The following is a 108,921-nucleotide window of genomic DNA, read 5'->3' as shown; positions in this document are numbered from 1 at the left end:
GCCGGGAATTCCAGTCTGGAATCCTGGGATGAGGAAAGGATGGGAATGGGGGCGGGAATTCCAGCCGGGAATTGGCTGTGCCGGTCAGGAACTCCAGCCGGGAATTCTGACCGGGAATTCCAGCCGGGAATCCTGAGATTCCAGGATCCCAGGATTGCATGGATTCCCAGCCTTTTCCAGCCGTGCCAGCCTTTAGGGAGAGGATTCCAACCGGGAATTCCATTCGGGAATTCCAGTCTGGAATCCTGAGATTCCAGGATCCCAGGATTGAATGGATTCCCAGGAAAGGATGGGAATGGGGGCGGCCTCCTCCCGCCGTGCCAACCTTTAGGGAGTGGATTCCAGCCGGGAATTCCAGCCGGGAATCGGAGCTATTCCAGCCGGGAATTGGCTGTGCCAGTCAGGAACTCCAGGCGGGAATTCTGACCTGGAATTGGCTGTGCCAGCCGGGAATTCCAGCCGGGAATTCTGACCGGGAATCCTGATATTCCAGAATCCCAGGATTGGATGGATTCCCAGCCTTTTCCAGCCGTGCCAGCCTTTAGGGAGCGGATTCCAGCCGGGAATTGGCTGTGCCAGCCGGGAATTCCAGCCGGGAATTGGGGCTATTCCAGCCGGGAATTCCAGCCGGGAATTGGCTGTGCCAGCCGGGAATTCCAGTCGGGAATCGGCCGTGCCAGCCGGGAATTCCAGCCGGGAATTCCAGCCGGGAATCGGCCGTGCCGGCCCTGCCACCTCTGCGGGAAAAGAGGGAGAGAGAGGAGAAGGGAAAAGGGGGCAAAATGGGGAAAATCTGGGGAAACACCGGGAAAAAAACCCGGGAAAACCGGAAGAGAGGAGAGGGAAAAACTGGGGGGGGGGGGGGGGGGGGGGGAAAGGGGGACAAACCTGGGAAGAAAAGGGAAAAAAACTTGGGATGAAAAGGGGGGAAAACTTGGGAATAAGGGGGGAAAACTTGGGAATAAGGGGGGAAAACTTGGGATGAAAAGGGGGGAAAAACTGGAAATAAAAGGGGGGGGAAACTTGGGAATAAAGAGGGGAAAATCCTGGGAGAGAGGGGGAAGAAATTGGAAGGGGGGGGGGGGGAGGAAACTAAAGGGATAAAACCGGGATAGGGGAGGAGAAAACCGGGAATTTTCCATCCCAGGGAGCAAATTCAGCTGGATTCGGATCTGGGAATGATGTCATTCCCAAAGGGAAGATCCCGTGGTTTTCCCAGATTGAAATCCTTGGATGACTCCTCCAAAACCTTGGAGAAGGAGGAGGCCGCGTCCTCCGGATCCAGGAATTTTTGTTTGCCTGGAAAAAGAAACTCTGGAAAAAACCGGGAATTACTCCTGGAATCTGGGAATGGGGAGCTCATCCCATCCCGACCCCTCTCCGGGCACGAATCCCTGGATACAGAAAATTCCAGAGGAATTTTCCGGGGCCGGGTCCCAGCTCCTCCGAATCCCACGGGATTTTGGCGCTTCCATCCCATTCCCGACTTTTCCCGATTTTTTGGGATCATCCCGGGAAGTTTTCCGAGTTTTTTTTTTCCCCGTTTTTCCAGCTCCTCGATCCCGACCTTTGGGAGGCCTCGGATGCCGCGGGAATTGGGGAAGAGCCAGGAATGTAAACACAGCCCGGGAATGACAACAAATTCCCAAATTCCCGGGATTTCAGCGCGGGAGGAGCCGCGGGAGCTCGGGCAGGGATTTGGTGCCGTTCCCGAGGCTTTTCCAGGGAAAAGCGAAGGTTTGGGAACAGCTCCAGGCCTGGATTTGGGATCGGGATTTGGGGATCCCTCGGTCCCGATCCAGCGGCTCCGCTGAGCTCCCGGATCCCGGGAACTGATCCAAGGAAAAAAGTTGGAAGAGGAATTCCGGCCTCTGCCGGAGCCAGGAAAACGGGGAACGGCCCCCCAGCAAATCCTGGGATGGATCCTGGGATTTATCCCCCAAAATCTGGGATGGATCCTGGGATCAGCTCCCAAAATCCTGGGATGAATCCTGGGATCAGCTCCCAAAAATCCTGGGATGAATCCTGGGATTTATCCCCCAAAATCTGGGATGGATCCTTGGATCTGCTCCCAAAACTCCCCTAAAATGTTGGGATGGATCCCAGGATTTATCCCCCCAAACCTGGGAGTGAATCCTGGGATCAGCTCCCAAAAAATCCTGGGCTGGATCCCGGGATCTGCTCCCAAAATTCTGAGGAGGATTCTGGATGCAGCTCCCCTAAAATCCTGGGATGGATCCCGGGATTTATCCTCCAAAATTCTGGGATGGATCCTTGGATCAGCTCCCAAAATTCTGGGATGGATCCCAGGATTTATCCCTCAAAATCTGGGATGGATCCTTGGATTACCCTCCCAAAATTCTGATTTCTGGGATCAGCTCACAAAAAATCCTGGGATGGATCCCTGGATCTGCTCCCCAAAAGTGGAAAAGCCGGAACTTCGGGAATGCCGCTGGAAAAGCCGGAACCTCGGGAATGCCGCTGGGAATTCGGGAATGCTGCTGGAGATTCCAGGGCTGGAGGAGGCCGGGATTGGAACCCTGGGAATTCTTTCCGGGCTCTGAGCGTCGCCCTTTCCCGGGATCTGCAGCCGGATCCGGGAAACGAACCCGGACGGGAACGGGATCCCAGGCAACATTCCCAACATTCCCAACATTCCCAACATTCCCAACAAATCCTTGGGATGCGTCGCTGCCTCTGCCTGGATCCACATGGATCCCAGAATCCCCAAAGCCAGGATTTGGGATTGGCCTGAGCTGATTTCCCGCCCATTCCAGAGGAATTCCCAGCGGGAATTGTCCCATCCTGGGCGGGAGCAGCGGTGCTGAGAATTCCCAATGAATTTCCAAAGAATTCCCAAAGAATTCCCCAAAACTTTCCAAATATTTCCCGAAGAATTCCCAAAGAATTCTCAAGGAATTCCCAAAGAATTTGCAAATATTTCCCAAATAATTCCCAAATAATTCCCAAAGAATTCTCAAAGATTTCCCAAAGAATTCCTGAACAATTCTCATTCCCAGCTGGGATCAGGAGCTTTCCCACTTTTCCCAAATCCCAGCCCCTTTCCCAACATTCCCGAACTCCTCCCAACCCACATTTGGGATTTGGGAGATCCTGGGGATCCCAGCACGGAAATTCCAGCCAGGAATTCCCGGGATTCCTTCCCTCCCCATCCTCACCTTTCCCAAATTCCAGCCGGAAGGAGCCGGAGCCGCTCCGAGGCCTTGGAAAAACCGGGAATCTCCTCCGGATCTTCCCAATCCCGAGCTCGGGAGGCGGCTCCGGGAAAAGGAGATTTTTTGGGAAGAGGTCGGAGCCGGCTGGGTCGGGAATTAGAGCGGTGACGTCATCGTTAATTCCCGGAAATCTCATTAACCCGGCCACGCCCACCCAGATTATCCCGGAAAATCCATCCTGGCCAAGGAATGGCCGGGAATTCTCCTCATTCCCAGATCCTTTGGAATTCTCCTAATTCCCAAATCCTTTGGGATCCGGGAATTCTCGTTCCCAGACCCTTTGGAATTCTCCTCGTTCCCAAATTTTTTGGGATCCATTTTCCAGGGAATTCAGCCTTGGAATGAGCCTCGATTTCCCCTTGGGGAAGGGAAATCCTCGGGAATTTTGGAAAATCCTTGGGAATTTTGGGAAATCCTGAGAATTTTGGGAAATCCTTGGAATTTTGGGAAATCCTTGGGAATTTTTGGAAATCCTGGGAATTTTGGGATGTTTCTGTTCCCGGAGGATCGGGAAAGGCCTCGGGAATTAACGGGAGTGGGTGGGAAGGGAAGGAATTAATGGGAGGGGCCAATTAAATAATTAATTGAGAGAGGTAATAAAAGAAATAATAAATAATAAATAATAAATGGTGAGCAATAAATAATGAGAAATTAAGAATGAATAAATAATTTAAAAATAATTAAAGAATAAAAAAATAATTAAATGATAAATAATAAAGAAAATAAGAAATAAGAAATAAATAATAAAATAAAAATAAAAATAAAAATAAAAATAAAAATAAAAACTAATAATGAATCATGAATAAATAATAATATAATAAATAATAAATAACTGATAATTAATAGTAAAGAGCAAATAAATAATGAATAATGAATAAATAAAAAATTAAATATAGAATAATGAATAATTAAATAAAGAAAAATATTATAAATAATAAAAATCAATAATGAAAAGTAAATAATAAATAATAAATTAATAAATAATAGAATAAGTAATAAGTAATAAATAATAAATAATAAATAATAAAGATATAAAGATATAAAGGGATAAATAAATAAATGAATATGATAATTAATTAACTAAAACGATTCATTATTAAACGGATATTTCTCCATCTGATTATTTTATAATTATTTATTTCTACCCACCGTCCTTCATTCCAATACCGTTCATTAATGGCATCAAACGCGGCTCGGAAAGGGTTAAAGGGAACCGGAACCGGAACCGGGACCGGACCGGGGCCTCCAAAGGGTTAAAACTGACCCAGAACCGGACCCGAACCGCGGCTCCCGGAGGGTTAAACCGGGTCCGGGACCAGACCGGGGCTCCCGAAGGGTTAAAACTGACCCCGAACCGGGACCGGACCGAGGCTGTGGAGGGGTTAAACCGGGACCGGACCAGGCTGTGGAAGGGTTAAAGCGGGACCCGAACCGGACCGGGCTGTTAACCCGGGTAACCCGGGTAAAGCTTAACCCGGGACCGGACCGGCGTTCCCGAAAGGTTAAACCGGGACCGGGCCGGGGCTGTGGAAGGGTTAAACCGGGACCGGACCGGGGCTCACGAAGGGTTAAAGTGGAACCGGAACCGGACCGGGCTATGGAAGGGTTAAACCGGGACCGGGACCGGACCGGGCCGTGAAGGAACTAAACCGGGACCGGACCGAGGCTCTGGAAGGGTTAAAGCGGAACCGGGCCCGATCCCGAACCGCGGCTCCCGAGGGGTTAAAACTGACCCCGAACCGGGACCGGACCGGGCTGTGGAAGGGTTAAAACGGAACCGGACCGGGGCTCCCGAAGGGTTAAACCGGGACCGGGAGCGGACCGGAGAGTGAAGGGATTAAACCGGGACCGGACCGAGGATGTGGAAAGGTCAAGAGGCGGAACCGGGGCAGTGGAAGGGTTAAAGAGGCGGAACCCCGGCAGTGGAAGGGTTAACACACGGAACCGGGGCACTGGAAGGGTTAAAGAGGCTCCGATCCCGGCACTGGAAGGGTTAAAGAGGCGGCGGAGGCTCCGGGCCCCCCCGGGGGCGGTGCGGGGCTGACATCACGGCCCCGCCGCGCCGAGCAGCGGGCAGCGCTCCCCGCCGGGCAGCGGCCACGGCCCGGCCTCCTCCTCCTCCTCCACATCCTCTTCATCCTCCTCATCCTCCTCCTCATCCTCATCCTCCTCATCCTCACCATCATCCTCATCTTCATCCTCCTCTTCCTCCTCCCCCCGGTTCCCGCCGCCGCCGCCGCCTCCTCCCCGCCGCATGACCGTGACCAAGGTAAGGCGCTGCCCGCGGTGCCCGCCAGGTGCGGCCCCTCCCGGCCCGGTTCGGCTTCTCCTCCCCCCGGCCCGGTTCGGCTTCTCCTGCTCCCGGCCCGGTTCCGCTGCTTCTCCCCCCGGCCCGGTTCCGCTTCTCCGCCTCCCGGACCGGTTCGGCTTCTCCGCCTCCCGGCCCGGTTCCGCTTCTTCTCCTCCCGGCCCGGTTCTGCTTCTCCTCCCCCCGGCCCGGTTCCGCTGCTTCTCCGCCTCCCGGACCGGTTCGGCTTCTCCTCCTCCCGGCCCGGTTCCGCTTCTCTTCCCCCCGGCCCGGTTCTGCTTCTCCGCCTCCCGGCCCGGTTCCGCTTCTTCTCCTCCCGGTCCGGTTCCGCTTCTTCTCCTCCCGGCCCGGTTCCGCTGCTTCTCCTCCCGGCTCGGTTCCGCTTCTTCTCCTCCCGGCCCGGTTCCGCATCTCCTCCCGGCCCGGTTCCGCTGCTTCTCCTCCCGGCCCGGTTGGGCTTGTCGCGGCCCGGTTCGGCTCCTCCCGGCCCGGTTCGGCTTGTCGCGGCCCGGTTCGGGGGATCGGAGCGGAACCGGGCCCCTCCCGGTGCCGCCCCGGGCCCGCAGCGCTGCTGCAGTTTTAACCCTTGGAGGGGGCGGCGGCGCCGGGGGAGCTCCCGCGGGAGGGGGGGCGGAGACGGAACTGCCGGTACCGGGAACGGCCCGAACCGGGAACGGCCCGAACCGGGAATGGTCCTGAACCGGGAATGGTCCGAACCGGGAATGGTCCGATCCGGGAATGGTCCTGAACCGGGAATGGTCCTGAACCGGGGAGCCCGAACCGGGAATGGTCCTGAACCGGGAATGGTCCCGAACCGGGAATGGTCCGAACCGGGAATGGCCCGAACCGGGAATGGTCCTGAACCGGGGAGCCCGAACCGCGCATCCCAAACCGGGCATCCCGAACCGGACATCATCAACCGGGAACGGCCCCGAACCGAGAATGGTCCCAGAACCAGGGATTCCTGAACCGGGAATGGTCCCGAACCGGGAATGGTCCTGAACCGGGAATGGCCCCCGAGCCGCGGTCCCAACCCTCGATCCCAATCCAGGATCCCGGTCCAGGATCCCGGTCCAGGATCCCGCGGGCCCGGCCCCTCGCGGGGGTCGCGCATTCCCGGGATTTCTCCCTGAGCCGCTTTTCCAGCCCTTCCCGAACCTCTGCAGGTGGCCGGGAATGGGCTTGGAAAACCTCGGGAATGGCTCTGGGAGCTCGGGGGGATCCCAAATCCATCCTGGAGCGGCTCCCGGATTCCCGCGGGCGGGGGAGGTTTCGCTTCCTCAGGGATGATCCCGTCCCTTCCCATCCCGGGATCCCCGGGAGCTGATCCCGATCTCCCATTCCCAATCCCTGATCCCGATCTCCCATTCCCAATCCCTGATCCCGCTCTCCCATTCCCAATCCCTGATCCCGATCTCCTATTCCCGATCCCTCTCTCCCATTCCCAATCCCTGATCCCGCTCTCCCATTCCCAATCCCGCTCTCCCATCCCATGGTTCTGCCCCTGGAGCGATCCCGAGCCCCTGGATCCTGCTGGATTTGGTGACCTGGAGCAAAGGGGGAAATTCCAGAGGAGCCGATGGGGAATTTGGGATCACGGATCCAAACTTGGGAATTTGGGGTCAGGGATCCAAACCTGGGCTGATCCCAGACTGGGAATTTGGGATCAGGGATCCAAGGCCGGGCTGATTCCAGGGAATCCTTGGGAAGGCTCCGGAATGACCTCAGTGGGCTCCGGGACCGGGATCGATGATCCCATAAAAGCCCCGGGGCTGGATTGGGAAAGGCTGGAATATCGGGAATGGTGCTGGGGGCTGATCCCTCCCCAAAGCCTGGAATGGGATTTGGGAATGCCCGGGGAAAACAGGGAGAATCCGTGCCGGAATCCCAGGAAATTCCCAGCCCTTCCAGACAGGGATCGATGCCCAGGCCGGAATTTGGGATGTGAATCCACAGTCGGGATCAAAGAACCCCAAATTCCCGGGAATGCGGGGCCGCACTTGGAAGCCAGGCTGGGAATTCGGAGCCTCATTCCCAGGGATTTTATTGGAGTGGGATTTATCCCGGAAAAAAAGGGAAAGCAGCCGCAGCAGGATTGGGAATTCGCTGTTGGATTTTAGGGAAGGGATGAGCCAAGGGAAAGGTTTTCCATGATTTTATCCCAAAATTCCCTGTGCTCCATCCGTGGATTTGCTCTCCTGCGATCCATGAAATCCAAAGGAATTCCAGGAGCAGCCCGACCCCGATTCCGGGGTTTTTCCAGGCCAAACTGGGACGCGGATCCCGGGAATCGCTCCCCGGATATTCCCTGGATTTGGAGAGGGAAGAGACTTTTCCCGGATGTTTTTTTGGCTCTCCGGAATTCCGGGAAAAGCCGCGGCGATCCAAAGGGAACGGTGGGATTTGGGGATGGGAATCGTTCCCACGGCGAGGCAGGAAAAGGGGAGGCGGGGGGGGAGCTCCAGGGAATTCCTGGATCCCGGGACAGGAATTCGGGATTCTCCTCCCACGCAGCAGGAGCCGGAAACCTTGGATAAGCTTTTCCAAAGTTTGTAAATATTCCCGGGAATCCGGGGCCCAAAGGCATCCCAGACTTTTCCTGGGACTTGGGGGGGGAAGGATCTGGAATATTCCCTGGATCCGCCCCCCCCCTCCCTTCCCACGGGAAGGAGCGGCCGGAGCCGCTGGGGGAGTTTGGAATTAAAAATAGGATGGAGCCGAATTCATGGGAATGCTGGGAGAGGCCGAATTCCCTGGAAAAACACCGAGGGGGGTTTTATTCCCGGCTTCCAGGAGATCCCTGGGAATTTGGGATAATTTAATGATATATAATATAAATTTATAAATTTATGATTTTATAATTCCTTGGTCTCGGTGCCTTGGGAAGGGAAAAGCTTCCGGAATTTTGGGAATTTTGGGAGTTCTCAGCCTGGAGAAATCTCCCGGGAAACAGGAGGAGCAGGAAGGGGGCGGGAGCGGGATTGGAGGGAGAAGGGACGGGAATGGGAACGGAATCTTTGGGAATATCCAGGGGGAATTATCCAGTGGGAATATCCAGTGGGAATATCCATGGGGAATATCTACAGGGAATATCCAGGGGGAATATCCATGTGGGAATATCCAGGGGGAATATCCAGAGGGAATATCCACAGGGAATATCCAGGGGGAATTATCCAAAGGGAATATCCAGTGGGAATATCCACAGGGAATATCCACAGGGAATATCCAGGGGGAATATCCATGTGGGAATATCCATGTGGGAATATCCATGTGGGAATATCCAGAGGGAATATCCACAGGGAATATCCATGTGGGAATATCCAGGGGGAATATCCAGGGGGAATATCCAGGGGGAATATCCACAGGGAATATCCAGGGGGAATATCCAGGGGGAATATCCATGGGGAATATCCACAGGGAATATCCACAGGGAATATCCAGAGGGAATATCCACAGGGAATATCCACAGGGAATATCCAGGCGGGAATATCCACAGGGAATATCCACAGGGAATATCCAGGGGGAATATCCAGAGGGAATATCCAGGGGGAATATCCAGGGGGAATATCCACAGGGAATATCCATGTGGGAATATCCAGGGGGAATATCCACAGGGAATATCCATGGGGAATATCCACAGGGAATATCCAGGGGGAATATCCAGGGGGAATATCCACAGGGAATATCCATGTGGGAATATCCAGGGGGAATATCCACAGGGAATATCCATGGGGAATATCCACAGGGAATATCCAGGGGGAATATCCAGGGGGAATATCCAGGGGGAATATCCAGAGGGAATATCCACGTGGGAATATCCATGTGGGAATATCCAGGCGGGAATTCCGCACTCAGGGAGGGGCCGGAGTCTCGGAGCTTGGATCAGCTGCTCCCAATTCCCAGCCATTCCAGAGGCTGCTCCCAAATCCCGAAGGAATCCATGACCGGGATCTCATTTCGGGAAGAGGGATCCGGAATGATCCAGAATTATGGGAATTTTCCCCAAAAAACCCTGCTGAGAGGAGGAGGATCCCAGGATGATCCCACGGCTCCTCTGGATTCGATTGGCAAAATCCTGGAGCCGGGATCCAAAGGAATGGGAATATCCCAAGGGAATGGGAACATCCCAGGGAATGGGAATATCCCAAAAATGGGAACATCCCAAGGAATGGGAACATCCCAAGGGAATGGGATTATCCCAGGGAAATGGAGCCAAACCCAGATTCCAGAGGGAAAATCCCAACTATTCCCTGCCGGGATGAAATGAACGGAAGTTCTCCGTGGCTGGAGGTTGGAGTGCCGGGATATTCCCGCTGGGAATTCTCGGTGTCCTCTGGAAGGGCGGATTCCGTGGCCGATCCATGGATCCATGGAAAAGCCGGATCGATCCGTGGCCGTGCCAGGAGGGAATTGGAGCGCACGGATCGAATTCCCGGGAATGCGGGATGGGGCCTCCTCTGGGGGGCTCCTGAGACGGGATCCTGGGAATTCCCAGTATTCCAGAGGGGCTCCAGGAGAGCTGGATTTGGGATCACGGGACACAGGGAATGGCTCCCGCTGCCGGGGGGAGGGGCTGGATGGGATTTTGGGATTTTGGGAAAGAATTCCCAGCTGGGCTGGAATTCCCAGAGCAGCTGGAGCTGCCCCTGGATCCCTGGAATGTTCAAGGTGAGGCTTGGAGCAGCCTGGGATGGAGCCAGAGAATCCATGGAATGTGGGAGAGTTCGTTATTCCCTAAAATTCCTCTCCTTCCCTTCCCTTCCCCATTTTCCCCCATTTTTTCCCCTTTTTTTTCCCTTTTTTTGCCCTTTTCCCTATTTTTCCCCATTTTTCCCCATTTTTTCCCCATTTTCCCCCCTTTTTTCCCCTTTTCCCCCAATTTTTTCCCTTTTTTGCCCTTTTTCCCATTTTGCCCCATTTTGTCCCATTTTGCCCCATTTTTTCCCTTTTTCCCATTTTTTCCCATTTTTCTCCATTTCCCCCCATTTTTCCACATTTTCCCCAATTTTTTCCCCATTTTTTTACCCTTTTCCCATTTTTTCCCCATTTTCTCCCCATTTTTTTCCCCTTTTCCCACTTTTCCCATTTTTTCCCCATTTTTCACCGTTTTCCCCAATTTTTTCCCCATTTTCCCCCTTCCCTCATCCCCAAATTCTCCACAAAACCTCGGAAAACCCTGGCTGGCTTCCCCAATCCCTGTGGAAATTGGGAACAGGGATCGGGATCCGTTGGAATCCAGGAATGGGAAAATTTCCCGGCTCCAATTAAAATTCCCCTCACCCGAGACGACTCCGGCCCTTTTTAACGAGTTTTAATTAATTGGCATTCCGGGCAATTAATTTGGGATTCAATGGAATGAATTCATTGGGATTCAATGGAATTCATTGGGATTCAGTGGAATTCACCGGGCTCGTTCCCGGGGCCTGGCGGGAATTCCGGGATCCGTAACTCACACCCGCCCGGCCGGGTGTTCCCAACCCCCTTCCCGCTTTTTTTCCATGGAATTCCATCCGACCCTGAATGGTTCCATTCATCCCGGGAGCTCCAGCCCGGATTCCCGGCTCCGGAGTCATTCCCTAAATCCGGCCCCGAGGGGGAAAATTCTCCGGATGGAGGGTGGGGGAGGGGGGAGCGGCTCCGGGGGCCCCCAAATCCCGGGATTCCGGAATTCCCAGAAATCCCGCGCTCCTTTGTTGGCGGTGAACGCTCCCAGGCCGGATCTGAGGCTGGAATGGAGCGGAATTCCCAGGAAAAGTCGCGCCAGGGAAAGGGGAAAAATCGGGATCGATCAATCGGGATCGACTGGGATCAATCGGGATCCCGGGAGATCCGCAGAAATCCGGGAATTCTGGGAATGGCGGCAGCCACGTCCCTGCATCCAAAGCTTTTCCAAGCTCGTCTAAAATCCAAGGAATCTGGGTGGGAGCTGTGGCCGCCCTCCCGACGGATCCGGAATTTTCCAGGATGAGCTCGTCCCGCTCGTTCCGGCTTTTCCCTCCTCTCGGAATTCCCGAAGTCCTGCTCCAGTTGGGAAAGCCTGGAATAGTTTTTCCCCTGGAGGAAATGGAATTCCACGGAGCTCTGCCCCATCCCACTGGGATTCCCACCGGGAATTTGCCCCTCCAGAAGAGCTGCACGAATCCCAAAAAATCCTACCAAAAAATTATGGAAAACGATGGGAAAACGATGGAAAAATCCATTTTTCCAGAAAAAAAAACCCCCAAAAGTTTGGGAAGATCCAGCAAAATTCCCAATGGAAATCCTGGGAAGCTGCCAGGGATGTTTGGGATGGGGCGGGGCCGGGAGCAGGGATCGTCACCATGGAGCTGATTCCTTGGGAATGGGAATGGGAATGGGGATGGGAATGGGAATGGGAATGGGAATGGCCGAAAAGGCTGAGCCTAATTCCCGGAATATCCAAGGAAAACTTGGATGGGGCTTGGAGGAATCTGGGATCGGGAAATGTCCCTGGGCAGGGAATGGGATCCGAGGTCCATTCCAGAATTCCAGGATTCCGGGATTTCCAGGGATGCTGGCGAATCCCAAGCCATTCCCAGATTCCCGCGGATCCCCCGGATCCTTCTCCCGGTTTTCGGTGGTTGGGGATGGATCCCGGCCGGGAATGGGGATCCAAAGGGTTTCCTTCTTTTCCAGGCTCCCGGAGCAGCCGCGGTTCCCTGAGCTCCGGCTCCGTCCCGCGGGATCCGGAGGCTCCGGAGCAGCCGAGCGGGGCAGGTGAGGATCCCCAGGGACCCGGACGGCAAATCCCGGGATTCCGTGCCAGGCTGGGAATGTCCCATCCCGGATTTCTGTCAATCATCCCGAATTTCCATCATCAATTATCCCATCCCAGATTTCCATCCATGATCCCATCCCAAATTCCCAGCAATGATCCCAAATTTCCAGCAATCATCCCATCCCAAATTTCTGTCAATCATCCCAAATTTCCGTCCATGATCCCATCCTAAGTTTCCATCAATGATCCCAAATTTCCAGCAATGATCCCAAATTTCCACCAATTATCCCAAATTTCCATCATCAGTGATTCCATCCCCAATTTCCTTCAATGATCCCAAATTTCCATCAATTATCCCAAATTCCCAGCAATCATCCCATCCCAAATTCCCAGCACTGATCCCAAACTCCCATCATCCGTGATCCCATCCCAGATTTCCCCTCTGGAAGTTGGGAATTCGCTCCCGTGGTTTTTCATCCGGAGTTTTCCATGGATTCCCCCCGGCCCTGGAGCCGTTATCCCGAGGAATCTCGGAAAAGGGAGTGGGAGGAAAACCCGGCTCGCTTCCGGAATTTTTTCCGGAGGTGGAATTTTGGGATTGTTCCCGGCCCGTGGGGGCTGGGAAAGTTTGGATTTCCTCCTCCAGGAGTTTTCCCGGATGGAAAACGATCCAAGCTCTTTGCGCCTTTCCGGGAGAATTCCCGTGGGAATTTGGGAAGCGGCTCCAGGATCCAGGAGGGAAGAGAATTCCCAGGAATTTAAATACAAAAAAATCTCGGAGCTTTTTCCTGGAGCTTCCAGGAAGTGAAAAATCCTTGGAAGGTCAAATTCCAGGGAAATCCCAGAGAATTCCAGGCTGGACAAAGCTCAGCTGGGAAATTCCCGGCTGGAATTTTCCCGTCTCCCACATTCCATGGATTCTGCTCCAAGCCCCATCCCAGCTCACCTTGAACATTCCACGGCTTTTCTGGGAATTCCAGAGAATTCCAGGGAATTCCAGGGAATTCTTCCTACTTCCCACGGGAAGAATTCCTTCCCGCCATCCCATAATCCCACTTTTTGGAATCCCAATCCAAGCTTTTCATGGAATTCCTTCTCCCTCCGGACCTCGGCAGCCGCCTGGGATCCTCCAAAGGAAAAAAAAAAAAAGCGGGAAGAGGGATCAGGAATCGGGAATTCCGTGCCCGGGGATCGGATCCGGGAAGGGCTCCGGGAGTTTTTCCCTGGAATTCCTGGGAAACGAATGGAATTTTTTCCTTTTCCCAGAGCTCCATGCGGGATCTGCACAAGGCCGAGGTGCTCGGGAGCAAACGCGGCCTGGTGAGTGCCCCGAGCCGGGAATTCCACAAAATCCATGGGAATTCCATGGAAAACTCATCCCGGGGCAGCCCAGGGCTCCCCCCCGGGGCCGGATCCGCTCCGGAGATCCCCGGGAATGTTGGGAATTGGCGCCGTTCCCGCCCCTCGTCCTGAATTCCTTTGGGTTTTCCCGCTTGGGATGAAGCGTCGAGGCTGGATCGGGAATTCTGGGAATTGTGGGGAGGATGGATCGGGAATTCCAGGGCCAGGATGGATCAGGAATTCCAGGAATTGTGATGATGTTGGATTGGGAATTCCAGGGCTGGGCTGGATCAGGAATTCCAGGAATTCTGGTGAGGTTGGATCAGGAATTCCAGGGCCAGGAGGGATCAGGAATTCCAGGATTTGTCTGGATTGGGAATGCCAGGAATTGTGGTGAGGTTGGATCAGGAATTCCAGCCCGGGATGGATCGGGAATTCCGATCCTGAGTTTTCCCCTCCCAATGGAAAGAATTCCGGGATTGGGATGGGCCGGTGCCTCCGGAGGGGTTCCCCAGCCTGGATTTCACCTCCGGATCTGGATCCCAACAAACTCTGGGATATCAATCCCAAAATATTCCCTGGAGGATCCGGGATGGCCCCGAATCCCTTCCCAAACCAAATCCTTCGGGATTTAATCCCTGAGGCTCCCAAACCCCTCGATCCCGAGGGAAAATTCCCCGAGGAACCACCGGAAATTTGGGATCACGGCTCTATCCCGGGAAAGTGCCACAGCAGCGAAAATTCCCAGAAAAAAATCCAAACATTCCCAGTTTTCCGCAGGGGGGAATCGCGGGATGTCCCGGGGAGGGATTGGGAAGCTCCGGCTCCTTCCCGGCCGTTCCCGATCCCGGATTTTCCTTGGGAAAAGCCGCTCCCGGCGGTGCCCATCAATGAGCCTTTGATGCTGGAAATGTCAAACTCCGCCATTCCCGAACTTTCCATGGAAAAAAAACTTCCAGGGATGAGCCGGATCCGGAGGGAGGGAGGGAGGGAAAACAAAAATCCCGAAATTCCCACAAAACCCGGCCTCGCTTTTATCCAGGAAATCCCAGAAAGGGAATTTTTGATCCCGGTTCCCTTTCCAGTTTTCCCACCTCGGATTTCCTTTTCCAGAGGATTTTTCCAGAGCAAATCCCTCTTTTTTCCCCCCTCTCCCCCACCGAACCCATTGGAAAACCCTGCGGGAAAATCCCTTGGGAAAAATCCCTTTATTCCCGTTAAAAACACAGAAACTCCGGGAAGGAAATCCATGGAGAAAAACAAAACCCTGGAAAAGAGGGATTTTTCCTGCCAGGAATTCCAGGTGGAGGCAGGACGGGATTTCTCCGCCGCTCGGGGCGGATTTACCGGCGGCTATTTTTAGGATATCCAGGTTTTTTCGGGATTAGGGTCGGAGCCGCGCCGGCTGTTGCGGCCGGAGCTCCTTTCCCGGTTTTTCCCTTTCGCGGTTTTTCCCTCTCCCGAATTTTCCCTTTCCCGGTTTTCCCCTTTTCCTGATTTTCTCCTTTCCCGGTTTTTCCCCTTTCCCGATTTTCCCCTCTCCCGGTTTTTCCCTTTCCTGATTTTCTCCTTTCCCAGTTTTTCCCTCTCCCGGTTATTTCCCTCTCCCGGTTTTTCCCTCTCCCGGTTATTTCCCTCTCCCGTTTTTTCCCTCTCCCCCTCTCCCGGTTTTTCCCTCTCCCGGTTTTCCCTTTTCCCTGTTTTCCCCTCTCCCGAATTTTCCCTCTCCCGGTTTTCCCCTCTCCCGGTTTTAGCCTTTCCCGGTTTTCCCCTCTCCCGGTTTTTCCCTTTCCCGGTTTTCCCCTCTCCTGATTTTCCCCTCTCCTGATTTTCCCCTCTCCCGATTTTCCCCTCTCCCGGTTATTTCCCTCTCCCGGTTTTCCCTTTTCCCTGTTTTCCCCTCTCCCGGTTTTTCCCTCTCCCGGCTTTCCCCTCTCCCGATTTTCCCCTCTCCCGGTTTTCCCTCTCCCGATTTTCCCCTCTCCCAGTTTTCCCCTCTCCCGGTTTTCCCCTTTCCCATTTTCCCCTTTCCCGATTTTCTCCTTTCCCGGTTTTCCCCTCTCCCGGTTTTCCCCTCTCCCGATTTTCCCCTCTCCCGGTTTTCCCTCTCCCGATTTTCCCCTCTCCCGTTTTTCCTCTCCCGGTTTTTCCCCTCTCCCGGTTTTTCCCCTCTCCCGCCGTTTCCAAGGCTCCCGAGGGATGAAAGGATCCTTTGAGATCCCGGGAAGGGCCGGAGCTGCCGGGAGAGCGGGAAAAGATCCAAGAGCGCCTGGGGGCGGCTCCCGGGCCTCTTCCCGATTTTCCAGGCCTTTCCATTCCCAGGGAATCAGGGCAGAGCTGCTGGAATTCTACTCCCGGCTTCTTTTCCCACTTTTCCAGGGGTTGCTGTTCCCAGGGAATCAGGGTAGATCTGAAAGCTTAATCCTGGAATCTTTTCCCGCTTTTCCAGACATTCCTGTTCCCAGAGCCGCTGGAATTTCATTCCTGGGTTCTTTTCCCGCTTTTCCAGGGGTTGCTACTCCCAGGGAATCAGGGCAGAGCTGGGAGTTTATCCTGGAATATTTTCCCGCTTTTTCAGGCATTGCTGCTCCCAGAGCAGCTGGAATTTTACTCCTGGAATCTTTTCCTGCTTTTCCAGGGGTTCCTGTTCCCAGAGAAACAGGGAACAGCTCCTGGAATTTCACTCCCGGGTTCTTTTCCCGCTTTTCCAGGCCTTGATGTTCCCAAGGAATGAGGGCAGAGCCAGGAGTTTAATCCTGGAATATTTTCCTGCTTTTTCAGGCCTTGCTGTTCCCAGAGCCGCTGGAATTTTACCCCCTGGAATCTTTTCCCGTTTTTCCAGGCGTTGCTATTCCCAAGGGCAGAGCCGGGAATTTCCTCCCGGCTCCTTTTCCCCGGGATTGCTGCCGGATCCTTGGGATCCCCTCTGGATCCGTGCGGGAAAACCTCGGGAATCGGAACATTCCCGATGCCCCAATTCCCACCCATCCCTTTCCCAGCGGGAATTCCTTTGGATCCCGGCCGTGTCCCGGCATTCCCGAGCCTTTGGGAGCCTTTCCAGGGTTTTTTGGGAATATTCGTGTTGGGATGGGCCCATCCCGGTGCTTCCGTGTCCCGTTGGGCACCGATGGATTGGGGCTTTGGGAATAACGGGATTCTTGGGAATAACGGGATTTGTTGGGAATGGGATTCTTTGAGAATGAGATTTTTTGGGAATGGGATTCCTTGGGAATGGGACTTCTTGGGAATGGGATTCGTTGGGAATGGGATTTTTTGGGGAATGGGATTTTTGGGAAAAATGGGGTTTTTTGGGAATGGGATTCCTTGGGAAGGGGATTCTTTGGGAATGGGATTTTTGGGAATAATGGGATTCTTTGAGAATGGGTTTTTTTGGGAATAATGGGATTTTTTTGGGAATGGGATTCCTTTGGAATGGAATTTTTTGGGAGTGGGATTATTTGGGAATGGGATTTGTTGGGAATAATGGGATTGTTTTGGGAATGAGATTTCTTGGGAACTGGATTTTTTGGGATATTTCTGGGATTTTTTGGGGAATTCTGAGCCTTCTTTCCGAGCCTTTCGGGATCCACTCCTCCCTCCAGGGAGCGCTTTCAATTCTTCGGGAACGCTCGTGTCGGGATGGTCCCACCCCACGGGAAAAACCCCAGGAATGTGGGGGTGGATTTTTCCCGGGAACGCCGAATTCCCACCTTTTCCCGCAGATGTCATGGCGGCCGCAGTACCGCAGCTCCAAGTTCCGGAATGTTTACGGGAAGGCGGCGAGCCGGGAGCTCTGCTTCGACGGAATTCCCATCACCAAGAACGTCCACGACAATCATTTCTGTGCCGTCAACGCCCGGTTCCTCGCCATCGTCACCGAGAGCGCCGGCGGCGGCTCCTTCCTGGTCATCCCGCTGGAGCAGGTGAGACATTCCCGACCGGAATTCCCAAAAAATTCCCACTGGTTTTCCTTGGGTTCCTTCCTCGCCATCCCACTGGAGCAGGTGAGACATTCCCGATGGGAATTCCCAAAAAATTCCCGCTGGTTTTCCTGGGGTTCTTTCCTCATCATCCCACTGGGGCAGGTGAGAGATTCCTGATGGGAATTCCCAAAAAAAGTGTCCAAATTCCTGTTGGTTTTCCTTGGGTTCCTTCCTCATCATCCCTCTGGAGCAGGTGAGACATTCCCAACTGGAATTCCCAAAAAAAGTGTCAGAATTCCCGCTGGTTTTCCTTGGGTTCCTTCCTCGCCATCCCGCTGGAGCAGGTGAGACATTCCCCATGGGAATTCCCAAAAAATTCCCGCTGGTTTTCCTGGGGTTCTTTTCTCATCATCCCACTGGGGCAAGTGAGACATTCCCGACCGGAATTCCCAAAAAAGTGTCCAAACTCCTCTTGGTTTTCTTTGGGTTCCTCTCTCATCATCCCACTGGAGCAGGTAAGAGATTCCTGATGGGAATTCCCAAAAAAAGTGTCAGAATTCCCGCTGGTTCCTTGGGTTCCTTCCTCGTCATCCCTCTGGAGCAGGTGAGACATTCCTGATGGGAATTCCCAAAAAAAGTGTCAGAATTCCTGTTGGTTTTCCTTGGGTTCCTTCCTCATCAACCCGCTGGGGCAGGTGAGACATTCCCAAACGGAATTCCCAAAGTTTCCAAATTCCTGCTGGTTTTCCTCGGGGTTTCCATGTCATTCTACTGAGACAGGGAGGATTCCCAATGGGAATTCCCAAAAAAGTGTCAGAATTCCTGATGGTTTTCCTGGGGTTCCCTCCTCATCCAGCTGGAGCAGCTGAGATTCCCAATGGGAATTCCCAAAGTATCCAAATCCCCTCTGCTTTTCCGGGAGTTTCCTCGTGGCTCCTGAATTCCCAGCCTGGAGCCATCCCAATCCCATGGATCCCATCCCATGGATCCCATCCCATGGATCCCATCCCATCCCATCCCATCCCATCCCATGGATCCCATGCATCCCATCCCATGGATCCCATCCCATCCCATCCCATCCCATGGATCCCATGGATCCCATCCCATGGATCCCATCCCATCCCATCCCATCCCATCCCATCCCATGGATCCCATCCCATCCCATCCCATCCTCCCACCCTTTCCCATTCCCGCCTTTCCCGGATTCCTCCCCCGTTCCGGAGGCAGCTCCAGATGGAAGGAATTCTAATCAGGAATTCCAATCAGGATTTAATTGCGGAGCACAGCTTGAGCCTCATTAATATTCCCAAAAAAAAAAAAAAACCCGGGAGCTGCGGCTCCATCCCGGCTCCTTCCTCACGGATCCCAGCTGGAATCTCCACCCCCAAATCCCGAGGAACAGCCCCAAATTCCCGGAAAATCCCAACTTTTCTTTATTTTTTTCCTGGCCAAACGGAAGCATCGGGATGCTGGGAAATCCCGGGATATCCAGCGGATCGATCCCGGCTGGAGGAGTTAAAAAATTCCCGGTTTTTTTTTCTCCCCTCCGGAGCCTGATGAGCTCATTAAGGAGAATTTTCCTTGGGAATTGGCGGCTCCCTAATTAATCCGGCTCCGTAATTAGCAGCTAACGAAGGTGACCCGGACACCGCCGAGCCGCTCCCGGGATTTGCCGCCGTATTTTTGGATCTTTTTCCCTGGATTTTGCCCTCTGGAATCTGGGCCGAGCCGTCAGCTCATCCCAAAATCCGCATCCCGGCTTTTCCAGGGGGAGATCCCAGGGATTTGTGGGGTGGGAGTTGGGAGCTTCGTTCCTCCCAAATTCCGGAGCCTCGGGATTGGGAAGGAGCCGGTCCCCAGCACCGGGATAAAAATATCCCGAGGGAGTGGGAGGAGGATCGGGAAGAGCGGGATTGGCTCCATGGGAACGGGAGAACCCCGGAATTCTGGAATGGTTTGGGTTGGAAAAGAGCTCAAAGCTCATCCCAATCCATGGGCGGGACAGGGCGGGATTTGGGATGGGGAAAAGGATGGATTTGGGATAAGGAAAAAGGATGGATTTGGGATGGAGAAAGGCTGGATTTGGGATAGGGAAAAACTGGATTTGGGATGGGGAAAAGGATGGATTTGGGATGGGGAAAACCTGGAATTGGGAGAGAACAGGGCTGGATTTGGGATAAGGGAAAAGCTGGATTTGGGATAGGGAAAGGGTGGATTTGGGATGGGGAAAAACTGGATTTGGGTTAGGGAAAGGCTGGATTTGGGATAGGGAAAGGGTGGATTTGGGATAAGGGAAAAGCTGGATTTGGGATACAGAAAGGATGGATTTGGGATGGGGAAAAGCCGGATTTGGGATAGAGAATTCCCAATTCCAGTCTGGATATGGTTTGGGAATTCCCAAACCTCCTCAGGTTCCTTTCCACGTTTCCTTGGGATTTTCCACCCGGATCCAGAGGCTGCTCCAATCAATCCCTGGGGTTTTCCATGTGGGATTGAAGGATGGAGCGGAACAAAGGGATTTTTCCAAGTTTCTGGAGCTTCCCGGGGCATCCGGAAGCGCTCCCGGGTTGTGTTTCCCAAGGGAAAAGCGCTCAGGGAATTTTGGGATCATTTATCCAAGATTTCCTGCCGGATGAATTTCCAGGAAAACCGGGATTCAGCCCCAGGCAGGGCGGAGCCGCTCTGAGGGTGGGAATTGTGGATCTTTCCCATCCCTCGGATTTGCTGCTGCCGGATCCAATGGAAAATTCATCCCGGATTTTCCACCCCAGAACCGGCCCTGAGCCCTCTGGAATTCCCGGGATTCTCTCCACAGAGCTGGATTTGGATGATCCTGGGGGAATTCTGGGATGGCATTCCCCGATTCCAGAATCCAAAGGGTTCCCATCCCCCATCCCAGCCCTTCCCAGGGACAGAATTCCCAATCCCCACAAATTCACGTTGTTCCCAAATCCTTTTCCCGAAGGATTTTCCCTTTTCCAAGCTCTTCGGCAAAGGGGGAGGGGTGGAGGATTTCCTCCTTCCAGCGTTTTCCATGGAAAAGCTCGGAGCTGCCGGGGCCGTTCCCGCGGGGCCGGAATCTGGGTCACCGAGCTTCCCGCGGATCAGGGATCCAGGGATTAGGGATTCACCTTGGATTAACTCCCGGCTGCCGCCAAGGCCCCGCTGAAAAACCGGAAAAATGCAGCCGGAATCCCGGAATTTTTTAGGGATTTTCCTAAAAACTCCCGGATTTTTTTTTGTTTTTCCTTTCCCTCCTCCGGGTGCCCCGGGATCGGCGCATTCCGTGTCCTTTTCCCACCGAGCGCAGATGATTCCAATCAAAATCCCGGAATTCCTGGGGAAAAGGCGACCCCATTCCCAGAGGGGTCGGGAATCCCTTGGGAATTCTCCGTGAACTGGGAGCGTTTTTCCAGCCCTGATATTCCAGGATTCTGTGAATTCCCAGAGTTCCCGGCCGTCCTTTCCCTGCTCCTAGGCACGGATCAGCCAGGAATACCGGGAATACCGGGAACACCGGGAACACCAGGAACACCGGACAGACCCAAGCCCCGCTCGGCCCATCCCAGCTCCCCTCCCTCCTCCGGCAATTCCCGGGAATCTCCGATTCCTCCTGGAACTCTCCGGGTTTTTCCCGACCTTTTCCCTCCGTTTCCCGTTGCAGACCGGCCGGATCGAGCCCAATTATCCCAAAGTTTGCGGCCACCAGGGAAACGTCCTGGACATCAAATGGAATCCCTTCATTGACAACGTCATCGCCTCCTGCTCCGAGGACACCTCGGTGAGCCGCAATTCCGGGATGCAATTCCCACATCCCTCCCCATTCCTGGTTTTTCTCCTCCCACGGCATTCGGTTTGGGAATGCTGAGGGATGAGATCCCGAATTGTGTCCGGCTCCTGGGCCCATTCCTTATTTATCCTCGATTGGCCCATCTGGCTGATCCCGGAATTCCAGGACAAACCAGGGAACTGGGCCATTCCCAACCCCATTCCAGCTGCGGATCCATCCCAGCTGGATTTTTTCCCAAGGATTCCTTATTTATCCTCGAGGGCCCATTGGAAATGGGGCTGATCCCAGAATTCCTGGACAAACCAGGAATTCAAACGAGGGAATTGGGCCATTCCCAACCCCATTCCAGCTGCGGATCCATCCCAGCTGGATTTCCCCAAGGATTCCTTCTTCACGCACAAGGGCCCATTGGAAATGGGGCTGATCCCAGAATTCCAGGACAAACCAGGGATTCAAGGCTGGGAGTCAAACTGTTCCCAACCCCATTCCAGCTGTGGATCGATCCCAGCTGGATTCCCCCAAGGATTCCTTATTTATCCTTGAGGGCCCACCAGCAGTGGGAGTGATCCCGGAATTCCTGGACAAACCAGAGATTCAAGGCTGGGAGTCAAACTGTTCCCAACCCCATTCCAGCTGTGGATCGATCCCAGCTGGATTTTTTCCCAAGGATTCCTTATTTATCCTTGAGGGCCCATTGGAATGGGGCTGATCCCGGAATTCCTGGACAAACGAGGGAATTGGGCCATTCCCAACCCCATTCCAGCTGCGGATCCATCCCAGCTGGATTCCCCCAAGGATTCCTCCTTCAGCCACCCCCCGCCAGCTGGGCCCATCCCGGAATCCCTGGAATCTTTTCCTTTGGGAATTGGCTGCGGGGCGCGGTTGCAGGTGCGGATCTGGGAGATTCCGGAGGGGGGATTGAAGCGGAACATGACGGAGGCGGCGCTGGAGCTGTTCGGGCACAGCCGGCGCGTGGGGCTCGTGGAGTGGCACCCGACCACCAACAACATCCTGCTCAGCGCCGGATACGACTACAAGGTGGGAATTCCCGGGAATGCCGAGCCCGTCCCGGGATTTGGATGGAGGGGGAGAGCTGGAATGGGGAGGGGCGGGAGGAGATGGGAACGGCGCCGCGTTCCAGGATTGCTGTGGGGCAGGGAGAGGTTCCATGGGAAACTGAGGGATTCCATGGGAAAGGGAGAGATTCCATGGGAAACTGAGGGATTCCATGGGAAAGGGAGAGATTCCATGGGAAACTGAGGGATTCCATGGGAAAGGGAGAGATTCCATGGGAAAGGGAGAGATTCCATGGGAAACTGAGGGATTCCATGGGAAACTGAGAGATTCCATGGGAAAGGGAGAGATTCCATGGGAAAGGGAGAGATTCCATGGGAAAGGGAGAGATTCCATGGGAAACTGAGGGATTCCATGGGAAACTGAGAGATTCCATGGGAAAGGGAGAGATTCCATAGATCAGGAACAGCTTCCAAAAAACCTGGAACAGCTTCCATAGAACAGGAACAGCTCCCACCATTCCCAGTGCCATTCCCAGCAGCATTCCCAGTGCCATTCCCAGTGCCATTCCTGGTGCCATTCCCATCATTCCCGGTGCCATTCCCACCATTCCTGGTGCCATTCCCAGCACCATTCCCAGCACCATTCCCAGCACCATTCCCAGCACCATTCCCACCATTCCCGGTGCCATTCTCCGGCAGGTGCTGATCTGGAACCTGGAGCTGGGCGAGCCGGTGAAGATGCTGGATTGCCACTCGGACGTGATCCTGTGCATGTCCTTCAACAGCGACGGGAGCCTCCTGGCCACCGCCTGCAAGGACCGGCGGCTGCGCGTCCTGGAGCCGCGCTCCGGGAAGGTTCTGCAGGTGCGACCGAGCCCCGGGAGAATCCCATGGGATGGGGCGGGAATGGAGCCCCTGGATGGGCTCCCGTTGGGATTCGGTGCCCGATGCTGGAGGTGGTGGGAAGGGGTTGGTGGGAAAGGGAGGAGTTGGGGGGTTTGGTTCAGGAGCGGCTTCCAAAAACCGGGAGCGGCTCACGAAAAATGGGAACCGCTCCTGAAAACCGGGAACGGCTCCCGAAAACATGGAGCAGCTCCGAAAACCCGGAACGGCTCCTGAGAACCGGGAGCGGCTGCCGAAAACCGGGAGCGGCTCCCGAAAACCGGGAACGGCTCTTGAGAACCGGGAGCGGCTGCCGAAAACCGGGAGCGGCTCCTGAGAACGGGGAACGGCTCCCGAAAAGCGAGAGCAGCTGCCGAAAACCGGGAACGGCTCCTGAAAACCGGGAACGGCTCCCGAAAAGCGGGAGCGGCTCCCACCATTCCCAAGAGCAGCTCCCAAAAACCAGGAGCAGCTCCGAAAACTGGGAACGGCTCCTGAGAACAGGGAACGGCTGCCGAAAACCAGGAGCAGCTCCCAAAAACCAGGAGCGGCTCCCAAAAACCAGGAGCGGCTCCCGAGAACCGGGAGTCGGGAGTCGGGCAGAGGGTTCTCCCTGACCCTCGGGAAAATGGGAATTTTGGCTGATCCAGGGGCGGGTTCTGGGATTTCCCCGGGACGGGAGCGGGAGAGCAGGGCCAGGGTTTTCCTGGGATGGGAATTCCCAAGGGAATTCCAGAGCCCGATCCCGGCCCGCAGGAGGCGACCTGCAAAAATCACCGCGTCAACCGCGTGGTTTTCCTGGGAAACACCAAACGGCTCCTGACCACGGGAGTGTCCCGCTGGAACACCCGGCAGATCGCGCTCTGGGACCAGGTCAGTGCCGCGGGAATTCCTGATCCATTCCCAATGGAATTCCTGCTCCCATCCCGCTGGAATTCCTGCTCCCATCCCGCTGGAATTCCTGCTCCATTCCTGCTGCAATTCCTGCTCCGTTCTCGCTGCAATTCCTGCTCCATCCCTGCCGGAATTCCTGCTCCATTCCGGGCAGGATCCCTGCTCAATCTCTGCTGGAATTCCTGCTCCCATCCCTGCTGGAATTCCTGCTCCATCCCGCTGGAATTCCTGCTCCCATCCCTGCTGGTATTCCTGCTCCATTCCTGCTGGAATTCCTGCTCCATCCCGCTGGAATTCCTGATCCATCCCTGCCGGAATTCCTGATCCATTCCCACTGGAATTCCCGCTCCATCCCGGGCAGGATCCCTGCTGCATTCCCACTGCAATTCCTGCTCCATCCCCGCCGGGATCCCGCTCCATCCCCGCCGGAATTCCCGCTCCATCCCCGCCGGAATTCCTGCTCCATCCCCGCCGGAATTCCTGCTCCATCCCCGCCGGAATTCCTGCTCCATCCCCGCCGGAATTCCTGCTCCATCCCCGCCGGAATTCCCGCTCCATCCCCGCCGGGATCCCGCTCCATCCCCGCCGGAATTCCTGCTCCATTCCCCGCCGGAATTCCTGCTCCATCCCTGCCGGAATTCCTGCTCCATCCCCGCCGGGATCCCGCTCCGTCCCCGCCGGGATCCCGCGGCGAGCTGCGGGATTTTCCCGTTTTTCCAGGAGGATTTATCCATGCCCCTGACGGAGGAGGAGATCGATGGACTCTCGGGGCTCCTCTTCCCCTTCTACGACGCCGACACCCACATGCTCTACCTGGCCGGGAAGGTACCGGGACACGGCAGAATTCCCAAAAAATCCCCCGGGAATTCGGATCCAGGGATATCCCCGCCATGGGAACACATTCCATCACCCCCGCCCAAGCCAGGGCATCCCCGGGATCCAGGGGCAGCTCCGGGAATTCCATCCCCACCCTCCCCCCAGGGAACAATTCCCAATATCCATCCCTTGGAAATGCTCCTAATCCCGGAGTTTTTTCCCACTTTTTCCATTCCCGTTTTTCCAGGGGGATGGGAATATCCGCTACTACGAGATCGGCTCGGAGAAGCCGTACCTGAGTTACCTGATGGAATTCCGCTCGCCGGCTCCGCAGAAAGGGCTCGGTGAGGGCGGAATTCCCGCGGGATGGGGAAGGAGACGGAGCAGCACCGGGAAAAGGGATTGGATCGGGTTTGGGTTGGGATTTTCCATGCGGGAATTCCAGGGAGGGCTGATCCCGGTGTCTCTCAGGGATTTTCCATGTGGGAATTGTGTGGATGTGTGATGCCGATGCTCTCAGGGATTTTCCATGCGGGAATTCTGGGGCTGATCCCGGTGCTCTCAGGGATTTTCCATGCGGGAATTCCGGGGCCGATCTTGATGTTCTCAGGGATTTTCCATGTGGGAATTCCGGGGCCGATCCCAGTGTCTTGCAGGGATTTTCCATGTGGGAATTCCGGGGTTGATCCCGATGCTCTCAGGGATTTTCCATGCGGGAATTCTGGGGCCGATCCCGGTGCTCTCAGATTGGGATTTTCCAAGCTGGAATTCCAGGGCCAATCCCGCTGTCTCTCAGGGATTTTCCATGCGGGAATTCCGGGGTTGATCCCGATGCTCTCAGGGATTTTCCATGTGGGAATTCCGGTCTGATCCCGCTGTCTCTCCGCAGGGGTGATGCCGAAGCACGGTCTGGACGTCTCGGCCTGTGAAGTTTTCCGTTTCTACAAACTCATCACGCTCAAGGGTCTCATCGAGCCCATCTCCATGATTGTCCCCCGGCGGGTGAGCCCCGGGATCCGGGAATCTCCCGCATCCCGAACTTCCCATCCCGGCTCCGGAGCCTCTGGCTCATCCCGGCTCCGTCCCCGGATCCCACCGTCCGTCCTCATCCCGGGGAATTTCCCCCGCGGTTTATCGGGAACGCTTTTGGGGAATGTTTCTCCCAGGGTTGGGTCTCGCCTGAGGATTTTTGGGAATTTCTCTCTTGGATCGGGGTTTTCTGGGAAGCAAATCCGGCTGGGGATGGGAACACCATCCCAGGTTCTCAGCGCTTCCCAGATTTCCTCCCCGCGCCCAGAGATTCCCGATTTTCCGGGTGTTTATTCCCTCGGTAGGGGGAGGGGAGCGGATTCCCAGATCCGTTCCCAGATCCCAGCGCTGTTTTCCCGTTTTCCCAGTCGGACACGTACCAGGAGGACATTTATCCCATGACTCCGGGCACGGAGCCCGCCCTGACCCCGGACGAGTGGCTCAGCGGGGTCAACCGAGGTAAAGCCGCCGGGGGAGGATCCCAGAAATCTCCGGGATGCGGGAAAAGGGCTCCGGGGTGGTGATCCAGGGGTTTTCCCGCAGATCCCATCCTGGTGTCGCTGAAGGAGGGATACAAGAGGAATTCCAAGGTGGTGTTCAAGGCGCCGGTGAGGGAGAAGAGGAGCGTGGTGGTCAACGGGATCGACCTCCTGGAGAACGTCCCGCCCCGCACGGAGAACGAGGTGGGGCAGCCCCGGAGCGGGAATGGGAAAATGGGGATGGGAAAATGGGAAAATGGGAAAATGGGAATGGGAAAATGGGAAAATGGGGATGGGAAAATGGGAATGGGAATGGGAAAATGGGAAAATGGGAATGGGGATGGGAAAATGGGAATGGGAATGGGAATGGGGATGGGATGGGATGGGATGGGATGGGATGGGATGGGATGGGATGGGATGGGATGGGATGGGATGGGATGGAAATGGACATGGAAAGGCACCGCGCTGCCGGTCTCCATTCCAATGGAGGCGAGACTGTGGGATCCACCAGGGCTGGGATCCCGGGATCCATCCCATGATCCTTTCCCATGGTGGGATCCCGGATCCATCCCAGGACCCTTTCCCATTGTGGGATCCCGGATCCATCCCAGGACCCTTTCCCATGGCGGACACCTTTTCCAGGGACACTTCCCACCGTTCCAGGCGGCTCCAGCTGGACCTTGGACATTCCAGGGATCCAGGGGCAGCCGCAGCTTCCCTGGGAATTCCATCCCAGCTCCTCCCCACCCTCCCAGCTGGGAATTCCTTCCCAAAATCCCACAGAAATCTCCCATCCTTCAGTTCAAACCCATCCCTCATCCCCAAATATTTTGTCCCATTCCCAACACGGAGCCGGCAAAACCCTGGGATGAGCCGATCCCAGCGGCTCCATCCCATCATCTCCATCCTGCTTTTCCAGCTGCTCCGGATGTTCTTCCGGCAGCAGGACGAGATCCGGCGCCTGAAGGACGAGCTCTCCCAGAAGGACGTTCGGATCCGGCAGCTCCAGCTGGAATTAAAGAACTTCCGGAACAGCCCCAAGAACAATTGAGCCCATCCAGGGCCCTTTTCTAAAGCCATTCCCAAGTTTCTACTCCTGAATTCCCTGGATTTGCTCACCCGCGGCGCAATTCCGGAATCTGCGGCTGCCGAGAGCCTGGAATCGCGTCCCGCGCGTCTCGTCCGGCACTAATCCCGCTCTAACCCGATTCCTGGGAATGCCCGGAGGCTCCGGGTCCTGTTGGATGTCGGGATGAGCCCGGGTGGATTCCCGGGAAAAGGCGGAAATTCCCCGCTCTTCCTTTCTTCTCCTATGCAAAAACGCCACGGCGGGAACGGAACTGGAAAAGGGGCGGGAAGAGGGAAGGGCTGGATGGGCCAAGGGGATTCCGGGCGGGAATCCGGGATCCTTCCCGGGCTGGGAGTTTGGGATCCTTCCCGTGATCCTTGCCCATGGTGGGAGCCTGGGATCCTTCCCATGGCAGGAGGAGGGGATCCTTCCCGAGGTGGGAATCTGGGATTGTTCCCGAGGTGGGAATCTGGGATCGTTCCATGCTGGGAATCTGGGATCACTCCATGGTGGGAATCTGGGATCATTCCTGTGGTGGAAATCTGGGATCATTCCATGGTGGGAATCTGGGATCATTCCGTGGTGGGAATCTGGGATCCTTCCCATGGTGAGAACTTGGGATCCTTCCCATGCTGGGAATCTGGGATTGTTCCATGGTGGGAATTTGGGATCATTCCATGCTGGGAATCTGGGATCGTTCTGTGGTGGGAATCCGGGATCAGTCCATGGTGGGAATCTGGGATTGTTCCGTGGTGGGAATCTGGGATCCATCCTGCAGTTGGAGACTGGGATCCATCCCAGGACCCTTTCCCATGGTGAGAACTGGGATCCTTCCTGGGATGGGAATCTGGGATCATTCTTGGGATGGGAATCTGGGATCATTCCGTGGTGGGAATCTGGGATCCTTACCAAAGTGGGAATCCGGGATTGTTCCATGGTGGGAATTTAGGATCATTCCATGGCAGGAGGAGGGGATCCTTCCCATGCTGGGAATCTGGGATCCTTCCTGTGGTGGGAATTTGGGATCCTTCCCATGCTGGGAATCTGGGATCCATCCCAGGACCCTTTCCCACAGTTGGAACTTCCCATGGTGGGATCCCGGGATATTCCCGGGGTGCTGCCCCAGGGCTGGATCCCGAGGGTGGATCCCGAGGGTGGAACGACACCAGATCCCAATTCCCGGAAATCCCAATTCCCACTCGATCCAGGCCGCTGAAGCTCCCGGGGCGGATCTGTCCTATCCGTGTCCCGCATTCCCAGTGTTCATTCCTGGTATTCCCGCCGTTCATTCCTCGTATTCCCGGTGTTCATTCCCGGTATTCCCGCCGTTCATTCCCGGCGTTTCCCGCTGCCTTCCCCGTGCTGTCATTCCCGATTATTTATGCTCCCGCGGGATAGCGATGGAATAAAACCTTTGCAGGATACCAGAGCCGCGTTCCCGCTTTTCCTTCTCCATCCTGGGGGGATCCCGAGGGAAATCCCGGGATTTGCAATTCCTCCAGAGCAGCCGGATCCCGGAATCCAGCAGGGATCCTCGTTCCGGCATTCCCGGCTCATCCCAACGTTTTCCAGAGGGAGGAAAAGCCGGATGAAGCTTCCCCGGGATCTGGGAGCTCCTCGTTCCCAGCCCAGCGAAGCCGGGGGAGGATTTTCCGGGAGAAAGGCTCCGGTTTTCTGGGATAATCCCGTGGAATTCCCGAGGGAAAACATTCCAGGAGCTTCACTCACCCCCAACCTCGCCCTGGGCTTCATCCGAAGGATTTCAGGGAGGCAAAGGGGATAAAAATCCAGGAATTCCCGCTTTTCCAGAGCCACAATTCCTTCGTTTTAGGGTGCTAGAAAAATCTGGGAATTCCCGCTTTTCCAGGGTTGCCATTCCTTGTTTTTTAGGGAGCAAAAGGGGATAAAAATCCAGGAATTCCCGCTTTTCCAGAGGCACAATTCCTTCTTTTTAGGGTGCTAGAAAAATTCGGGAATTCCCACTTTTCCAGAGCCACAATTCCTTGTTTTTTAGGGAGCCAAAGGTGCTAAAAATCTGGGAATTCCTGCTTTTCCAGGGCTGCAATTCCTGGTTTTTAGGGTGCTACAAAATCTGGGAATTCCCACTTTTCCAGGGCCGCCATTCCTTGTTTTTTCCCGGAAAGAATTCCAGAGGCAGGATTTGTATCAAAAGCTTTATTGAAATTCCTCAAAGCCAAACAGACAAAAACTCCAAAGGTGGCTCTGCCGGGCCCCCAAATTCCCAAAAAAAAAAATCCTGGAGCCGCTGGATTTCTACACACGGAAGCTTTCCTAGGAAATCCGAGTCACTTCCAAAGGGAATTTTCCTGTGGGATCTGGACATTCCCCAAGGATTTTCCGGGTTTTTTGCCTCCCCCAAGGTAAGAAAATCCAATTTTCAGGAATTTCCATGGAATTTCAGGCGTTTCTCCTGGAATTCCCGGCTTTCTGGGTGGAAAAATTGGGATTTTCCAAGCGTTCTTTTTTCCTGGATTAGGGGTGGAAATTCCAGAGGGAGCTGATTGGGAAAGGGGGGAGGAGTTGGTTTATTCCAAAGTCAGGAAATTTGGGAATTTGGGGTATTTTTTTTATAAAGATTCCTTTTTTTTTTTTTTCCATGCCTGCCATTTCCAGGGATTTGGCTGCCACCAAAAATTCCCAAAAAATTCCCCTAAAAACCCAAAAAAACCCCCCAAAAATAATAAAATAAAATAAAAAATTCCCTAAAAACCCCAAAATTCCCATCCCAAAGGAAAGGAAAAGCGGGAACACACAACACGCAGGGATCACCATCCCGAAAAATCTGACATTCCCAAAAAAAAAAAAAAAATAAACAACCCCAAGGTTTGGTCGCTATTTACAAAGAGGGAATTCCCAAAGTTGGGAAAAGGGGCTGGAAATGGCAGCATTCCCAAAAAAAAAAACCATGGAGCAAGGCAGCATGGCCACCCCAGGGAGGAGCCATTCCCGAAAAAACCGCGGATTTGGGAATGGCGGAGGCGGGAAAATCCCGGCTGCTCCGTGGATTTCGGCTGGGTTTTCTCTCCTGGTTTCGCTTCCGAGACGTCCGAGCTCCGCTCCGAGAATTCCCGGCTGGATTTCCCAGCGGAATCTCGCAGGTTCCAGGGATTCAAGGAAAAGGATCCGAGGGAAAAGCAAAAAAAAAAAAATAAAAATAATAAAAATAAAAATTCCCAAAGAATCGGAGGAGGAGGAGGAGCGGCAGTAAAAATAGGATTTTATTCCCTTCCCACCCCGGCTGCTCCCGCTCGGTTCCCACGGCAACGTTACAATCCGGAAAAAAAAAACCAAAAAAAAAAAAAAAAACCAGGAAAAGAAAAGGAAAATCCAAAGGGTCGGGAGTGGGAAAAGGGGGAATTCCGGGATAAAAACAGTCAAATCACAAGAGGGAATTTTGTTTTTCCGGGGAAAAGCCGTTCAGTCGTCCTCGTCCCCCTCATCCTCCGGCTCTCGTTTCCTCTTCTGGCCCCGCTCTTCCTCTGGGAAAAGGAAACAATTCCCGTTATCCCCAGCCCGCTTGGCCGGGAATTCCGCGGAATTCCGGCGGTTTTTCCGTAGGAAAAGCGGGATCGGGGCCGTACCGGGCTCCTCCTCGTCCTCCTCGTCGTCCACCTCGCCGTCGTTGTAGCCTTCCTCGTCCTCCTGGAATTCCCGGAAAAGCGGGATGAGCTCGGGATGGGCGCGGGAGCTTTCCCGATGATCCCGGTCGCCAGGGAGGGGAAAGTCCTTGGAATGTCCTCAGTGAGGAGCAGCTTCCCACTATTCCCGGTTTTTAGGGAATTCCCAGCATTCCCGATTTATGGGAATCCCAGCATTCCTGTTTTCTATGGAATTCCCAGTATTCCAAATTTATGGAACCCCCACTATTCCCATTTTTATGGAATTCCCTCTATTCCCATTTTTACAGAATCCCCAGCATTCCCATTTTTATGGAATTCCCAGTTTTTATGGAATTGCCAGCATTCCCGTTTTTTATGGAATTCCCAGTTTTTATGGAATTCCCAGCATTCCTGTTTTCTATGGAATTCCCCGTTTTTATGGAATTCCCAGCATTCCCAGTTTTTATGGACTAGCTGGCTCTGAAATCCCCGGGAATCCCGAGCTGGGAAAATGGGAATGTGCCATTCCCAAGTTTCCCCCACCGGCCAGGGATCGGCAGGAGCGGGAAGAGCCGGATTTATCCAGAGCCTCTGGGATAAATCCTGAGGGTCTCGGGAACATTCCAGAGGGGCCGGGGGGAGGGAAAACTTCCCAGAATCCCAATTCCCGCTCCCATCCCCTTCTCCTTCCTCCAATCTCATTTTCCCCTCTCAATCCCATTTTTCCCCCTCAATCCCATTTTTCCCCATTCCCATTTCCCCTCAATCCCATTTTTCCCCCCATCCCAGACTTCACCTGCCCCAGCCCAAAGCAAATCCCACAATTCCTCCAATCCCGGATTTCCTTCCTGGCCGGAATTCCAAGGCTCACCTCCTCCTCTCCGCTCACATCCTCCTCCTCCCCTTCCTCCTCCTCCTCCTCATCCTCCTCATCCTCCACTACCTGAGCGTCGTCGTCGTATTCCTCCTCTGGAAAAACAAAATCCATGGAAAAACTCCAGCTTTCCTTCCTAACTCCACCCAAATCCTGGGAATCCCAGCCGAGAATTCCTTAGGGATTGGCAGGATTGTCGGGAGCTCTGAGAATGCTCCGGCTGCTCCGCTTCCCGCTGTTCCCAAGGATTTGGGAGCTGGGGAATCCCACGCAAAATTCCGACTTTTTTGGGGATTCCCAAAGAAAAACTCTCAAATCCCGCAGAAATCCGGGAAGTGCCGAAGCCCTGGAGTGTTTTCCATGTGTTCGGGAGTTTTTGGGAACCTTCCCAGAGTTCCTGCTCAGCATTCCCGGGAAAAGTGCACATCCAGCTTTTCTGCTGTGCCGCTGCCATGGGAGAATCCAGCAAATTCCCTGGGATCGGCCGGATCCTCGTCCTGGGATGGCTCCAGGGGCAGCCAGAATTCTCTGGAATTCCCTGGAATTCCAGGCTGCTCCTTCCTTCAGGGAGCAGCTCCCTAATTCCTGCTTTTCCATGAGGATTCCCGCAATTCCCACCACGTTTGCTCATCCTTGTTCCCATCATTCCCAATCCCGGATTGAGGATTGGGATTTTCGGGCCCTTCCACCTCCTCCTGTCATTCCCTGGGGATTGGGAATTCCATGGGGAACATCCCACGTACCGTCCTCATCCTCCTCCTCGTCGTCCAGCCCCTCCACGTAGCCCTCGGCGTCGGAATCCGGCGCTTCCTTCTCATCCCGCTCTTTCACTAGGGATAAAACTGAGCACGTTGTTCCCTCAGGCCCTGCCCAGCTCCTTCCCGCCCTTCCTTCCCCCTTCCCTTCCCTCCTTTGGGACACCAAAATCCTTCCCCTCATTCCCTCAGGTCCCTTCCCTCATTCCCTCATTCCCTGAGGATGCCGAGCTCCTTTCCCTCATCCCTCCCCTCAATTCTCGCATTCCTCCCCTCATTCCCTCATTTCTTTCCCTCATCCCTTCCCTTTATTCCCTCATTCCCTCACTCCTTCCCTTCATCCCTTCCCTAATCCCTCCCCTCATTCCCTCACTCCTTCCCCTCATCCCTTCCCATTCCTCAACTCTTTCCTCTTCCCTTCCCTCCCCTCTCATTCCCTAAACCCTCCTTCATTCCTTCATTCCCTCATCCCCCATCTCTTTCCTCTTTCCTTCCCCTCTCATCCCCTCATCCCTCCCCTCATTCCCTCATTCCCTCCCCTCATTCCCTCATCCCTTCCCTCATTCTTCATTCCTTCCCCTTATCCCTTCATTCCGTTATCCCTCATTCCTTCATTTCCTCATCCCTCATTCCTTCCCCTCATTCCTTCATTTCCTCATCCCTTTCCCTCATCCCTCACTCCTTCTCGTCATCCCTCCCCTCATTCCTTCATTTCTTCATCCCTTCATTCCCTCCCCTCATTCCTTCCCATTCCCTCATCCTTTCCCTCATTCCTCATTCCTTCCCCTTATCCCTTCATTCCGTCATCCCTCATTCCTTCCCCTCATTCCTTCATTTCCTCATCCCTTCCCCTCATCCCATTCCCTCATCCCTCATTCCTTCTCGTCGTCCCTCCCCTCATCCCTCCCCTCATCCCTCCCCTCATTCCTTCATTTCCTCATCCCTTCCCCTCATCCCTTCCCCTCATCCCTCATTCCTTCATTCCCTCACTCCTCCCCTCATGCCTCACTCCTTCTCGTCATCCCTCCCCTCATCCCTTGATTCCTTCATCCCTCCCCTCATCCCTTCATTCCCTCATCCCTCCCCTCATCCCTTCCCTCATTCCTTCCCCTCATCCCTTCCCTCATTCCTTCATTTCCTCATCCCTCATCCCTTCATTCCCTCACTCCTCGTCATCCCTCCCCTCATCCCTTCATCTCCTCATCCCTCCCCTCATCCTTTCATTCCCTCATCCCTCCTCTCATCCCTCCCCTCATTCCTTCATTCCCTCATCCCTCCCCTCATTCCTTCATCTCCTCATCCCTCCCCTCATCCTTTCATTCCCTCATCCCTCCCCTCATCCCTTTCCTCATCCCTTCCCTCCCTCATCCCCCATTCCCCCATTCCCTCCTCCCTCCCCGCCATTCCCGTACCATCCTCCTCCTCCTCCTCCTCCTCCAGCCCCTCCACGTATCCCTCTGCGTCGGAGTCGGGTGCCTCCTTGTCGTCGCGGTCGTATCCGTCCAGGTAGGTGAGCTGCGGCAGCAGCTTGAACACGTTTTCCCGGTAGTCGTTCAGGTTGGTCACCTCGCAGTTGAACAGGTCTAAGCTCTTCAGGTTTTCCAACTTTTTCTGGGAAAAACACAAGGAATTCCCCAGTTTTCCCCCGTGGGGGAATTCCCCTCGCCAAGCCAGGATTTCCTCCTGGAGGAATCCTTGTTTTCCTGTTCCTGTTTTCCTTGGAAAAGCCAAGCGGGGTTTGGTTTTGGGGTTGTTTGGGAATGGTAGCTGGGAAAAAGAATGGGAATATCTTGGGGAATGGCAGAAATTGCCTGAGGTTGGAATAAAGATTCCTCAGTGGCTCCCTCTGGAATTTCTGTCCCTAATCCGGGAGAAAACACTTAGAAAATGGAGGTTTTATTTGGGATTCGGGATGGGAAAGGCTCTCCCTAGAATCCTGCAGCTCTCAAATCCTAAGGAATAACTGATGTCCAGGGAATTATCCCAGAGGAGCCAGATCCAGGAATTCTGGCAGATGGAAGCGGGATCGGAGCGTTTGGCCACAAGAACTTTGGTTTAAAACCTGGAATTCTTTTTCCTTGGACTCCGGAAAATGAAAAAAAACCCACACAGAAACGGGACAGGAATTGAATTCCTGAGGGTTTTGTGGAATTCTTTTTTTGGGAAATCCCAACAATAAATTCCAAAGGAACTGAGGATTTGTGTCCAGGCTTTTCCATGGATAAGATCTTCCCTTTAACATGGAAAAAGGCCTGGAAATGGGAAAACTGGGAGAGCTGAGTGCAGCTCTGCCTTTTCCGTGTGCTGCGGGACAGGAGATGCAGGAAGGAGCTCCTGGAAGGGTTTTCATGGGAATTATTGTGGCTGGAGGTGGATCCCGAGCCAGCGGAATCCTGGGAAGCTGCGGCGATTCCCGCCGGGAATGGGGGAGCCCGGCCCGGCAGCCACTAGAGGGAAGCAGCAGCTCACCAGGAAAGGGAGCAGGGATTTGGGATTAGCTGGAATTTTGGGAAGGAATGAGGGGAGGATCTGGCACAGATTCCAGGAGCGACATTCCCTGGAAGTGCCCAAAGCCTGGCTTGGAGCAAGTCGGCCTAGAGAATGGAATTCCAAGGATCTGGAATAGGATGAATCCCATTCCTGGCAGTGAAACCAATTCCCTGGGATATGGGATGTGGCCTGGATCCCAGGATTAGCTGGGATTTTGGGAAGGAATGAGGGGAGGGTCTGACACACATTCCAGGAGCAACATTCCCTGGAAGCTCCCAAAGTCTGGCTTGGAGCAAGCCGGGCTAGAGAAAAAAAATTCCAAGGGTTTGGAACGGGACGAATCCCATTCCTTGGAGCAATCCCGACTCACCAGAGGTTCTATTGTCCCAAGATCTTTAATTTTGTTGCCGCTTAGGTTTAGGTGCGTGAGGTTCGGACACTTCTCTGCCAACACTTCCAGGCCTCCTGAGATTCTGTTGTCGCTCAGCTCGAGCTGCAAAGGCCCAAAAAACATCCTCAAAAATCCCATTGGATCCATTCCAGCCGCTTTTCCGCAGGAGGGGAAGGGGAAAAAGAGGGATTGTGGCTCTGGGGAAAAGGAGGCATTTACCTTCTTAAGTTTGTTTAACTTTGGTAAGTTTGCGACTGAGGTTAAGCCGACGTTGATTGTGCTGAGGAATTCCAGCTCCTCAAACTCATCCGTGAGGCCCTCGATTTTCCCTTCGTACGACCGGCAGTTGTCCAGAACGAGCTCTTTCACCTGCAAAGGGAAGAAATCCAGGGAAAAAAGGTAAGGAATTCCAAGGAATTAGCGAGAATCGGGAGGTTTTTGATGGAGAAAGGCGGGAGTTTGGGGTCGTGAGGAGAAGAAACCCAAGATGGAGGCAGCGCTCCTGATCTCACACGCTGAGGGGAAAAAACCCCCCAAAATTCCCAAAATAAATTCCCAAATCATTTGTTGGGTTGAAATTTAGGTGGAAAATTTGTGGATCTTCTCCTTCAGCGGTGTTTAATTATCAGGATTCTCCAGAGGATCCAACTGGGGATAAATATTTTTTCCCCTCGTGTGAGGGGGAAAAAGCCCATAAAATTCCCAAAATAAATTCCCAAATTACTCACTGGGGTTGAAATTTAGGTGGAAATTTCACGGATTTTTTCCCTCAACAGTGTTTAATTACCAGAGGATCCATCTGGGATAAAGAAAGAGTTTTTTCCCCTCACGTTCCCCACACACGCCACAGAGTTCCCGCCAAAACAAAAAAGGCGGGAAAACGGCAATGGAGGCGAATCCTCCTTATCCTCATCCCTGCTCCGCCATCTCATCCCAGCAGCCCCGGACACGGAGCCAGCAGGGCTCGGGATCCTCACCGGGAAGCTCCAGGTGCAGTTTGCCTCATGGTAATTTGGGAATTTGCCTGGGAATTTGGGAATTCCTCACAGGAATTGCGGGAGCTGAGGGGAGCGGGGAGGGAGGGAAGGGAATGGACCCAGAGGTGACACTGAGGGACAAACAGATCCAGCCCTGATCCCACACACTGAGGGGAAAAGCCCCAAAATTCCCTAAATAAATTCCCAAATCGCTCGTTGGGTTGAAATTTAGATAGAAAACCACCCAAAAATAAGGAAAATATGTGGCTCTTTTCTCTCAATGGTGTTTAATTATCAAGATTCTCCCGAGGATCCACGTGGGGATAAATAAAGAGAATTTTTCCCCTCATGTGAGGGAAAAAGCCCCCAAAATTCCCAAAATAAATTCCCAAATCACTCGTAGGGTTGAAATTTAGGCAGAAAATTCATGGGTCTTTTCCCTCAACAATGTTTAATTATCAGAGGATCCATTTGGGGATAAACAAAGTTTTAACCCCTCATGTGAGGGAAGAAGTCCCTCAAAATTCCCAAAATAAATTCCCAAATCATTCATTGGGCTGAAATTTAGGCGGAAAATTCGTGGATTTTTTCCCTCAACGGTGTTTAATTATCAGGATTCTCCGGAGGATCCATGTGGGGATAAATAAAGAGGATTTTTCCCCTCATGTGAGGGAAAATTCCCCAAATAATTTGGGAATGAAGGGAAGGGAGGGAGAAACAGCTCCAGCCCTGATCCAGGAGGTGGGATATCCATCCCTCCATCCTCCCTCTGCATGGAAAACTGGGAATTGGACAAAAAAAACAGTGAATTGGACAAAAATTCCCTCAGGTGTAGAGCGGAGATTTATGGAAAAGCTGGGAATAGTCTTGGATCCGAAGGAAAACCCTGGAGCACAAAGGTCAGAGGCCGAACCGCCTTTTTTCCCTTTTAATTTGCATTTTTTTTTTTAATTTTGGAATGTTTTGGGTCGGAAGGGACTTCAAGGATCACCCCATTCCAACCTCCCATTGGAATTTTTTCGGGAAGGCCATTTCCTGCCCGCTTTTCAGGAATTTTGGTGCACAAGTGCCACATTCCCTCCTTCCCTGCTTCCAGCACCGGGCAAATCCAACAAATCCATGGAGAAAGCTCCTGGAATCCAAGAGGCTGCCTTTGGAAAGCTTGGATGAGTTCAGAGATATTTGGGAAGAGCGGAGGGCGTTCCCAACCCTTCCCAAGAGCAACGTTGTGTCGGTGTGAACTCCCTGAATCCCTGGAAACGACGGCATTCCCAACAAAATTCCGGGATGGCTCCACGTTCCTTGGAGTCCCCAAGGAAATCCGGGTGTGCCAAAGGAGGAGGAGCTGGATTTGTGGGATTTTTCCCAGCATCCCACAGCTCTCTGCCTTACATAAAATCTCGGAATTCCGAGGAGGAGAAGCCTTGGGAGGAGAGGCCATCGCTTTCCTCAGCACCTCTAACAGGGAACTTTTCCAAGGATTTCTCTCCCTCAAAATTCCAACAGGAGGTGAGAAATTCCCTGAATTTCCCATTCTGATCCCACCTGGAACGCAGCCAGGCCAGCAAAAGCTTGGATGAGCTTCCCCTCCTCAATCCCGGGATTAGCGGAGCCGCTCCGAAGGCTCTGACGAGCCAATCCCTGCTCCGGGATCATCCCAAAAATCCCCAAGCTCGAGAACCTCACTGAAGAACTCATCACTGAAATTCCAGCTGCAATTCCAAGCTCTCCGAGCCATCCCGGTGGAAAGCAAGGAAGGATTCCATGGAAAACCTGCCAGCAGCTACTCTGGGTCCGCTTGGCCGGAGCTCCAGAGCTCTTCCAGGTTTTCCAGAGCCCTTGGAATTCTGCCCAGGGCAGGGAGGGCAGCAGGTGCCATGGCCAGCGGCCACCGGGGATTCCCATTCCATGGGATTCCCGTTCCATGGGATGATTCCCGTTCCAGGGGGATCCTCAGCTGCTGCTGCTGCTCAGGAATGAGGAGCTGACCTGGAGCAGGACCCGATTCCACAGGGAAGGGAGAATTCCCAAGGTTTTCCATCCTTTTCCTGCCCCGGGATAAAGAGTGGATGGAATTCCAACCCCAGCGGGATTTGGGATACGGAGCCCTCCAGGACTGGGAATGTCCAAGATGGGATAAACTGATTCCTGAGGATCCTTGGGAATGCTCCGTTCCCGCCCCTTTCCCAGCAGCGCATCCAACTGGAATTCCAACCGGGAATCCCAGAATCCTTGGAAAACACCACCAGCCACCGACCCAATCCCAGCGCCTGTCCAGGACTGCACTTTCCTGGGAATACGGGATTCCCACTGGGAATGGCCGAGATAGGATGAGTTGATTCCCAGGCAGTTATCCAGCAGCATCTCCGGCTGGGAATGTGCTGGGAAGAGAATCCCAAAAATCCCGGAACAGGGAGAAAACGGCCAAGGAACGCGACCCAATTCCCGGGAAATCCAGCAGCCAAATTCCATGGAAATCCAGGGAATCGTCCTAGAGAATCCCACGGTGGGATTAATGCAGAGACTGGGATTGGGAGCAGAATTCCATCGGCACCGCCGGGAATTCTCTGGGATTTCTCCAAGCTCCGGTTTATGGGAATTCCCCCTATCCAAGCAATCCTGGTCCCTCCGGCGGGAATCCGGGATTCCCAAGGAAAACCAGGATCCTCGGGAACGCTCCCTTCCCGCCTCTTTCACACCAGCTCAACCGACTGGAATTCCAACCTGGAATCTGAGAATCCTTGGGAAACGCTCGGGAAAACCAACGGAATGCAGCCATCAATCCAACCTTTCCGGGATTGAACCTTTCCCGGGAACACCAAATTCCCACCCCAGGAAGCTCCAAACCCGTCCAGGCTTCCCCAAAATTCCCACCGGAATTCCTCCTCTGCCGCAACTTCCTTGGAAAACCCCGCCAAGGATTTCCATTTCCAGCATTCCGGGATGATCCGAGGTTGGAAAAGCCATCCAGGATTGAGCTGTGCCTGATCCCAGGAATTCCAAGGAATTCCTTGGAAACTCCCAGGGCTGGGAATTCCACCAGGGCTGCCTTTTCCAATGTTTATCCACCTTTTCCATGAAAAAATTCCTGCTGCTGTCCCACCTGAGCCTCCCTGGCATTCCCGCTCATCCCATCCCTGTTCCCCGGGAGAAGATCCCAGTTAAAATTCCAAAGGAATTTCAGGAAGATTCCTTCCTAGTCCTCCTTTTCCTCCTCTCCTCCCCTCCAATCCACGGGAATTCCATCACGGAGCAAACTTTGATTTTTATTCCTCCCAATCCCGGCTTTAAAATTCCCAATATTCCCATTCCTGATTCTCCTTTTTGGTTTTTTTTCCACCTGAAAATTTTAATTCCAGAGAGAAACATTGGAAAAAATCTGTGGAAAATTCCCTTTAAAATTAAAAATCGATTTAAAAAAAGCTTTTTTTCTCCCATTTTTTTGACATTCTGCTGGATTTGGTTTCTGCTTCTTGAGAATTCCCTTTTTTTTTTTTTTTGGGAAATTCCAAATGTTCTGATGGAATTTGGGGGTGATCAAGGAATTTTTTCCCCGCTTTAAATCAAATTTTCAGCCTAATTTTAATCATATTTAACGGGATAAAAAGTGGGAAAAAACCTGCCAGAACATCCAAAAATTCCTGATTTTCCAGCACTAAATCCACATTTTTCCTGAAGAGACTGAATTAATGGAAAGAAAAAAAAAATTGGGGAGAAAATTAAAAAATGAAACAACAAAAAATGAAACTGAGGAAGAAACTTCTCCACAGAATCCACCTGAGGGTGTTTTCAGGATGTTTTATTAATCGGGATGTGACTTTCTGGGATTATCCAATGGAAAAGCCCAGAATTCCATGGAAAAACCGGAGATCCAAGTGGAAAATATCCCAAAGAAACTCAGGAAAAAGCACAAAATCCCATCCACATCCAAGGATTTCATCCTGATTTCAGGAGAAATCAAGAAGCAGCACAGAATTAAAGGGAATTCCCAAAACTCTGAGGGATTTTCCCAGGATTTCTCGATATTCCACATCAAATTTGGAAATAATAAGGACAAACATTCAAAATTAAGGAAGACAATTCCCAAATTCATCCTGCCCACCCAAAACTTCCCGAAATCCAGGAATAAATGACTTTGGCATCAATATTCCTGCCACATCCCAATCCCAGGGGGTGGAATTAGCAGGATTTTCCTGGAATATTTGAAAGGAACAAAATTCATCCCACAAACTTCATTCCCTAAAAAAAAACCACGTGCACACAGCTCAGAACACAACATTTGGAATTACCAGCTCTCCGCTTAAAAAACCTGGAAATTGGGATTTAGAACACTCTGAGGGGGGAAGGGGATCAAAGCACCGAATTCCCTGACAATTCCAAGGAAAAGCAAGCGGTGAAAGGTGAAATTATCCCGATTTTCCAGCTCCCTGCTGCCCATTCCCAGCCCTGAGGAGCAGGGAACTCTTTCCAGCTCCGAGTTTTCCCAACTTTTTTATTTGAAGCAAAAGCCAGCGGAAACAGCACAAAATCCGAGCACGGAAAAGAGGGAAAAATGAAGTTTATGCCTTTGGAGGATGTTTTTAAAACAGCGTTTCAAATGGGGGGAAAAAACCTCGCAGCGATGAGGGCGGTGAGGCGAAACGAGGGCAAAAAATGAGCAAAAATAGAAAACTCTTGGAAAAAAATCGGGGAAAAAAAAAAGAAAAAAAAAATCAAGGAAAAAGAAGAAAAAAAAAATAGGATGAAAAAGAGGAAAACACTTCCCGAGCCCAACGCTGCCTCCCCACAGGGCCCTGCCCAGGAAGGAGGCGCATTCCGCGCTCCTCACCAGGGTGGGAACCGCCTTCCGTAGCTCCGGAAAAAAATTAATAAAACCCTCATTATTATTAAAAAAATTTTAAAAAACCCTTTTTCTTATTCTTTTTCCTATCTTAATTTTTTTTTACCCTCACGAAATCTCCTCCCGCCTCGCGGCCGGCGACAAAATGGCAGCGCTGCCCGTCATGTCGGGAGGGCTCCGCCGCAAGCTCCGCAGCGCCTCAGCCCCGGCGCCAGCGGGGCTCCCTCACGGCCCCGCGGGGCCGCCCGCGGCCGAGGCAGCGGCGGGAGGAGGAGGAGGAGGAGGCGGCGGCCGTGAGGGGAAGGCGGGGGATGTGGAGAGGGGGGGGGCACCACAGAACATGGCGCCGCGTCCTACTTGCGCTCCCCTTCGCCTCACGGAGCTCCCCCCCGGCCATGGCGGTTCTACCGCGTTGAGTCCCCCGCCCTCCCTCTCGCCGTCCTCTTCTTCCTCCTCCTGCTCGCTCAGGAGTTTTTGAAACTCCAAAGCGCAGCTTCCGCCGCTCCGCGCCCGCCTTTGTCCCCCCCTCACTCTCCCCCGGAGCACACACACACACACACACACCGCGCTCCGCTCGGCCGCCGAGTCCCGCCGCGCTGCCCCGGGCGCTGCCCGCTGAGGTACGTTCGCCCTCCGCTCTCCCCTTCCCGCAGCCTCCGGCGGCTCCCGGAGCCGGGGCTCGGTGAAGCCTCCCCGGGCAGCGCTGAGGGCCCGGCGGGGCCAGGGGGGGATGAGGGGAAGGGGCTTCCCCGCCGCGGCTCCGCGCCCCGCCTGCCCCCGGCCGCCTCCCGCCCACTCTTTTTTTTTTTGAGGGGGGTAATTTTTCTATTTTTCCCTTCTTTTGCCGCCAGCCCGCTTATTTTCTTGCTTGTTTGGGGGGTTTGGTTGGGGGTTTTTAGGGATGGGGTTTTTTTTTGTTGTTTTTTTTTTTTTTTTTGTCCTGCCAAAGTTTTTCGCCGTCCCCCGTTTATTCCGCCAGACGCGGAACAACAACCTGAAGTCCGGCCCCGGGGGAAGGAAGGGGGGGAAAAGGGGGAAGAAGGAAAAACACGCACACACATCCAGCCCTTTTTGTGCGTGTGTGTGTGGGGATGGAGGGGGTGGAGAGTGCGTTGATTTCTTCCAATATTATTATTTTTTTTATTATTATTATTATTATCATCCTTACGATCGTTAGGATTATTATTCAACGCTCGCTCTACCGGCGGCGATGCCCCATCGCCAGCAAAATAAATCATGAAAAAAAAAAAAACCCAAAAAAAAAAACAACAACAAGAGGAAAAAAAAAAAAAAAAGCCCAAAGCAAACCCGACCAACGCTAAGCGTCGGTTTGAAAATTCTTTCCTTTTATCTTCTCAGCATCTGGAGAGAGGGAGAGAGAGAGAGAGAGAGAGAGAAAGGGCGCGTTCATGAGGACTACAAAGTTACAAATATGGCTCCCCAGTCTCTCTTGCCTGAACACTGCAAAGAAATGAAGACGCACTTTAAACTAAACCATTCGCAACTCACTCGCGGTCCCTGCCTGCCTCTCCCTAGCCCAGCACCCTGCACAAATATTTGCCAACTAAACACGCCGAGAGAGAGAGCAGCGAGCAACTTATTTTTTATTTCATGCACGGCCAGCCCCTCTGCGAGGGCATCGCAGCCCGGCACGGGCAGGAGCGGCCCCGGGGAGCCCCCGGAGCTCCCCGGAGCTGCCCCCGGAGCGGGGCTCCGGCCCCCCACACACACAGGTAGGCACCTCAAGGGCAGCAGCGGCCCCGCCAACACCTGGCACGCTCCACCCCGCCAAAAAAATTAAAAAAAAAAAAATTAAAAAAAAATAAATAAACCGTGGGATGCCTTTTTATTATTCTCATCATTAGCGTTATTAGCGTTAATTTTTTTTTTTTTTTTTTTTTTTTGGCATTGCATTGCTTACATCTGAGGGCGTCCTGTTCCGCAGCTCTAAGTGGATCCTTTTCTTCATGTCCATGTCCGTGGCTGGCGGGAGGCGCGGAGGGTGCGCGGCTCGGCTGGCGCAGTGACCCCGTGCAGAGCCCCCCGATCGCGGGGCGCGGAGGGACTCGGGCTCGCCCAGCGCCGCTCGGAAGCCCGAGCGCAGCACCGCGGCGCGCACTAACCTGATAACCGCGGGGGCGGGCGCTCCGGGGGCTCCGCCGGGATTGACGGCAACGTCGGCCAATCGCAGCGCGTCGCCGCCGCGTCTCGGCCAATCAGCGGCGCGAGGCGCGGCGGAAGCCAATGGGGGAGCGGCTGTGCCGGCCAGGGGGACAGCCCGGCGCCGAGCCCTGGCTCATTCCGCGCTGCCGCCCGATGGGGACGGAACGAGCGCGGCTCCGCCGCGCCGGGAGCGGGGCGCGCTGCGCGCTGCGCCCGCCGCAGCCCGCGGGAAGCGCCGGGCCGGGCAGCGGCGGCCGAAGCGGAGCCGCCCGGCCGGGGCCGAGCAGCCAGGAGGGAGGGAAAGGTGCGGAGCGAGGCACGGCAATGGCGCGGGCAATGGCGCGGGCCCCGGCGGCGGGGGGCGGGCGGAGCGCGGGCGGCGGGCGGAGCGAGGGAGGGGCGGCGGCGCTGAGGGCAGCGGGAGCGGCGCTGAGGCCACGGGGGCCGGGGGCAGCGGAACCGGAACGGGGACGGCGGAACGGGGCCGGGGACAGCGGAACGGGGCCGGGGACAGCGGAACGGGGCTGAGGGCAGCGGAACGGGGCCGGGAACAGCGGAACGGGCCCGGGAAGCTGCGGGAACGGGGCCGGGAACAGCGGAACGGGGCCGGGAACAGCGGAACGGGGCTGAGGGCAGCGGAACGGGGCTGAGGGAAGCGGGGCTGGGAGGCAGCGGGAACGGCCTGGCCGCCCCCAGAGAAGGGAAGGGAAGGAAAAAGGAAAGGGGAAAGCAAAGGGGAAAGGGAAGGAAAAGGAAAGGAAAGGAAAAAGGAAATTGAGGGAAAGGGAAAGGAGAAGGAAGGGGAAAGGGAAGGGAAGGGAAAGGGAAAGAGAAGGAAACGGAAGGAAAGGGAAAGGAAATAGAGGGAAAAGGAATGGAAAAGTAAAGGAATGAGGCTCCCCCGGGCAGGCCCTGAGGGACTCGGGCCCGGCAGCAGAGCCAAGGATGGGAATCCTTCAGCTCCCGGGAAAAACGGAAAGGAATCCTTTCCTTGGAGTGCCAGGACAGGGGGGATGGATTGAGGCTGGAGGAGAGCAGCGATGGGTGGGATAACGGGAAGGAATTCCCAGAGAAGCCAGGGCTGCCCCTGGATCCCTGGAATGGCCAAGGTGGGTTGGAAGTGGATGGGTTTGAGCTCCTTCCTGAGGCAAATCCCAGGAATTTGGAAGGAAAAGGGGAAACTCCAGGAGCAGCGGAATGGGGATGGAGCCAGGCTGGGAATGCTGGAGAAGGGAAGGATCCAGGGAATCCTCAGAGCCTTTTCCTGGAGGAGCTGCAGGAGGGCTGGGATTGGGATCAGGGCTGGAATCCACGGGATTTTCACAGGAATTCGTGGGATTTTTCCCAAGAATCTTGAACTGATGGGATTTATTTTTAACAGGAACTTCTGGGATTTTTCCTCGGAATTTTGAAATGACGGGATACGTTCTTCCCAGCGGGAAAAGAGAGGCTGGGGTGGAATTCCCGGGATATCTGTGGATCCTGGAATGTCCAAGGTCAGCTTGGAGCAGCCTGGGAGAGCGGGAATGATCCCAGGCCACGGAATTCACGCTCCTTCCCATCCCAGAGCATTCCTGGCTCCTTTTCCGGGATGAGGATCCAATCCCAGAGCTGCTCTTTTCCAAGGATTTGAGGATTCCCAAAGAGTTGCCATCAGGTAAGACAAGCTTGGATTCCCTGGAAAATTCCCGTCTATCCCTTCCTGCTTCTCCTGCAGCTTTCCCTGGAAAACAGGGCTGGCAGATCCCAAGGAAAACATCCAGGGAATGCTGCAAATCCTTGGGAAATTGATCCACAGGGCGGGATGGAGATGGAGGCTGAGCCATGAGCACAGAAAAATTCCGGGAATGCGGCCACAAACAGCGGGAATCGCCTTGGGAATGGGACGGGAAAAGCTGGATCCAACTCCAGGTAAAAATTCCAATTGAAGCAGAAGGAAACCTGCAAAAAGTTGGGAATTTTGGGGACAGTTTGGGGATTTCCGGTGGAATTTTGGGATTGGCTGAGAAATCCTGGGTTGGAATTCGCGTTCCAAACTTTGGGAAAGGTTCGGGATTTGGGAATGAGGCGGAATTTTGGTTGAGCTCTGTTGGAATTTCTCCTTTCCAGGCGTGTCCAGAGGCTCCGGCGCTGAATCTTCGGGAATTTTTCATGGAATTTCTGCTCCTGGAGCTGCCGAAAACCTTTGGAAAAAGACTTTTCTCCTGGGAAAAAAATACAACAAAAAAATTTTGGGATTTGAAAGGAATTCCTGGGAATCCAGAGCTGGATTTTTCCTTTGGTTTTTGGGGATGTTTCTTCCCAAAGAAAAACGTGGATCGGAAGGTGCAAAAAAAATTCCCTTTTCCTTTCGTTCCCAAGGGAATTCATTCCCAATTCCAAGGGAAAATTCCGTGTTTAAAGCTGCTCCTGACGCCGTTTTCCAACAGTTTGGGAATTAAAAAAAAAAACTCGGGAATTAGAATCTTGGGAATAAATTGGGAGATTTTTTTTATTCCAGGGTGGAATTTTCCTGCTGTGTTTTTTTATTCCCGGGAATTTTTTGGTTTTTTTCCTGCTTGGTTTTTTCCCACGGAATTTGGGATTCGTGGGGTTGGGTTTTGAAAGGGAATTTTTGGGATTTTTCCTTGTTTGTTTCCAGCAGGAATTTGGGATTTGTGGGGTTGGTTTGGAGCAGGAATTTGAGGGGTTTTTTTTCCCTTGTTTTTATCGGGAATTTTTAATGGAATTTGTGGGGTTTTCCCTGTTTTTACCGGGAATTTGGAATTTTTCCCTGTTAATTTCTAACAGGAATTTCTGGAGGTTTTTTTTTTCTTTTTCCTTGTTAATTTTTTCCAGGAATTTCCAATTTCTGGGATTGGTTTTTACTGGGAATTCTTCATGGAATTTGAGTTTTTTTTTCTTGTTTATTTTTCCAGGAATTTTTCATTTTCTGGGATTGTTTTTTACCGGGAATTTTTCATGGAATTTGTGGGGTTTTCCTTAATTTATTTCCCCAGGAATTTCTTCCCTTCCTTTTCCCAGGATCCCCCCCCCCTGCAAATTCCATGGGAATTCTGTTAAAAAAACTGGGATGGCTTCAAAATTCCCTAAAATCCTCTGGGAAAGTTTTCCCAGTTTTTTGGGTTTTTTTAATTATTATTCTTGAATTTATTTTCTTTTTCCTGGGAAAATTGTTGGGATAATTGGAACATTCCTGCTTTTTCCCACGGAATATTCCAAGATTTTCCCGCTTCCTTGGCCTGGATTGGTGGGAGAATTTTGGATAAAATCCCCCCAAAAATTCCGGATGAGTTAAAAAATCCAAGGAATTCCAGAATAATCCTTCGGAACATTGGGAATGGAATAAATTTAAAGCAGAATCCACCGGGTTTTTTTGGGAATAAAAATCCAATCACTTCACACGTGGGAAAGGCTGGAAAATCCTGGATTTCTGGGAATTTTTCCTGGCAGAAATCCATGAAGGGGGGGATGAAAAAAAACTGGGAAAAAAAATCCCGGGATCCTTGGAAAATCCGTGGGAAAATCGAGGAGGGGCAAAAAAACCGGGAAGAGCCAATTTTGGGGATGAAAACTTCCAGGGAATTCCAGGAAAAATCAGGATAAAAACAGTCTTGGAAGTGAGGTGAGGAATGGGAAGAGTGGGAATGGCAGAATTCCAAGGAATTTCCTGGAGGGGAATCCGTGGGATCCACGGAGCTGCTCCCAAAAACTGGGAGAGGATTCCCATGGAAAGGAAAATCTGGGAATTCTGCTCCGATCCCGGCCCGCTGGGATGGATCCAGAGGGTTTTTCCTGGCTGCTTTTCCAGGGATTCCGCTCCCGGTCGTTCCTTTCGGGAATTTTCCCCATTCCTGCTTTTTTTCCCCAGGGATTTTCCCACGGGAATGTTGAGTTTCCCGCCTTTCCAGGATTTCCCAGAGCTGCTGAGAGCGGGAAAATCCCGCAGAATCCGAGGAAAAGTTGGGAGTGGGAGGTGGTTCCCTGTGGAAAACGGGGCTGAGGGTGAGGAAATCCTTCGGAATTCCAGGAAAAGTTGGGAATTGAGGGCGATTCCCATAAAACCAGGGATGGAAAGGGATTCAGTTCCTCTGGGAACGGGGAAATTCCACGGGATCCACAGAAATGCGGGAATTGGGATTCCCCAGAGCGAGCAAATCCCACGGAATCCAAGGAAAAGTCGGGAATGGAGCTCCCATCCCAAGGCCCCCATTCCCAACTGGAATTCCCAACCATTGGAGCCCCAAATCCCACCGGGAGCCGGAGAATTCCCATTTTTTTCCCAATGGATGCACCTGGATACGGCGGGAAAAGGCGGGAAGAAACCTCGGGATGAAGCGGGAGATCCCGGGAAAGGGCCGGGTCCCATCCCGGTTATCCCGGCCGTTATTCCCGGCGGGAATCGGGAATGTTTTCCGGCCAGAGCCGCTCCCGCCATTCCCATGGCAACCCCGGGCCAGGATTCCCGCCGGGAATGAAGAGCCGGAGGCTGGAATTGGCATTCCCGGCTGTTCCTGACGGGCGGAATTCGGGATCAGCTGGATCTGACAGGAACACAATTCCCGGCGGGAAAAGGGAGAAAGAGCTGGAAAAGCGGGATGGGCGGGATCCGGGATGGGCGGGATCCCGGGAACGGGGTTTGGGATTTATTCCCGGCTGGATCCGTCCCTCTCCTCCAGAGATTTCCCGGGATTTCCCTCGGGAGGCTCCGCGGATCCATCGGGGGAGAACGGGAGAGGTTGGGAATGCGGGAATCTGGATCCTGGGGAAAGGGGAATGGAGGAATGGGAATGGGAGAGTGGGAATGGGAATGCAGAGGGGGAATGGGAATATGGGAAGAGGGAATGGGAATGTGGGAATGTGGGAATGGGGAAAGGGGGAATGGGAATGGGAGAGTGGGAATATGGGAATGGGAATATGGGAATGGAGGGAATGGGAATATGGGAATGGGAGAGGAGGGATGGGAATGGAAATATGGGAATATGGGAATGGAGGGAATGAAAAGGGGAATGGGAAAGGGGGAATGGAGGAAATGGGAATTGGAATGGGAAAGGGAATGGGAAAGGGAATGGGAATGTGAGAATGGGAATGGAGGGAAGGGGAAGGGGAGAGGAGGGAATGGGAAAGTGGGAGAATGGGAATATGGGAATGGGAAAGGGGGAATGGAGGGAACGGGGGAGGATCCCTGCTGGGGTTTCCCGGGAGAAGGAATCCCCAGGGATGTTCCCGTGCTCCGAGCGATGATCCCGGGATTGGGCTCGGCAGCTCCGTGGAAATCCGGGATTCCACAGGCGGCGGAAGCTGCCGGAATCCGGCCGATCCCAGCAGGATCCCAACGGGAACAGACAGGATCTCCCAGGGGATGGCTGGGACAGAGGGATCACTGGGATTCAGGAATGCTGGGATTCCGGGATTGCTGGGATTCTGGGATCACCGGGATTCAGGAACACTGGGATTCAGGAACGCTGGAATTCCAGGATCACTGGGATTCAGGGATGGCTGGCATTGAGGGATCACTGGGATTTAAGGATTGTTGGGATTCAGGGATCACTGGGGTTCAGGATTGCTGGAATTCCAGGATTGCCGGGATTTTGGGATCACTGGGGTTCAGGATCGCTGGGATTCCGGGATCGCTGGGATTTCGGGATCTCGGGAATTCCGGGCTGGCTCCGGAGCCATGGCAGCGGATGCGGACGCGGAGTGGCTGCGCTGGGCCAGCGAACGCTTCGGGAACGGCGCCGGGAAGGAGCCGGAGATCGGCCTGGAGGAATTCACACGGACCCTGGGGATCAAGGAGGTCGGGAATCCGGGAAAGGACCCGGGAAAAGGATCCAGGGAAAAGGACCCTGGGAAAAGTATCAGGGAAAGGATCCATGGGAGAAGGGATCCCAGGAAGGGATCCCAGGAAAAGATCCCAGGAAAAGGATCCTGGGGAAGGATCCATGGAGAAGGGATCCCAATAAAGGGATGCCAGGGAAAGAGATCCCTGGGAAGAGGGAATGGGATCCATGGGAAGAGGGGAGAGATCCATGGGAATTCCCCATTCCCAGGGCACATTCCCAATTCCCAGGGCACATTCCCAATTCCCAGGGCCCATTCCCGTTTTCCCGCAGTCCTTCTTTGCCGAGCGTTTTTTCGCGCTCTTCGATTCCGACGGGAGCGGCTCCCTGAGCCGGGAGGAGCTGCTGGGATCCCTGCGCCGGCTGCTCAGCGGGAATTCCACGGAAAAGCTCCGCTTCCTCTTCCAGGTGTACGATGTGGACGGTGAGAGGAGAAAATCGGGATCCGGGGGGGATTTTTTGGGATCCCTTTGGGATTGGAGCAGCCGGAATTCCCGGTTCCTCCTTCCGGCCGGGAATGGTGGAATTCCAGCTGGAAGCTGAAGATTCCCAGGATTTCCCAGCAGCCGGGAAAAGCGGGATGGGCTCCGCTCCGATCCCAACTCCCCATCCCGGTTTTCTGAAGTGCTGGGAATGTTGGGGATGGAAAAGCCCTCGGAGATTGAATCCAAGCATTCCCAGCACTTCCAATGGCTCCCTGTCCATGGAGGAACATTCCCAAATATCCCAAATATCCCAGAAATCCCAAATATCCCAGAAATCCCAGCTGAGCCTCCCCTGGATGCCATTCCTGTTATCCTGCCCCTCATTCCTGCCCCATCCAGGATTTTCCACCCCGTGAGGAAAATTCCTGGATTGGAGGGGGATGAGCCCATGGAATGTCGGGATCCTCATCCAGATTATTCCAGTTCCTGGATTAGGACTGGAAAATTGGGCTGGAGATGACTCCATGGGGCTGGAATTTCAGGATGGAGATGATTCCATAGACTCTGGAATTTCGGGATGGAGATGATTCCATGGGCTGTGGAATTTTGGGATGGAGATGATTCCATAGACTGGAATTTTGGGATTGAGGTGACTCCATAGGCTGGAATTTCGGGATGGAGATGCCTCCATAGAACTGTGGAATTTCGGGATGGAGGTGGCTCCACAGACTCTGGAATTCTGGGATGAAGACACCTCCATGGGCTGTGGAATTTCGGGATGGAGATGCCTCCATAGAACTGTAGGATTTTGGGATGGAGATGATTCCATAGACTGGAATTTCGGGATGGAGGTGGCTCCATAGACCGGAATTCCAGGATGAAGACACCTCCATGGGGCTGTGGAACATTGGGATTGTCCCGTTTTCCCAGGGAGCGGCTCCATCGATGGGCAGGAGCTGCTCCAGGTGCTCCGGGGGTGTCTCCGGGAGAGCTCCCTGGCCCTGCCCGAGGAGCGGCTCCGGGCGCTGAGCCAGGCCCTGCTCCGCGCCTGCGACCGCGACCGCAGCGGCTCCATCTCCTTCCCGGAGCTCCGGGAACAGCTGGAGGCCTTCCCAGAACTCCTGGAGAGCCTGAGCATCAGGTGGGAACGGGATCCACACCTGGGAGATCTGGGAAGGGATTCCATGGGGACACAGCTGTGGGGTCAGGAGCAGCTGGAGAGGTTTGGGATTGGATCAGGGATGGGGTGGGATGGAGCAGGGTTTGGATTTTGGGATGGAGCAGGGTTTGGATTTTGGGATGGAGCAGGGTTTGGATTTTGGGATGGAGCAGGGTTTGGATTAGGGATTGGATCAGGGTTTGGATTTTGGGATGTTTTGGGATGGATCAGGGAATGTTCTGGGATGGACACAGGGATGGATGTGGGAATGTCCGGCTGTAGGGTCGGGTACCACCCACCAAACCCCGAATTCCCACCAATCCCGAATTCCCACCAATCCCCAATTCCCACCAATCCCAAATTCCCGTTTCCCAGTGCCGCCTCCTGGCTGAAGCCCCCCAGTCCCGCCGAGCGCCGCTTGTGCTGCTTTTCCTGGGAATCCTGCCGGGAGCAGCGGGCCGGGATGCGCCGCTTTTCCCGGGAATGCTGGGGCCCGGGCGGCTTTTCCCGGGAATGCTGGCTGGCCGGGATGCGCCGCGTTTCCCGGGAATGCCGCTGGCCGGGGCTGTGGCTCGCGGGCTCGGCGCTGCTGCTCGCCCTGGGCGCTCTGCGGTACCGGGAGCGCGGCCCGGGAACCGCCCTGGCCCGGGGCTGCGGGGCCGCCCTGAACCTCAACTGCGCCCTGCTCCCGGTGAGCGACACCGGGGGGACAACGGGGACAGCGAGGGGACACCGGGGGGACACCGGGGATAGACTGGGGACATGGGGACAGCCGCCCTGAACCTCAACTGCGCCCTGCTCCCGGTGAGCGACACCGGGGGGACAACGGGGGGACATGGGGACAGACTGGGGACATGGGGACAGACCGGGGACAGCCGCCCTGAACCTCAACTGCGCCCTGCTCCCGGTGAGCGACACCGGGGACACAACGGGGACACCGGGGGGACACCGGGGACAGACTGGGGACATGGGGACAGACGGGGGACAGACCGGGGACAGCCTCCCTGAACCTCAACTGCGCCCTGCTCCCGGTGAGCGACACCGGGGACAGACAGGGGGACAGACAGTGGGACATGGAGGGGACACCGAGAAGACATGGGGGCACACCAAGGGGACACTGAAGGACACTGTCCCCTGTCCCCGTTCCTCACTGTCCCCCAGGCTCTGATGCTGCGCCGTTCCCTGACCCTGTCCCCTGTCCCTCTGTCCCCCCTCTGTTCCCAGGCTCTGATGTCCCCTGTCTGTCCGTCTGTCTGTCCCCAGGCTCTGATGTCTGTCTGTCTGTCTGTCTGTCCCCAGGCTCTGATGTCTGTCTGTCTGTCTGTCTGTCCCCAGGCTCTGATGTCTGTCTGTCTGTCTGTCCCCAGGCTCTGATGTCTGTCTGTCTGTCTGTCCCCAGGCTCTGATGTCTGTCTGTCTGTCCCCAGGCTCTGATGTCCCCTGTCTGTCTGTCTGTCTGTCCCCAGGCTCTGATGTCTGTCTGTCTGTCTGTCCCCAGGCTCTGATGTCTGTCTGTCTGTCCCCAGGCTCTGATGTCCCCTGTCTGTCTGTCTGTCTGTCTCCAGGCTCTGATGTCTGTCTGTCTGTCTGTCTGTCCCCAGGCTCTGATGTCTGTCTGTCTGTCTGTCTCCAGGCTCTGATGTCTGTCTGTCTGTCTGTCTGTCCCCAGGCTCTGATGTCTGTCTGTCTGTCTGTCCCCAGGCTCTGATGTCTGTCTGTCTGTCCCCAGGCTCTGATGTTGCGCCGTTCCGTGTCCCGGCTCCGCTCGTGCCCGCTCTGGGAGCGGCTCCCGCTGGAGCGCCACGAGCGCGGGCACGCGCGCGTGGGACACCTGGTGCTGGCCCTCGGGAGCGCGCACGCGGCAGCGCACCTGGGAGCGCGCCTGGAGCGAGCCGGTCCGAACCGGGAACCGGGATACGGGAACCGGGAACCGGGATACGGGAACCGGGATACGGGATAGGGGAACCGGGATACGGGATAGGGGAAACGGGATACGGGAACCGGGATACGGGAACCGGGAACCGAGAACCGGGATATGGGATACGGGAACTGCGATAGGAGCCGGGATAGGGGAAGCGGGATCCTGGGATGGGAGCTGGGATACGGAAGCCGGGATGGGGATCCCTGGGATGGAGATCCGGGATGGGGGATAGCGGTTCGGGATCCCAGGGATGGGGAAGAGGGGCCCAGATCCCAAAGAAAGGCTGCCCGTGTCCCGGGATCCCGGGGATCGGATCTCCCGTGTCCCGGGATCCCGGGGATGGGATCTCCCGTGTCCCAAGGAATGCCCTGGAGAAGGGATGCCCGTGCCGGGGGCGCTGCGAGGGAGGGGACGGGACCGGGACAGGACCGGGCACAGACAGGACCGGGGCACCGGCGGGACACGGACAGGGGACGGGACAGGGGACAGGGGACAGGAGCGGGCACGGGACGGGCGCAGCAGCCGCGGGCTGTGATCCCCCTCTAGCGGCTCCCGCCGGGCACCCCCAGCGGGATCCCAATCCCAAATCCCAATCCCAAATCCCAAATCACAATCCCCAAATCCCAGCACGGTGCCAGGGCTCTCCGCCCCCCGGGCGGGCATCTCCAAACCGACATTCCCGAACCGGCATTCCCGGGTTGGCATTCCCAAACCGGCACTCCCGAACCGGCATTCCCGAACCGACATTCCCGAACCGACATTCCCGAACCGGCATTCCCGAACCGACATTCCCGAACCGACATTCCCGAACCGACATTCCCGGGCGGGCATTCCCGGGTGGGCATTCCCGAACCAGCATTCTCACATGGGTTCTCGGGCTCTCTGACCGTGCCGGTGTCCCCGGGCTGTCCCCGAGCTGTCCCCTGGATGTCCCCGGTTCTCTCTGCCCGTGCCCGTGTCCTCGGGCTGTCCCCGGGATGTCCCCCCTGTCCCTGTGACCGTGCCGGTGTCTCCGGGCTGTCCCCGGGATGTCCCCGGGCTGTCCCGGTGACCGTGTCCCGGTGTCCCCGGGGCTGTCCCGGTGACCCTGTCCCGGTGTCCCCGGGTGTCCCGGTGTCCCCGGGGCTGTCCCGGTGACCGTGTCCCGGTGTCCCCAGGCGGGCCGTTCTCCGCGGCTGTGGCGGAGCTGCTGCGGCCGGGGCCGGGCTCTGGCGGGGTTGCGGGCACGGCCCCGCTGACCGGGCTGGCGCTGCTGCCGCTGCTCCTGGCGATGCTCCTGGGCTCCAGCCCCTGCCTGCGCCGCCGCGGACACTTCCAGGTGATTCCCGGGAATTCCCGGCTGGGAGGAGCGGGGAGTGTCCAAGGCCAGGCTGGAGCAGCCCGGGACAGCGGGCGGTGTTGGGATCGGGACTGGAGGGGATCCAGGTCCTTTCCAAGGCAAATCCCAGCGATTCCAGGATTCCCTTGGGCGGCCTTTTCCCACTGGGATACCCAGACAGCCCCAGCAGGAAGCGCCAGTTGGCTCCAGCACTTCCCACTCCCATTCCCACTCCCATTCCCACTCCCGTTCCCATTCCCGTTCCCATCACCATTCCCACTCCCGTTCCCAATTCCCGTTCCCAATTCCCGTTCCCATTCCTGTTCCCCATTCCTGTTCCCATCCCCATTCCCATCCCCATTCCCACTCCCATTCCCATTCCCGCTGCCATTCCCGTTCCTATTCCCATTCCCATCCCCGTTCCCGTTCCCATTCCCAGGTTTTTTACTGGACTCACCTCTCCTACATCCCGGTGTGGTTCCTGCTGCTCCTGCACGCTCCCCACTTCTGGAAGTGGTTCCTGATTCCCGGCTCCCTGTTTTTCCTGGAGAAGGTTCTGGGCTGGCTCTGGCGCCGGGCGGGAGATCTGCACATCCTGGAGGCCAGGCTGCTGCCCTCCAAGGTGGGAATGCATCCCGAATATCCCGAATATCCCAAATATCCCGAATATCCCAACCATCCCAAATTCCAGCCATCCCAAATATCGCAAACATCCTGCATCCCAAACATCCCAAATATCCCAAATCCCAAACATCCCAACCATCCCAAATCCCAACCATCCCACATCCCACCATCCCAAATCTCGCTATCCCAGCTCCTCCGGCCACTCTGGGAATGACGGAACAAACACGGCAAACTCACAGCGGGGGGCAGAAGGAATTCCTTTATTTCCTTTAATTCCTTTATTTCCTTTATTCCCGAACCTTTTTCCCTGTTTTCTTCAAATGAAAACCCACAGAACAACCGGAACTCCCGGAACTTGGAATTTTTTCCCAAAATCCTGTAGTTTGATCCCAGTCTGAACCGGACGGGAGCTGGAACCTGGAATTTCTGCAGCGCTTCCTGCGATGGGAGCCGGACGATCCCGGATGATCCCAGAGGATCGATCCCGGTTTTCCCACAGTTTTTTTTCCGACAGGTGACGCACCTGGTGATCCAGCGGCCGGAATCCTTCCGCTTCCAGCCGGGGGATTTCGTCTTCCTGAACATCCCGGCCATCGCTGCCTACGAGTGGCATCCCTTCTCCATCAGCAGCGCTCCCGAGCAGCCAGGTCCGGGAATGTTCCAGTCGGGAATGTTCCATCCCTGGGAATGTTCCAGGCCAGGATCTGTGTCCCATCCCTGGAATGTTCCATCCTTGGAATCTGTGTTCCAGCCCGGGAATGTTCCAGCCCTGGGAATGTTCCAGATCTGGGAATGTTCCAGATCTGGGAATGTTCCATCCCTGGAATGTTCCATCCCTGGGATCCGTTTCCCACTCCAGGATCCGTTTCCCACCCCTGGAACGTTTCCCAGCTGATGTTTTTCCAGCCGGGATGGGGCTCGGAGCGAGCCGGGCTGTGGGAGGCGGTTCCATGGGATGGGTTGGGTTTGGAGCTCTTCCCAACCCAGACAATCCCAGGATTTTGGGATTCATCCCACAGGAACCCTCTGGCTGCACATCCGGGCGCGGGGCCAATGGACCAACAAGCTCTACGAGCACTTCCAGCGGCTGGAATCGCACGGCCCGGAGCCGGATCTGCCCGGGAAGAGCCGCAGGGAGCGCCGGGAACAGGTGGGATCGAGAGGATCCCACGGGATCATCCCGGTCTGCAGCCGGGGAATCCCTCGGGATGGACATTCCCGGCCGGTCCAGCCTTGAAGGATTCGTGTCCCATGGAATGGGAATTTGTGTCCCTTGGGATGGGAATTTGTGTCCCTCCATCAGGGTCACACGGCCTTGGCACAGGGACACAAAATCCCATTGGGATTTGGGATGGATGGGATTTGGGATTTCGGATTGATGTGATGTCGCTCCCCGTGGAATGGGATTTGGGATGGATGGATGGGATTTGGGACGGATGGGAATTCCCAGCAGATCCCCGGGAACGGCGATCCCAGTGGCGATTCCCGATCTTTGTTCCCAGGAAGGATCCGTGGCCTCCGGCAGGGACGGAGCCGTGGAGCTGCTGGCGTTCCGAGCCTCCGGAGCCGCTTTCCCGGGAAAGGACCTGGAGCAGGGGGTGAGCCCCGCCCCGATCCCAACGGGATAAAGCTCCCCAAAAAGCCGCAGGGGAAGAAATTCCTTGGATATCTCCGTGGCACTGAGAGCCGGAATTGTGTGGGGAGCCGGGTGGGAAAAGCCCCAAATCCAGGGAATGTGGGGAGCGCTGGGAAGGGGGGGAAGGTCACAGCTCCCCTCTCCTCCAGGGCTCCGGGCCCGGAGAGACCCCGCGGAGCTGCAGCATCAAGGTGAGACATTCCTGCCTTTCCTGGATCCCGGGAAACGGGCTGGGAGCAGCATTCCATCCATCCCAGCCACATTCCAGGCACTCCATCCCTGTTCCATCCATCCCACCCACATTCCCAGCTCCTCCATCCTGGATCCCTGTGCACGGATGATCCCACCTGGGGCTGATCCAAGCCCTGCCCCGCTGGAAAACTCCCCCCCCGTTCCTTGCTCCCATCCCGAATTCCGTGATCCCCTTTGTGCCTTTCTCCTCCACCCGGGAGCTGCTCCAGCACCTGGAACTCCGGGATCTGTCCCGGGTTGGGATCTGTCCTCACTCCAGATCTCTCCTCCCTTGGGATCTCTCCCGGCTCTGGATCTCTCCCGGTTCCGGATCTCTCCTCATTCCGGATCTCTCCTCACTCCGGATCTCTCCCTACTCTGGATCTCTCCCGGCTCTGGATCTCTCCCGGTTCCGGATCTCTCCCGGTTCCGGATCTCTCCTCACTCCGGATCTCTCCTCCCTCGGGATCTCTCCCGGTTCCGGATCTCTCCTGGCTCCGGATCCCTCCAGTGTTTCCTGGATGGTCCCTACGGAAGCCCGAGCCGGCGGATCTTCACCTCGGAGCACGCCGTGCTCATCGGAGCCGGCATCGGGATCACCCCCTTCGCCTCCATCCTGCAGAGCATCATGTTCCGGTGGGAATCCGGGAATCTGGGAACGCGCCAGGCAGAGCCCTGACGGCATCATTGGGATGTTCTCCCACCCTCGACCCTCGGGATTCCGTCCTCGGGATTCTGTCCTCGGGATTCCGTCCTCGGGATTCCATCCTTGGGATTCACCCCTTGGGATTCTGTCCTTGGGAATTTGGGCTGCGGGAAAGGTGCTGGAGGGAGCTTGGCCACGGGCAGGAGCCGGGAATGAGCAGGAAAAGGCTGGAATGTGCAGGAAGGAGCAGGAAAAGTCAGGAATGTGCAGGAAGGAGCAGGAAAAGTCAGGAATGTGCAGGAAGGAGCAGGAAAAGTCAGGAATGTGCAGGAAGGAGCAGGAAGTGCCGCTCATTCCCCCGTGCAGGTACCGGCGGCGGATGCGGAGCTGCCCCAGCTGCCGTTTCTCCTGGAGAGAGGAAGAGCGGGATGAGGAGATGACGCTCCGGAAGGTGCAGCGGGAAGGGATCTGGGATCCGGCCTTGTCCTGGCATGGGGAGCCCAGGAGCGTTCCCCAAACACGGGAGCTTTGGGATCGGGGCTGGATCTGGTGCTGGGATGTGGTTCCAGGATCTGGAGTTGGGATTTGGTGCCAGGATTTGGTTCCAGGATCTGGATCGGGATCTTGTGCTGGGATCTGGTGCCGGGATCTGGAGTCAGGATTTGATGCTGGGATCCAGTACTGGGATCCGGTGCTGGGATCTGGCGCGTGTCCGAGCCCAGGTTTTCCCGCTCCCTCTCCCAGGTGGATTTCGTGTGGATCACGCGGGATCAGCAGCACCTGCAGTGGTTCCTCAGCCTCCTGGCCCAGCTGGAGGCGCAGCAGGCGGAGCTGGAGCCGGGAGGTGAGCGGGAGCGCCCATTCCCAGGAAAAAACGGGAGCGGGGTGCCGGCGGCAGCTGGAATTCCCGGAATGAATTCCCAGGGAAGTTCCTGGAGCTGCACCTGTTCATGACCTCGGCCCTGGGCAAGGGGGACGTGAAGGCGCTGGGGCTGCAGCTGGCGCTGGATCTGCTGGCGGCTCAGGAACAGCGGGATTCCATCTCCGGCCTCCGCAGCCGCACCCAGCCCGGCCACCCCGACTGGGACAAGGCACGGATCCCACCGGGAACGGGAACGGGAATGGGGGCGGAGAGGGGCGGGGGTGTCGGGGAATGGGATCGGAGAGTCCAGGAATGGGATCAGAGAATCAGAGAAATGGGATCGTGGAATCAGGGAATGGGATCGTGGAATCAGGGAATGGGATCAGAGAATCAGAGAAATGGGATCGTGGAATCAGGGAATGGGATCATGGATCTATGGGATGGGATCATGGAATCAGGGAATGGGATCAGAGAATCAGAGAAATGGGATCGTGGAATCAGGGAATGGGATCGTGGAATGATGGAATGGGCTGGGAGGGAAGGGAAAGATGATCTCATTCCAAGGCTCTGATCTGGCTCAGGGATCATGGAATCAGGGAATGGGATCATGGAATCAGGGAATGGGATCATGGAATTGGGGAATGGGATTGTGGAGTCATGGGATGGGATCATGGAATTGGCAATGGGATCAGAAAATCATGGAATGGGTTGGGTTGGAAGGAACCCCAAAGATCAATCTCATTCCAACTGTCTCATCCAGCCCAGGGATCATGGGATCATGGAATGGGATCAGGGAATGGGATCAGGGAATGGGATCACAGGATGGGGCCATGGAATGGGATCATGGATTGGGATCATGGCATGGGATCACGGAATGGGGTCATGGATCGGGATCAGGGAATGGGATCAGGGAATGGGGCCATGGAACGCCGGATCGGGCTGGGCCGGGCGGGAATTGCGGATCCGCCCGTGCCGAGGGTTCCGTCTGTTCCAGCTGTTCGGGAAGGTGGCTGCGGAGCGGCGTGGGAAGGTCCGGGTGTTCTTCTGCGGCTCCGCGGGGCTGGCCAGGATCATCCGCGGCCACTGCCGGAGCTTCGGATTCGCCTTTTCCAAGGAAAACTTCTGAGCCGACGGGAGCGCTTCCTGCCGGGAGCCGAGCACATTCCCAGCTCGGATCCGCCACGGAAATCTGGGAAAAGCTCCTGCGGATCTGAGGAATAAAAAAGATGGGAATGTTTCCTTTGGATCTGAGGAACGATCCAGGAAAAGATGGGAATGTTGGGGTCGATGGAAGCAATTCCAGCTCCTTGGCAAAACCAAGGGAAAACTGGGATGGGAATCGGTGTCCGAGAGCTGCCGCTCCCTCCAGCCCGGAATCTGCGCTGGGTTTGGATTGGTCTTCCTGGTAAACCAAGGGAATTCAGGAATCAGGAGCTGGCCAGGCCATGGATAACAATTCCTCTTGGAATTCCTGATTTTCCAGCCTTTTCCATGCCTGGGATCCGCTCTGTAGCGACAGCTCCTTGTAGGCAAGGCGTGGAATTCCCAAGATTAGCGTTGGATCAGGATTGAATCCCGTTCATCCAGCACAGGGGGGGCTCTGCCGGCTTCATCCCGAGCTGGGCGGTTTTTAGGGATGGAGGGTTTGGAATTTCTTTGGAATCATGGAATGGAAAAGCCCTCGGAGCTCCTGGAGTCCAACCTCGCCGCTGTCCCCAGGCGCCACATCCGAAGGGTTTCAACCCCTCCGGGATGGGATCCCGGTCCTGCCTGGCAGCTGTTCCAGCCTTGGAGCTTTTCCAGGTGGGAATTTTCCAGGTGGGAATTTTCCAGGTGGGAATTTTCCAGGTGGGAATTTTCCCCGCATTCCCAAACCTCCCTTGGCGCAGCCGCTCTCCCCGAGGGCATCGGAGCCGCCATTCCGCACGCGCGGATCTCCCGCCTCCCTTGGCAGCTCATTAATCAATCATTAATCAATCATTAATCATTAATGAACCCGCGCTAATGAGCGCGCGCGCCGCCCGCCCCTCCCTCCTCACGCGGCCCCGCCACGTGACCGCTCTGTGGGCGGGGTCTCCTCCAGCCAATCAGCGCCGCGCTCCGCCCGGAAGCCCCGCCCCTTAAACGCGCGGTTCTGATTGGTCGCCGCCAGCTCTCGCGGGAAGCCGGGGCGGGGCCGCTCCCCCCTGGCCGCGCCGGTGCCCCCGGGGGCTGAGGCGGTGCCGGAGCGGCCGCGCGGGTTCGAGGCAGCGCCCGCAGCGCTCGCGGTGCCCCCGGTGCCTCCTGGGGCGGCGGCGGCGGCGCCTCCTCCCGCCCCGCCCCGCCCCGCCCGGCGCCGTTGTGGCGGCGGCCCCGCCGCGCCGCGCTCTCCTATTGGCTAGCGCCCCTCGCGCGCGCCGCCCCCCGCGCGCTGCCATTGGCTGCGGGGCGCGAGGGCGGGGCTCCTCGCGCTGCCATTGGCTGCGAGGCGCGCGCACCGCCCCCGGTGCGCTGCCATTGGCTGCGAGGCGCGAGGGGCGGGGCCCCGGCGCGGCCGCTCCGGGCTCCCCCCGCTGCCCCGCGCGGAGGTTCCGCCGCCCGCCAGGCCCCGGGCACGGGTGAGGACCGGGCCGGGATTCCCGGGAATTCCTGGGAATTGCGGGAATAACGGGAATAACGGGAGAGAGTGGGGGGCTGCGGGATTACCCGGAGCTGGCGGCGCCGGGCGTGCTCGGGCCGCCTCGGGGTTGCTGCCGGAGCCGGGAATGGGAGCGGTGGGAATCTGGGATTTGGGAATACGCGCTGGGAAATTCGGGAATGCGAGCTGGGAATACGGGAATGCGATCTGGGAATACGGGAATACGAGCTGGGAATACGGGATATGGGCTGGGGGAACGTGGGGTGCAGGAATAGGGGCTCAGGAATTCGGGAATATGGGCTCCGGAATTCCTGGAATTCCCTGAGGATTTTCCCGGGAATGTCAGGATTTCCCTGGGAATGTCACGATTTTCCTGGAAATCTCGGGATTTTCCTGGAAATCTCGGGATTTTCCAGGGAATCTGAGGGTTTCCCTGGAATTCTGAGGGTTTTCCTGGGAATACCAGGATTTCCTGGGAAAGCTCCATCCGGGCCTGCTGCAGCTCCATTTTTCCCGGTTTTCCCTGCAGGAATCCCAAGACGAATCCGTAAATCCCAGGAATTTTTGCCTCTGGAAGCTCGGGATGCGTTAGAATTCCAAGAATTCCCTTTCCCTGAGGTAAGAGCGGAGCCGCTTTTCCCCATTCCCGTTTTTTCCCGGCTCTGTTGGGATACCTGGAATTCCTATCCCAGCTTGGATCCACATTCCCACATTCCCAGGACCTGACCCTCGGCAGGGCCGCCGTGTTTTCCCAGGAATGCAGCGCCATTCCCATCTGGAACATCCCAAATCCCTCTCCTCATCCTATTTTTCCCCATTTTTCCCCATTTTTCCCAGGAATGCAGCACCATGTGCTGCCGTTCCCATCTGGAACATCCCAAATCCCTCTCCTGATCCCGTTTTTTCCCATTTTTCCATGTTTTTCCCAGGAATGCACCACCATTCCCATCTGGAACATCCCAAATCCCTCTCCTGATCCCATTTTTTCCCCCATTTTTTCCCCATTTTTTCCCCATTTTTCCCCATTTTCCCCATTTTTCCCAGGAATGCAGCACCATGTGCTGCCGTTCCCATCTGGAACATCCCAAATCCCTCTCCTGATCCCGTTTTTCCATGTTTTTCCCAGGAATGCAGCACCATTCCCACCCCAAACATTCCAAATCCCTCTCCTGATCCCATTTTTCCTGTTTTTCCCAGGAATGCAGCGCCATGCGCTGCCTGGCCCTTTCACCCTGTCTGTTCCCATCCCAAATCCCTCTCCTCATCCCGTTTTTCCCCATTTTCCCCCATTTTTCCCCGTTTTTCCCAGGAATGCAGCACCATGTGCTGCCATTCCCATCTGGAACATTCCAAATCCCTCTCCTGATCCCGTTTTTCCCCATTTTTCCCCATTTTTCCCCATTTTTCCCTGTTTTCCCAGGAATGCAGCACCATGCGCTGCCTGGCCCTGTCACCCTGCCCATTCCCATCCCAAATCCCTCTCCTGATCCCGTTTTTCCCCATTTTTCCCCGTTTTTCCCAGGAATGCAGCACCATGCGCTGCCTGGCCCGCCTCAGCTCCAAGGCTCTGCTGGTTCTCTGCGCTCTCCTGGCGCTGCTCTCGCTGCTCCTCTGGAGCCGCTGCTCCCACCATTCCCAAACCCCGGCGCGGCCCCCGGAGCGCCCCGAGGAGGAGGAGGAGGAGGAAGCCTCGCCCCGGGACGCTCCGGGAATCCCGGGAAATCCCGCCGGGAAAGCGGCGGCGCCGCGCTACGAGGAGATCGACTGCGTCATCAACGAGGAGCAGACGGTGAAGGGGCGGCGCGAGGGCTCCGAGGTTTTCCTGCCCTTCAGCTGGGTGGAGAAATATTTCCAGGTGTACGGGAGGATCACGGGATCCGACGGGAACGAGCGCTTCGAGTTCTCCCACAGCTACTCCAAGGTGTACGCGCAGCGCGCGCCGTACCGGCCCGACGGCGTCTTCATGTCCTTCGAGGGGTACAACGTGGAGCTGAGGGACAGGGTCAAGTGCATCAGCGGGGCTGAAGGTGATGAGAATGTGCTGGGAATGGGCTGGGAATGGGCTGGGAATGAGCTGGGAACGGGCTGGGAATGTGGGAATGGGCTGGGAATGGGTTGGGAATGTGCTGGGAATGTGGGAATGAATGTGGGAATGTGGGAATGGTGACAGGGTCAAGTGCATCAGCGGGGCTGAAGGTGATGGGAATGTGCTGGGAATGGGCTGGGAATGAGCTGGGAACGGGCTGGGAATGTGGGAATGGGCTGGGAATGTGCTGGGAATGGGCTGAGAATGGGCTGGGAATGAATATGGGAATGTGGGAGTGAATGTGGGAATGGGCTGGGAATGGACTGAGAATGGGCTGGGAATGAATATGGGAATGTGGGAGTGAATGTGGGAATGGGCTGGGAATGTGCTGGGAATGGGCTGGGAATGGTGACAGGGTCAGGTGCATCAGCAGGGCTGAAGGTGATGGGAATGGGCTGGGAATGGGCTGGGAATGTGGGAATGGGCTGGGAATGTGCTGGGAATGGTGACAGGGTCAAGTGCATCAGCGAGGCTGAAGGTGATGGGAATGGGCTGGGAATGGGCTGGGAATGTGGGAATGGGCTGGGATTGTGCTGGGAATGGTGACAGGGTCAAGTGTATCAGCAGGGCTGAAGGTGATGGGAATGTGGGAATGGGCTGGGAATGTGCTGGGAATGTGGGAATGTGGGAATGAATGTGGGAATGTGGGAATGAATGTGGGAATGGCGGCAGGGTCAAGTGCATCAGCGGGGCTGAAGGTGATGGGAATGGGCTGGGAATGAATGTGGGAATGGGCTGGGAATGTTGTGGGAATGAATATGGGAATGTGCTGGGAATGGTGACAGGGTCAGGTGCATCAGCGGGGCTGAAGGTGATGGGAATGTGCTGGGAATGGGCTGGGAATGAATGTGGAAACGTGGGAATGTGGGAATGAATGTGGGAATGAATGTGGGAATGTGGGAATGGTGACAGGGTCAGGTGCATCAGCGGGGCTGAAGGTGATGGGAATGTGCTGGGAATGGGCTGGGAATGAATGTGGGAACGTGGGAATGTGGGAATGAATGTGGGAATGTGGGAATGGTGACAGGGTCAGGTGCATCAGCGGGGCGGAAGGTGCGGGGCCCGGGAATGCTGTGGGGAGTTTTGGGATTGGGGTGGTCCTGAGAATATCCTGGAAGTGCCGCTCAAGAAGTGGATTTGGTGTTGGGAATGTGGGAATGGCGACAGGGTCAAGTGCATCAGGGCTGTGGAAAGTGGGATTTGCTGGGAATCAGAGGATTTTTGGGATTGGGATGGACCTTTAAACGCGCTGGAACGATTCCATGAAATCATGGGATCATGGGAGCAGGGATTCCTCGCCAGCTCAAACGGCGGAATTCCAGATTTTAACGGGAAAGGGCCCCACCCCTCCTTCCCCAACCTCCCTCTAACACTTCCAGCCCCATTTACAGCGCTCCAGGGAATTCCGGGAATTTTTCCCCTCATTCCAAGGCCTTTTCCGTGTTTTTCCCGGGCAGGAGTTCCCGTCTCCACGCAGTGGGGCCCTCAGGGCTACTTCTACCCCATCCAGATCGCCCAGTACGGCCTGAGCCACTACAGCAAGAACCTGACCGAGAAGGCGCCGCACGTGGAGGTGTACGAGACGGCGGGAGACGGGATCGAGAGCGTCGGGAATAGCGGGAATGAGGGCGGGAACGGCCGCTGGACCGTGCCCAAGGGCTGCTCCCTCGCCACCGTCTGGGACAAATCCCGCCTCACCGCCGTCAAGCACTTCTCCTGCCCCGGTGAGTGCCAGGGGTTCCAGAGGGTGCCGGGGATTCTGGGGGGTTCTGGGGATTCCAGAGGGTGACGGGGATTTATGTGGGTGCTGGGGATTCTGGAGGGTGCTGGGGATTCCAGAGGGTGCTGGGGATTTTGGCAGGTGGTGGGAATTCTGGCAGGTGCTGAAACAGGGAGTGGAAATTGTTGGGTGCTGGGGTTTGGTTTGGCTTTTGGTCCCAGTCCTTCATTCCCAATCCTTCACTCCCCATCCTTTCCCTTCCCAATCCTTCATTCCCAATCCTTCATTCCCAATCCTTCATTCCCAGTCCTTCATTCCCAGTTCTTCAGTCCCAATCCTTTCCCTTCCCATTCCTTCACTCCCCATCCTTTCCCTTCCCAATTCCTCACTCCCAATCCTTTCCCATTCCCAATCCTTTCCCATTCCCAATCCTTTCCCATTCCCAATCCTTTCCCATTCCCTATCCTTTCCCATTCCCAATCCTTCACTCCCAATCTTTTCCCTTCCCAATCCTTTCCCATTCCCAGTCCTTCATTCCAGACCCATCCAGCTGAAACCCCCCCATAACCCTGAACCCATCCAAGGGCTGCCCTAAATCCCTGGGAATCTCCCCCAAACCCCGAACCCTTCCCGCCGGGATCCTCCCCGCGCTGATCCCGGGACGGGGCTGGGGTGGGGCTCATCCCTTTTCCAGAAAACTCCGAGGGCGTTTCCCTGGAGCTGAACAACGGCCGCGATTTCATCATCTCCTTCGACCTGAAGCTGCAGGGCAACGGCAGCGTCTCGGTGCTGCTGGAGACCACGGAGCGTGGCCGGCCGCTGGCCGTGCGCTACGCGCCGGGGGCGCCGCTGCTGGCGCTGCGCGACGGCGACGTCGTCTACGGCATCGGCGGCGCCGGCGGCGGCTGGAGGCGGCTGACGCGCGACCTCCTGACCGACCTGCGCAAGGGGCTGGGGCTCTCGCGCACCAAGGCCGTCAAGCAGACCAAGGTGGCCCCCAAGAGGCTCCTGCGCTTGGTGGCCAAAGGCCGCGGCTTCCTGGACAACGTGACGGTGGCGGCCAGCGCGCACACGGCCGCCTTCTTCGCCGCCAGCCGCTGGCTGCTGCGCAACCAGGACGAGCGCGGCGGCTGGCCCATCGGCGTCACCAGGAAACTGGGAGAGGGTTTCAAATCCCTGGAGCCGGGCTGGTACTCGGCCATGGCGCAGGGCCAGGCCATGTCCACGCTGGTCAGGGCGTACCGGCTGACCGGGGAGCCGGCCTTCCTGAGCGCCGCGCTGCGCGCCACCGCGCCCTTCAAGCTGCCGGCGGAGCGGCGCGGCGTCAAGGCGGTGTTCATGGAGCGGCACGACTGGTACGAGGAGTACCCCACCACGCCCAGCTCCTTCGTGCTCAACGGCTTCATGTATGCCCTGATCGGCCTCTACGACCTGAAGGAGACGGCGGGCGAGGAGCGCGGCCGCGAGGCGCGGCTGCTCTACGAGCGCGGCATGGAGTCGCTGAAGGCCATGCTGCCGCTCTTCGACACCGGCTCCGGCAGCGTCTACGACCTGCGGCACTTCACGCTGGGCACGGCGCCCAACCTGGCGCGCTGGGATTACCACACCACCCACATCAACCAGCTGCAGCTGCTCGCCTCCGTGGACGACGCGCCCGTCTTCAGGGAGTTCGTCAAGAGGTGGAAGAGTTACCTGAGAGGGGGGAGAGCCAAGCACAACTGAGAGCCGGGGAGGGAGAGGAGAGCGGGAACGAGGGACGGCGGGGAGCGGGAATGTGGTGGGGGAGCGGTGATGCACAGGTCCCAAAATAAAGGAAAAATGGGATTTTGGGATTGCTGCGGGGAAGTCATGGCAGAGAGGTCCCAAAATAAAGGAGAAACTGGGATTTGGGAGTGCTCCAGGGAAGTCATGACAGAGAGGTCCCAAAAACAAGGAAAAATGGAATTTGGAACTGCTGTGGGGAAGTCACAGCAGAGAGGTCCCAAAAACAAGGAAAAACTGGGATTTTGGGATTGCTGCGGGGAAGTCATGGCAGAGAGGTCCCAAAAACAAGGAAAAACTGGGATTTGAAATTGCTTCAGGGAAGTCACGGCACAGCATGGAGAGTTCCCAAAATAAAGGAGAAACTGGGATTTGGGATTGCTCCAGGGAAGTCATGACAGAGAGGTCCCAAAAACAAGGAAAAATGGAATTTGGAATTGCTGTGGGGAAGTCACAGCAGAGAGGTCCCAAAAACATGGAAAAATGGGATGTTGGGATTGCTGCGGGGAAGTCGCAGCTTGGCAGGGAGCATTCCCAAAAACAAGGAAAAAACGGGATTTGGAACTGCTGCAGGGAAGTCACGACAGAGAGTTCCTAAAATAAAGGAAAAACCGGGATTTGAAACTGCTCCGGGGAAGTCGCAGCCTGGCATGGAGAGTTCCCAAAACCAAGGAAAACTGGGATTTGGAACTGCTGCAGGGAAGTGGTGACAGACAAGTCCCAAAAACAAGGAAAAACTGGGATTTGAAATTCCTCCAGGGAAGTGGTGGCCCAGCACGGAGCGTTCCCAAAATAAAGGAAAAAACTGGGATTTGAAACTGCTGCCGGGAAGTCGTGACAGAGTTCCCAAAATAAAGGAAAAACCGGGATTTGAGACTGCTCCAGGGAAATCGTGGAATCACAGCCGGGCACGGAGCGTTCCCAAAAAACAGTGGGCGCTGAAAGTGCTCCGGGAAAATCACCGCTCCCATTCCCGGCACGGGAAGCTTTGGGATCAGGACGCTCCCGCCCGGAGCTCCAGACAGGGATTTGTTGGGATTGGTTTTGCCTTTTCCAAGGAAAAGGTTTTGCAGGAGCCACAGAAACCTTGGAATTGTGGCCCAGAGAGCTCATCCGGGGCCTCTCCCGGCGGGATTTGGCTCCGTGTGGGAGCGGCTCCCGCGGGAAGCGCTCGGAGCTGGGGGATTCCTCGGGATTGGCCTTTTTGGGATGAGAGATCCACGCTTGGAATTCTCTGCCCGGAGATCCTGGAGCTGCTGGAGGGATTTTTCATGGAAAACGCGTGGCCGGTATCATGGAAGCACAACTGGGAGCCTGGAGCAAACAGCGCAGGGATCCGTATCCCGGTCACTGGAATTCCCTGGGAACGGGATCCCGTATCCCAATCACTGGAATTCCCTGGGAATGGGATCCCGTATCCCGGTCACTGGAATTCCCTGGGAACTGGATCCCGTATCCCGGTCACTGGAATTCCCTGGGAATGGGATCCCTTTTCCTGGATCCCTGTGTTTTCTGTGGGATTTTGGAATTCCATCTGGAGATTCCTCGGAGCTCTGGGGACGTTTTTGGGAATGGCTCAAGCGGGACCTGGAGTCCCTCAGGAAATCCGGGAATTCGGGAATTGCCATTTTTCTCCTGCTCCAGCCCATCCCGTGTTTTCCCAGCTCCATCCCAGAGGGTTTTCCAGCTCTCCCTGGGCTGGAATTCCCGGAGAAGCCACCTCTGGATCCCTGGGATGTGGAGCAGCGGGAGCTCCCTGTGGAATGGGATGAGCTTTAAGGTCCCTCCCCCAAACATTCCATGATCCCGTGATCCCCCTGCTGCCCGATCCCGGGATTTGGGAATCCCCGGCGCTCCCGTCCCACGGCGGAGCTCATCCCGATCCCAAAATCCCGGGATTTGGGAATCCCTGGCGCTCCCATTCCACGGCGGAGCTCATCCCGATCCCAAAATCCCGGGATTTGGGACAACGCCCGTCTCGATCTTCCCGTCGCTTTCATTTTTGGAGGTTTTTCCTTCATTTCCCGCCCGTCCTGGAGCGACTTTTCTGTCCTTTCCAAAAAATCCCCCTCCATCCTCCCCCTGCCTGTTCCTTCCGTCGTTTTCCCATCTGGAAAACCGGGAGAGGCTCCGGGGTGCCTTGGGTGCCTTTCGGAGGCCGGAATTCCTCTCGGGCGGGATTTTTTGGGAATTGGTGCCGGTTTTCCCTCTCCGGAAGTTTGAGATGAGCGTTCCAAGGTTGTTCTTCTGTCTCTTCCCGGAGGAGCTCCCGGGAATCCGCAGAGGCTGCGATTCCATGGGGAATCCGCGGGGAATTCCCGATATTCCTTCCGCTCCCTCGTGCGTCGGAAGAGGATCCTCGGCCGCGGAGCCTCAGAACCTCACGGAATCCAAAAATTCCTCAAAACTTCACGGAATTCCTTCCAGTTTGGGATCTCTTTGTTCATTCCCAGCTTCAGATTCCCGGAGATCTTCGGGACCAAGGTCGGCTTTGATCCCAGATTTTCCGTCGGCTCTTCCCATGGGATCCCCTCGCCGGGGCTCCCCCGCCCCAACAGCACAAGCACAACCCTCCCGGGGATCCGGAATTCCCTGGGAGCCGGAATTCCCTGGGATGCAGAATTCCCGGGGATCCAGACATTCCCTGGGGTCCGGAATTCCCTGGGATCCAGGCATTTCCTGGGATCCAGACATTCCCTGGAATCTGGATTCCCTGGAATCTGGCGTTCCCTGGAATCCGGCATTCCCTGCAATTCAGCCTTCCCGGGAATCCAGGCATTCCCTGGAATCTAGATTCCCTGGGATCTGGAATTCCCTGGAATCCAGCATTCCCTGGAGTCCAGCATTGCGTGGAATCCGCTCGTTCCCTGGAATCTGGATTCCCTGGAATCTGGCGTTCTCTGGAATCCAGACTTTCCCTGGAATCTGAGCATTCCCTGGAATCCGGCACTCCCTGGAATCCAGAATTCCCTGCAATCCTCTCATTCCCCGCAATCCTCTCATTCCCGTTCTCCTCCTCCTCCCCGGGCGTGGCTTGGCTGGGATTTCGTTGGATTTCCCGGGATTTTCCCTATGGAAAATATGCAATAATGGTTTTCCCGGCTGCTCCGGGCCGGCCGCTCCTCCGGGAAGCTCTGGAAGCACAAAGTGCTCGGGATTCGTTTTGTAATTCCGCCCCTCCGGAATATTTTTTTCTTTTTGGCGGGAAGAGGTTCTCCTCCGTTTCTACGGGACACCGGGAATGCTCGGGAAGCTTTCTAAGACTGGGAAATAAATTTTTTTATCTTAAGGAAAAAAGAAAATTCCTGGGGATGGCTCTATTATTTATTTTGGGAATTTTCCGGGAGTTTTGTTTTCCAGAGGAATTCCAAGGGTTTTTTTTTAATCCGTCATTCCTGTGGCGGCTTCGAGGTTTTCTTGTGGAAAAGAGGGAAAATGGGGATTTTTCCTGTGAATTTGGGCATGAGGGAGGAGCGGTGGATTCCTGGTGGGAATTTTATTCCTGCTGGGAATTTAATTCCTGCTGGAATCCAGCTGCTCCGGAGTTTTTTGGGATGGGTGAAGTGAGGGATTTAAGGGAACGATCCCGATGCTGGGAATGGGGAAATGCAGCTCCAGGGAATCCCTGAGGCTCTCCCGGGAATCCAGGAGAGCTGGAGAGGGAATGGTCGGGAAAGGGGAGATTTCCGTGGATCTCAGAAGGAATTCGCGGCTGGGAATTCTCGGGAAAGCCGCCCCTGGATGCCGGGAATGCCGGGATGGGGAAAGGCCCTCTGGAATCTCCCGCTCTCCATTTCCCGCGGGTTGGGAATTCACTTCTTTCCATCGGCTTGGGAATTAACTGAGTGACTGATTCACCTCTCGGCAGGCACGCGGGGAATCCCTGGCCCTGCCAACGCTCTGCATTCCACCTCCTCTCCTGAAAGATTGTGATTAAAGGGAAAAAACTCCTGGAAAAAAATCCGGGATCTGCCGGGGCCGGGATTCGAACCCGCGGTCCCGCCCCTTCCAGCACCGCCACCAGCAGGGGGCGCCCTCGCCCCGAGCCGCGCCCCTCGCGTCGCCACGGCCACGCCGTGCGTGATGACGTCGGCGGCGGCGCGCGCTCCGATTGGTCGGATTTGAATCGCGGCTGGCGCGCGGCGGCCGCTCGGTGCCGGCTCCGGAGCGCGACCCCCCCCCGGGCCCTGTCGCGACAGAGGCGCGACCCCCGCGACATGAAGGCGGCGTGAGTGACCCCACAGCCCCCGGGCTGGCTTCCCTTCCCCATCCCCATCCTCATCCCCATCCCCGCGCTCCCCCCGTTCCTCCCGTTCTCCCCTCGGCTCTTTCCCCGTTCCCCCTCTCCTCTCCCGCTTCCCGCCGCTGCTTCCCGGCCTTTCCCATTCCCCGTTCCCATCATTCCCATTTCCCCGTTCCCACCTTTCCCGTTTTCCCAGTTTTCCCGTTTTCCCCATTCCCAGTTTTCCCCATTCCCGGTTTTCCCGTGTCCCCATTCCCGGTTTTCCCGTGTCCCCTCACGGCTCTCTCCCCTCAGCAGGGCCAGGACTCCGCGGAGGCCGAGGAAGGGCACGAACCCCGCGCTGAGGGACCCGGTGGGGGTGAGGAATTCATCCCAAATTCCCCCCATTCCCATCCCCAACATTCCCGCTTTTACTGCCGGGATCATCCCCAATTCCCCCCTCCAGCATTCCCGCTTTTACTGCCGGGATCATCCCCAATTCCCCCCTCCAGCATTCCCGCTTTTACCGGGATCATTCCCTGTTTCACTCATTCCAGGTGTACTGCCGGGCTTATTCCCGGTTTTTCCCTGCTCCAGGCTCATTCCTTGTCCCATTCCCGGTTTTACCCCCCTCCCAGGTGTACTCCGGGCTCATTCCCTGTCTCATTTCACGGTTTTTCCCTGTCCCATTCCCGGATTTTTTCCCGTTCCCAGGTGTACGCTGGGCTCATTCCCGCTTCTATTCCCGGTTGTTTTTCCCGCTCCCACGTGTACTCCCTGTCCCAGTCCCACTTTTCCCGCTCCCATTCCTGGTTTTCCAGGTGTACTGCCTGTCCCATTCCCATTGTTTTTTCCCAGGTGTACCACCATTTTTCCTATTCCCATTTCTCAGGTGTACTCCCTGTCCCATTCCCGTTTTTCCCAGGTGTACTCCCATTTATCCCATTCCCGTTGTTTTTCCCAGGTGTACTCCCATTTTTCCCATTCCCATTTTTCCCGGGTGTACTCCCGTTTATCGCATTTTTCCCGTTGTTTTTTCCCAGGTGTACTCCATTTTATCCTGTTGCAATTCCCGTTATTTCCCCAGGTGTACTCCCTTTGTTTTCCCGTTTATCCCGTTATTTTCCCGTTGTTCATCCCATTGTTTTCCTGTCATTCCCATTGTTATTCCCGTTGTTTTTCCCTAGGTGTACTGCCATTGTTATCCTGTTGTTTTCCCGTTATTCCCGTTGTTTTCCCCAGGTGTACTCCCGTTTATCCCATCGTTCCCATTGTTATTCCCATTATTTCCCCAGGTGTACTCCCATTGTTTATCCCGTAGTTTATCCCGTAGTTTATCCCGTTATTTCCCCATTGTTTATCCCATTATTCCTGTTGTTTATCCTGTTATTTTCCCATTGATTATCCCGTTGTTATTCCCGTTGTTTATCCCATTTATCCCATCATTCCCGTGGTTATTCCCGTTGTTATTCCTGTTGTTTATCCTGTTGTTTTCCCATCATTCCCGTGGTTATTCCCGTTGTTTTTCCCCAGGTGTACTCCCGTTGTTTTCCCGTTTATCCCGTTATTTTCTCGTTGTTTATCCCGTTGTTTTCCTGTCATTCCCGTTGTTATTCCCATTGTTTTTCCCCCCAGGTGTACTGCAGTTTATCCCATCATTCCCGTTGCCATTCCCGTTGCTATTCCCGTTGTTTATCCCATTTATCCCATCATTCCCATGGTTATTCCCGTTGTTTTTGCCCCCAGGTGTACTGCAGTTTATCCCATCATTCCCGTGGTTATTCCCATTGTTATTCCTGTTGTTTATCCCGTTATTCCCATGGTTATTCCCAGGTGTACTGCAGTTTATCCCATCATTCCCATGGTTATTCCCGTTGTTCATCCCGTTATTCCCGTGGTTATTCCCAGGTGTACTGCAGTTTATCCCATCATTCCCATGGTTATTCCCGTTGTTTATCCCATTATTCCCATGGTTATTCCCAGGTGTACTCCCGTTTATCCCATCATTCCCGTGGTTATTCCCGTTGTTTATCCCGTTATTCCCGTGGTTATTCCCAGGTGTACTGCAGTTTATCCCATCATTCCCGTGGTTATTCCCGTTGTTTGTCCCGTTATTCCCGTGGTTATTCCCAGGTGTACTGCAGTTTATCCCATCATTCCCGTGGTTATTCCCGTTGTTTGTCCCGTTATTCCCATGGTTATTCCCATTGTTCATCCCGTTATTCCCGTGGTTATTCCCAGGTGTACTGCAGTTTATCCCATCATTCCCGTGGTTATTCCCGTTGTTTATCCCGTTATTCCCGTGGTTATTCCCAGGTGTACTGCAGTTTATCCCATCATTCCCATGGTTATTCCCGTGGTTATTCCCAGGTGTACTCCCGTTTATCCCATCATTCCCATGGTTATTCCCGTGGTTATTCCCAGGTGTACTGCCGCGTGCGGCCGCTGAGCCGTGCGGATCACGAGTGCTGCATCGAGGTCGTCAGCGACACCGCGGTGCAGCTGCACCCGCCCGAGGCCTTCCGCGTGTGCCGCAACGGCGAGTACCGCGAGGTGAGCGCCATTCCCGCCCGGAATTCCTTGGGATGGGCCTGGGATGGACCTGGGATGGGCCTGGGATCCCCTGGAATGGCCCTGGGACCCCCTGGGATGGGCCCAGGATCCCCTGGAATGGTCTGGGATCCCCTGGAATGGGTCTGGGATCCTCTGGGATGGCCCTGGGATGGGCCTGGGATCCCCTGGGATGGCCCTGGGATCCCCTGGGATGGCACTGGGATCCCCTGGGATGGCCCTGGGATCCCCTGGGATGGTCTGGGATCCCCTGGAATGGTCCGGAATTCCCTGGAATGGGCCTGGAATAGCCCTGGGATTCCCTGGAATGGCCCTGGGATCCCCTGGAATTCCCTGGGATCCCCTGGAATGGGCCTGGGATCCCCTGGAATGGGCCTGGGATCCCCTGGGATGGCCCTGGGATCCCCTGGGATGGCACTGGGATCCCCTGGGATGGCCCTGGGATCCCCTGGGATGGTCTGGGATCCCCTGGAATGGTCCGGAATTCCCTGGAATGGGCCTGGAATAGCCCTGGGATTCCCTGGAATGGCCCTGGGATCCCCTGGGATCCCCTGGAATGGCCCTGGGATCCCCTGGAATGGGCCTGGGATCCCCTGGAATGGCCCTGGGACCTCTTGGAATTCCCTGGAATGGGCCTGGGATGGCCCTGGAATTCCCCTGGAATTCCATTAAAGCAATTCCTTAAAAAACAATAAAACCAGCCGGGAGTTTCCAACCAAAATCTCAAGATCCAAAATAAAATCCCGCGAGGAATCAGCCCCACCGTGGATGTTCCTTGGCTTGGATTCCGGGCAGAACTCCAAGGAAATCCCAGCTTTTTTTGGGAATTCTCCGCTCTGTGGGATCGCTCTGGATGTGGGAATTTTTTTCCCTGGGATTTTTTGCAGACCCAGTATTCCTTCAAGGAAGTTTTTGGGACGCTGGTGGAGCAGAAGGAGCTCTTTGACGTGGTGGCCAAACCGCTGGTGGAGGATCTGATCCGTGGAAAGAATGGTGAGAGCAACTCCCATTCCCGCAACTCCCATTCCCGCAACTCCCATTCCCGCAACTCCCATTCCCGCAACTCCCATTCCCACAACTCCCATTCCCACAACTCCCATTCCCACAACTCCCATTCCCACAACTCCCATTCCCACAACTCCCCTTCCCCTTCCCAGGACTCCCCTTCCCAGGACTCCCCTTCCCAGGACTCCCCTTCCCAGGACTCCCCATTCCCATTCCCGGGATTTTCCCCATCCCGAGGTTCCTCTGGAATTGGGGCTTGGCTCCTCGCGCCTCTCCCAGGCTCTTGGTGTGAAGGAAAAATCGGGATAAAAACCTGGCAGAGAATGGATTGATGAGGGAATTGTGTCCCACTGGAATTCCCAGATTGTTCCTGCTGAGATGGCAGCTGGGAGGAGGCAATTCCCGAGGGAGCTCCTTATGGAATGGCAGTCCTGGGATGCTTTGGGTGGGAATGGGAATCCAGTGTTCCCAAGGTTTGGCTGGAATTGTGGCTCTGCTCCTCACACAACACCCCTGGAACCTTCTGGAATCCTGGGATGCTTTGGTTGGGAATGGGAATCCAGTGTTCCCAAGGTTTGGCTGGAATTGTGGCTCAGCTCTTTTTAAAACACCCCTGGAACCTTCTGGAATCCTGGGATGGGAATGGATGATCCAGTGCCATGGAAGTGTTGTTGGAGCAAGCTGCCTTAGCAGGAGGTGTCCCTGGAATTCCATGGATTATGCATCCAAACCCTTCTCCCAGTTTCTCCCCGCAGTTTGTGGGAGGTGCAAACTGGGAATTCAGAATTCCGGGCTTTTAGCAAAGCCCATTTTCAACTCCCAAAAAAACCCAACAAACTCCAAAAAAAGACCCCCCAAAACCATCAAACCTACGGGAATCTCATCCCATCCCTGGGTGTTCTGAGCCCCATCCAGCCTGAGGTGCTCTGAGCCCCATCCAGCCTGGAACATTCTCTTGATTTCTCCCTTTTCCCGGCATTCCCAGGTCTCCTGTTCACCTACGGAGTGACGGGCAGCGGGAAGACGCACACCATGACGGGATCTCCCGGGGACGGGGGGCTCCTGCCCCGCTGCCTGGCCATGATCTTCAACAGCATCGGCCCCTTCCAGGCCAAGAGATTCGTGAGTGCCTCCCAAATCCTCCCCAAATCCATGGATTTCTGCTCCAAACCCAGCACCGGAGGGATCGGAAGAGGAAAAATCCCAACTCCGGGGTCCTCGTTCCAAAAGGGTTTGGATTTCTGGGAATGGTTCTTGAGTGTTTTGGTGCTTATTCCTCGAGGCCATCCTTGGAAAAATCTGTTAAAAACACATGGAAAGGAATCCAGGCAGGAATTTTTTCTGTATTTTTTTCTGTATTTTTTTCTGTATTTTTTCAGATTTTTTTCTGTATTTTTCTGTATTTTTTTCTGTATTTTTTCAGAACTATTTCTGTATTTTTCTGTATTTTTTTCTGTATTTTTCTGTATTTTTTTCAGAGTTTTTTTTTTCCCCCATATTTTGCAGTATTTTTTCAGATTTTTTTCAGAATTCTTCATTATTTTTTCAGATTTTTTCAAGTCTTTTTAAAATTTTTTCAGTATTTTCTTAGTATTTTTTTCAGGATTTTTCAATATTTTCCAGTAATTTTTTTCAGGATTTTTCCGGATTTTTAAATTATTTTTTTAACCAGTATTTTGCAATATTTTTTCAGACTTTATTCAGTATTTTTTTTTCTGCATTTTTCAGGATTTTGTCAGGGTTTTTTTTCTGTATTTTTCAATATTTTCCAGTAATTTTTTTCAATATTTTTCAGGATTTTTTTTCTGTTTTGTTTTTTTTTCTGTATTTTTCAGTATTTTTTAGTATTTTTTTCAGTACTTTTCAATGTTTTCCAGTATTTTTTCGCTATTTTCCAGTTTCAGTAGCAATGGCAAGGTGTTCCCTTCCTCGTTAGGATAGGTGATTAATAAGCAGATCTCTAATTAATTAGGCAGTTGTATGCCACTGAAATTCCCAATCTATTCCTGCTGTTCCACCAGGTGATTTCAACATGGAAGAAGCCATTCCTTGGATTATTTTTTCCCTGGAAACACTGAAAAACACTGGTTTGGTGCTCCATATTTCCATTTTTCTCCACTTGATATCAGCAATTCCCACAAAACCAAAAACTAATTATCTCCTGGTGAAATTAGGGATATTTTTTCCAAAGGTGTGCAATTCTGCTGCCTAAAAATACACCAAAATAATTCTGGAATTCTCATCCTTGGATGAGAATAAACCATTTTCCAAATCTTTTCTCTCAGATCTTGCTGGGTCAAGCGCCAGCGAGGGGCATGGAGTTAATAATAAATTAATCCCAGCCTAATCAGACTCATTAATGAATCAAATAACGCTTTGTTGGCCGGTACCTGGATGTTGGAATTGGCAGAAATTCCTGGTTTTTCCCTCAGGTTTTCAAGCTGGATGACAAGAACGGGGTGGATGTGCAGAGCGAGGTGGAGGCTCTGCTGGAACGCCAGAGGAGAGAGGCTCTGCCCATCCCAAAAACTCCAGCTGGGAAGTGAGTGACTCCGGGAAAACCGGAATTTATTCCCTAGGAATGGGAATGCGCTGCTCTGGGGCTCTTCCCTGCAAGAAATGAAGGAAAAAATAGGACGAAATTTGGAAAATATTGGATTAATTAGGGAATTGTATCCCGTTGGAATTCCCGATCTCTTCCTGCTGTTCTAACAGGATTTCAGCTTGGAGGAAGCCATTCCGTGGCATTTATTCCTGAATTTTTGGCCTTCTCCCTCAGAATTTTCGACATTTTCCCCCCCCAGAAGTTTTGACTTTTTCCCCCTCAGAATTTTGGACCTTTTGCCCTAGAATTTTCGGCCTCTTTCCCCTCAGAATTTTCTGCCTTTTCCCCCCTCAGAATTTTTGAACTTTCCCTCAGAAATTTTGGACCTTTTCACCCTCAGAATTTTGGACCTTTTCCCCCTCAGAATTTTCAGCCTTTTTCCTCAGTTTTTTCAGCCTTTTCCCTCAGAACTTTTGACTTTTTCCCTCAGAGTTTTGGACACTTTCCCTCAGAATTTTTGTCCTTTTCCCTCAGGAATTTCGGCCCTTCCCCCTCAGATTTTTCAGCCTTTTCCCTCAGAACTTTTTACCTTTTCCCTCAGATTTTTCAGCCTTTTCCCTCAGAAATTTTGGCCCTTTCCCCCTCAGAATTTTGGCCTTTTCTCCCTCAGATTTTTCAATCTTTTCCCTCAGAACTTTTGACCTTTTCCCTCAGTATTTTGGACACTTTCCCTCAGAATTTTGGACCTTTTCCCTCAGATTTTTCAGCCTTTTCCCTCAGAAATTTTGGCCCTTTCCCCCTCAGATTTTTCAGCCTTTTCCCCTCAGAAATTTTTTACCTTTTTCCCTCAGGATTTGCAAGGCACCTTCACGCCGATATCACCCCACGCTCAGCCTTATTAATAACAACAACAGCAGCAATAAATAAAGCACAGATTTCCCCACCGCGGCTGCGTATCCCGTGGAATTCCATGGAAAATCCCGTTGTTTTCCCACAGGAAGCAGCTGGATCCCGACTTTGCCGACATGATCGACGTCCATGACGGCTGCCGGGCGGAGGAGGTGGATGAGGACAATGTCTACGCCGTCTTCGTCTCCTACGTCGAGATCTACAACAACTACATCTATGACCTGCTGGAGGAGGCTCCCTTCGACTCCATCAAACCCAAGTGAGTCTGGAATTCTGGGATTTGCCCGGCCTGGGCTTGGGAATCAGCGCCAAAGCGCTGGAGGAGGGGGATGCCAGCAATGGCTGCCGTGTCTCTGTGTCCCGTTCCTGCTCTGAGCCCGTCAGACCCGAGCGAGTTTGGGAATTGCCGTGTTCCCCATCCTTGGGAGGGTTTTTTAGGATCTACACCGTGGGTTTTTTGGGTTCTAAGCTTAAGGAGATCGGCTCAGAATTCCTGGGAATCGCTGTTAAAAATACATGGGAAGAAATCCAGCTGGGAACGTGGCAGTGCTGATGGCCGAGGTGCTCCCTTCCTCGTTAGGCTGGGTGATTAATAAGCAAATATTTAATGAATTAGGCAACTTTATCCCACTAAAATTCCCAATCTATTCCAGCAGGTGGTTTCAACTCGGAACAAACCCTTTTTTTTCCCCTGGAAACAGTGCAAAACACTGGTTTGGTGCTCCCTGTTTCCATATTGCTCCATTTGATATCAGTCATTCCCACAAAACCAGGAATTAGGGATATTTTTTTAGGGATGCTTTTTTCCAAAAATATATATTTTTACTTGTGATGTAGAAAACCAGTAGGAAAAAAATCTACAAATTCCTCTTGGAATCCATGGATTGAAATTCCAACTCCATGAAAGGAGCCCCTCAGTCCTGTGTTCATTAAGGAGTGGTTGATTAACAAAGACTAACGAGGGCAGAGCAAACTGAGAGCTGTCTCCAGGATCCTCATTCCACAAGGATTTGAATCTCTGGAAATGCTTTTAAACCATTCAGTGGTTTGGTGCTTATTCCCAAATCCCATCCAAAAAAAAAATAAAGTATATATCTGGGATTATTTCTCCCTCTGGAAGCTGCAGTGTGCAAAGACTTGAGGCAGAAATCAAGGATTTAATATTTTTTTCCCCGTTTTTTTTGGTAGGTGGAACAGTTGCAACACCCCTGTGAGAAATGGAGACTTTGTGTATGTGTCCAATGTCTTATTCCCGTTATTCCAGCGCTCTTTCCCTTGAGTAGAAGCAGAAAATTCCCTGCCTCGCTTTCCTAGGAAGTCTAGGATGCTCTCCTTGCTTCTGTGTGCTTGTAGAACAGCAATAGCTGCCACCAAAGCAATTAATTGCAATTAAATAGCTGCTAATTAGAGCAGTAGCTGGAGTGTCACTAATCCTGCCTGTGTGTCCATGTCCTGTACTCCCTCTTCCAGCTTTTATATGGAAAATTGACCTTTTCCCCTCAGGATTTTGATCTTTTCCCCTTACAATTTTGACCATTTTCCCTCTGAATTTTTGGACATTTTCCCCTCAGGATTTCGAGTTTTTCCCCTCAGACTTGTGACATTTTCCCTCCAAATTCTGAATTTCCCCTCAGAATTTTAACCTTTTCTCCCTGAATTTTTGGACATTCTCCCCTCAGAATTTTGACCTTTTCCCCTCACAATTTTTGACCATTTTCCTTCAGAGTTTTCACCTTTTCCCCTCAGGATTTTTCACCTTTTCCCCTCAGGATTTTTCACCTTTTCCCCTCAGGATTTTTCACCTTTTCCCCTCAGGATTTTTCACCTTTTCCCCTCAGGATTTTTCACCTTTTCCCCTCAGGATTTTTCACCTTTTCCCCTCAGGATTTTTCACCTTTTCCCCTCAGGACTTTTCACCTTTTCCCCTCACAATTTTTCACCTTTTCCCCTCACAATTTTTGACCTTTTCCCCTCACAATTTTTGACCGTTTTCCCTCAGAGTTTTCACCTTTTCCCCTCAGATTTTTGACCTGTTCCCCCTGAATTTTTTCTTTTTTTCCCCCCTTGTAACGTTTCCCCTCCAAATTCTGAATTTTCCCTCCAAACTTTTGACCTTTTCCCCCGTGAAATTTTTCCCCCCGAGAAAACCCGCATGGCCGGAAGCTGCACAGGGAAGCTCCACTGTCATGAATAAATAAATGAAATTTATTTATTTTCCCTCCTTCCCGCTATCCCAAAGACCTCCCCAATCCAAAATCCTCCGGGAAGACCAGAACCACAACATGTACGTGACGGGCTGCACCGAAGTGGAGGTCAAATCCACGGAGGAAGCTTTCGAAGTCTTTTGGAGAGGTAAAAAAAAAAAACCTTGGAATTCTGGGTTGATCCCTCATCCCTCAAACCTTAAACATGATCCACGAGCAAGGAAATTCCTCGGTGTGGAGCATCCACAGCTTCTCTGGGCATTTAGGGCCTCCCCATTCCCGATGATGTGAAATCCCTCACGGCCTGGCGCTGGAGGAGGCGGGAAAGCAGCGGGAATTTTTGTTGCCAAACGTTGGGAATTTTGGGTTGTGTGAGCAGGGCAGAAGAAGCGGCGCATCGCCAACACGCAGCTGAACCGGGAATCCAGCCGCTCCCACTCCGTCTTCATCATCAAACTGGCGCAGGCTCCTCTGGATGCGGACGGGGACAACGTGCTCCAGGTGAGCTCCGGGTCATTCCAGGAGAATTTCGTGGGATTTGCCTCCTGCCTCAAGTTTGGAGGCAAAATTATGAGGATTATGAGGAATAATCATAAATTTTGAGGAATAATCCTAAATTTTGGCGTTAAAACGGAGGGCGAAGCTGCCGATTCCTTCGGTTTTCCACCTTTTCCTTTGTCTGGGAATCTAAAATGTTGGGAATTGGGATGATCCAACAGCTTTCGATCCTGAGGGAGAAGGGATCTGCCTGACTTCCCAAAAAAAACCTGTGCTGCTCCCTGGGCTGTGCCAAGCCCTCTGAGCTCGGCTCCAGCACTTCCTTCGGAATTGGCCTTTGGGATGGGGCTTTCCAGGGGGTGTGGAGGGATCCAGGATTCCTTCTGTATCCCAGGAAAAGGAGCAGATCACGCTGAGCCAGCTGTCCCTGGTGGATCTGGCGGGAAGTGAGAGAACCACCAGGACCAAAGCCGAGGGGAGCCGGCTGCGGGAGGCAGGTAGGAGCACCCCCCTCATTAACCCCCCTCATTAACCCCCCTGCTAATCCTCTCTCCACGGGAAGAATCCCAGGAATTCTTGGAGCGCTCTGTTAGGATCAGTTCGGATTCAATGACCTCAAATCTTGGAAAGCACAAGTTTGCAGCAGCGCTTCTGCCGCCTCAGCTAACTAGAGCAGTTATTAACAAATATCCTTAATTAGGCAATTTATTCTCCTGGAGAAACTGGGAATCTGATCCAAGGGCTGCTCCTGGATTTATTTTTTTTTAACTATTTTTTTTTTCCTTGTGTTTGCCTTTTTTAGGGAATATCAACCAGTCACTGATGACGCTGAGGACGTGCATCGAGGTTCTGCGGGAGAACCAATTGTACGGAACGAACAAGGTTTGTTCAGCCCTTCCCTGATCCCCCTCGGAATGCATCACCTGGAGAAGGAAAACTCACCGGCTTTTCCCTGGCCTTCATTCCAGATGGTTCCATACAGAGATTCCAAACTGACTCATCTCTTCAAGAACTATTTCGACGGAGAAGGGAAAGTCCGGATGATCGTGTGTGTGAATCCCAAGGCTGAGGACTACGAGGAAAGCCTGGTGAGTTCCCTTTTCCCGTTCCCTCCTGCTCTTCTTTTCCTGTTTTTCCCTGGATTCTCCCACTCCAGGAGATAGAAGGAATTATAATTGTCGTTTGAGCGCTTGAATTGTAACTTTTTGGGATAAATCTGCTCTCCAAGTCTTTCTTTTTTCTGTTCAAATTGCACCTGCTCCATGCTTGGAAAGTGGGAAAGGTTTTCCTCCCTCAGATAATTCCACAGAGCCGTATTTCAATATTTATTCCCTCCTGCTCCAAGAATTCCAGCTGTCCCTGCCCAAGCTTTTGGGGCTCCTGCAGCTATTTCAGCCCCCTCATTCCTCCTTGCTCCCATCCTGGCTCCGGGTGTTTTCTCCCCGTTTGTAGGAGTGAAACAGGCGAGACTTCTCCAAGCCAGGCTGCTCTTGGGATAATCAGTTTATTATTTAATAATATTAATATCTGTAATATATGTACATTGTAATATTATAATAATATAGTATATATTATATTATTATATATATAATATAATTATAATATTATAATAACATTATAATGTTATTTATTATTTAAGTGGGAGGTTGAAGAGATCCCTTTGCGCTGCCAGCCTCAGCATGATCGTGCCCAAAGAGGGACAGAGAGGGGAGAGGGGCTGAGAGCATGAGGGCAGAAGGTAATTAAGGAGAGAGAGAGAGAGGGGGGAAGGAAATGAAGAGAAATGAAGAGAGCCAAGTTCTTGTTACAATCCATTCTCCCTTTCTAGAATGTTCTAATTCCCAGTAGCCAGCAGTGACCCAGGTTCTATAGGATTTACACACTGCTGCATTTCTGTCCTGCTGGCTGGGTTCTGTTTCCCCCTCGGGCTGAGACTGATGAGAGAGAGGCGGTTTTCTCTTGTTCTGGGTTCTTTACTCCTCTTTTATCTGCATTACACGTGCACTGAGACAGAAAGGTGCAAAATGGCTAATAAAGAACTTCTTCAAGGCTTTTTATATTTCCGTTTACCCAATTAACAAATGCCAAGTAAATTGCTTTTGTTAGTGACCCAATGACCCCACACCTGTGTGCTGCTCTGGGAATTTCTTTATCCAATCACTCATTATTACCCAAAAACCTACAGAAGAAGAAGATGAAGAAGAAGAGACAACACTTTAAATCCTCCATCTTATCTTTTGTTTTCTAAACTAGTTTAAACTCTGAACTCTAATTTTTTCACCCAGTGACTTAAGAAAACTCTCTAATTTCCACACTGCCACTCTCAGTTTTTCTATTTAACTGTTGTTTTCACAGTGTTCCATGAAATTTGGTGTTTTCTTGGGTGTCAGAGTTGGCATCACAGATAAAGGTGAATACCTTGCATCTCTGACCCCAACACATCACAGTGTTCCATTTTAAACTCTAAAAGCTGCTCTTCAAATTCTCCTCCTGCTGCTTCCACCTTTGGGTTCCCTTCCGTCAGCAGAAGGGGATTGTTCAACCAGCAGGGATTCTCCTCAGGCTGTTGGGTTAGGATCTATGTCTCAAACCCAGTTCTCATTTCTGTTTCCATGATGGGCTCCCTGTTTTCAGACTCTTTTGCTGAGGCACTGATGAGGTTTCTGTGTTCCATCACCCCCCGTTGCCTTGCAGCAAGTGATGCGCTTTGCGGAGATGACGCAGGAGGTGGAGGTGGCGCGGCCCGTGGACCGGCCCCTGTGCGGGCTGACGCCGGGGCGGCGCCTGCGCAACCAGGCCTTCCGCGAGGAGCTCTCCCGCAAGCTGCAGCTCCGGGGCGGCCCCGTGGCGGCAGGTGAGGGCTGGGGCATGGCTGGGGCTCCTTGAGCTCGGCCTGGGCTCAGCCTGGGCTCATCGGGCTCGGCCTGGGCTCCTTGAGCATGGATGGGGCTCCTCGGGCATGGCTGGGGCTCCTTGAGCTCGGCCTGGGCTCAGCCTGGGCTTGTCGGGCTCGGCCTGGGCTCCTTGAGCATGGATGGGGCTCCTCGGGCATGGCTGGGGCTCCTTGAGCTCGGCCTGGGCTCAGCCTGGGCTCATCGGGCTCGGCCTGGGCTCCTTGAGCATGGATGGGGCTCCTCGGGCATGGCTGGGGCTCCTTGGGCTCAGCCTGGGCTCCTTGGGCATGGATGGGGCTCCTCAGGCATGACTGGGGCTCCTTGGGCTCGGCCTGGGCTCCTTGGGCATGGATGGGGCTCCTCAGGCTCGGTCTGGGCTCCTTGTGCTCGGTCTGGGCTCCTTGTGCTCGGTCTGGGCTCCTTGAGCATGGATGGAGCTCCTCGGGCTTGGCCTGGGCTCCTTGGGCATGGCTGGGGCTCCTCGGGCTCATCCTGGGCTCCTTGGGCTCCTCAGGCTCATCCTGGGCTCCTCAGGCTCATCCTGGGCTCCTTGGGCATGGCTGGGGCTCCTCGGACTCAGCCTGGGCTCCTCAGGCTCATCCTGGGTTCCTCAGGCTCAGTCTGGGCTCCTCGGGCTCATCCTGGGCTCCTTGGGAGCCCCTCTGGAGCCAGGCTGGGAGAGCCGGGAATGTTCCCCTGGAGAAGGGAAGGATGCAGGGAGAGCTGGGAATGTTCCCCTGGAGAAGGGAAGGATCCAGGGAGAGCTGGGAATGTTCCCCTGGAGAAGGGAAGGCTCCAGGGAGAGCTGGGAATGTTCCCCTGGAGAAGGGAAGGATCCAGGGAGAGCTGGGAATGTTCCCCTGGAGAAGGGAAGGATCCAGGGAGAGCTGGGAATGTTCCCCTGGAGAAGGGAAGGATCCAGGGAGAGCTCAGAGCCCCTTGCAGGGCCTGAAGGGGCTCCAGGAGAGCTGGAGAGGGACTGGGGACAAGGGATGGAGGGACAGGACACAGGGAATGGCTCCCACTGGTTGGATGGGATATTGGGAAGGAATTCCTGGCTGAGAGGATGGGGAGGAGCAGGGATGGAATTCCCAGAGCAGCTGTGGCTGCCCCTGGATCCCTGGAAGTGTCCCTGCCCATGGAATAGGATCATTTAATGTCCTTTCCAACCCAAACCATTCCATGATTCCAGCAGAGTTTTCCATTAGGAATTAAAGGCTGGGAATGAAATTTTAAACCGATTCCATCCAGCCTTGACTGTGCCAGAGGAACCTCAGTGCCCCGGGAGCTGCTGCTCCTCCCTCTGCAGTGTCCCTGTGGAGGTTTCCAAGGAATTCCACGGGATTGGGATGAATCCATGGACCCAATATTGCCAGGAAATGGTGCCAAGGAAATTGTGGGATCTTCCTGGATGGTCAGAACCTGCTTTTAGTAAAACAAGGAATATCCAGGATGTCACATTTAATCCTTTCCCATCACCTCCTATGGAAACCAGTAGCTCCCCTCAACCATTCCCGTTTTTCCACCATCCCCATCCATCGGGATTTTCCCATCCTGCAGGACCAGAGGAGCAATCTGCTGCCGAGCTCTTTTTCCAGAGCTTCCCTCCCCTGCCTTCCTGCGAGCTCCTGGACATCAACGACGACCAAACGCTCCCAAAACTGATCGAGACCCTGGAGCAGCGCCACAAAATGAGGCAGATGCTGGCAGAGGAATTCGCCAAAAACGGTGGGAATTCATCCCAAATGGGATCATCAGGGCAAAATTCCCATTTGCTGCATTTATTATTCCTCAAAGGATCCCCCTTTTTTATTTTGTCCCAGTTTTTTTGTTCAGATTGGTCGTTTCAAGCTTTTTTTTTTTTTTTTTTTTAGAGGAATTTTAGGCTTTAGAGTTGGGAAAAAAAAGAGCTTTGGATGTTCTGGAGATAAGGGAGAAGATAAAATAGGAAATATCCTGGTTCTCTTCCAGTTCTTGCCTTCAAAACGATGCTGCAAGAGTTTGACTCCAGTGTGGCATCCAAGGAAAATTATATCCAGGGAAAACTGGCCGAGAAGGAGAAAACCATCACGGGGCAGAGGACGGAGATGGAGAGGCTGGAGAAGAAGATTAAAACCTTGGAGTACAAGGTCAGCGGGGTCATCTTGGAGCACAAATCCCTGGGTTTTTTTTATTTTATGGATCACTTGGCAAATCTCTCGCCATCAGGAATAAACATTCAGGGGGAATTTTTAACCAAAGATTTCCCAGGATTTGTTAGGAGGGAAAGCTTTTAAAACACCAAACCGAGCGGTTCAGGATGGAAAACGGGGGAGAACACAAGTGGGAATTCCTGGATTAAAGGGTTGTGTGTTCCCAGGAAATTCCTCTCTTCCCACAGATGGAGATCTTGGAGAAGACAGCCACGATTTACGAGGAGGACAAGAGGAACCTGCAGCAGGAGCTGGAGAGCAAGAGCCAGAAGCTGCAGCGGCAGGCGTCGGATAAGAGGAGGCTGGAGGCCAGGCTGCAGGGAATGGTGGCCGAGACCTCCCTCAAGTGGGAGAAGGAATGTGTGAGTGTGGGAAAAGCGGATGGAGCTGGATTTGGGGATTTCGGGAGCTCCGGAGGGAACGGGGTTTCCTTGGTCTGGGTGGGGTTGGTGGGGATTGCTGTTTGTGCTGGTGGAGGTGCTGGGAAAGGGAGGGGGGGGAAGGGGAAGGGGAAGGGAAGGGGAAGGGAAGGGAAGGGAAGGGAAGGGAAGGGAAGGGAAGGGAAGGGAAGGGAAGGGAAGGGAAGGGAAGGGAAGGGAAGGGAAGGGAAGGGAAGGGAAGGGAAGGGAAGGGAAGGGAAGGGAAGGGAAGGGAAGGAACTGAGGGGAGAGGAAGGGAAGGAAAGGGAAAGGAAAGGGAAAGGGAAGGGAAGGAAAGGAAAGGGAAAGGAAAGGAAAGGAAAGGAAAGGAAAGGAAAGGAAAGGAAAGGAAAGGAAAGGAAAGGAAAGGAAAGGAAAGGAAAGGAAAGGAAAGGAAAGGAAAGGAAAGGAAAGGAAAGGAAAGGAAAGGAAAGGAAAGGAAAGGAAAGGAAAGGAACTGAGGGGAGAGGAATGGAGAGGAATGGAATGGAATGGAATGGAATGGAATGGAATGGAATGGAATGGAATGGAATGGAACAGCCAGGGGGGTTGGGCTCTGCTCCCAGGGACAGGAGGAGAGGGAAGAGCCTCAGGCTGGGCCAGAGCAGGCTCAGGGTGGACACCGGGAAAATTCCCTCCTGGAAAGGATTGTAAGCACTGGAAGTGCCCAGGGAGGTTTGGAATGGCCTCCCTGCAGGTATCCTGGAACACCTGGCACTTGGGGGCTCCGGGCTGGCTGCACTCGCCTCTCCAGCCTCAGCAATTCCATGTTTTCCATGGCTTGTCCCCCCAGGAGCGGCGGGTGGCAGCCAAGCAGCTGGAGATGCAGAACAAGCTGTGGGTGAAGGACGAGAAGCTGAAGCAGCTCAAGGCCATCGTCACCGAGCCCAGAGCCGAGCGGCCGGAGAGGCCTTCCCGGGAAAGGGAGCGGGAAAAGCCTCTCCCGAGATCCGTGTCTCCATCCCCCGCGCCCGTGAGTCCCTCCCAAAGCTGCTGCCTGCAGGGAACAGCATTTTAGGGATGAAGTGCAGGGATTTGGCTCATTAGTAGCCCCCAAGCCCAGAGCTGGAGCAGCTGGAATTCCCTGTGTCCTGTTCTTTATCCGTTCTCCCGCCTCCCGATATCCTTAGGAACGGGAAATCCCTGGATCTGCCTGTCTCTGCTTGCTTGGAGTCTCCTGCGTCTCACTGACCTCTCCCTTCTCCCCAGAGCTGTGGTGACCCTGCTGAAGTTGGGGACAGAGCTGGAGCAGCTTGGAATTCCTTGTCTCTGTTCACTGTTTATCCGTTCTCCCACCTCCCACATTCCCATAAGAATGGGAAATCCCTGGATCTGTCTGTCCCTGCTTGCTTGGAGTCTCCTGCGTCTCACTGACCTCTCCCTTCTCCCCAGAGCTGAGGTTTGAGCCCTGAGCTGGAGCAGCTGGAATTCCCTGTGCTCTGTTTGTTCTTCATGTGTTCCCCCACCTCCTGATATCCTTAGGAATGGGAAATCCCTGGATCTGTCTGTCCCTGCTTGCTCGGAGTCTCCTGCGTCTCACTGACCTCTCCCTTCTCCCCAGAGCTGTGCTGACCCTGCTGAAGTCTGAGCCCCAAGCCGGAGCAGCTGGAATTCCCTGTTTGTTCTTCATCCGTTCTCCCACCTCCCGCTATCCATAGGAAGGGGAATTCCCTGGATCTCCCTGTCCCCGGCTCTCACCGCTCTCTCCCTTCTCCCCAGAGCCGTGGTGACCCCGCGGAGCCGGGGCCCAGCCAGGAGGCCCCGCGGGTGCCCCGGCGCTCCAACTCCTGCAGCAGCATCTCGGTGGCCTCCTGCGTGCTGGAGTGGGAGCAGCGCGGCCCTTCCCGCCAGCCGGCCGCCACTCCCAAATCCGGGAATGTGGCGGGAGCGGAGCCGGGCTCGGCCCGCAGGAGAGGGATGTGCTGGAGCCGAGTGCTGGAGCTGCCCAGGGACAGAGAGCAGCTAGAGCAGGAAGAGGATTCGTGCTGCAGGGTTAGTCCTGGCCTAGTGGGGCTGAGCCCAGCCTAAAGGCTCCGTGCCCTGAGCCCGGTTTAAAGTCTCTGTGCCCTGAGCCCGGCCTAAATGCTCCGTGCCCTGATCCTGGTTTAAAGGTTCTTTGCCCTCAGCCCAGCCTAAGGTTCCGTGCCCTGAGCCTGGCCTAAAGTTTCCGTGCCCTGATCCTGGTTTAAAAGTTCCGTGCCCTGATCCTGATTTAAAGGTTCCGTGCCCTGAGCCCAGCCTAGGGTTCCGTGCCCTGATCCTGGTTTAAAGGTTCCATGCCCTGAGCCCGGCTTACCGTTGAGCAGAGCTGTCCCTGCCGTGTCCTGCTGGTCCCAGGCTGAGCCTGGCCACGCTCCTGCTGTTTGGAGTTTCCTTGGAAGTTGAGAATTCCCACTTTTAGGGAGCTCTGAGGTGGCCACACTCTGCTCTAGCCCTGGCTGTGCTCATGTTTGTCCCAGCGTTTCCCTTTTCCCGGTGTTTGCCTTTTCCTGGTGTTTGTCTTTTCCCCGTGTTTGCCCTTTCCTGGCCTTTCCTTTTCCTGGCATTTCCCTTTTCCCAGTGTTTTCTTTTTCCATTCCCTGTGTTTTTCTTTTCCTGGTTTCCCGCAGTGCCCGCGAGCGCTGGGTGGATCATGGGCCCCCATCCCTGCCATTCCCAGTGCCCATTCCCAGTTCCCAGTGCCCATTCCCATCATTCCCAGTTCCCATTCCCATCATTCCAGGCTGTTCCGGTGGTGTGGCTGTGGCGTTCCCGCAGTGCCAGCGAGCGCTGGGTGGATCACCGGCCCCCATCCCTTCCATTCCCAGTGCCCATTCCCATCATTCCCAGTGCCCATTCCCAGTGTCCAGTGCCCATTCCCATCATTCCCATCATTCCCATCACTCCAGGCTGTTCCGGTGACACCGCTGCGGCCGCGGCGTTCCCGCAGTGCCGGCGAGCGCTGGGTGGATCACCGGCCCCCATCCCTGCCATTCCCAGTGCCCATTCCCAGTTCCCAGTGCCCATTCCCAGTGTCCAGTGCCCATTCCCATCATTCCCATCATTCCCATCACTCCAGGCTGTTCCGGTGACACCGCTGCGGCCGCGGCGTTCCCGCAGTGCTGGCGAGCGCTGGGTGGATCACCGGCCCCCATCCCTGCCATTCCCAGTGCCCATTCCCAGTGTCCAGTGCCCATTCCCATCATTCCCAGTGCCCATTCCCAGTGTCCAGTGCCCATTCCCATCATTCCCATCACTCCAGGCTGTTCCGGTGACACCGCTGCGGCCGCGGCGTTCCCGCAGTGCCGGCGAGCGCTGGGTGGATCACCGGCCCGCCGGGCACGTGCCCACGGAGACGCTGCTGCAGCCGCGCGTGCCCAGGGCCATCACGGTGGAGGCGCCGAGTGAGCGCGCCCTGGCCCGCTGCGACCGCTACCTGCTGACCCACCAGGAGCTGGCCTCCGACGGCGAGATCCAGACCAAGCTCATCAAGGTACCTCGGGAATCTCGGGAACGTCGGGAATGTCGGGAGCGTTGTGTCGGAATGGCCGAAATTCAGTTAAAATTAAATGAGGAATTCCTGGATGTGGTGATCAGGGCTGGGGCAAAGTTGAGATCCAGACTGAGCTCATCAAGGTGACCTTGGGAGTGTTGGGAATCTTGGGAATGTTGGGAATGTGGCGTTGGAATGGCTGAAATTCAGTTAAAATTACTCTTTTAGGAATAATTAAATTTAATAGCTAAAATAAGGCTATTTAAAGGAATTCTTGGACTGTCCAGCTCTGGGCTGGGGACAGGGTTGAGATCCAGACTGAGCTCATCAAGGTGACTCAGGAATCCCGGGAATCTCAGGAATCCTGGGAATGTTGTGCCGGAATGGCCGAAATTCAGTTGGGAGTTGTCATGGTTGGGTTCTGTGATTTGTGGATCCCGAGATTTATGGGATTCCATTATTTGTTGGGATCCCATGACCGTAAATCCCATGATCCATGAATCCCATGGTTTGTGGATCCCATGATTTTTGGGATCCCATGATCCATGAATCTCATGGTTTGTGGATCCCATGATTTTTGGGATCCCATGATCCATGAATTCCATGGTTTGTGGATCCCATGATTTTTGGCATCCCATGAATCCCGTGGTTTATGCATTTTCCTATGGAAAAAGGCCCAAATCCATTGGCAGAAACAGGAGGAGCGCTGCGTGTCCGTATCTCTTTGGGCTGGAATTCCGGGATGGATCCCGGTGTCGTTCCCATCTCAATCCCGCTTTTCCGTGTCCTTTTCCCATTCCAGGGGGATGTGTTCAAGACCCGGGGCGGGGGCCAGGCCGTGCAGTTCACTGATGTTGAGACGCTCCGGCAGGAATCTCCCACCGGGTGAGTCCAGCCCCTGGAATCCTGCAATTCCCAAAATTCCACTAGTGGAACCTTTCATTAGAGCTTCTGGAATCCTGCAATTCCCAAAACTCCAATCGTCCTTTCATTGGAGCCTCTGGAATCCTGGAATTTCCAAAATTCCAATGATAAAACCTTTAATTGGAGCTTCTGAAATCCTGGGATTCCCAAAATTTCAATCATCCTTTCATTTGAGCTTCTGGAATTCACAGAATTCCAGAATTCCAGTGGTGGAACCTTTCATTGGAGCTTCTGGAATCCTGGAATTCCCAGAATTCCAATTGTGAAGCCTTTAATTTGAGCTTCTGGGATCCTGGAATTCCCAAGGTTCCAATGGTGGAACTTTTAATTGGAGCCTCTGGAATTCCGGGAGCGTGCTGGGAACGCACGAGGCTCTTCCAGGCCGGATGATCCAATGGGAAAATCCAGCTTGAAATCCCAGAACTTGGAGAAATCGATGGATGCCGGAGCTGCTGCATCCCAGATTTCTTGAGGAAGGCGAAGGAGCTTTCCCAGCGTCAGAATGCGGCAGATTCCAGGAGCTTTGAGCCATAATTCCGCAAATTCCCATTCCAGGCGGAAGCGCCGCTCGTCCCCGCCCGACACCGACCCTGCGGGCTCGGAATGCACGGACGTGGAAACCAGGGTGAGCTGGGAATGCTCTCCGGGATCCCGGAATTCCGGGCTGGGAGGGAACTTGGGCTCATCCCGATCCCAGCATTCCCGGCCTTGGGCATTCCAGGAATGGGGAATTTAAAGGCCTCTGGATGGGGAGGTGGGAATGCTGGGATTGCTGGGAATGCTGGGAATGCTGGGATTGCTGGGAATGCTGGAAGTGTTGGGATTGCTGGGAGTGTTGGGAATTCTGGGAGTGCCGGGATTGCTGAGAATGTTGGGAACATTGGGAATGCTGGGAGTGCGGGGAATTCTGGGAGTGCTGGGAATGCTGGGAGTGTTGGGAATTCTGGAAGTGCCGGGATTGCTGAGAATGTTGGGAACATTGGGAATGTTGGGAACATTGGGAATGCTGGGAGTGTGGGGAATGCTGGGAGTGTTGGGAATTCTGGGAGTGTGGGGAATGCTGGGAGTGGGGAATTCTGGGAGCGTTGGGAATTGTGGGAAGCGTGGCTCCTGACCCTGGTGTATTCCCAGTGCTCCGTGGCCGTGGAGATGAGGGCGGGATCAGCGCTGGGCCCGGGATTCCAGCACCATGCCCAGCCCAAGTGAGTGCTCCTGGAATTCTTTCCCGACAAATCTTCGGGAATGCTTTTTCCCCCCCTGCCCTCCTGGGGTTTGCATTCCCAGCTGGAATATCAGGAATTCCTTGGATTCCCTTTGCTGCCCCTTCCACCTCTCGTTATCCATCGGGGAATTCCAACTTCTCGGGATCGGGAGCTTCTGGTTTCTTGGGATCCCAGTTCCCTGTGGGAGGAGGGAATTGCGGCGGAATTCCTGCGGAAATTCCAACTGCGTGGAGCCGCTAAGGAAGCGGAGAATTCCCTTTCCCAAATTACTGCTAAGGCAACCCTGGGAATTCCAGCCCTGGAATTCTTTCCCGACAAAACTTTGGGAATGTTTCCCCATAACTTTGCTGCCCTTCCCACTTTGGGTCTTCATTCCCGACTGGAATAGGGCTGGGAACAGCAGTGGGAATTCCCTGGATTCCCTCTCCCTTCCACCCCTTGTTATCCATTGGGGAATCCCAAATTCCCCCTGGGAAGAGGGACCTGAGGAATTGGATTCCAGCTCCGTTTGCTGCTCCCGCTGTCTAAAAATCCAAGGAAAACTCCGGGATTCCTTGGCGTTTCCTTGGATTCATCTGGATTTTCTGGGAGGCGTGTGGGATTTGGGAATGCGAAACCCGGGGAATGGGGGCTCAGCTGCTCCCAGAATTCCCCCGGATGACTCCCAAAAATTCCCTGTGGCTCTTTCCCGTTGCAGGCGCAGGAAACCCTGAGCTTTTCCTGCTGGAATCCCGGATTTTCCCGGCCTGAGGAATTCTCCGCTGCTGCTGCTCCTCAGGAACCGCTTTGTGCTCATTCCCAGAGGCTTTTCGGGAAGCCGGGAAACGCTTCCATAGGCGATTCCAAAGAAATTCTGGATGGATCTGACCTTTTCCATAGATTTAGGAAGGTCCCTCTGGAATTCCAAATGGAGCTGGATCCAGGCTTTTCCCTGGGAGATTTTTCCAGCTTTTTCCCAGTTTTTTTTTGGTCCCAAATCCATCCTTTTCAGTCATTCCCTCTCTTTTGGGAGACCCGAGCTGCAGTCCAGCACTTTAAGGGTGTTTTTGGCCATTCCCGATTTTACCGGAGCCAGGAAAAACCCGGGAATACGGGTTTCTCCCGGCGAGAAGGAAATTGGGATATTGAAGGTGTCACTGAGCTGCCAGAACATTCCAGAGTCCCTCGGAAATCCCGGGAGCAGTGGGAATTCCCATCCCGCCTGCTTTGGGAATTCTGGGATGTTTTCCAGGTGGGAATGGGGGGAAAAGGGGAATTCCTCACGGATGGGGTGGGAATTGGCTCTCTGTGTGTCCCTGTGTTCAATAAATCCTTTTATTCCGAAGCCTCTTCCCAGGAATTCCGAGGGGGGCGGCTGCCCCGGCTCTGCGGAAAGCCGGGATCGGAGGCGGGATTTTGGGATGTTAAATCCCGGGATCTGCTCGGGCCGGGCGCTATTTTATCCTCTAATTCCCACCGAAAACTGATCCCAAAAATCCGGCCCTGGAGGGCCGGGATTGCAACGAGCGTTTTCTCCACGAGGTGTCAGTGTGGCACCAGCATTCCCATCCCGCTTTTCCAGGGATGCAAACCTTGGGAAGCCTTCCTTGGATGACTTCCCCATTCCCAGTCCGTTCCCTGCTCATTCCCAGTCCATTCCCAGCTCATTCCCATCCCAATCCCATCCCATTCCCAGCCTGTTCCCAGCTCATTCCCAGCCCAATCCTATCCCATTCCCATCCCATTCCCAGCTCATTCCCATCCCATTCCCATCTCATTCCCAGCTCATTCCCATCCCATTCCCAGCTCATTCCCATCCCAATCCCATCCCAATCCCATCCCATTCCCAGCCCGTTCCCAGCCCGTTCCCAGCTCATTCCCAGCTCATTCCGAGCCCATTCCCATCCCATTCCCAGCCCATTCCCATCCCATTCCCAGCCCATTCCCATCCCAATCCCAGCTCATTCCCATCCCAATCCCATCCCAATCCCAGCTCATTCCCATCCCAATCCCATCCCATTCCCATCCCATTCCCATCCCATTCCCATCCCATTCCCATCCCATTCCCAGCCCATTCCCAGCCCATTCCCAGCTCATTCCCAGCCCGTTCCCAGCCCATTCCTCTGCCTGGCTGTGACCCCTGAGCATCCCAATCCCCCTCCAGCTCTGCTTCCCTGGGGTCCGATTCATCCATGGAATATTTCATGGATTCGTCATCCCTAGGAGTGTTTTCCTAACCCTTCCCATTCATCCAGCCTCGTTTTTTCCACGCTGGCCTTTCCCTGCCTCCTCCTTTTATCTGGAAAAGCGGGAAAAATCTCCCCGATCCCTGTTTAATCCTGGAATTTCGGCAGTGACGGCTCACGGGGAAACTCCGATCCCGAGCTATGACCCGCTCCTGGATGGAATATTCCCAGGAAATTCCCTGATCCGTGCCCGGTTACGGCCTCATCCCACAGAACCGGGCGGTTCCTTTGGATCCGGATCCGGGTTGAACAGAGCTGGATCCCGTAAATTCCTCGGGATTGCGGATTTGGAGATTTCCCCCTCCTCCGCTCCCTCTCCTCGTCCCATTTGGATCCCGAGATTTACCTGGGATGCACCTGGAATATTTCCAGCTGGAATTTGGGGGGAAAACCCTCCCTGGTCGTTCCTCGGTGGGAACAAAGCGATTCTGAGACCTCGCTTTTCCCTTTGGCAGCGCTTCCGAGAGGGAAAAATCCCGGCTTTTCAAGCGGAGCCAGGCCCCATTCAAATATTTATGGAATATTTGATCCCGATCCCCATTTATTCCTTGATTGGAACCATTTCCCAATAACCCACTGGAAAATCCAATTAAAGTTCAGCCCAAGGGTTTGGGGTTTTTTTGGGATTGTTGTCTTGCCAGGAATGCTGATCCGGAGGCCGGGTGGAGAGGTTGGAATTTCGGCAGGGTTGGATCTCCATGGAAGAGCCGGGATTTAAAAATAGAGGAAAAATTGTTGCTTCCTCAGGAAATCTTGCTCTTCCTCAGGAAATCCTGTTTTTCCTTGGGATATCCTGCTTTTCCTTGGGATATCCTGCTTTTCCTTGGGATATCCTGCTTTTCCTTGGGAAATCCTGCTCTTCCTTGGGTTATCCCGCTCTTCCTTGGGAAATCCTGCTCTTCCTTGGGAAATCCTGCTTTTCCTCGGAAAATCCTGTTCTTCCTTGGGAAATCCTGCTTTTCCTCGGGAAATCCTGCTCTTCCTTGGGAAATCCTGCTCTTCCTCAGGAAATCCTGCTTTTCCTTGGGATATCCTGCTCTTCCTTGGGTTATTCTGCTTTTCCTTGGGAAATCCTGCTCTTCCTTGGGAAATCCTGCTCTTCCTTGGGAAATCCTGCTTTTCCTCGAGAAATCCTGCTCTTCCTTTGGAAATTCTGCTTTTTCTTGGGATATCCTGCTTTTCCTTGGAAAATCCTGCTTTTCCTTGGGAATGGGGCAGCTCAGCCCTTCCAGGTCCCAATCCCAATCCCATGGAGCCATGGAAGGACTTGGGAACGCCCTCGGCAGGACTCTGGGAGACTTTGGGATCTTTCTCCTGCTGGGAATCCCAAAGGATAACGATCCCAAAATATTCCGTGTGGTTTGGGAATGCCCAGGCAGGGCACGGAGCTGCTGCTCCAAGAACTGTGGGATTTATCCTTGGAATTCCTCAGTTCCTGGCTGAATTCCCAACTTTATTTAGGGAACTTGTTCCTGACCTCTTCCGGATTTTCCCATCCCAACAATCCGCTGGGAATGTTTGGGCATGTTTTGGAATTTTTCTTTTTAATGTACAGGACAAAAAAATTCCTCCTCTGGAATTCCTTGGAGACCCAAGCAGGAGGCACAGGCTCCTTTTAAATTCAAAACCAGGGAATGTTGGAATTCTGATGAGCCAGGAATGCTGGGAAAGGCAATTATCCGCCTGGAAAACATTGGATTCGTTAGGATGAACATAAAGGCAAACTTTGGGAAGATAATTGGATCTTTTAAATCTCCCTGTCCTTGATCCCTGCTCGTCTCATAAATATGGATTTTGATATAATCCCTAAAAAAAGCTGGGCTCCCGTTAAGGAGCACAAAAAGTGCCATAAATGCTGGAATTTTGGACATGGAATCAAACAAAAAAGGAATAAAAGGAAAAATATTTGAGTCCAGAGGCTCCTCCTGGCACATCCCGGCTGTTCCCGGTGCTGGAAGGGATGGATCCTGCTCTGCTCCAGGTGCGGGATGGATCCAGCGGCTCCCAGGAGCCGGATGAGATTTGGGAATCATCTGGGTGCTGAGGTCAGGGATTTCCATCTCGCATCCCATCAATCCCATCCCATCCCATCCCACTGCTCCCATCCCATCCCACTGATCCCATCCCATCCCATCCCATCCCACTGATCCCATCCCATCCCACTGATCCCATCCCACTGATCCCATCCCACTGATCCCATCCCACTGATCCCATCCCATCCCACTGATCCCATCCCATCCCAGATGCCGTGGATTTCCAACTCTGGGATCATTGGAATTCCCCTGGCGCTTCCATGGAGCTGGATGTGGCCCAAGGGAGTGAGGAGCAGGATGGGGACAAAGCTCCAAGCATGGAAAATCCCTGGAAAAGGCGAGGCCACAAACTCCTCCGGCCCTTCCCAGGTTTTTTGCCATTGGAAATGGAGGCAAGCCAGGCTTAATAATTAATCCAGGCTTATTTAAACCCACGGCTCCTCTCAGCACAGCCATGATCCAGCAGACGCCTTCTCCAGATGTATCCAGGGCCGGTTTTCGTGGATACTTCTGGAGCAAAAGCTGATTATTCCCTGCTTAATTAAGCCCGCTGTTACTCTCCAGATCCTGGGTCAATCCTTGGGAAAATCCATCGCCTTTCCCTCCCTTCCAATGATTAAACCATCGATCAAGAGCTGCTGTTTAATTTCTCTCCCCATAAACAGCCGCTCTCCGCAGGCCCGGCCAGATGGGCGGATAATTTCCAACAGAACTTGGAATCTATTGGAGTTTCTGGAAGCCTGGCTCGGAAAAAGCCGGGAATATCCCAGGGATGCCCGCGCAATCACACGGCCAATTTGCGGCGGTAATTACCTCGATTCCGCGTGCGCTGCCGTTAATTGGCACCGCAGCTGCCGTCGGGATGCACCGACGGCCACTTGTGCGCGGAGAGCACCACTTGTGCGCGGAACCGCGCCTGCGGATCCGGCGTGGATCCCGAATATTCCGCGTATCCCGCGTCTCCCCGGAGCTGGGAGCGCCGTGCTCGAGGTGTTTGGGGCATCTCCAGAGGACACGGAGCGTTCTCGGCTGGAAGGGACACACAAGGACCCGAGAATTTTGGGAAGTGCCCTGGAGAGAGGGAGGAGCCCGGAGGGTGTCCGTAAGTAACCGGAATCCGGCGGCTCGTGCCGGTTGTGGAATGCCACGGGGAGCTGGAGCGGGAGGGTGGGAGCGGAGCTGCCAGCTGGGATTCCCACAGGATAAATCCGCCCTCAAAGGCCTTCTCCAAGGCTGTCCTGCAGTGAATCCGTGTGAGGCGTAACCACGTTCCATCCCATGGGTGAATCCGTGTTCCATCCCATCCATGTATCCCTGTGCCATCCCATCAATGATCCCTGTGCTGTCCCATCCTTTTATCCCTGTGCCATCCCATCCGTGTATCCATGTTCCATCCCATCCATGCACCCCTGCACTGTTCCATTACTGCATCCCCTTTTCCATCCCTGCTCCATCCCCTATTCCATCCCCATTCCATCCCCATTCCATCCCCGTTCCATCCCCATTCCATCCCCATTCCATCCCCATTCCATCCCCATTCCATCCCCATTCCATCCCCTGTTCCATCCCCTGTTCCATCCCCATTCCATCCCTGTTCCATCCCCATTCCATCCCCTATTCCATCCCCTATTCCATCCCCATTCCATCCCCATTCCATCCCCATTCCATCCCCATTCCATCCCCATTCCATCCCCATTCCATCCCCTGTTCCATCCCCTGTTCCATCCCCATTCCATCCCCATTCCATCCCTGTTCCATCCCCATTCCATCCCCTATTCCATCCCCTATTCCATCCCCTATTCCATCCCCTGTTCCATCCCCATTCCATCCCCATTCCATCCCCATTCCATCCCCATTCCATCCCCTATTCCATCCCCGTTCCATCCCCTGTTCCATCCCCTGTTCCATCCCCATTCCATCCCTGTTCCATCCCCATTCCATCCCCTATTCCATCCCCTATTCCATCCCCATTCCATCCCCGTTCCATCCCCATTCCATCCCCTATTCCATCCCCTATTCCATCCCCTATTCCATCCCCTATTCCATCCCCCATTCCATCCCCCATTCCATCCCCCATTCCATCCCCTATTCCATCCCCTATTCCATCCCCTATTCCATCCCCTATTCCATCCCCTATTCCATCCCCTATTCCATCCCCTATTCCACCCCTATTCCATCCCCATTCCACCCCTATTCCATCCCCATTCCATCCCCTATTCCATCCCCTCCATGGCTCAGCATTCCCAAGTCTCCATCTCCCTCTCTCCGCCAACCCCCGAGGCCGAGCCCTTCCCGGTCCATCCCGAGCCGCTCCATCCCGAGCCATTATCCCTTTTTATTGCTGCGCCGCGGCCCCGGAGCTCCGGCACAAGATAAATTCCAAGGAGCGCTCGGTGCCGGCGCCGCCGGCGAGGCTCAGCGCTAACATTTACTCTGGGCCGGGGTCGATATCCCGCTGATCCCACTCAATCTGCTCCCTGTGCAAACTCCGGGCCGCCTCCCCCCGGATCAATCCCTCCTCCAAAGGTTACGTGAAGGTGGCCGGATTCTTCTAAGCTGTTTGCAGAGCCTCCGTTTGCTCTGCTAACACGGCCTGGAGCTGCTTCCAAGGATTCTGTTTGCCTTGGATTAGGGCTGTTTGCCCAAACACCTTCCCCGATCCAATCGAGGCCGGCCTTTCCAAACATTTGGGCACATCTGTCAATCAATAGCGGCAATCGGGTTCCTGATCCAAACAGCAAACTCGGCCAAATCCAATATTTATCCAAACTTTTACTGACTGGGGCTGGTTTTAAACAATCCGAAGCCGCGGAGCAGCCGTTGGTGCCGAAAGGTCCTGGATAATGTGTAACTCCGGGCAAACAGAGCGCGATTCCAGCGAGGAGCAGAGCGAAACCAAACACTGCCGTTGTTGTCCCGCCTTTATTGCGGATAATTTGCTTAAATCTGCGGCGATTATCCACTAATAAGGCTGGGGTTAATTAGGCGGGGCCTAAGAGGGCTTTGGCTGAGCCTGGCTCTAGGGCAGGGTGCAATTCCCGAACTTTGGCCCTGGGGATGGGAGCGTGTTTGGGCAGGTGACTCCTCGGGGGTGTTATCGGCGTGGAAAACACCCCAGGCAAAAAAAAAAACCCAGGAAAAAAAAAACAGGGAAAAAAAAAATTCCTGGGAGGATTCCAGGCAAAGCTGGATTGAAACAAAGAGGAACAGGAGCTGAATGTTTTTTGGGAGACGTTGCCAGGCGGGAATGGCCGGCCGGGAATTGGCTCAAGGAGCTGTTGGAAAACTGGGAGATTTTCATCTGCAGCCCAAAGGAACGGGAGACGCCAGGAATGGCACCCAAACATGGGCAGGGCCTGGATCCAGCCCAGGAGGAGGAAAAGGGATGGAAACGGCTTCCCAAAATCATGGAATGATGGATTCATCATGGAATCATGGATGGCTGGGGTTGGGAGGGCAGGGACACCTCCCACTATCCCAGGCTGCTCCAAGCCCTGTCCAACCCAACCTCGGACACTTCCAGGCTTGGGCTCTTTTTCCTGGGAAAAGGGCAGAGCTGGAGGGTCCCACCTGGAAAAAGGCTTTGGAATAAGAATTGTCTCTTGTCGCGGGGATGTGTTCGGGTATCCAAAGGGAAAATCGTGTGGATCATTCTCCGTCCCGCTTTTCTCCTTCCATACAGCAGGAATTAACCCGGGGAGATAAAGGAGGAGCTCTCCCACCTTTTTTAATCTCCCAGCACCCTAAAGGGAATTCCTAAAGAGAGGGAGAGGGAATTTCCACATGGACGGTGATAGGGAAAGAGGGAATGGTTTGAAATGGAAAAGGAGAGATTTCCATGGGATATTGGGAAGGAATTCCCGGCTGGGAGGGTGGGGAGAGGCTGGGATGGAATTCCCAGAGCGGCTGTGGCTGCCCCTGGATCCCTGGAGTGTCCAAGGCTTGGCTGGATGGGGCTTGGAGCAGCCTGGGACAGGGGGAGGTGTCCCTGCCATGGCTGGGGTGGGATGGGATGATCCATAAGGTCCCTTCCCACCCAAACCATTCCATGATTCCATGAAAACCTTGCCAAATCTCTTTTGTAGTGGATCCACACCATTCCCATCAGTGGAGCTCTGACAATTCCAGCACCACATCCCAGCTCATCCCAGCTCATCCCAGCTGCCGTGGCCTTGTTCCATCCCCATTTTTGACCCTATCCCTTCTCCCTGCAGAAAGCCCATGGATTCAGGTGGATCCCTTGATCCCACATGTGCCAGATCCTTTTCCTTTTCCTTTTCCTTTTCCTTTTCCTTTTCCTTTTCCTTTTCCTTTTCCTTTTCCTTTTCCTTTTCCTTTTCCTTTTCCTTTTCCTTTTCCTTTTCCTTTTCCTTTTCCTTTTCCTTTTCCTTCTACTATGCCCACCATTCCCACCTATTTACAGAGCGCACAATTCCATATCCTTGGGATGTTTGGAGGATCCCGGAGCGCCGCATCCCCGTCTCGCACGGCCTTTTCCCAGCGGCATTCCGGCGTCCTCCCTCGGCGGGACACGCACGCCGTTATCTCCGCGTTGTCCCGACGCTCCTGGGATCCCGCTGGGAACGGCGGGCTCCGTGTTGGGAGCAGAGTCAATATTGGCTGAGCAAACACCGGCGGGAAGGAGCCGCTGTTTGCGGAGCCGCGGGATTCGCGGGCTCGGCTGCCACTTGGAAATCACAATAATCCAAGGAATCCGGGGCTTTCCCGAGGCACGGAGCGTGGAGAGCGGGCGGCTCCGAGGGAAGCTCCTGGTTGGAATGGGAGGTGGCTGCGCTGTGTGGTTCCTGACCTTGAATCCATAAAAGAAAAAGCGGGAATCTTCCAGAGCCGCGTGCTGAAGCGGGAGTTGGCACGGAGCGATCCATGGAAAAGCAGCTGGAGCCTCCCGGCAGTCCCACGGCTGCTCTGGAGCGTTTTCCTCGCGGTGATGGATCCCTGGATGGGGCTGGGAGCAGCCCGGGATAGCGGGAGCCGTCCCTGCCCATGGAATGGGATGAGATTTAAGGTCTCTTCCCACCCAAAGCATTCCAGGATTCTCCATATCCAAGGAAACCCTTCGGCCGTGCGAGGGAGCGCCTGTTCCCACCGGATCCCGTTTGCATTCCCTGGCGCCATTCCCCGCTGGAAAACGGGAATGCTGTGAGCAGCCTCCAAACTGGGCCAGAATTCCCAGATTAAAATCCACTTTTAACCATGAATTTCCATAAATATTCCAAGACGGATCTTTCTTTCTTCTGTCCCGAGGTTTCCCTTTAGTTTAAAAAGCGGGAAGAGGAAAACAGAAATCCAGGAAAAGAAAAAAAAACCACCAGGAAAAGCGGAAAAGGAATACAAAGGAGGCCTTGAGGAGAAGGGATTTGCCTGTTTGTTTTCCCATTTTTTTCAGGGAGGAAAAGGGTTCAAATCATGGAAAAATGGGATCAAATGACAGGAAATGCTGGAATTCCCTTGGAAGGTGCCTGGGAAGTGCTGTGGGAGCAGCAGGATGGTGATCCCAATCCCTGCCTGCTCCAATCCGGGAGCATCCCCCATTCCTGGGACGCCCAATCCCACATTCCCAAGCCTGGATTTTTAACCCCGCGGAGGCCGGAGCCCTGCCCTTTTCCAGCCGTATTCCTACAGCTTCCCCCCATCCCACATCCCCTCATCAGCTCCTGGCATCTCCTGGATGTTGAATTCCCTTTGGATGAAGGACATGGAAAAACCGACCGCCGATTCCGTGCATCCAAGGCCGGCCTTTGGAGCGGGTGTTTCTGGAAAGCTCCCGTGCCAACCTCTCCTCGTTTTTCCTGCTGCTCTGGCACCGGGAAGGACAAACATTCCTATTCCAGGTTTTTCCGATTCTTTCCATGCTGAACCGCTTTCCAAGGAACTCTTCTTGTGGTTCCAAAGATTGGCCGTTAATTTTCACTTCCAATTGGATCCAGCTTTCCTCTGAGGTTTTAAAGTCGGGAAGGATTTGTTTTGGGAATCCAAACTCAGGGGTTGGGAATGTCACATTCCGGGGTTATTGAAAGGATAATTAAGCTTGGAATATGATATTCCCAACCCCTGGAAGTGTTGCAGGTCAGGTTGGAGCAACCTGGTGTCCCCCAGAGGGTGGAATGGGATGAGCTTTAAGGTGCTTTTCCAAAAGAATTCCAAAATTAAAATATTTCCATTGGAGAGATTAATTCAGTGGGAAAACCCAGTGGAGTGTCCCTCCAGCACCTCCAGATCCCAGGAAATGCTCCATGGGATGCTCAGGATCATCCTGGGATTTGCCCTTCCCTCCCCTCCGCCTCTTTTGGGAAGGCAGGAAAAAGGGAAGCAGCTCCCTGCTCCCTGACTTCCACATTTAATAAAGGGAATAAAAGATCAGAAACCTGGGAAAAATCCTTAATAATTCACCAGCCTCGAGCTGCTTCATTTCCTGGAATTTGCCAACATTCCCGCAGCTCCTGACTCCTTCCCTCGCTGGTGATCTGATCCCAAAAACCTGGGAATGTTGGCTGGATCCGCCTGCCCCCGTTGCATGACTCCGGGATGTGCCAACGGATCTGACCCGGAATCGTTGGTAGGAAGAGAAAACCATTCCAGGGATTTTCCCACCGCCTGCCGGAATCCAGGGATTACTGGGCATCCACTGCTCCCAGCTGAACGGGAGCTCCAGGATCCCATCCCGCCCCTCTCCGGGGGCTTTTCCTTGGGGAGTTCGGGATTGGGGCAGCGCCGGAGCTCAGCTCCATTTCCTCGCTGTTCCCATTCCCAATTTCGGGAGCTGGGAGTGGATCGCAGCTCCCAGGGCTGTCTTCCCGAGCTAATTCCAGGTGCCGGAGTTTTGGGATGCGGGAGCTGTGGGCTGGGGTGATTATCCTTGGATTTTAAACCAATCCTGGCGCCTTTGGAGCGGCGTTTGTTGGATTTCCCCACGCTCGCTGTTTGCTCAGCGGCTCCCAAAGTCAACACGGGCCTGATCAAACATTCCCGATTCCTCCCGTGGCCCTTTTCCCAAAGATCCGCTCCAGGAGCGGCGCCGGGGGGCCGGGAATGCACTGCCAGGGCGGCACAAAGGAATTTGGGATTATCCCGAGCCAAGGAAGCCGGGCCCTGCTGGGGGATTCCACGCGGAGGGAACACCAGGAAGCATCCCGAGCGAGGCCGAGACTCTCCGATGGCTCCTGGAAAACCGAAGGATTCCCGGGAAGGGAGCAGGGATGCTGGACAAGCCTGTGGGATGTCCCTGCAGTGGCTCCAGGAGGAAGCTCAGGCTCCCCAAATCCCGGTGCCGGCTGCTGCGGTTTGCCGAGGTGGGATGGGGCTGGCGGGAGCCAGGAATTCCCATGGGATCTGAGCACTGGGAAAGCTCCTGGTTCCCGTGGGTGGATCCTCTGCTCCTCCCACCGCCCGGGATCCCGGGATGTGCCTCCAGCCCCGTCCTGCATCCCCCTGGATCCGCCACTGAAATTCCAAAGGAAAAGCTGCTCCTCTTGCCGCTCCCCCAGGCTGCTCCATCCCAGCCTGGGGCATTCCAGGGATCCAGGGGCAGCCACAGCTTCTCTGGGAATCCCAGCCCAGCCAGGAATTCCTTCCCGGTTTCCATGCCTGCCCTCTGGCAGTGGGAGCCATTCCCTGTGTCCCTCCCCAGCTCTCCCGGAAAGCTCTGGAAGTGGCTCTGATCTCCCTGGAGCTTCTCCCAGCAGGAATTCACCTTCCAACAGTCAACCACAAATCCCAAAAAAAACCCAGGAAGCGACCCACCAACCCCTCCAGCTCTCCAGGAACATCAATTCCCCGGGATTGGCAGGGAATGAAAGCGTTCCCGAGGAGCCTCTGCTGCCCAGCGAGATCCCGGCCGCGCTCCTGCCGCGCATCGCTGATGAGCCAAGAGCCCCCAGGAGCCGCTGCTTCCCCTCCTTCCCACTCTGGAGCCGCATTCCCGCTTTTCCGCACTCCCTGGCACATCCATGAATTTCTATTGACCTTATTAGAGCAGCGGCTGCAGCAGCGCCCGGGCCTCGTTTGCACAAATTAAAGCTGTCAGTGGATAATTCATGGAGCGGCAGGAACGTGGAGAGGAAGGGCTGGGATTGGGAACAGGTAGGGAAAGGATGGATAAAAACATCCCACTGAGGATGGGAATTCCTGGATTGGGAACAGGTAGGGAAAGGATGGATTGTGGGATAAACACCCTGCCCAGGATGGGAATTCCAGGATTGGGAACAGGTAGGGAAAGGATGGATTGTGGGATAAACATCCTGCCCAGGATGGGATAGTGGTGCTCAGTGGGTTTTTAGTGGTTTCTTGCTCAGGATGGTTTTCTGCCTTTCCCTTCCTCCCTTGCCCTCTTTCCTTCTCTTCTTTTCTCTTTTCCCATTTTCCCTTTTCCGCTTTTTCTTCCTCCCTTCCCCTTCCTTTCCCTTTCCTCCTTTTCTTCTGTCCCTTCCCCTTCCCCTTCCTCCCTTTCCTTTCCTCTCTTTCCCTTCCCCAGATTTTTCCCCTTGGGAGATCTCCAGGGATGCCACATCCACGATTTCCCTGGAAAAGCAGTGCCAGGATCCCAATCCCTCCCTGCTGATCCCGCACCGATCCCACGGAGCCACGGCCGGAGCGGCAGCTCCAGGCTTGGATTTGTGCCCTGGGATTTTGAGCCGGGGCTAAATTTGTCGGGGTGACCCCCGGGAGCAGCGGCAGGCACGAGGAGAGGGAAGAGCCTTCCTTTTCCAGCGCCAGAAAGATCGGCTGGAAAAACCTTTCCCGCTGGATTAACACCCTGAGGCCCTCGGAGCCGCCGCTTCCAACGTGTGGGATCCATGGATCCACCTCTGCTGGAATGGGAAAAAGGGAAAAAAGCCATTTTTTAGGGATGGCAGCAGGTGACAACCCACCAATCCAGCCTGGAACACGCCAGGAATTCCCTGGATGAACACCCAATCCCGTGGCTGTCCCCAAAGCTGGAATTCCAGGATTTCCAGCAGCCTGGGGGTTATTTATAGCGGGAATAAGAGTCGGTGTTCTCCTTCTCCAGGAAACTTGGGAAGGGGACAAATGACCTCAGTGCGAAGCAATGGGATTTTGTGGATTTCTGTGGGAATCTGGAGTGGGATTAGCGCCTCTCCTCCATTCCCGGCCAGGCTGGCAGCTGCCGGAGCAGGGAGGGATCCTGGGAAGCAAAGAGCTGCAAAATTCCCGAATTTCCGCGAGCCCCGGATCCGGACTCGGAGCCAGCTGCCAAAACTCCGCTAATTCCAGGCAAGAGGAGCGGGATAACGGGAGCAGGAGCAGTGGGAATGGGAGGGGATCACTCCCTGGGTGCCTTTTCCTTGGAAAGGGATCAGATTTTTTTGGGATCAGCTCTTCCTGTTCAGCAGCAGAGATTCCTGCTTTTCCCAGGGCTGTTAACACAGGAATGGGTTTGGATCCAGCCCCTGCCGTGGATTCCCAGGGGAGACCCTCTGGAATTCATTCCTTTAGGAAAAACCTGGATGCATCATGGAAATAAACGCAGGAATTGCTGCTGGGAACGGTTGGAGCCAGTGACCATAAAGGGCTTTTCCAACCTAAACCATTCCAGGATTCCAGGATTTTTCCTGCTCCTGTCCCAGGGGTATTAGGACAGGAATAAATTTAGATCCCTCCAGCATCCCGCAGCATTCCATCCTCTCCAGCTGTTCCCAAATTCCCCTTCAGCATCCCCGTCATGGAGCTGTGAATCATTCCCCTTGGAATTCCTGCGGGCCTGGAGGGATTTTCCTGCTGGATTTTCTCTCTGGATTTTCTCTCTGGATTTTCCCACTGGATTTTCTCTCTGGATTTTCCCACTGGTTTTTTTCCTAGGGATTTTATCCTTGGGTTTTTTCCTCAGGATCTCTTCCTTGTGATTTTTTCCTAGGGATTTTATCCTTGGATTTTTTTTTCTGCAGGATTTCTTCCTCATGATTTCTTCCTTGTGATTTTTTCCTAGGGATTTTTCCTCGGGGTTTTTCCTCAGGGTTTTCTCCAGGCTCTCGGCAGCAGCATTGGGATGTGCTGGATGAGGCTGATTCCCCCAGCTCCGGTGCTCCCTCCCCTTCCCATCCAAGGAGGAATTCCGGGATTTTTAGCCCAGAAGGGTTTGCTGCTCCCGTTTTTCCAGCTGCTGCCATTTGGAGTGCCCGCGCCGCTGGCGGTTCCCCGGATGACGCCTTTGGAGCGGCGCCTCTCCAGAAAATCCAGCGGAGCCATCTGTGATTTTCCGCTCTTGGATGGATAATCAGATCCGAGTGCGGGGTGGGCGCGGGGCCGGGATTTCTCCGTGCCTGGAAACACCGAGACACTCCCAGCCGGGCTCCAGGAGGATTCCAGGCAGGAACGGAGCCATTCCCAACTGGGAAGGGAGCACTTTGTCCCCCCGGAATTCTCGGGGCCACTCTCATATTGTCACTTTTGGGAAGGAACCTCGTTTTTCCTCCTCTGCTTGATCCCACATCTTAAAATATCCCTCCAAGAGGATATCCTGGCTTTCCTTTGGATCCGTGAGGATCCTTTGGGATAGCCCAGAATCCCAAGGATTCATTAAATATGGGATAATGGTGCCATTTCTGATGTTCACCCAGGAGAAGGGAAGGATCCAGGGAAACCTTGGAGCATCTTCCAAGGGCCTCCAGGAGAGCGGGAGAGGGGTTTGGGATGAGGGATGGAGGGACAGGACGCTGGGAATGGCTCCAGATGGGAAAGGGGGAGATTTGGGTGGGATACTGGGAAAGGAACTCCTCCCTGTGAGGGTGGGGAGGGGCTGGGATGGAATTCCCAGAGAATCTCAGGCTGCCCCTGGATCCCTGGAATGTTCCAGGCCAGGATGGACAGAGACCCTCACATTCCCCTCCTGGCGCACCTGGCAACGCCAAGAGTTGAGTTTTCCATGGCTGCACCTTCCCAAAAACATTCCCTTAACATCATCCTGGGGTAAACCAACAAATCCTGGAAAATCCCAGCTTTTCCCATCCTTTTGGAGACGGCGCTCCGGCCGTGCCGCGGGGCTGGGCTGATTTACGGCCGGGCTGAGGGATCCTCGGGATGCCGGCGGCTCTGCTTCCCATCCATCTTCCCGAGGATTTCCAAGTGCCAGCTGCTTCCCTGTATCCAGCCCCTTTTCCGTGCAGTAGCCTAGGAAAATATTGAACCGGTGCCCAGAGCAACACCAGGATCTGAAGGGGAAAACTTTGAGATGTTTTGTAACTCCTTTTTTTTTTTTCTTTTTTTTTTTTTTTTTTTCCCTCTTCCCAGGACCTGCCAACTCTTAATTTTTCCAGTTTGGAATAAGAGCCTCGGAACCATCTGTTTGCTGTCAACCGATGTTTGTTTGGAAAGGGATTTTATGGATTTTTTCCAGCTCGCACTCCTGTGCTTCCACCCAGTTTACTGAGCTCCATAAACGGCGGCTCTGGCGGGTTTTTTTTGGGGGGGAGTTTTAGGATTTAATCAAAATGGAGCCGTCAGTGTCTTTAATCAATGGGAATGGAGATCAAAACCAAAGGAATGGCAGTGAGGGATGAAATATTTAATGGATCCCTTTGAAAGTGCCTGATTCCCGACCTAATGGCTACCAGGGATCATTAGGACAAACTTCCCAAAAAAACAGCCTCCAAAAACCAAAAGCTGGCTGTGTTTTTTAAAGATAAAAAGGGGGAAGGCAATTTAAGGCTTAAAAGCAGTTCCAGCCCTTCATCCCATTAAATATTAAAACCCAGCAGTGCCGGCGGCTCCGGGGCTGCCAGAGCTCCTGGGGACTGGGATTGGAGTCCAAAGATCTCCCTGCTCATCCCGGGCTGGGCTGTGGGGATGGAGCGGAGCAGACCTGGATTCCTGGATTGGGCCATGGGATGGTGGTGCCGGCACTCCCTGCTGGGATGGGTGGGTTTAGTGTGGAAATAAATCAGGGAAAGGTGGGAAGTGCGGCTGTGGTTCGCCTGGCACCACGCCATCCTCCAGCCCTCCATCCTTCCATCCCTCCAACCTCCCATTTCTTCATCCCTCCATCCTTCCATCCCTCCATCCCTCCAGCCCTCCATTCCTCCAGCCCTCCATCCTTCCATTCCTCCAATTTTTCAATCCTCCATCCCCCTGAATTCCCATCGGCTGAATTTGGCCCCTCTCGGCTTCTCTCGGCTTCTCTCGGCTTCTCCCGGCTCCTCCCGGCTCCTCCCGGCTCCTCCCGGCTCCTCCCGGCTCCTCCCGGCTCCTCTCGGCTCCTCTCGGCTTCTCTCGGCTTCTCTCGGTTCCTCTCGGCCTCTCTCGGCTCCTCTCGGCTTCTCTCGGCTCCTCTCGGCCTCTCTCGGCTCCTCCCGGCCGGGTTCGGCTCGGCGCTCTCGGGCGCCCCCTGCCGGCGCGTGCCCCCGATCCTGGGAAACCGAAAATCCTGGAATGGTTTGGGTGGGAAAGGACCCTTAAATCCCATCCCGTTCCACCCCTGCCATGGCCGGGACTCCTTCCACTGCCCCAGGCTGCTCCAAGCTCCGTCCAGCCTGGCCTGGGACATTCCAGGGATCCAGAGGCAGCCACAGCTCCTCCGAGAATTCCATCCCAGCCTCTCCCTGCCCTGCCAGGGAACAATTCCTGCCCAAAATCCCATCCAGCCCTGCCCTCTGGCACTGGGAGCCATTCCCTGTGTCCTGTCCCTCCATCCCTTATCCCAAATCCCTCTCCAGCGCTCCTGGAGCCCCTTCAGGCCTTGCAAGGGGCTCTGAGCTCTCCCTGGATCCTTCCCTTCTCCAGGGGAACATTCCCAGCTCTCCCTGGATCCTTCCCTTCTCCAGGGGAACATTCCCAGCTCTCCCTGGATCCTTCCCTTCTCCAGGGGAACATTCCAGGCTCTCCCTGCATCCTTCCCTTCTCCAGGGGAACATTCCCAGCTCTCCCTGGATCCTTCCCTTCTCCAGGGGAACATTCCAGGCTCTCCCAGCCCAGTTCCAGAGGAGCTCCAGCTCTCAGAGCAGCTCCATGGCATCCTCTGGAATTTCTCCATCAGCTCCAGGTGCTGCTGGTGTTGGGATCCAGAGCTGGAGGTGTCACTGAGGGGGACAGAGGGGCACAATTCCCCCATTCCTGTTTCCCGCACTGCGGGATGATCCC

General features: G+C 54.5%; 6 protein-coding genes and 1 long non-coding RNA gene across 18 annotated transcripts; 5 read left to right on the top strand and 2 right to left on the bottom strand.

Annotated features, from left to right (window-relative positions):
* Nucleotides 1-5,370: 5,370 nt before the first annotated feature.
* CORO2B (coronin 2B) lies at nucleotides 5,371-27,515 on the top strand. 4 transcript variants are annotated; one of them, XM_058847202.1, is made up of 14 exons: nucleotides 5,371-5,505; nucleotides 12,199-12,279; nucleotides 13,547-13,600; nucleotides 17,344-17,544; nucleotides 21,209-21,325; nucleotides 22,223-22,372; nucleotides 23,050-23,214; nucleotides 23,989-24,105; nucleotides 24,847-24,951; nucleotides 25,190-25,286; nucleotides 25,832-25,944; nucleotides 26,340-26,430; nucleotides 26,515-26,654; nucleotides 27,370-27,515. In XM_058847202.1, the coding sequence occupies exons 3-14, from the start codon at nucleotides 13,553-13,555 to the stop codon at nucleotides 27,499-27,501; spliced, it is 1,476 nt and encodes a 491-aa protein (XP_058703185.1). In that variant the 5' UTR covers nucleotides 5,371-5,505; nucleotides 12,199-12,279; nucleotides 13,547-13,552; the 3' UTR covers nucleotides 27,502-27,515. The 4 variants fall into 4 exon arrangements, with proteins under 4 accessions (XP_058703185.1, XP_058703187.1, XP_058703186.1 ...); XM_058847204.1 differs by lacking the exon at nucleotides 13,547-13,600; XM_058847201.1 differs by lacking the exon at nucleotides 12,199-12,279 and having other exon boundaries at nucleotides 5,487-5,505.
* Nucleotides 27,516-29,997: 2,482 nt separating this feature from the next.
* On the bottom strand, nucleotides 29,998-43,583 carry ANP32A (acidic nuclear phosphoprotein 32 family member A). 2 transcript variants are annotated; one of them, XM_058846433.1, is made up of 8 exons: nucleotides 43,388-43,583; nucleotides 35,869-36,018; nucleotides 35,629-35,751; nucleotides 34,181-34,379; nucleotides 32,757-32,855; nucleotides 32,011-32,108; nucleotides 31,122-31,182; nucleotides 29,998-31,019 (listed from the first exon to the last, which is right to left on the bottom strand). In XM_058846433.1, exons 1-8 carry the CDS (start codon nucleotides 43,439-43,441, stop codon nucleotides 30,958-30,960), a joined length of 846 nt encoding a protein of 281 aa, XP_058702416.1. In that variant the 5' UTR covers nucleotides 43,442-43,583; the 3' UTR covers nucleotides 29,998-30,957. The 2 variants fall into 2 exon arrangements, with proteins under 2 accessions (XP_058702416.1, XP_058702417.1); XM_058846434.1 differs by having other exon boundaries at nucleotides 32,757-32,843.
* LOC131582879 (uncharacterized) lies at nucleotides 41,574-43,289 on the top strand. The gene is made up of 2 exons (XR_009278407.1): nucleotides 41,574-42,086; nucleotides 42,826-43,289. It is a non-coding gene; the product is annotated as an uncharacterized LOC131582879 (long non-coding RNA).
* A 179-nt stretch (nucleotides 43,584-43,762) lies between the features above and the next one.
* LOC131583167 (proline-rich protein 36-like) lies at nucleotides 43,763-48,131 on the bottom strand. The gene is made up of 3 exons (XM_058847008.1): nucleotides 47,933-48,131; nucleotides 44,244-45,141; nucleotides 43,763-44,201 (listed from the first exon to the last, which is right to left on the bottom strand). Exons 1-3 carry the CDS (start codon nucleotides 48,129-48,131, stop codon nucleotides 43,763-43,765), a joined length of 1,536 nt encoding a protein of 511 aa, XP_058702991.1.
* A 1,055-nt stretch (nucleotides 48,132-49,186) lies between these two features.
* Nucleotides 49,187-60,602, top strand: NOX5 (NADPH oxidase 5). The gene is made up of 15 exons (XM_058847007.1): nucleotides 49,187-49,426; nucleotides 49,743-49,893; nucleotides 50,825-51,035; nucleotides 51,429-51,744; nucleotides 52,783-52,948; nucleotides 54,132-54,292; nucleotides 54,732-54,914; nucleotides 55,431-55,563; nucleotides 55,936-56,099; nucleotides 56,720-56,743; nucleotides 57,295-57,419; nucleotides 57,796-57,880; nucleotides 58,174-58,273; nucleotides 58,354-58,520; nucleotides 59,286-60,602. The coding sequence occupies exons 1-15, from the start codon at nucleotides 49,307-49,309 to the stop codon at nucleotides 59,415-59,417; spliced, it is 2,238 nt and encodes a 745-aa protein (XP_058702990.1). The 5' UTR covers nucleotides 49,187-49,306; the 3' UTR covers nucleotides 59,418-60,602.
* A 163-nt stretch (nucleotides 60,603-60,765) lies between these two features.
* On the top strand, nucleotides 60,766-69,777 carry GLCE (glucuronic acid epimerase). 8 transcript variants are annotated; one of them, XR_009278405.1, is made up of 7 exons: nucleotides 60,766-60,888; nucleotides 61,438-61,526; nucleotides 62,431-62,935; nucleotides 64,452-64,718; nucleotides 65,409-66,573; nucleotides 66,634-66,692; nucleotides 66,940-69,777. XR_009278405.1 is itself a non-coding variant. In XM_058846432.1 (5 exons), exons 3-5 carry the CDS (start codon nucleotides 62,443-62,445, stop codon nucleotides 66,434-66,436), a joined length of 1,788 nt encoding a protein of 595 aa, XP_058702415.1. In that variant the 5' UTR covers nucleotides 60,766-60,888; nucleotides 61,438-61,526; nucleotides 62,431-62,442; the 3' UTR covers nucleotides 66,437-69,777. The 8 variants fall into 8 exon arrangements, 1 of the variants encoding a protein (XP_058702415.1); XR_009278404.1 differs by having other exon boundaries at nucleotides 66,881-69,777; XR_009278402.1 differs by having other exon boundaries at nucleotides 66,819-69,777.
* An 853-nt stretch (nucleotides 69,778-70,630) lies between these two features.
* KIF23 (kinesin family member 23) lies at nucleotides 70,631-93,153 on the top strand. The gene is made up of 24 exons (XM_058846841.1): nucleotides 70,631-70,703; nucleotides 71,016-71,076; nucleotides 73,122-73,250; nucleotides 74,156-74,261; nucleotides 75,259-75,395; nucleotides 76,706-76,815; nucleotides 77,816-77,986; nucleotides 78,916-78,957; nucleotides 79,967-80,079; nucleotides 80,311-80,432; nucleotides 80,824-80,926; nucleotides 81,232-81,311; nucleotides 81,398-81,517; nucleotides 83,124-83,283; nucleotides 84,884-85,051; nucleotides 85,295-85,452; nucleotides 85,704-85,877; nucleotides 86,728-86,907; nucleotides 87,654-87,926; nucleotides 89,176-89,406; nucleotides 90,209-90,291; nucleotides 90,886-90,955; nucleotides 91,462-91,532; nucleotides 92,251-93,153. Exons 1-24 carry the CDS (start codon nucleotides 70,693-70,695, stop codon nucleotides 92,264-92,266), a joined length of 2,889 nt encoding a protein of 962 aa, XP_058702824.1. The 5' UTR covers nucleotides 70,631-70,692; the 3' UTR covers nucleotides 92,267-93,153.
* The last annotated feature ends 15,768 nt before the right edge of the window (nucleotides 93,154-108,921 follow it).

Source organism: Poecile atricapillus, chromosome 11 (genome assembly GCF_030490865.1).
Source record: "Poecile atricapillus isolate bPoeAtr1 chromosome 11, bPoeAtr1.hap1, whole genome shotgun sequence".
NCBI classification, from domain to species: Eukaryota; Metazoa; Chordata; class Aves; order Passeriformes; family Paridae; genus Poecile; species Poecile atricapillus.
This window is presented reverse-complemented; position numbering and strand designations above follow the sequence as displayed.

What these genes read in the sequence shown, in the direction of transcription:
- CORO2B (XM_058847201.1), top strand. An exon ending in TGCTCTACCTGGCCGGGAAG is followed by an intron (nt 24,952 to 25,189) that starts GTACCGGGACAC and finishes CCGTTTTTCCAG; the next exon opens with GGGGATGGGAATATCCGCTA. An exon ending in CCATGATTGTCCCCCGGCGG is followed by an intron (nt 25,945 to 26,339) that starts GTGAGCCCCGGG and finishes CCGTTTTCCCAG; the next exon opens with TCGGACACGTACCAGGAGGA.
- ANP32A (XM_058846433.1), bottom strand. Translation starts at nt 43,441, where the DNA reads ATGGACATGAAGAAAAGGATCCACTTAGAGCTGCGGAACAGGACGCCC. An exon ending in CGAGGAGGAGGATGAGGACG is followed by an intron (nt 32,109 to 32,756) that starts GTACGTGGGATG and finishes TTGTTTTTCCAG; the next exon opens with AGGAGGAATACGACGACGAC. An exon ending in ATGTGAGCGGAGAGGAGGAG is followed by an intron (nt 31,183 to 32,010) that starts GTGAGCCTTGGA and finishes CGGGAATTCCAG; the next exon opens with GAGGACGAGGAAGGCTACAA.
- LOC131583167 (XM_058847008.1), bottom strand. Translation starts at nt 48,131, where the DNA reads ATGCCAATTCCAGCCTCCGGCTCTTCATTCCCGGCGGGAATCCTGGCC. An exon ending in TCTTCCCGCCTTTTCCCGCC is followed by an intron (nt 45,142 to 47,932) that starts GTATCCAGGTGC and finishes CCGCTCTCCCAG; the next exon opens with GCTGCTCCAAGCTGACCTTG. An exon ending in GCCCTCAGCCCCGTTCCGCT is followed by an intron (nt 44,202 to 44,243) that starts GTTCCCGGCCCC and finishes CCGTTCCCGCAG; the next exon opens with CTTCCCGGGCCCGTTCCGCT.
- NOX5 (XM_058847007.1), top strand. Translation starts at nt 49,307, where the DNA reads ATGGCAGCGGATGCGGACGCGGAGTGGCTGCGCTGGGCCAGCGAACGC. An exon ending in CCAGGCTGCTGCCCTCCAAG is followed by an intron (nt 54,915 to 55,430) that starts GTGGGAATGCAT and finishes TTTTTCCGACAG; the next exon opens with GTGACGCACCTGGTGATCCA. An exon ending in CTGCAGAGCATCATGTTCCG is followed by an intron (nt 57,420 to 57,795) that starts GTGGGAATCCGG and finishes TCCCCCGTGCAG; the next exon opens with GTACCGGCGGCGGATGCGGA.
- GLCE (XM_058846432.1), top strand. Translation starts at nt 62,443, where the DNA reads ATGCGCTGCCTGGCCCGCCTCAGCTCCAAGGCTCTGCTGGTTCTCTGC. An exon ending in GTGCATCAGCGGGGCTGAAG is followed by an intron (nt 62,936 to 64,451) that starts GTGATGAGAATG and finishes TTTCCCGGGCAG; the next exon opens with GAGTTCCCGTCTCCACGCAG. An exon ending in CAAGCACTTCTCCTGCCCCG is followed by an intron (nt 64,719 to 65,408) that starts GTGAGTGCCAGG and finishes TCCCTTTTCCAG; the next exon opens with AAAACTCCGAGGGCGTTTCC.
- KIF23 (XM_058846841.1), top strand. An exon ending in GGGCGGCCCCGTGGCGGCAG is followed by an intron (nt 83,284 to 84,883) that starts GTGAGGGCTGGG and finishes CCCATCCTGCAG; the next exon opens with GACCAGAGGAGCAATCTGCT. An exon ending in TTAAAACCTTGGAGTACAAG is followed by an intron (nt 85,453 to 85,703) that starts GTCAGCGGGGTC and finishes CTCTTCCCACAG; the next exon opens with ATGGAGATCTTGGAGAAGAC.